Here is a 128,240-nt window from a genome sequence, read left to right as displayed (position 1 = left end):
TCAGTTTGCCACCTGATAAATTAAGAGGCAGGTCATCATTTATTACATCTGTACTGATGCAGATGCGGTACCCGTACCGTACCTCAGCCTGTAATCCCAGCACTTCGGGAGGCCGAGGCGGGCGGATCACCTGAGGTCAGGAGTTTGAACTCAGCCTGGCCAATATGGCGAAATCCCGCCTCTACTAAAAACAAAAATTAGCAGGGCGTGGTGGTGCGCGTCTGTAGTCCCAGCTACTAGGGAGGCTGAGGCAGAATTGCCTGAACCCGGGAGGTGGAGGTTGCAGTGAGCTGAGATTGCGCCACTATACTCCTGCCCGGGAGACAGAGCGAGACTCCGACTCAAAAAAAAAAGCTGGGCGGCTCACGCCTGTAATCCCAGCAGTTTGAGAGGCCAAGGCGGGCAGATCGCGAGTCAGGAGATGGAGACCATCCTGGCTAACACGGTGAAACCCCGTCTCTACTAAAAATACAAGAAATTAGCCTGGCGTGGTGGCGCGCGCCTGTAGTCCCAGCTACTCGGGAGACTGAGGCAGCAGAATCGCTTGAACTCAGGAGGCGGAGGTTGCAGTGAGCCGAGATCGCACCACTGCACTCCAGCCTGGGCGACAGAGTGAGACTGTGTCTCAAAAATAAATAAATAAATAAAAAGAAAATCCAAAGTAAGCAGAAGAGAAGAAATAATAAAAATTAAAGCAGAAATCTGTGAAACTGAAAACAGGAAAGCAACAAAGAAAAATCAATGAAAACAAAAGCTGGTTCTTTTAAAACACTGATAAAATCAATAAGCTTCTAACCAGGCAAGAAAAGAGAATGCAAATTACTAATATCAAAAGTGAAATAAGGAGCATTACTACAGATCCGACGGACATTAAAATGATAATAAAGGAATACTATGAATTCTATGTCCACAAATTTGATAACCTGGATGAAATAAACCAATTCTTGAAAGACACAATCTGCCAAAACTCACACGAGAAAAAATGGACAATCTGAATAGGACTATATCTATTAAATAACTTGAATAAATAATAGCCTTCCAAAAACAAAAAGCACCAGGTCCATGGTTTCACTGGTGAATTTTACACCAATCATTTAAGGAAATTACAACAATTCTCTATAATCTATTTCAGAAGATAGAAACAGCCACGAGCTGACTTTATGGTGAATGATTGATGCTTTCTCCTTAAGATTTGGAACAAGGAAAGGATGTCTGCTTCCACCACTTCTATTCAACATAGTACTGCAGGTTCTAGTTAGGGTAATATAATAAGAAAAGAAATAAAAGGCAGATTGAAAAGGAAGTAAACCTGTTTATTATTCTTGGATGACATGATTATTCATCTTTGTTGAAAACTGTCTTCATAGGACTTACGAAAAAAGCTACTGGAACTAGTATTGAGCTTAGCAAGTTTGTAGGATACAAGGTCAATTTAAAATCTATAGTTGATGTGCTAGTAATAAAAAATTGGAAACCAAAATTAGAAAAAAAAATCTCTTAAAACAATTGCATTGAAAATATAAAACAGGACAAGTTTAACAAAAATATGCAAGATTTGCACACTGACAACTATAAAACATTGCTGAGAAAAAAAGATCTAAAGAAATGTAGAGAAATTTATATTCTTGGATTGGAAGACTCAATATTGTTAAAATAGCAGTTCTTCCCAAATCAAACTACAAATTCAATGCAATCTAATCTAAATCACTAGCAGGATTTTTTTGAAGAAATTGACAAGTTGATTCTAAAATTTATATGGAAATTTGAATAGCCAAAATAATCCTAAAAAAGAACAAGGCTGAAGAACTTAAACTACTTGGTTTTAAGACTTGCTATACGCTAATCGAGTCAATGTGAAATTGACATAAAGACAGACAAGTAGATCAATGGAACAGAAGAGGTCTTGAAATAGACTAGTAAAAATACAAAAAATTAGCCAGGTGTGGTAGCATGTGCCTGTAGTCCCAGCTACTCGGGAGGCTGAGGCAGGAGAATCATTTGAACCCAGGAGGCGGAGGTTGCGGTGAGCCGAGATCACGCCACTGCACTCCAGGCTGGGCGACAAAGCAAGACTCCATCTACAAAATAAAAACAAAACAAAACAAAAAAACAGGGGCCAAGAAAATTCAACGAGTAAGCTAGTCTTTCCAACAACTGGTGCTCGAACAATTAAATATCCATAAGAACAAACAAAACAATCCTGGATCCTTACCTTATACACAAAAATCATCTCGAAGTGGAATATAGATCTAAATTTTAAGAGCTAGAATTATGAAACTTCTAAAGAAAACACAGGAGAAAATCTTTTTGTACTTGGATAAAGCAAACTTTCTTAGGACACTAAAAACATGAATCATAAAAAAAATTGTCAATTAAATTTTCAACATTAAAAATGTTTTCTCTGATGAAAACCATTAAAGAAATGAAAATGCAAGCTGCAGATTGGAAGAAAAATATTTGCAAAACGTATCTGTTAAAAGGACTTGCATGCAGAATATTGAAAAAATTACAACTCAGTAAGATGGCAACCTGATATAAAAAACGGGCAAAAGACTTTAATAGACATTCCACCTAAGCAGATATATGAATTTAAAATAAGCTTATGAAAAGACTCAACATTATTAGTCATTAGGGAAATGCACACTAAAACCACAATGATGTACTACTAACACGCACCAGGATGACTACAATTAAAGTGACTGGCAATACCAAGTATTGGCAAGGATGTGAAGCAGCTGGAACTCTCATACATTGCTGGAGGGGTGTGAAAGGGTACAGCTTCTTTGGAAAATAGGTTATCAGTTTCTTAGAAAGTTAAGCATTCATGTATCATACAACTCAGTAATCCTACTCATAGATAATTATTCAAGAGAATTTAAAACCTATGTTTAAAACAAAAACTTGTATTTGAATGTTCAATGCAGCTTTATTTGTGATAGCCTAAAACTAGTACAACCTAAACATCCATCAACTGGTAAAGGACAAAACCAAGATGTAGTACACATCCACGCAATGGAATATTACTGAGCCATAAAAAGATCTCAAAAGCATTATGCTAAACGAAAGACATCAGACACAGTGACTACATATGATTCCATTTATATAGAGCCCTAGAAATGTACAATTATAGCGACAGAAAACACTCAGGGGTTGACAGAGGTCAGGGGTGAATGGAAGAGATTGACTGTAAAAGGGCATAATGGAATTTTCTGAAATGATGGAAATGTTCTCTGATTCTGGTTTCATGGCTGTATACATTTGTCAACAACTCATCTAGTGGGTACACTTCAAATGGTGAGCTTTGTTGTATGTAAATTATACCTCAATAAAACAAAAAATGTTGCTTTGGGGTGCTGCCTCCTCTTTGAATTTGATTCTAAGTTTGAATTTTCTTTGAAATTGCACTTAAAAGTCTGCGAAAATGTTCTCTTGTATTTCTTTTAGATTGGGTTTCTTCTGGTTCCACGAATTTTTCAAAATTTCTGCTGAAGTGATGCCACCCTTTTCTAACTTTCTAGCAATGGTAAAGATTACAAAAACCAACCAAACCAAGTTTGCCATCTAGTTCCGCGGTATATCCTCTCAATGTTTTAGGAGACTAAGACTTTCCATGAAAATAGTGCAATTATGAGTGAATAAATGGAATTTGATAAACTTTAAGGGCCACACCACTTTAATTCAGTTATTAGAATCACTGTCAACCTTTTTGGCCAACTGCAAAGTTTTTATTTCTCTCATCCCTATTGTCACAGGCTAGTGACAATTTTTTACTTGGATTTTCAAAGTCCTCCAACTTACTCAAGTTAACTTGACCTTTAAGATAGAAGTGAAGCTGGATTGAACCCCTATGCCATGCCTCTGTGAAATCCAGTGTCTCTCTAAGTATCTCTGGAAGTACTTGGTGAACTTTTCTCCTACTTACCTGATTTATTTCCTGAATTTACTTCCCCACTGCATTTAAACTAGGTTATGAAATCCATCCCTATCCTTTTTCGTACCTTGTCATTATACCTCTGGCTGTGACACCAATCCCTTTTCTTTCCTAAAGGTCACTGACTCACGGTTATGTGTAGCTGATTTGCAGGACGGTTTGGGGTAGCAAGGACTCTGCAAGCATCTTAAAATTGAATACCGCCATCTGTTTCTTAAAGGTCCCAGGGGACATTTCTGCTACTGGATAAATTTCACATATTATCTATTTAGCTTTTATTGTTTTACTAAGTCTTATTTCTAAATTTTTTTTTTTTTTTTTTTGAGACAGGGTCTCACTGTCGCCCAGATTGGAGTGCAGTGGTGCAATCACAGTTCACTGCAGTTTCTACCTCCTGGACTCAAAACAGTTCTCCCACCTCAGCCTCCTTAGTAGTTGGGACCACAGGTACGCACCACCATGCCCAGCTAATTTTTGTACAGATGGGGTTTCTTCTTGCTGCCCAGGCTGATCTTGAACTCCTGGGCTTAAGCGACCCTCCAGACCGGGCTCCCAAAGTGTTGGGATTACAGGCATGAGCCACTGCACCCAGCCTCCTTCCTATTCATTTTAAAATTCAACTCATAAATTATTATTGAATTGCAGTATAACAGCTAATTGAACATTCTGTCCAACAGTTTTGCAACAAATGGTTTACTAATATTGGAAAAATAGACATTGAAAAACTCTTTTAAAAAAGATTTGTTTTGGGGCAGTTGTGGTGGCTCACGCCTGTAATCCCAGCATTTTGGGAGGCTGAGGTGGGCGAATCACCTGAGGTTAGTAGTTCGAGAGCAGCCTGGCCAACATGGCGAAACCCTCTCAATTAAAAATACAAAAATTAGCCGGGCATGGTGGCACACGCCTGTAATTCAAGCTACTTGGGAGACTGAGGCACAAGAATTGCTATAACCTGGGAGGCAGAGGTTGTAGTGAGCCAAGATCGCACCGCTGCACTCCAGCCTGGGCGACAGAACGAAACTCTGGGGAAAAAAAAATTTGGAGTTTTGAATATTCCCAAGATTTGGTATGCTCTCTCCACAGTTAATAGTCTTGTAACTTTACATTTAATACAATGTTGCATATATTGCTGAAGTTTTGTATACACAGCACTGAAAGTGTTTTGTATAAACTGTCACTTTTATGTGATAATTTGAGTTTCCTATTTTCTACTGATACAGCTGTTGGTATAATGAGTATCAGTCAGGGTCTCAATTGGAAGCAGATGGCATGCTCAAATTAAGATAAATCAAGAGGCCGTGCAGTGGCTCACACTTGGTAATTCCAGCACTTTGAGAAGCCAAGGTGGAAAGATTACCTGAGCCTAGGAGTTTGAGACCTGCATAGGCAGTATAGCAAGACCTCATCTCTAGAAAAAATACAAAATTCGCTGGGCGTGGGGGCCTGTGCTGTAGTCCTAGCTACTTGGGAAGCTGAGGTGGGAGGATCCCTTGAGTCCGCGAGTTTGAGACTGCAGTGAGCTATGATCGTGCCACTGCACCCCAACCTGGGCGACAGAGTGAGGGAGACCCTGTCTGTAAAAAAAAAAAAAAAAGGCAAATCAAGGATATTTATTTACAAAGAGGCGGGCAGGTTAGGAACCACAAGGATTAATGCAGTATTAGTAGCAGCAAAACTGTCATCACCCCTAAGGCAGAAAACATATGGAATGGAAGCTACTACCAGTCTCCAAAAGGAAGTGTATGAGGGAGGCCATATTGAGAACGTTTGGTTGACTGAATGACATAGCCAGCCCAGAGTCTCAAGGAGGGAGCTGGGGGGAATCGAGAGAGCAAGGGAGCCCCCTGATAAGTACAAGTCAGGCTTCCAGAAGGAGCAGGCACAGTCTGGATGTGGAGGGCAAGCAGATGACATTGGGCACAGACTGCTTATTTTAATCAGAAGTATTCCTTTCCCTCTTAACAATTTGAAAATTAATCAGGACTATGGTCGCCAGTGGCAAAAACTCAACTTGATGTAGTTCAAACAAAAAAAAGGAGATACTGAAGGACAGGGAGGAGCTGATTTTAGGGAAATTAATGCTACTGGGGCAGTTTTTCAACTCTGCATGTTGGTTTCTTTTGTACCAAAATGGGAACCTGGTCTCCAGAAGCACTGGAATGGCACCCTTTGAGCAGTGTAATCAGACACAAGATGAGACTCATCTTCCAACTCCACACAAAAAGCTTAGAGAAAAACTTGATCTAAATGAAGACTTGCACAAATGGGATGAGAAGCCTGATGGAAGATGCAAATTTTTACCAAATTAGTTTATAGGCATAATGCTATCCCAACCAAAATCTCACATATTTTATAGGAATATGAAAAATAAAGGCTACAGTTAATCAAGAATTTGTCAGGACACTAAAATTTTAAGAAAAGGCATAGCAAAGGGAACTTGCTGTATTGATTATTAAAATGCATTATCAAGTGACAGCAATTAAAATGCTTTGATGAAAGAAATACTTGGGCAAAACAGTATATGTATAATAAAGGAAGTAACCTAAACCAATGGACCAGTGGGAATGAATTAACCAATAATTGGTGCTGAGAAAATTACCTATATGGGAAAAAAAAAAATCATGCTAGACTCTTAAGTCACTTTTTTTTTTTTTTTTTTTTGAGACAGTCTCGCTCTGTTGCCCAGGGTGGAGTGCCATGATGCCATCTTGGCTCACTGCAACCTCTGCCTCCTGGGTTCAAGCGATTCTTGTGCCTCAGCCTCCCAAGTAGCTGGGACTACTGGCACGCACCACCATGCCTGGCTGATTTTTGTATTTTTAGTAGAAATGGTGTTTCACTATGTTGGCCAGGCTAGTCTCGAACTCCTGGCCTCAAGTGATCCACTGGCCTCGGCCTCCCAAAGTGCTGAGATTACAGGCACTATACCTGGCCCTTAAGTCACATTTTATACTCAACTTCGAAATCAATTAAAATGCTTTTTTTATTTTTTTGAGATGGAGTCTCGCTGTGTCCCCAGGCTGGAGTGCAGTGGCACGATCTCGGCTCACTACAAGCTCCACCTCCCGGGTTCACACCATTCTCCTGCCTCAGCCTCCTGAGTAGCTGGGACTACAGGCGCCCGCCACCACGCCTGGCTAATTTTTTGTATTTTTAGTAGAGATGGGATTTCACCATGTTAGCCAGGATGGTCTTCATCTCCTGACCTCATGATCCACCTGCCTCAGCCTCCCAAAGTGCTGGGATTAGAGGCATGAGCCACCCTGCCCGGCCTAAAATGCTTTTCAAAAAGCACAACCTATAGGGCTGGGCGCAGTGGCTTATGCCTGTAATTCCAGCACTTTGGGAGGCCGAGGCAGGCGGACCACTTGAGCTCAGGAGTTCTGAGACCAGCCTAAGCAACATGGCAAAACCCTGTCTCTACAAAATATCAAAAGCCAGGCAAGGTGGCTCGCACCTGTACTCCCACCTACTTGGGAGGCTGAGGTGGGAGGATTGCTTGAGCCTGGGAGGTCAAGGCTGCAGTGAGCCATGAGGGTGCCACTGCACTTCAACATGGGCAACAGAGCAAGATCCTGTCACACACACACAGAAGCATAAACTATAATATAGATAGATGAATATTAATCTTGGGGTGGATGAGGACTTCTAAGCATAAAAAAGGAATGAACAGATTTGACAATCTACAAATGTACAACTTACATGTCAGAAATTATATGGAAAATTAAAAGGCAAATGGGAAACTAGAAAAACATTCTTAAATTGAGGAACTATTGCTATACTACAAAAATAAATGTTCACTAAATGAAGTGTTTTAGAAATCAGAGAAAAAGCTAATAATTTTGTAATTAACACTTATTGAAAATAAATGCTTTTGAATGACCATTCAAAATTTAGTATTAGACAATTTTATTTTCATTATCCTATATAATTATAAAACGCAGAGATAAGGCTCATTTTTTTTTCTTTTTTAGAAAATTAAGCCCCTTAATTTATAATAAAACTGGTCATTCTATTTTATATTCTTCACATAGATTGTGAATAGCTACACTCAAATTAGTTAGGTTTCTGCATTAACTGTATTTGCTGGTATAATTTTAAAAAGAAGAAAATACTTGTAAAAATAATGTCACTCACTTGACATAGAAAATTGACCACAAAGAATGAGTTCAATAATGTTCTGAATTTAATAAAGGATTGATTAAATTCTGCTCAGTAGTTACAAGTAACTGAACATTTTTTTCTCAATGGAAGAATAAATTCAGAATGTATCAATTTTTAAAAAACAAATGAGAATATGAATAGCAACTAAAACGATTAATAGGTGCATTCAATGAGAATTTTTTATTTCAATTATCCACAAAACAATATTACAATACTTTATAAAAATATTAAGTTTAGGCTACCATTATTTATTTAAAAAAGTGTGCTAGAAGGCTGTTTTTGCCAACTTGCTTTTTTGGTAAGGGTTAATTCCACATTAAGACACTGAAGACGAAAAGCTGTTGGAAAAAATCTTCAAATTTACAAAGTTGTTTTTCTTGGCAATTTAAAAATACAGAACAATTTAAAATGAATACACATTAAGTTAGTGTTTTATCCCTACTATACAATTGTTATTATATAAGGAACTGCTCCATTCAGTTAAAACCTAATGAATACCATCAACTTTTCCTGGCTTACTTTCCTGATTAGATTTAGTACATAAACAATTTTGTTACCTTTTGAATATGCTTAGAAAAATTACAATATCATAGTTCACATAAAGCCCTTAAAAAATCTCATGTCACAAGTTGTTGACAAGAGGAAATAATGACAGCACTCTTCTTAGGAAGACCCTCTTGGTAGAGAGTGTCAATACCTAGCAGGTTACGTAAACAGAAAAAACAACCACAATTTTTAGTACCAGAACCATTGCCAACTTGCATGAAGTCCATCTGTCACATTTTAAAATGGTTTGAATTTGAACATATATGCCATGGGACAGAATTTCGAATCTGATGATTAAAATCAGGTAAATAATGATAGTTAAGAATTATATCCTGAAAATAGAGGGGCCTAATATAAGGCTTAATTTAAGGTGTGACTATATGAGAGTATTTTAAAACATATACACCAGACCTTCATTTTATTCATCAATTTTTCCTTTGCTAGACACTTAAACCACTAATGCTGCTATTCAAATCTGTATTTTGAAATTACTGAGTTACTCTGAAAAATTAGTCTTATTTTGTATGTTTCACTTTTGCACTTTAGGGTAAAAACTGTCCCCTTTTCACCACCGTTAATATTCAGAATAAGTTTTCCTCCCCAAATCAACCATTTAATGTATTCTAAAAGGGAAAAAATGACCACCATTACGTAGACTTTAAAAGTGAATGTAGGCCAGGCACAGTGGCTCATGCCTGTAATCCCAGCACTTTGGGAGGCTGAGGTGGGCAGATCACAAGGTCAGGAGATCAAGACCATCCCGGCTAACACGGTGAAACCCCGTCTCTACTAAAAATACAAAAAACTAGCCGGGCGTGGTGGTGGGCGCCTGTAGTCCCAGCTACTCGGGAGGCTGAGGCAGGAGAATGGTGTGAACCTGGGAGGCGGAGCTTGCAGTGAGCTGACATCGTGCCACTGCACTCCAGCCTGGATGACAGAGCGAGACTCCGTCTCAAAAAAGAAAAAAAAAAAAAAAAAAGTGAACGTAGATTCAAACATGATTTGAAAACTGGAGTTCTAAAAATGTTTTACATAAAAGCCATATCCCACTGGAATGAATGTGAAGCCATAATTTCATTATTTTGAACAAATACCCATTTAGTGTGTAAGAAAAATTAGTTTTATAGTTATACCTTATAACTCTTCGAAGTCTCAGAATATAGCTAAGTGAGGAGCTCTGAGTGCCAGCAAAGCCATTCTGTCACTCCATGACATCAACATTAAACATTACATTCCATCCCTCTAACTTGTAAAACTTTCACATTTTCTTTTCTTGTATTTCTTTTAAATACATTTTCCTCTCTGTTCATCTATATTCACCATGAGCAAAAGTGCATTCAAGTCCCTGATCTGGTCATATTTTCTATTTGTGGCACCCATCCCCATAAGGACATATAAGCAATATCTCACAGTACCAAGTCTATTTTTTAAAAAGGACTTTTTAAATGCTGGGTCTTACTTTGCATGCTATCTAAAGATTAAAACATTTCCCCTTTGATTGGACAGTAGTTTCAATTATATATTGCCTTAAAAAATCAATGCAACCTCATACAAGATTAACTCACTTTCTAGTTACTTTCATTATTCTAAGTCAAACTCTTCAGAAAAGGACTGAAGTGAAAAAGTTCTTATTCTTTCAGTTCCATGAATATGAATATTAATGTACTGCATTATACTTTCAAATTCCTCTTCTGTGGTCTAAAATTTAATCAAGTTTGAGATCCTGTTTATATTCCTTTTGAAAAACCTGGCCCATGTCCATGCAAAAGAAAGCATATATTAAGATTGCATACTGACTGTTTAACTTAGAAAAAACTTTTGAGAATAATAAATGAAAGAAACTTTAAAAAACTGGAATGGAATTATTTGGTCCCATGATATTCCTTAATTTTAGATTTTATTATGGTACAGCTTTTTATCTCTCAAGTTTTATCTGTAACAATAAATAATATTCTTTGAGCAATTCTGACTTTGGGGAAAAAAAGAAAGGAAATTATTTATAAACAAGCAGTAGCCTCACTGTCCTTCATTACCATGCTGTCACCCACACTGTCATCAGTATCTTAGCTCTATTTTCTTTGGACCCTGAAATACGTTGGAAAATTCATCATTGGTACATTAGAGTTTAATACTTGGGGGAAAAAAAAGTGGTTTTGTGCAACCATATCTGGGATTCCAGTTTACCATTAAAAACATGCAGAGTAAAGAAGATTTTCTTCTTTTGATTCCTGTAGAAAATCTACACAAGTTCTTTACATTTTGGCAGATTTGTGCATATAAAATAGGCTACTTGAATTATAAATTTTCTCCTGGCTGGTACTGTGGCTCTGTAGCAGTGAAGTAGTCTTCCAAGAAGGACTGAATATATTCAAATGTTGGTCTTTCATCAGGGTCCTTCTTCCAACACAGATTCATCAATTCATGGAGGGATTCTGGACAGCCCTGAGGGCACGGCATCCTGTATCCTCGCTCCACTTGTTCCAGTACTTCACGGTTCACCATACCTAACACACAAGATTAAAACATTAAAGAACAATGGTCCTAACTACCACTAGGAAAACATAACAAACCCCCTAGCCACTAATTGATTCAAAGTATATTATTTAGTGAAATAATTCTTTTAACAAAGCAACAAAATAAATTTTAAACGTGAGAATATCAAGAAGAGCTTAGAAAATGTTAATCTATGTTTTAACATGTCTAATTTTTCATTCCATCTTATATTTTTAATACTAATGTCTTCAAAAGCCAACCCCATTTGATTAATAAGAATTTAGGGTGCCACTATGAGGTACTGGTACTTTCTAATATTAACATTTAACAATGACCAAACTTGGGTTACTGAGGAATGGTGGCAAGATCCTGTCTGAAAGAACTTCAAAACAGAAATTCAGAAGAAAGTTCTAGTCTTGGTTTTGCCAAATATACTAACTACATAACTTTATATTGAATTACTTCTGTGAAACAGTTTCCTTATCTAATATCACCTGTTTGACTTTCTTCAAGATATTACACAGTTCCTTTCTTGTATTCCTTTGTAATCCCCCCTTCCTCAATCCCCTGATCAGCAGTTCACCCCATCTTATCACAGGACAGCAAAATGCCTCTTTTTCCAAATTCTTCCTGACAGTGTCTCACTAAGCCAGCAACTCCATGTCACTTCCTATCTCCCGCATCACCTTCCCTGCCCACCTGCAAGTCAGGCCGTCCCTCGTATCTCTTGGAAACTATCAAGCAATCAGGAATGATATTTAAAATAGTCTATGATTCTCTAAAGAAAATGTAATGGGGTTAAATCATTATTATTTAGATTTTTAGTTTTTTTTTGAGGAATAAGTGATTTCTCAAAATACATTTTTTAAACTATTAAAAAAACTCTACATGACATTACTTTGAAACTCAATACTTAAAAGGAAGTTTTCTGAGCTTTTCTTCTAACTAGGTACTGTCATCTTCATAAGTGAAATCCGGCCGGGCGATCACCTGAGGTCAGGAGTTCAAAACCAGCCTTGCCAACATGGTGAAACCGCGACTCTACAAAATACAAAAATGAGCTGGGCATGATGGCAGGTGCCTGTAATCCCAGCTACTTGGGAAGCTGAGGTGGGAGAATCACCTGAACGGGAGGCGGAGGTTGCAGTGAGCTGAGATTGCACCATAGCACTCCAGCCTGGGTGACAGAGCGAGACTCCATCTCGGGGGGTGGGGAAGTGAAATATCCAGTACATTTTACTAACAATGGAAATACAACTAGAAGTTGTTGGGGGAAGGAGAAAAGGAGTAAGGGAATTAATATTCAGTGAGGGCTTACTATAATTGAACTTCTTTTCCATTCTGTGTTCTTTTATTTTATGCTTATTATTTTAATTGACTGTTAGGATTAAGCAATCCAAATAAGCCGGAACCTATGAAAATAACTTCTAATTACCAATAAGCTTTCATTCAAAACTTCATTCAAAGGCCGGGTGCAGTGGCTCATGCCTGTAATCCCAGCACTTTGGGAGGCCGAGGCAGGCAGATCACGAGGTCAAGAGATCGAGACCATCCTGGCCAACACGGTGAAACCCCGTCTCTACTAAAAATACAAAAAATTAGCTGGGCATGGTGGCGGGCGCCTGTAGTCCCAGCTACTTGGAAGGCTGAGGCAGGAGAATCGCTTGAACTCGGGAGGTGGAGGTTGCAGTGAGCCAAGATTGTGCCACTGCACTCTAGCCTGGGTGACAGAATGGGACTCCATCTCAAAAAAACAAAAACAAAAACAACTTCACTCTTCAGAATTTTCTGATAATTAGAACTATTAAATTATTTTATGCCACCTGGGCATGGTGGTTCACACCTGTAATCCCAGCACTTTGGGAGGCTGAGTGGGCGGATCACCTGAGGTCAGGAGTTTGAGACCAACCTGGCCAACATGGCGAAACTCCATCTGTACTAAAAATATAAAAACTAACTGGGCATGGTGGGCACACGCCTGTAATCCCAGCTACTCGGGAGGCTGAGGCAGGAGAATCACTTGAACCCGGGAGGCGGAGGCTGCAGTGAGCAGAGATTGCACCACTGCACTCCAGCCTGGGTGACAAAGCAAGACTCCATCTCAAAAAAAAAAAAAAAAAAAAAAAAAAATTCACATGGTAAATACTTAGCATACTGTCAATAAATGTAAGGATTTCATACCTGTTAGCATTTATCAAGGTTTATTACTATCCTCAAATAAGATGAGTAAACAGGCGCTGCTGCTTTGAAATGGACAATCTGCTGTAAGAAGAGTATGCAATGGATCGATCCATGCTACATGTGGAAAGTTCTTTCCAAATCCTCTTAAAATCGTCAAAGAAAAACAATGAATGATAAAGTATCTCTTTTTCTTCTTTAAAGATGGGTAATCTACAAATTGTTTATATTCTGATTATCATCCGAATACTTAACTAGAATATCCTGATCATATAAATTTTTATGCATTTTGAAGCTATGTAGTTATATAGCTTATTTTGGATTTTTATGTTTCCCTGTTGAACTGACCCTTTTATTATTATGAAATGTCCCTTTTTGTCCGTGGTACTATTTCTTGCCTTAAAGTCTACTGCTATCTAGGCTTTCTTCAGTTAGGATTTGCAGAGTATAACTTTCCCATCCTTTTAATTTCAGTCTCCTAAAATACCTTAAAGTATGCATCTTATAAATACCATTATAGTATTTGTGTATGTGTTTAAAATCCAGTCTTCTTTTTTTATTGGAATGTTTAGTGTACCTAAATGTCATTTAATTATGGATGTAGTTGGGCTGAATTCTACCATCCTGATCTTTGTTCCATCTATTCGTTTCTCCTCTCTTGCTTTTTAATTTGATTAAACAAGCATTTTTCAATGTTCAATTTTTTCTCTCCTCTGTTGGCTTTTTATCTTCTCTTCTTGTTATTTTATTAGTTATCATTGAGACTACAATATGCTTCCTTGGTTTATTATATTTTACTCAAAATAAGTACTTTCACCTGTTCCAAACTTAGAACGGTTTACCTCTTATTCCTTGACCCCCTCTACCCTTTGTGTTATTGTCACAGTCTATTTTTATATACATTATAAATTTGGTAAGATTTTTTATTGTTGGTGTTTTAGATCAGCAGTTTTCCCCCAAGCACTTTAAAGACATAATTTCACTCTTTCCTGGCTTCCATATCTGAGGAAAAGTTAGCTGTCTGACTGTTGTTCCTGTGTAGATAATATATAGGCTGAGTATCCCTTATCTGAAATGTTTGGGACCAGAAGTGTTTCTGATTTTGGATTTTTTTGGATTTTGGAATATTTGCATATACATAATGAGATATCTTAAGGGATGGGACCCAAGTCTAAACATAAAATTCATTTATGAGCCAGGCACGGTGGCTTGCACCTGTAATCCCAGCACTTTGAGAGGACAGGGCAGGCAAATCGCTTGAGCCCAGGATTTTGAGACCATCCTGGTCAACGTGGTGAGACCCTGTCTCTACAAAAATTAGCTAGGTGGATGGCACACACCTGTGGTCTCAGCTACTTGGGAGGCTGAGGTGGGAGGATCACCTGAGCCTAGGGAGGTAGAGGCTGCAGTGAGCCCTGGTTGTGCCACTGCACTCCAGCCTGGGTGACAGAGACCCTGTCTCAAAAAAAAAAAAAATTCATTTATGTTTCATATACACCTTATACATATAGCCTGAAGGTAATTTTACATAATTTAAAAAATAATTTTCTGCACAAAACAAAATTTTGATGACATTTTGACTGTGACCTGTCACATGAGGATGGGTGTGGAATTTTCCATTTGTGGTGTTATGTCAATGCTCAAAAAGTTTTGGATTTTGGAGCATTTCGGATTTTTTTTTCTTTGAGATGAAGTCTTGCTCTGCTGCCCAAGCTGGAGTGCAGTGACGCAATCTTGGCTCATTGCAACCTCTGCCTCCCAGGTTCAAGTGATTCTCCTGCCTCAGCCTCCAAGTAGCTGGTACTACAGGTGTGCGCCACCATGCCCAGCTAATTTTTGTATTTTTAGTAGAGATGGGGTTTCACTATGTTGGCCAGGCTGGTCTCAAACTCCTGGCCTCGTGATCCACTGGCCTCGGCCTCCCAAAGTGCTGGGATTACAGGCCTGAGCCACTGCGCCTGGCTGCATTTCGGATTTTTGAATTAGGAATGCTCAATCCGCACCACTTCCTTATGGCTGTTTGGCTTTGATTTTTGTAATTTGACCATGATATGTTTGCTTGAATTTCACTGAGTTTACTTTTCTTGTTTGAGGTTCACTTAATCTGTGGGTTAGTATTTTATCATATTTAGAAGATTTTTAGCCATTACTTTTTTAAAATGTTGTTACTGTTTCATTTTTTTTCTCTTCTGCTTCTGGGACTCCATAAACTAGACCTTTTCACTATGCCCTACTGGTTTCATACATTCTGTTCTGCTTTCTTCCCCATTAGCTTTTATCTATGCATTACCTTGGATACTTTGTTAGTATGTCTGAATCCACTAATCTTGTCTTCTATTATGCCCATCTAGTGAGTACTTAATTTGATATGTTTTCCAGTTCTAAAATTTCCATTTGAGGGCCAGGCGGGGTGGCTCACGCCTGTAATCTCAGCTACTTGGGAGGCTGAGGCAGAAGAATCGCTGGAACCTGGGAGGCGGAGGCTGCAATGAACCAAGATCGTGCCACCGTACTCCAGCCTGGGAGACAGAGCGAGACTCTGTCTCAAAAGAAAATAAATAAATAAATAAATAAATAAATAAATACAATTTCCATTTGATTCTTTTTTTAAAAATAGATTCCAATTCTGCTGAAATTCTCCAGTTTTTCATTATTTTGCAAAACTTTTCTTCTATTTTAACATTCCATATATTGCTATTTTGGAGTGTTTTGCTAACTCCAAGATTTGGATTATCTCAGAGTCTGCTCCTATTGATTTTGAACTTTTTTTTTTTTTTTTTTTTTTTTGAGACAGAGTCTCGCTCTGTCACCCAGGCCAGAGTGCAGCGGCGCGATCTCAGCTCACTGCAACCTCCACCTCCTGGGTTCAAGTGATTCTCCTACCTCAGCCTCCCGAGTAGCTGGGATTACAGGCACCCGCTACCGTGGCTGGCTAATTTTTGTATTTTTAGCAGAGATGAGGTTTTACCATCTTGGCCAGGCTGGTCTCAAACTCCTGACCTTGTGATCCACCCGCCTTGGCCTCCCAATGTGTTGGTATTACAGGCGTGAGCCACAGCGCCCAGCCAGATTTTGAACTCTTGATAATCAGTCATCTCTTCCCTTCTTCATATATCTACTAACTTTTTATTTTGTGCTAGACATTTTGAATCATACACTGTAGGTTATCTGGATCATGTTATCTTTTTCTGAAGGATGTTCAGTTTAATTCCATTTGTAATTTACCAGCAGATCACCTAGTTGTTAGGGCTTAGTTTTGCTCAGTTTTGCCCTTTCTCCTAGGGTATGGACTTTCTGGGGTCTCAACAAAAAGCCTAGGGTATTCTCCAACATCTATCCAGTTTGGCTGGGCAAGAACTCCTCAGCACTCTGTAGCCTCTGAACTCTGCTTGACTCCCCAGCCTCCTAGTGGCTATTTTCTGTTAGGTCTCCCAGAGACTCTCCCTGTGTATGTGCAGATTAAAACTGACCAAGGACCCAAGGGGATTTTTTTTTTTTTTTTTTTTTGAGACAGGGTCTTGCTCTGTTGCCCAGGCTGGAGTGCAGTGGTGCAATCATAGCTCACTGCAGCTTCAAATTCCTGGGCTCAAGCGATCCACCCACCTTAGCCTCCCAAAGTACTGGGATTATAGGAGTGAGTCACCACGCCCAACTGGAATTTTAAAGCAGAATTTTAGAGTTCTTTCCCTATGGTTCCTTCTCTGGGACCCTGTCCTTCAGATCCCAGCACTAGGATCTCTGCCTCCTTTGCTTAATAAGACTTATGCTTTCTGTCTGGGTTTTACTGCCCTATGCTATTTTAGAAAATGCCTTCAGAAAAGCCAGTATAAATGGCCTTCCTTGATGCAACGTCCTATCAGTTCTTTTACATATTTTATTTAACTTTTGTAGTTGTTTACAGTGCTATAGTAAGTTGGATATTAGCCTCTCCATCACAGCTAAAACTGAAAGTTCCTCATGGTTATACATTTAAACTGAAACTATGTTGCATGGCTGTGTTGTTTTTTCTAGCCCTGTTTGCAGGTGTGGTATAGGCAGAGTTGGATTTATTTAGTGTGGTGATTTTGCTAAGCAATGATGATGAAATCAGAGAAGGGTGAAGGGCAAGGTAACTGCAAAGGAGTGATTATACTGCTTCACTAGGGAATTTAAGGAGTAGAATGGTTTCATGAAGGGGATGAGAAGCAGGAAAAGGCAGAAACAGTGGAGTAAAGATCCTGGTAGCATCAAGAAATTGCTAGGATTGGGGTAGAGGGAGTTATCTAGAAAGATGGCAAGTGGTGGTCAGAAAGTAGATGCATGAAATAGATTTTGAAAGGGTTGCAGTTATTGGTAATGTTAAGGTTTAAGGTATGAAGATGGAAAGACTGGCTAAGGTAGAGTGAAAGACAAGATTACACAGGAGAAGAGTTCAAGCTACAAGAGACCAGGGTAATAGAAAAATCATCACCATGTGTATTAAGATGACAATGAGTTAAGACAGGAGAGGAGTTTTGTTGGAGAGGACAATGGTGAGTCATTAAAAGAGAATAACTTGAATGGTATCAGTGAATAACAGCAACCAGACAAAGTGGGTGATAAAATTTAATGGCATTAGATCTACAGTTGGAGATATTAGGGAAGAGGAATATGTTAGATAATATGCAAAACCCATAAGATTAGCAAAACAGTTTTTCCTAAAGATTAAATTTTATATGCTTTCACTCTCAACATTAGGATACTTCAGTAGAAGAGTTTGAGAAGTAACAAACTAAAGTAATACTCAATGATAGCTGAATTTCAAATGAGCTAAAATTTCTCCTTCCCCCTAGAAACTATATAAATCTCTTAATTTTGAGGCTGGGCGCGGTGGCTCACGCCTGTAATCCCAGCACTTTGGGAGGCCAAGGCGGGCAGATCACAAGTTCAGGAGATCGATACCATCCTGGTTAACACAGTGAAACCCCGTCTCTACTAAAAATACAAAAAATTAGCTTGGTGTGGTGGCGGGTGCCTGTAGTCCTAGCTACCCGGGAGGCTGAGGCAGGAGAATGGTGTGAACCTGGGAGGTGGAGGCTGCAGTAAGCTGAGATGGTGCCACTGCACTCCAGCCTGGGCGACAGAGCGAGACTCCGTCTCAAAAAAAAAAAAAAAAAAAAAAAAATGTCTCTTAATTTTGAAAGGGAAACTTTTTTATTTTTCCTCTTTATTAATGGCAGATATATTTTTTAAAGTGCTGGTTTATAAATAGGTTTTGTTAGGAGAAACAAAACAAGAAAAGGATCTCAAAATAATCTACTGAAGAAAACAAGGCAAGTACATATTTAAAAAAATATACCAGGATGGGCACAGTGGCTCACGCCTGTAATCCCAGCACTTTGGGAGGCCTAGGCAGGTGGATCACCTGAGGTCAGGAGTTCGAGACCAGCTTAGCCAACATGGCAAAACCCCATTCTCTACTAAAAATACAAAAAATTAGCTGGGCGTGGTGGCGGGTGCCTGTAATCCCAGCTACTTGGGAGGCTGAGGCAGGAGAATTGCTTGAACCCGGCAGCCAGAGGTTGCAGTGAGCCAGACTGTACCACTGCACTCCAGCCTGGGTGACAGAGAGAGACTCTGTTTAAAAAAAAAAAAAAAAAAAAAACACCAGTCACACTACCAGGAAAGAACAGTTATTTAGGGTATAGGGTGATGAGCCAGGATATTTAAGATATGTTTATTATCTGAGAGAACAATAAGAGGCCCTTTTGGAAAATGTCCTGAGAAAGCTGAGGTGAATGTGGGGCATATCTCATGTGCTCACCCTGTCAAGGATCGTGGCTTTCATTGACTGTTACCCATCCAATGCCACAGTTACCCATGCAATGCCACAGTAAAGGGAAGGAGTGGGGAGAGGGAGAGGCAGGGGGACTATGAGAAGAAATAAAGACCTTCTCCCTGCTTACACTTCTGTTCCTAATAAACTCCTGATAAAGCCACTCATGAGATAACCAAGAGCTAATAAAATGCAAGCTTACCTGGATATGGCACTCGGCCCTTTGTTACCAGTTCTGTCTGCAGAATTCCAAATGACCAGACATCAGACTTTATTGTAAACCGACCATACAGTGCAGCTTCAGGAGCTGTCCATTTGATTGGAAATTTTGCACCTAAAATATTGACCATCTTGCTTAATTGTTTTTTAAAAATCTATTTGTGTAAACATAGCATATGCAGGGCTAATGTTCTGTCAATATCTCTACTGTAGTCATCAGTGTCAATTCTTTAAATGTACAAGATACATGGAATAAAAATTCTTTAATTTTTAAAATTCATATTGAAATAAATCACATTTCTTCCTGATTACATAGCTGGTGATATAAAAAATAAGTTGGCTGTGGGAACAGAAAACAATTTAAGAAAATAGAGGTTGAAGCTCTAGTAAGCCAAAGATATGTGTTATAATATGGGTAACTTTTAAGTACAGTCTGGCACCTAATAGCTATAGTTAACTATTGGTTGATGAGTGAATATTCTATTGAGTTATAATGTCTATGGGTTTTCAACCATAATCTCTTTCCTACTTTTTACATCGTTCTGGAAAATTTTATTGTACTACTTTTAAAAGCCCATGTTAATTAACTCAAATATTTACTGTATATCTTTTTTGTGGAGGGCATTATGCTAATCATTATGGAAACCTAAAAAGCATGGCTTTTGGCCGGGTGCGGTGGCACAAGCCTGTAATCCCAGCACTTTGGGAGGCCGAGGTGGGCGGATCATGAGGTCAGGAGATCGAGACCATCCTGGCTAACATGATGAAACCCTGTCTCTACTAAAAACACAAAAAATTAGCCAGGCGAGGTGGTGGGAGCCTGTAGTCCTAGCTACTCGGGAGGCTGAGGCAGGAGAATGGCGTGAATCCAGGAGGCGGAGCTTGCAGTGAGCCAAGATCACACCATTGCACTCCAGCCTGGCCAACAGAGTGAGACTCCGTCTCAAAAAAAAAAAAAAAAAGCATGGCTTTCATGAAGTTTATAAACTTGCTGCGGAAATAAGATTATAGGTGTCTTACATTCTTTATATGTGTTTGTAGATAATGTTTTAAAACAGAGTTGTTTCGATATTTAGACAAACAGATGATCAATTTGCCTTGGCACAATTACAAAATGTTTTATTTAAAAAGTGGCAGGAGGTTGGGCACAGTGGCTCACGCCTATAATCCCAACAATTTGAGAGGCCGAGGTGGGCAGATCACCTAAGGTCAGGAGTTCAAGACCAGCCGGGCCAACACGGTGAAACCCTGTCTCTACCAAAAACACAAAACTTAGCCAGGCGTGGTGGCGCATGCCTGTAATCCCAGCTACTCGGGAGGCTGAGGCAGGAGAATTGCTTGAACCTGGGGGGCAGAGGTTGCAGTGAGCCAAGATCATGCCACTTCACTCCAGTCTGGGCAGAAAAGCAAAACTTGGCCAGGTGTGGCGGCTCACGCCTGTAATCCCAGCATTTTGGGAGGCCGAGGTGGGCAGATCATGAGGTCAGGAGATTGAGACCATCCTGGCTAACATGGTGAAACCCCATCTCTACTAAAAATACAAAAAAAAAAAAAATTAGCCAGGCATGGTGGCAGGCACCTGTAGTCCCAGCTACTTGGGAGGCTGAGGCAGGAGAATGGTGTGAACCCGGGAGGCGAAGCTTGCAGTGAGCCAAGATCGCACCACTGCACTCCAGCTTGGATGACAGAGTGAAACTCCATCTCAAAAACAAAACAAAACAAAACAAAAAAAACCAGTAGCAACTACAACATCACTAATCATCAGGGAAATGCAAATTAAAACTACCATGAGACACTACCTTACTCCTGTAAGAATGGCCATAATGAAAAAGTAAAAAAAAAAAAAAAAAAAAAAAAATAGATGTTGGTGTGGATGTGGTGAAAGGGGAACATTTTTCCACTGATGGTGGGAATGTAAATTAGTACAACCACTATGGAAAACAGTATGGAAACTCCATAAAGAACTAAAAGTAGAACTACCATTCAATCCAGCAATCCCACTACTGGGTATCTTCCCAAAGGAAATGAAATCAGCCAGGTGTGGTGGCTCACGCCTGTAATCCCAGCGCTTTGGGAAGCCAAGGCGTGTGGATCACCTGAGGTCAGGAGTTTGAGACCAGCGTGGCCAACATGGTGAAACCTTGTCTCTACTAAAATACAAAAATTAGCCAGGCCTGGTGGCAGGTGCCTGTAATCCCAGCTACGGGGGAGGCTGAGGCAGGAGAATCACTTGAACCTGGGAGGTGGAGGTTGCAGTGAGCCGAGATTGTGCCACTGCACTCCAGCCTGGGCAACAGATTGAGACTCTGTCTCAAAGCAAAAAAAAAAAAAAAAAAAAAAAAATCATTGTATGAAAAAGATACATCCACAAACGTTTATAGCAGCACAATTCACAATTGCAGATATGGAGCCAACCTAAATGACCATTGACCAATGAGTGGATTAAAAAAAGTGTGGTATATATACACCATGGTATACTACTCAGCCGTAAAAAGGAATGAAATAATGTCTTTTGCAGAAACTTAGACCGAGCTAGAGGCCATTATTCTAAGTGAAGTAACTCAGGGATGGAAAACCAAATATTGTATGGTCTCACTTAAAAGTGGGGCTAAGCTATGAGGACACAAAGGCATAAGAGTAATATAATGGACTTTGGGGAATAAGGGGGAAAGGTTGAGGGGTGGATAAAAGACTACATGTTGGAAGTGAAACCCTGTCTCTACTGAAAATACAAAAATTAGCTGGGTGTGGTGGTACGAGCCTGTAATCCCAGCTACTCGGGAGGCTGGGGCAGGAGAAAAATTAGCTGGGTGTGGTGGTACGAGCCTGTAATCCCAGCTACTCGGGAGGCTGGGGCAGGAGAATCGCTTGAATCTGGGAGGCCGATGTTGCAGTGAGCCGAGATCGTGCCACTGCACTCCAGCCTGGGCTGGGCGATAGAGTGAGACTCCGTCTCAAAAAAACAAACAAAAAAACCTACATATTGGGTACAGTGGATGCTTGGGTGATGGGTGCACTGAAATCACCACTAAAGAACTAGTTTCCCAAAGACTATTGAAAAAAAAGTGGCAGCTAAAATAAGCCCTAAAGAATGGTTAGGATTTTCACATGTAAAGATTACAGGCCGGGCATGGTGTCTCACGCCTGCAGTCTTAGCACTTTGGGAAGCCAAGGCAGGAGGATTGCTTGAGCCCAGAAGTTCGAGACCAGCTTGGGCAACATGGCAAAACTTCGTCTCTACAAAAAATACAAAGAATTAGTCAGGTGTGGTAGTGTGCACCTGTAGTTCCAGCTACTCAGGAGGCTGAGGTGGGAGGATCACCTGAGCCCCAGGAGGTCAAGGCTGCAGTGAGCTGAAATCACGCCACTATACTCTAGCCTGAGCAACAGAGTGAGACCCTATCTCGAAAAACAACAACAACAACAAACATTACAGATAGGAATGCATTCCAGATGGAGGTAACCGCACAAAAGTATGGAGGTTGAAAGAAAGCACTATGTCTAAAGCAGGGTTTCTCAATCTCAGCACCGCTACCATTTTGGGCCTGATAATTCCGTGTTGTGGCTGGGGAGGTCTTGCCTGCACATTTCTGTACACTGTAGGAGGTTCAGCAGTATACCTGGCCTCTACCCACTAGATGTCAGCAGTAGCCCCCAGGTTGTAACCACCAAAAAAGTAGACATTGTCAGATGTCCCCTGGTGAGTGGCGGTACAGGGCAATATCTCCTCTGACTGAGACCCTCTGGCCTTTCTAGGAAAGAAATTAAAATATATTTGTTGTCATGTCAAAAGAAGTGTAAAGAGGCTACTACTTGCTCTATGTATAATGCAAAGGATACCTAGTCAAGTTCTTTCTTGGAGGAAGTTAACTATCAGAAAGCCATAGTGGTACATGATTTTATGAATGAAATCAATGTCTCTATGACTCTTCTGAGGGAAGCTAAAACAATTCTTATTCTGGAAAACCCTGTATAATCAAGAGAGTTAAGCAAAACATAGAACACTACAAGCTTTTATGTAAAATTAATTTTACCTTGTCTTGCTGTGTATTCATTGTCTTCAATTAACCTTGCTAAACCAAAATCTGCTATTTTGCACACAAGATTTTCTCCTACAAGAATATTAGCAGCCCGAAGATCTCGGTGAATATAGTTCATTCTTTCAATATATGCCATACCATCAGCAATCTTGGAAAGGGAAAAACAAAAAACACAAGACATACGATACAAAGGAAAGCAGAGAGAAGACAATTATGGTTAATGTCAAATTGTGTCACTGAAAATCATTATCTTAGAAGGAGATGATGGTAACAGGGTATAGTCTAGAAGATAACAGGAAAATCAGAAAACATAATAAAAATGCAGGCTAAATTCAGATTTCAAAAATCTAACACTGGCTGGGTACAGTGGCCCACACCTATAATCCCATTAATTTGGGAGGCCAAAGCAGGTGGATCATTTGAGGTCACGAGTTCAAGATCAGCCTGGCCAACACAGTGAAACCCCGTCTCTACTAAAAATACAAACATTAGCTGGATGTGGTGGCACATACCTGTAGTCCCAGCTACTCGGGAGGCTGAGGCAGGAGAATCACTTGAACCCAGGAGGCAAAGGTTGCAGTGAGCCAAGATTGTGCCACTGCACTCCAGCCTGGACAACAGAGCGAGACTCAGCCTCAAAAAAAATAAAACCTAACATTACTCTGAAGACCAAGATTAACCCTCCTAATGTCTTCTTGTGTCAGTGGTTAGGAGAAGAGATAATAAATCACAAGGTAATTTAGTGCCTCTGGATACAAGCTCATCAAGGTCTCTATCAGGCACAATCTAAGATGACATGGTGATAAAGGTATTAACCACAAGGTACAGGTTCCCAAACTACAGCTTGTAGGCCAAATGTGGCCTGTAGCCTGTTTTTGCATAGCCAGAGAACTAAAACTGTTTTTTACATTTTGACTGATTGACTGAGATGGGGTCTCACTCTGTCACGCAGGTTGGAGTGCAGTGGTGCAATCGTGGCTCACTGCAATCTCTATCTTCTAGGCTCAAGCAATTTTCCCACCTCAGCCTACTGAGTAGCTGGGACTTAGGCATGCGCCACCACACCCAGCTAATGTTTGTATTTTTTTGTAGAGATGGGGTTTCACCATGTTGCCCAGGCCCCACAAAGCGAGATTATAGGAGCCATCTCGCACAGCCTGGTTTTTACATTTTTAAAGGGTTGTAAAAAGAAAAAAGTATGACAGATTGGATGTGGCTCACAAAACCTAATTTTTTTTTTTAAAACAAAAATGGATTGCCAACCTCCCCTACCACAGAGTGTCTAACTCAGAAGCATGAACTGGCCTGGCATATGCCTGTCGCCTATGTATAGTTTCTCAGTATAAAGTTTTTCGGAATTGTCAGATTCTGTGGACATTTGGAGGCTAGGAGGTAAGATTCCAAAACCAGCATGTCAACCAAAGCCAACAATAAGGCCTCTCAAATACCTACCACATATCTGAAGAGAAACTTTTAACAGTTTTCACTATATATTTAAAACAAAAAGTCAGAAGAGTAAAAAAGTCCCATTTTAAACTGTATATATACCATCTTAATTCTTGTGTTGGACTATAGTAAATAAAAAATTCAGGCGGGGCACGGTGGCTCACGCCTGTAATCCTAGCACTTTGGGAGGCCAAGGTGGGCGGATCATGAAGTCAGGAGATCAAGACCATCCTGGCTAACACGGTGAAACCCCGTCTCTACTAAAAATACAAAAAATCAGCCGGGCGTGGTGGCGGGCACCTGTAGTCCCAGCTACTCGGGAGGCTGAGGCGGGAGAATGGTGTGAACCTGGGAGGCGGAGCTTGCAATGAGCCGAGGTTGCCGTGAGCCAAGATCTCGCCATTGCACTCCAGCCTGGGCGACAGAGCGAGACTCCTGTCTCAAAAAAAAAAAAAAAAATTCAGCATACACTTTAGATTACTAATATTTTCTTTGGAACAGCACTCATCCATTTTAATTTTCTTAAAATTATCTGTTGAAATATAAATACATATAGACTTTACATTTATGGAAACATCTATTTTCTTTTTTTTTTTCTTGAGATGGAGTCTCGCTCTTGTTGCTCAGGCTGGAGTGCAATGGCGAGATCTTCGCTCACGGCAACCTCTGCCTCCCGGGTTCAAGCGATTCTCCTGCCTCAGCCTCCTGAGTAGCTGGGATTACAGGCGCCTGCCACCACGCCTGGCTAATTTTTAGTATTTTTAGTAGAGACAGAGTTTCACCATGTTGGCCAGGCTGGTCTCGAACTCCTGACCTCAAGTGATCCACCCGCCTCGGCCTCTCAAAGTGCTGAGATTACAAACGTGAGCCACCGCACCTGGCCTGTAAACATCTATTTTCTAAGAAACTGTATGATACAGGACAGCACTGGACTAAGAGTTAGATAGCTGGTTCTAATACTCGTTCTGTTACTAACAAGTTATGTGAATTTTAGATACCTCTCATCTTTTGATACTTCATTAATCTGTATCATTAAGAGCTCAAATTGGATTATCTCTGATGTTCCTGCCAGTTCTAAAATTCCATTATTGGCCAGGTAATCCCAATACTTTGGGAGGCTGAGGTGGGAGGATCCTTTGAGCCAAGGATTTTGAGACCAGCCTAAGCAACATAGAGAGATCCCTGTGTCTACAAAAAAAATATTTTTTTAAATTAGCTGGGAATGGTGGCTGGTGCCTGCAGTCCCAGCTACTCAGGAGGCTGAGGTGAGAGGATTGCTAGAGCCCAAGAATTCAAGGCTCTTCAAGCACGGAGCTATCAGTGCACCACTGCATTCCACCCTGGGTGGCAGAATGAGACTCTGTCTCTAAAAAAATAAAAAATAAAAATAAAATCCCACCATTTCACTACATATAATATTCTGGTAAGATTATTCCACATTTTAATTTACACTTTCAATTCAAATGGATACATGTACATATACAGATACCTGAGCAGCCATGTCAACCAGCTGTGGAAGCTTCAAATACTTTCCATCTCCTTCCTTAAGGAAATCTAATAAGCTTCCTGTAACAGACAGCAAGATATTCATAAAAAATAAGCAAATCTTATATTAGGATTGAAATGAATACTCCTCCACCCCAAATCACAACACAAAACTTCTTAGCTTTTCATTTTTTAAAATTTTGTGCAGTTTTGGAGTTTCCAAATAATTATCTAGATCCCAGAAGAGGTCTCTAAGCTGAAATTTTGAAAACTTCTCCTGATAACATATGCAAAAAAAGAAAATGCATTAACTTTACCTGACAAGAGGCATTTTTTCCTTGTTTTGATCAATATCCCAATTCTGATTCAAAAAGTAGTATTAAATACTTACATATTTTTAAGTAAATCTGAATCAAGAATTCAGACAACTAGGAATATCTTGGGGGTGGTTAAAACTAAATATAGGTAGCTAAATGAGTTGCTGTGGAACTACTGCTGTGACCAAGCTCTCTCTCTGAAAACTACAAAGTACTATGAATAACAGCAAAGAAAAAGGCTAGAAGTCTGATTACGGCTTCACTATTATTTGTTAAAGCTTATAATCAAGAGAAAACATCACACAAAACCAAATTAAGGCACATTTAAAACATAAAAGTGGTCCATTCTCTTCAGAAGTAACAATGCTATGGAAGACAGGAAGGTTGAGGAATGGCTCTAGATTAAAGGAGACTAAACAGAAATGACAACTAAATGGAATGCCTGACCATAAACTGGATCGGGGAAGTGTAGTTGGTGGACTGGTCCAGAGCTAGGGAGACCAAATTCCAGGTGAAGAAAAAACATGAAAAAAATCATGAAAACAAAGAGCAGAACAGTGGGTTTATGCTGGAGTGCATGGGACAATGAGTTTGGACAGATTATAAAGGGACAAGTGCTAAGTGAATACCAAAATGAGGAATTAAAGAGTTTTAAAAATAGAAAGGACTTTTGTTATCTTGTATTCTAAATCTCTCCCGCCTGGAAATAATTGTACCCAGTGGTCTGACAACACAGAATTTTACCATGTTCTCCCAATTAAATAATTCTTAAAATTAATATACACAGCTAAATGGGCTATCAGCCTTACCTTCATTATATTTCTTATGCTCCAATATCTTTTTTAATTGTTAAAGTCTTTATTTATTTGAAACGGAGTCTCGCTCAGTCACCCAGGCTGGAGTGCAGCAGTGTCATCTTGGCTCACTGCAAACTCTGCCTCCCCGGCTCAAGCCATTCTCGTGCCTCAGCCTCCCAAGCAGCTGGAACTACAGGCACGAGCCACCACGCCCAGCTGTTTTTTGTATTTTTAGCAGAGACGGGGTTTCGCTATGTTGGCCAGGCTGGGATCAAACCCCTGACCTCAAGTGATCTGCCTGCCTCAGCCTCCCAAAGTGCTGGGATTGGAGGCGTGAACCACTGTGCCTAGCCTGCTTCCAATATCTTGATTTAAACAACTTCCCTGTCCTTTTCTCCCTTTTTTGTTTTTTTTTGAGACAGGGTCTCATTTTTTCACCCCAGATGGGAGTGCAGTGGCACAATCACAGCTCACTATGGTCTTAACCTCCTGGGCTCAAGCAATCCTCATGCCTCAGCCTCCTGAGTAGGGAATATATGTGTGCAACCATGTCCTGCTAATTTTTTTAGTTTTTGTAGAGATGAGGTTTCGCCATGTTGCCCAGGTCAGCCACCATGCCTGGCCCTCCCTTCCCCTCTGGTTCATCTAATATACTCTTTGAAAGGGCATATTTGGGCTGGGTGTGGTGGCTTACACCTGTAATCCCAGCACTTTGGGAGGCCAAGGCAGGCTGATCGCTTGATCCCAGGAGTTCCAAACTAGCCTGGGAAACAGGGTGAAATCCCATCTGTAGAAAAATACAAAAATTATCTATGTGTGGTGGCATGCACCTACAATCCCAGCTACTCAGGAGGCTGAGATAAGAGAATCGCTTGAGCCCAGGGAGGTCCAAGCTGCAGAGAAATGTGACTGCACTCCACCCTGAGGGATAGAGTGAGGTCCCACCTCACAAAAAAACAAAAACAACAGACAAACAAACAAACAAAAAAACACCAAGCAAACAAACAAAAAAAATGCCATATTTGGCAACTGTTTGCAGTAGACATTCCTTCCAAAGAGTGCCAGGTGCTTTGGGTGTTTAGGTGTGTTCTGGCTATCAATTAATAGGCTGTATCACTTCTTAACTTTTGATTTCAGTCCCCTTTTGAGGGGAAAAATTTTCCTACAGCAAATATGTAACTTGTAGTTGTCCTTGTCACCACTAGATGGAACTACATCATTGACCAAGACAGACTACTGAAGAGGGTGACATAATTAGTGACTACTGTATATTACTGGTTCAAGAGTAAAAATAATAAAGCAGATCAAATCAAACACATAAAAATCAGGCCTGTCAGCTTATCTGCTGACTTACTAGTTCCTCTAAGTATCATCTGCACAGGGAAAAAGAGGAAAGAGTATCAATCTTCTCTTTATCCTCCTCCTAACTAACCCTGTTACTGAAGATCCCATCTTGTGGTCTAGAGTTAAGGAAAATGAAGAAATTTCCATTGAAGGTAGTGGGGAGGCCAGGCACAGTGGCTCAGGCTGGTAACAGCAGCACTTTGGGAGGCCAAAAAGGGAGGATTGCTTGAGGCCAGGAGTTCAAGACCAGCCTGGGCAACATAGTTGAGACCCCAGTCTCTATTAAAACAAAAAAAAAGAAAAGAAAGCAGTGGGGAAAAAAGTTCCTAGAAGTCCTTAATATAGGAATTATGTTTATATTAAAATAAGAAAACTAATTTATTTTAACTTTACCTTATTTATTTGCTTTAGTACTAAAAATGTAAGTATCTTTCTGATTTTATCATTTTAATTAAATGTGTACAAACCCTTTCTATTTTTCACTCTTCTAGCTTTTCCATTTCTTTTAGTCAAACTTAATTTAAAAATTAATTCAGCCTGCCTACTTTTCCTTTTAAACATCATACTATCCTCTGGAATAACTGGATAATCACTATTCCATTAAACAAAGTGTCAGGTTTCTTCTATCCAAATGTCTACAGAAAAATCTTAAATTAGAAAACAGTATATGATAAGTCTATATGCATACAAATAGAAATAAAGACTCTTAAAAACATTATCAACACGAATACCTAAGGAGATACTAATACATACCTTTTGACATAAATTCAGTGACAATGTAAATTGGTTCTTCAGAAACAACAGCATATAGTGGAACAAGTTTATCATGTCTTAATTTTTTCATTATCTGAGCTTCTTGAAGGAAAGCTTCTGGCATCATTGTACCTGGTTTTAGTGTTTTGATTGCTACTTTCGTGGTTCCATTCCATGTTCCTAAAGAAATAACGCATTTCAGGAATTTATATTTTAAAGGATTTTAGACCAAACTTCAGTGAACAGCACTTCTCTTAAATATTGAAACATATTTTATCATAAATTGTCGCACTTTAATCCACAGCTAAACAATGACAGAAAACAAAAATTCAGGCTTCTTACCCATCCACACTTCGCCAAAACATCCTTGTCCCAGTTTAACCTCTAGTCGCAAAGATTCTCGAGGGATTTCCCAAGCATCTTTTGCTAGACCTTGAGTCTGAGGTTTCACAGTTGGACACACAGTTGTCAACTTGTGGCATAAACCATCAGCATGTTCTAGATAAATGAATAAACTACACTGTAAAATCAATTACAAAAATTAAGGGGCATATAGTGTATCAATGTTTTAAGTTTAAACTGTAGAAAAACAAAAACAGAAGTCCTTTCAAGTTTTACTCTAAAAGCACAAAACAAAAAGGGAGTTGTCCATAAGCAGCAAAACATGAAATATACATAAGTGAAACATTTTGTAAAATTTATTTTTAAGGCCAGGCAAGGTGGCTCACGTCTGTAATCCCAGCACTTTGAGAGGTTGAGGTGGATGAATCCACGAGGTCAGGAGTTCGAGACTAGCCTGGCCAATACAGTGAAACGCTGTCTCTACTAAAAATACAAAAATTAGCCGGGCATGGTGGTGCATGCCTGTAGTCTCAGCTACTAAGGAGGCTGAGGCAGATGAATCGCTTGAACCCAGGAGGCAGAGGTTGCAGTGAGCCAAAATTGCACCACTGCACTTTAGCCTGGGTGACATGGTGAGATTCTGACTCAAAAAAAATAAAAAAAAAAAAGTGTTATTATTTACTACTTAGTATGTATATACTAATATATAGTAAATATATTGTATTTACTAAATACTTAGTATGTATATACTAATATATAGTAAATATATTAGTATATTTACTAAATACTTAGTATAACTTAAAATATATATATTTTTTAAGTTATTATTTACTAAATACTTAGTATGTTCCAGTATTGTGCTAAATTAGCACTTCAAAAGTATCTCATATAAATGAAGCTTTGAAAACATATGCAACTTTCCCCCAAGGCCCTGCAGTTAGTAAATGGTAGAGATGGGATTCAAATCTAGGTCTGTCTGCTTCCAAAGTTCTGCCTTTGTACACTGGGTTTTACTAATTCTCAAAGAGAATGTTATCATTAAATGTTATTATCTAATAGCCAGTAATTTGTAAGAGGCATACCAAAAAATCACGGAAAAAGTTCATTTAGGATCATTTAGGAGTTTTCTTTTTTTTTTCTTTTTTTTTTTTGAGATGGAGTCTCACTCTGTCGCCCAGGATGGAGTGCAGTGGTGTGATCTCAGCTCACTGCAACTTCTACCTCCTGGGTTCAAGTGATTCTCCTGCCTCAGCCTCCCAAGTAGCTGAGCCTACAGGTGCATGCCACCACGCCTGGCTAAATTTTTTTATATTTTAATAAAGATAGGGTTTTGCCATGTTGCCCAGGCTGGTCTCGAACTCCTGACCTCAAGGGATCTGTCTGTTTCGGCCTCCCAAAGTGGTGGGATTACAGGCATGAGCCACCGCGCCTGGCCCTTTTTTTTTTTTTTTAAAGAGATGAGGTCTTGCTATGTTGCCCAGGCTGTTCTTGAACTCCTGGCCTCAAGTGATCCTCCTGCATCGGTAGTTGGGATTAAAGGCACAATCCACCATGCCTAGCAGGAGACTGATTTTTTTAAATAAGGGAGACACAAAGTCAGGGAACCCTAGATTCATAACAGCTTGACTTGTGAATTCTGCTTATACAATCTTTCTTATTATAAATGAGACATGTTCTCTCCTATTCTCACTAAAATAACTACATAAATTCACATTGTGACAAAGGCAATTACAAGTGATGCCACTGCTTGGTAACACGCTTGATCAATGTCAAGATTGCTGGCTGACTTGATAGACTGTTTGCAGCTAGCTGTCATTGAAGACATTACCATGGAAACATCCCCTCTCCTAGTATTAATCATGTAAAGACTTTCAGGTGCATTCATATGCCAAATTGATAATGAAAAATTTTGAGACAGAAGATTCTAATATTAAATACCTTCGGAGGTCCTTGAAAGACAAAAATGTCTATAATTGCTATAGGTTAATTTTCTAGGATAAGAAAAATGCATCGTCAGACCAAATTTCATGGATTTATACTTTAGGAAAGCTTATGTGATCCAGCCCATGCAGAGGAAGGTAATCCTTCTGACATAGCTTTTTCTGTTACCCAATGTTTAGTTTTACTTACTAAGTGTCCATAAATATTTGCTTTTAGGTTTATTTTCATAATGTACATGTGGTGAAATGAACTCCAATGTAAATACTATGCCAGTAAGATATAAGGACCCAAATGATGAAAGTCTATTAGCACATTATCTGAGTAGCACAATGCAAGTACTAAGTATTACCTGTTCCTCCCTTTAGAATACAACAGACATTTATTGGGCATGTATTATGTGTAAATAAGTGTGTTAAATCTTAAAAGAAATGAGGATATGGATTTTGTCCTCATAAACTAGAATGTGAAGAAATAATTTTTACCTTTGAAATATTCACATACCTGTGTAGTGTTTCACCAATTTCTGCAGAGTATCAAATTGTGCTCTGGTTGTGATATAGTATCCACCATTGTCAAGTTTCCTAATTTTGTAGTGTTTCACATTGTCGCCCCTTACCTCATCCCAATCACGAATAGAAAGGGAATAAGCACCTGGGTGAAAAATAAATACTTTCACTGTATCTTTCTCAAAACACTGCCCCAAGAGATTTTATACTTATACTAATATAACAATATTCATACCTTTAGTAGTTTCACTCTCTCTTACTAAGAAAATACCTCGTTGATTTCCAGGATTCAGAAGTAATCTTTCAGCATCTTTTCTCCCCATTTTGCCAAAATACCATCTGGAAAAAAATTAAGTGTTTTGAATTGAAAAGTATGAGGTTCAGAAAAATCATACACAAGTGTCAGTAAGAATGGACTGGGATAGGTTTGGATGACAAAGAATAGCTAGAGGACACAGCTCAAAATACAGGAAAATGTAAGAGTTTTATTGATTTAAATAGTAATATCACAAATATTACTGTTAGAATATACTCTTATAGTATTTTTATGTATTAACTACTCAATGTGTCTCTTAAAACTCCACCTGACAGTCACAGGAACAGTAAATGGAGAAGGAAACGCAGCAAAATAGCAGATCCTTTCTGTCAGTCACAAATGGAAATATTAAGACTATGACAGGAAGAATAGAAGTGGTTCCTTGGTAACAGCGTCATCATCTGCATTCAGTAAGACACAGGTATATCATACCCAAATTATTAGTAACTCTAAATATGTGTGGGTTTAATTTAATAAGGTTTTGTGAATAAAATGACAGTGTCTGCTATGGAAGAGCTCACAGAAAACTGGAGAAGAAAGACAAAAGAACAGAACAGAAAGTAAGAAGCACCATAGTAGAACAAAGAGTTATTGAGACACATTACAAATTATTAATAAAAGCAAACAAACATTGATAGAGCACCTATCATATACAAGGTACTGTGTTAAGTGTTATAATATGAAAATAAACTAGCGTTTATGAATCCCAGATAAACTGGTTTAACCTAAAAGTAGTATGTCACTGAAGGTGAATTTTGACTTTTTACAAGTTGCAAAAATAGGACACAGAACTCCCATAACACCCTACAATAAACCCTACAACTAGGTTCCCCAATGGCTAACATTTTGCTTTGTCATACTCTCTCCCTCTATATATGTATGTGTGTGCATGTATATATATACATATGTATTTTTTCTTAACTAATTGTAAGTTGCAAACATGCTGAATTAGTACCTCAAATACTTCAGTGTGTACTTGCTAAAAGAGAAGGATACTTTCCTACATAACTACAATGCAAGTGCCTAAATCAAGACGTTAACAGTCATATAAAACTAACTGAAAGTAATATTCTTTCATGGGCATATTACTTTTATAATCATAAAATGATAATAAATCTCTGAAATATTTCAAAAATAGTAAAACCTTAAAGAATGTAAGTCTTTGGGCCAGGCACAATGGCTCACGCCTGTGATCCTAGGACTTTGGGAGGCTGAAGCGGGTGGATCACTTGAGGTCAGGAGTTTGAGACCAGCCTGGCCAACAGGCGAAACCCCGTCTCTACTAAAAATACAAAAATTAGCTGGGCGTGGTGGTGCATGCCTGTAGTCCCAGCTACTTGGGAGGCTGAGGCAGGAGAATTGCTTGAGCCTAGGAGGTGGAGGTTGCAGTGAGCCGAGATCACGCCACTGCACTCCAGCCTGGGCGACAGAGCCAAGACCCTGTCTCAAAAAAAAGAAGAATGTAAGTCTTGGCATCATAAATATGGGATACATATATATACCAATATACCCATCCCTATCAACACACCCCCACATATAAGCTGTAAGTTAAAAAATAAGTCAAGGCAGGGAATGAGGATAATCTGAAGGCAAATTTTTGAAGTGAGACAGTCTGAAAAATATGCAAAAGGCTTACAGATACATATTTAAGTGAAAACATAAAACAGAGACTAGGCATAAGGAAATATGACTGATGCAGATTCGTTTATGATCCTACTCTAAGTGAATAGTATGACATTAGCTATTAATTTTTAAGTAACATCTATTAATATGATACATTAGCTGTATTAAGACTGGTATGTAATTCTGTGTGTGTAAAGTTGTGGCTAAGTAGAATGTGCATTAAAACATTTTGAAAATCAAAATAATTAATAAAATATGAAGTAGTGCCATACTCTTCTGCCTGAATGGAATCTGCAGGCGCTACATAATTGCTCGGGATATAACCATTCTTTCCTGTAGCGATTGATCTTGCTTCCCACCAATCTCCTTCCCTGCAACAAATAAAACAGCAATCACCGCAACGTAGACTATTGCCCAAGGTACAATATATTGCAGTGCTATCTTGTATCTGAAGTAAACAAAGGGTATTACTTTCATTTTTTATTTATGCATTCATTGGGTGAAGAATTAAACTCAAAGAATGATATTAAAAAATAGGTTACATGAATTAAAGGAAGCACAATTGCATACTTCTGCTCCAAATAAAGCCTCAAAATCCTACACACTTAGTTATTTCTTTTTTTAACACAATTCTTTCAACCTAAGACAGACTACAGTGAATAAAACAATCTGGGAGGTAAATCTTTCAAATTACTCAGTTTTTTTTTTTTTTTTTTTTAAAGCTTTAAGGTGTAATTTGCATGCCATAAAATTCCCTCACTTAAGATGTACAATTCACTAATTTTTAATATATTCACAGAGTTGTACAACCATTATCACAATCAATTTTAGAACATTTTCATCACCCCCAAAAGAAACTCTGTACCCATTAGCAGTCACTCTGCACCCCCAACTCCCTCCAACCACTGTCAACCACTAATCAGCTTTCTGTCTCTGTGGATATGCCCACTGCATGCACTTTATATAAATGGAAATATGTGCATTCATGTGGTCTTTTGTAACTGACTTCTTTTACTTGGCATAATTTTTTAAAGGTTCATCTAGGTTATAGCATGTCTATCAGTAGTTCATTCTTTACTGCCAAATGCTTTTCTCTTTACAGTACATAAAATTGTAATATTCTTTTTTACTCATTTTAGATAAAAAAAAATCACAATGCTCTAACATTCCTGTAGCCAGACAATTAACAATGAGCAACAAAGTTAAAAACTGAATTTCTGGGCCAGGCGTAGTGGCTCAAGCCTGTAATCCCAGCACTTTGGGAGGCTGAGGCAGGCAGATCACCTGAGGTCCGGAGTTCGAGACCGGTCTGGTCAACATGGTGAAATCTGGTCTCTACCAAAAATATAAAAATTAGCTAGACGCAGCAGCGTGCACCTGTAGTCCCAGCTACTTAGGAGGCTGAGTCAGTAGAATCGCTTGAACCTGGGAGGTGGAGGTTGCAGTGAGCCGAGATCATGCCACTGGACTCCAGCCTGAGCTACAGAGCGAGACTCCATCTAAAAAAAACAAAGAAACAAAACAAAACAAACAAAAACCCAAAAACACTGCATTTCTGGCCGGGCGCGGTGGCTTATGCCTGCAATCCCAGTACTTTGGGAGGCTGGGGTGGGCAGATCACCTGAGGTCAGGAGTTCATGACCAGCCTGGCCAACATGGTGAATGAAACCCTGTCTCTACTAAAAATACAAAAATTAGCTGGGAGTGGTGGCGTGTGCCTGTAATCCCAGTTACTCAGAAGACTGAGGCAGGAGAATCGCTTGAACCTGGGAGGCAGAGTTTGCAGTCAGCCAAGATCATGCCATTGCACTCCAGCCTGGGTGACAAGAGCAAAACTCCATCTCAAAAAAACAAAATCAAAACAAAAAAAACCCTGAATTTCTAGAATAATGCATACTTATAAAAATGTTATCTAGAAATATTCCAGTAAGACCAAAATTAAATTATAATTCATAACATGAGAACTACATGTGGTTTATAACACACATAGGCCCTCATTTTTTCAAAATTAATGTGAAAAGACCAAATACAATCAGTCTTTAAATAGGAAGATAGATATGGTATTTGTTACTAAAGATTAAATGCATGTTTTGCTTCACCAAAGATAAAAACTGAAAAGGCACTGTCTAAATTGTTATAAATGCCTAGACAAATTTGCTCTCTAGAAAATGAATGAAAAATCCCTCAGTAATTCAAATATTTAGAAACTCATACACTTGGTTTGTGGTTCCTCATATATACTAAGCACTTTCAGATACACAAACCAAAAACCTTGTATTTGATCTTGCTAAGCATTCATTGATTCACTCTAACATTTACTGAATACTTATTAAGTGACAGACTTTAGAGTGTGCTGGAAATAAAAGTAAAAAGACAGTCCTTGACTTCAAGGAATTCACAGTCTAGAGCTGGGTTTTCCAACTTCAGCACTATTGACACCTTGGACTTGATCATTCTTTGTTGTGGGAGGCTGCTGTGTGCGTTTTAAGATATTTACCAATATCCCGGGCCTCTACTCACTAGAAGACAGCGGCAGCACCCCAACTGTGACAACCAAAAATGTCTCCAGATATTGCCAAATACCCCCTGGGTGATTCTGTCCCAGGTTGAGAACCATTGGTCTAAAAGAATAACAAGCAAGTGACAAATTGTAATTCAAAATGTGATGAGAGCTATGATTGAGGTTTGCATAGGGTGCTACGTAAACACCTAAGAGAGATACTTAATCCAGCAGGAGATAAGGACTGGGCCAGGCAGGGGAGGAAGAATGTAAGAAAAGGCATCTTCAGAAAGGACATATTAACTATATTTTGAAGGGTGAGTAGGATTAGCTAAATAAAGGAAAGAAATGGAAAGATGAGAAATCACATTCCAGAAAAAATAAACAGTATGTGTGAAAGCACGAGAGTGTAAGAAACTCCAGTGTACTCAGAAAATTGCAAGTAATTCAATATGTCTGGGTAGCAGAGTCAGAAGAGGGGAGAAGCACATAGTAAATTCTCAATGAATGATTGTTGTTATTATTGTTGTTTTCCTTTTATTTTGATGACAAGTGGTAAGTACTGAATATTTTAAAAGTAGAAGGATATGACCATATTTTATGTTCCGGAACAATAACTGGTAGCAGATGGGAACAAGGATGGAAGAAAATATGACTGGAAGCAGACCATAAATATATATTTTGAGAAGTTACAAAGTGGTCATTACGCTTGCTAATGAAATTATTCGATCTACTTTCTACAACGAGCATCAAATTTTCTACAGTGTACCTCTAGACAAAAAGTCTAAGTGTCATATAAGGAAAAAAAAACTTAAATTTCATCAATTGGAAAGTAGATGGGTTCCTTACCCAACTTTACCCCTCCTTTTTTTAATAGAATGAGACAAGATCTTTAAACCATCTGGTACTTAGAAAAATAGGAGCATCGAACTCTCTTCATAAAGTTTTTTTAAAAAAATAATACACTTGCATGTACTCCCCTCAGTAACTCTTCATTCTTAAATCTCTACTGTTTATGGCAGAACCACAGCAGCACAAATTGTAGAAGTAATAACTTCTGGCTACAGCAGCAGTGTTACAACATGCATCTAAAGAAGCCAATGCATCGTTAAACACAGTGGGCAGCCCATGCCCTACCTCTCTCATCAGTGGATCATCAACTAGCTCAGTGGTCTCTGTGTAAAGACCAGATTTCTGTCAGTATTTCTCTCACAAAATATTCATGACACTTACGTATTGTTAATTATTTGAAATCTTTCACCCTTCTTAAATGAAAGGTCTTCTGTAGTTCTAGCTTCATAATCATATAAGGCCACAAATATCGTAACACCACCTATCAGAGGGAAAAAAGACCAAGGTAAATTATGTAGCTAAGTTAACAAAACAGAAAAAAAGAACTATTGCCAGCCAAAAAAAAAAAAAAGAAGCTTAAAGATAGTTTTTTCTGTAGTCTCCAGAAACTATTTTTAGAAGTTGGAACTACTGAAGAATTTTAAAGTAGAGAGACATGACCATATTTTACGTTCTGGGACAATAACTCAATAACTGGTAGCAATAACTACTCTTAAACTCTCTGAAGACCTTCCATAAAACTACTGTATTCTACAAATTATAAAACTCTGTAGACTTGGAGAAACAAATTTAATTTTGTTTCTTTTTGAGACAAAGTCTCACTCTGTCACCCAGGCTGGAGTGCAGTCGTGTGATCTTGGCTTGCTGTAACCTCTGCCTCCTAGGTTCAAGCGATTCTCATGCCTCAGCCTCCCAAGTAGCTGGGATTACAGGCATGTGCTGCCACACCTAGTTAATTTTTTTGTATTTTTAGTAGAGACAGGATTTCACTGGGTTGGCCAGGCTGGTTTTGAACTCCTGGCCCCAAGTGATTCGCCTGCCTTGACCTCCCAAAGTGCTGGGATTACAGACGTGAGCCACTGTGCCCAGCCAACAAATTTAATTTTGACTCATTGTAGCAACATCTCAGGCTTGGAAATGCAGTCAAATTTCAAATCAATTATTTGACAGAAAAAGCATTGATGAGTACTATAAACTAGTGGGGCAGTGTTCTTCATATAAATAATGAATGAACAATTGCATCTAATCATTACCAGTAATAACTAATTTACTAGTTTTAGCAAAATTATTACATATTTAACACTTCAAAATGTCATGTTTTGTCTTAAATGGTATCAGATGGTCACAGAGGCTCACGTCTGTAATCTCAGCACTTTGGGAGGCCGAGGTGGGCAAATTACTTGAGGCCAGGAGTTCGAGACCTGCCTGGTCAACAGGGCGAAACCCTGTCTGTACTAAAAATACAAAAATTAGCCAGGCATGGTGGCGCATGCCTGTAATCTCAGCTACTTGGGAGGTTGAGACAGGAGAATCGCTTGAAACCCGGAAGTGGAGGTTGCCATGAGCCGAGATTATGCCACTGCACTCTAGCCTGGGTGACACAGCGAGACTCTGTATCAAAAAAATAAATAAAATAAAATGGTATGGATGATATGAATTATAAAGTATAAATTCAAAAACTAAACTGTCATCTTTAGCATTATGTGCAGATGCTTAAAGAGATTAGCATACTGAACAGCCAAACTATTATTTGCAAACAAAACAAATAATAAAACAGATGTATACAATATGCATGACATCTCAGTGTTAAAATTATTCAAGGCAGGTATTCAGGTTAAAAACCCCATAATATATTAATATTCTTTTAAAAAACTGTATATATTTATTGTATACAACATGATGCTTTGAAATATATATACATTGTGGAATGGCTAAGTAGAGCTAATTAACATATGCATTGCATCACATATCATTTTTGTGGTGACAACACTTAAAATTTTGTTAGTAATTTTCAAGAATACAATATATTGTTATTAACCGTGTTCTACAATAGATCTCTTGAACTTACTCCTATCTAAATTTTGTATCCTTTAGCCAACATATTTTTAATTTGAATATGTATATACTCTACTCAATATAATCCCACTGACTTGTCAGATCAAAAAAAAAATTTTTCTTTTTTGAGACGGAGTCTTGCTCTGTTGCCCAGGCTGGAGTGCAGTGGCACGATCTGGGCTCACCACAACCTCACCTCCTGGGTTCAAGTGATTCTCCTGCCTCAGCATCCTGAGTAGCTGGGATTACAGGCGTGCACCTCCACGCCCAGCTAATTTTTGTTTGTAGAGATGGGGTTTCACCATGTTGGCCAGGCTGGTCTCAAACTCCTGACCTCAAGTGATCTACCTGAGTCGGCCTCCCAAAGTGCTAGAATTAAAGGTGTGAGCCACCGTGCCCGGCCGACATCTTTACTTGAATGTCTAATAAGCATTTAAAATTTATTACAAAACATAGATCTTGATTTTTCTCCTCTAACCTATATTTACATACCCAAGTCTTTCCTACCTAAGTAAATGGCCCTACCATCTAATCAGGTACTCAAGCCGAGTCCATTACTAGTGCTATCAGTTTTACCTCTAAAATACTATTTACTTTCCATTTCCACTGCTGCTACCCTAACCCAAGTCCTTGTCATTTCTCACAGGGACTGGGCGGACTACTAAGAGTGCTAGTCTCATCTGCTTCTATACTGCTTCTCTACCATCCATTCTCCACACAGATGTCAGAGTCAGTTTTTCTCAAAAGAAAATTCAATCAAATCCTTTACTTAATCTCTTCAGTAGTTTCTTCCTAGCTTTGAATAAAACCTAAACTCCCTACCAGAGTCTATGGGGACCTGAGTAATCGTGGTCTCTTAACTCTTCAATCCCATATAATACAATTCTCCCCTCTGTTTATACTAGTCTCCACACTAATACTCAAAATCTCCAAGTCTCTCTGTATCTCCTAAATGTTGCATTTGTTATTTCCTCTCTCTAGAAAGCTCTTTCCCAGGATTGCACGTAGGTAGGTCATTCTTACTTATCAAATCTCAGCTCAAGGCCGGGCGCGGTGGCTCACGCATGTAATCCCAGCACTTTGTGAGGCCAAGGCAGGCACATCCCCTAAATCAGGAGTTCAAGACCAGCCTGGCCAATGTGGTGAAACCCCGTCTCTACTAAAGTACAAAAAAAATTAGCCGGGTGCCGTGGTGTGTTTCTTGTTATCTCAGCTACTCAGGAGGCTAAGGCAGGAGAATGGCTTGAACCTGGGAGGCAGAAGGTTGCAGTGAGCCAAGATTGCGCCACTGCACTCCAGCCTGGGTGACAGAGAGAGACTCCAACTCCAAAAAAAAAAAAAACTCAGCTCAAATGATTTCTTCTTGAGATAGCTTTCCCTGATTAACTGCAGGGCCTTCACCATCATTCTAGTTAGTTCCTTCACAGCATTTAAGGATCATTAATCATCCATCCTGTTTAGCTGTTTATTAATTAATTATTGTCCAACCCTCTATAATGTAAGCTCCATCAGGGCAGAAACCTTGTCTTGCTCACCTCTCCATACCTGACACACAGACACTGAGTGTACACTGAGTTAATAAATGAATACCCCTAATAGAGTATTTTATATAAGTAAATTGCTTTAGGTAACTAAAGTGTGTCTTTAAGTATCAATATTTAACCATTTTAGATTACTATCTTTCCCAAACATAACTCTAAAAGTAAACTTTTGCTAAAGACTGAGAAATTCCCTCACGGCCATCTACTACTAAAGTATTCAGAATTAGGGGGCTGGAATTAAGACTGTAATTGACTTAACATGCATAACTCCCTAAATGAAGTCTAACAGAATCAGTGTATGGCAGTCCTCTGGCCATTGTCTTTTTTTTTTTTTTTTTTTGAGACAGAGTCTCGCTCTGTCATCTAGGCTGGAGTGCAGTGGCGCAATCTCGGCTCACTGTAATCTCTGCCTCCTGGGTTCAAGCACTACTCGTGTCTCAGCCTCCCGAGTAGCTGGGACTACAGGCGCACAGTACCACACCTGGCTAATTTTTTTTTTTTTATTTTTAGTTGAGACAGTGTTTTGCCATGTTGCCCAGGCTGGTCTCAAACTCCTGAGCTCAGGCAATCTGCCTGCCTCGGCCTCCCAAAATGCTAGGATTACAGGTGTGAGCCACTGCGCCTGGCCTGGCTATTGTTTTTGGTCCAGTTGGAACAGACTGACGAGACAAATGTACAGTCAGTCTATGCTTGCAGTGGGGATTTATCTTTTGCCCCCACTGGCTGTCAATGAGGACATATATTGCTTGATTTGATGCTGGCAGCTGTTTTGCCAAGCCTAAGGATAAAGCAGACACTCCCAAGGGCTGCAGAATAGAGATAAAGAAATCTGAGTCCTTGATGACACCATGGAACTGCTCTATCAAGGAATCTTGAAACTCGCTCTACCTTTTTAAGCCAGCTATACTTTGTTACTTCAGTGAAAAAGCATCCTGATATGGGACCCTTTACAAAAGAGCTCATTTTCTCTCTTTTAAAACTGTTTGAATCTATTTTTTTAAGAGCCTTCTGTCTCCACGAAAGGTTGTCAACAATCACTTCTTGCTATTCTCTAAAAGGATATAATAATGTAATAACTGGAGTTCTGGAATAGGACAATAAATCTGAGCTCTCCTACTTACTATCTGTGACTTGGGGGAAAATTTTAAACTGAGCTTTAGGATTTTTCTTTTTTAAATCAGCAGCATCTGGGAGAAATACTGTATTATCACTACTTTATTGTCATTTAATTAACATCTATTAAGTAACTACTATAAGACTTTAACACTGCAAAGTACTTTACAATCCTGAGACGCTGTCAAATTCTTGAGGGAAAGGTATATGTTTTTAATCTTTATGTTCCCAGTGCCTACAGTAGGGGGGGCTCAATAACTATTTGAATAATGAGTTAATAAAATAATTAATGACATGATCCAGTACATAATCACCATCAGATTACTACCAATTTTCCAGAACCATACCCATATATACAATATAACTAATTTTTATGTTAGAGACTAATTTTCACATACAATTATTTGAAAAGTCCTCAGGTAAGATATCTTTCTTAAAGGCAGACAAGCCTTAAGTATATATTACCCAAGGTGATGTTCTCAAACAGACAATGTAATTGTCCATTTAAATCTCACCTGTTAAACCAGCAGGATATGAACTTGGCACCACTGAAAATGAGGAAGATGCACCTCCAAAAGGCGTTACCCCTGAGGATCCTCCAAATGGTGTCATGGAAAGACTGCTGAAATTAACTGCTGTTCCCTTTGCTGAAGATGACGGACATGGTGACACTGTAGTGGGTTCTGCTCCATAATGGCTCACACTTGTACTGACAGGCTCTGGAGTATTTTCAGGTCTGTATTTAATGGCTGGACTTTTGTTTTCTTTACTTTTAATGCAGCCCATTATCAAATCTACAGAGACAATAAAACAAACATTTTGAGAGTCAGTTAACACACAGGATACTGCAAAAAGACAGGGTTCAAAAAATCATTTTAAGAAAAGCATATGCCATCCCTGCAAAAAGGAACATAAAACAAAAAAGAGAAAGCTGAAAACGAGGTCTCTTCCCCTCATTTATCTTTATTACAATTTGCAAAAGCCCTACTCCAATCGCTTCATTCTCCAACTCAATCACCTTTAATAGTCCAATGACAACATGCCACAGTATATTGGGAAAACCATGGGCTCTGAAGCCAGAGAGGCCTAAATTTGAATCCTGGCTTCCTACTTAGTAGTGGAGTGATCTCAGGGTATGTTGCTTAACCTCTATGCACTCCAGTTACTTGAAAAAGTATCGCTGGGCACAGTGGCTCACGCCTGTAATCCCAGCACTTTGGGAGGCCAAGGCGGGCAGATCACGAGGTCAGGAGATTGAGACCATCCTGGCTAACACGGTGAAACCCCGTCTCTACTAAAAATGGAAAAAATTAGCCGGGCGTGGTGGCGGGCGCCTGTAGTCCCAGCTACTCGGGAGGCTGAGGCAGGAGAATGGCGTGAACCCGGGAGGCGGAGCTTGCAGTGAGCAGGGATCGAGCCACTGCACTCCAGCCTGGGCAACAGAGCGAGACTCCGTCTCAAAAAAAAAAAAAAAAAAAAAGTATCTGGGGGCCAGGCACAGTGGCTCACACCTGTAACTGTAGCACTTTGGGAGGCCTAGACGGGCCGATCACTTGGGGTCAGCAGTTCAAGACCAACCTGGCCAACATAGTGAAACTCTGTCTCTGATAAAAATACAAAAATTAGCTGGGCGTGGTGGTGCACACCCACAATCCCAGCTACTAGGGAGGCTGAGGCATGGGAATCACTTGAACCCGGGAGGAAGAGGTTGCAGTAAGCTGAGATCGTGCCAGTGCACTCCAGCCTGGGTGACAGAGTGAGACTCTGTCTCAAAAAAAATAAAAAATAAAAAAGCATCTGGATGATAAAATTATCTGTTAAAAAAAAGAAAAAGAAAGAAAGAAAACACAATAGAAAAAAAAAAGAGAAAAACCTACCTCATAAGGTTTACTATAAGGATTAACTTTATTACAAATTCTAGACAATCTGGCACACAATGGGTACTAGCAAATACTGTTGTATTCTGTCTATACCAGCACTATGCCAACAGAAATATAATCTAAGTCACAAATGTGAGCCACATAATTTTAAATTTTCTAATTTAGTGTAGCCATATTAAAAAAGTACAAAGAAACAGGTAAAATTAACTTTAGTATTTTATTTAACCCAGTATATAAAAAACATATTTATTTCAACAGGTAACCAATATAAACATTTTAATGACATTTTATTTTTTCATACTGAGCCTTAAAAATCTAATGTGTATTTTGTACTTGGAGTACATCTCAACTGGACTAGAGACATTTCAAGGGCTCAAGAGTTGTATATGGCTAGTGGCTATCATACAGGACAAAGTAGAACTATACCTTTTCCCTTCCCTGTCAATGGAAACACCCCTAATGCTCACTAAATTTAACCCCAATCTATCTTTTCAACCTTTCCAACTTTATTTCCTACTATCCTCATACCTACGCTCACATACACACAAATCTTGTTTCCCCAGTGCATATGCCCTGTGCTTTCCCATTTTGGGTTTCTTTTTCCCCCTTCTAAAATTGTCTCTGTCCCAAGTATTCTCCCCACCTCTCTAACTGCTAACATCCTATCCTTTCACCGATGGTCATCACAAATGTTACTTTTCCATTCAGGCTTTCCTTATAATCAGTAAAATATCTTTTCTCTTAAAACCCACAATATACCTTTGGGGAGATTTTCTTATGAGGCTCACTTTATTCCATTTTATATACCATTTTCTATTTACTGGTCCAATCCCAACCTACCCCCAAATTAATGGCAATACACTCCTTCGAAGCAAGAGTTGTGCTTTACTCATCGCTTACCTACCATATTATCTACCATATAGGTTTACTAACATTACAAAATCTGCATTATTCTATTCATTTTCTACACAAGCACTAATATAGAATTCATTAATTCACTTACTTTCAAAGGTCATTCTTATTTGTATAGTTTTTCCCTTTCTATGACATTCAAAAGGAAGTAGGTGAGTGTTGGCCACCTCATAAATTCTGGAAGACTAAACATTTACAACCTCAGCTGTATAATAATAATTTAAAATGTAGCTACATATATTAAAATAGAAGCAATCTCAAAACCTCAGAATTGGGTTTTAGATCACTCTCTTACATGGGTATATTCTAAAGATGTGAGTTAACTATAAGCATCAAAATATAACCGGGGAGAGGCGCGGTGGCTCACGCCTGTAATCCCAACACTTTGGGAGGCCAAAATGGGTGGAGAGCCTGAGGTCAGGAGTTCGAGACCATCCTGGCCAACATGGTGAAACTGTCTCTATTAAAAATACAAAAATTAGCTGGGCGCGGTGGTGGGTGCCTGTAATTCCAGCTACTCGGGAGGCTGGCGCAGGAGAATCGCTTGATCCTAGGAGGCAGAGGTTGCAGTGAGCCAAGATTGTGCCATTGCACTCCAGCCTGGGCGACAAAAACGAAACTCCGTCTCAAAAACAAACAAACATACAAAAACCCATAACCGGATCTGGAAACTTAATATACGGTCAGCCTTTTGTATCTACGAGTTCTGCATCCATGGATTCAACCAAGATTCAAAAGTTTCAGAAAAAAACTGTGTCTGTACTAAATACGTACAGACTTCTTTTTCCTTGTCATTATTCCCTAAACAACATAGAACAATAACTATTTACATCGTATTAGGTATTATAAGTAACCTGGAGACTATTTATTTATTTATTTATTCTTTTTATTTTTTATTATTATACTTTAAGTTCTAGGGTGCATGTGCACAACGTGCAGGTTACATATGTATACATGTGTCGTGTTGGTGTGCTGCACCCACTAACTCATCATTTACATTAGGTATATCTCCTAATGGTATCCCTCCCCCCTCCCCCAACCCCACGACAGGCCCCAGTATGTGATGTTCCCCTTCCTGTGTCCAAGTGTTCTCATTGTTCAATTCCCACCTATGAGTGAGAACATGTGGTGTTTGGTTTTCTGTCCTTGTGATAGTTTGCTCAGAATGATGCTTTCCAGCTTCATCCATGTCCCTACAAAGGACGTGAACTCATCCTTTTTTATGGCTGCATAGTATTCCATGGTGTATATGTACCACATTTTCTTAATCCAGTCTATCATTGAGGGACATTTGGGTTGGTTCCAAGTCTTTGCTATTGTGAATAGTGCAATCTGGAGACAATTTAAAGCATACAGGGGGACTGGGCGCAGTGGCTCACACCTGTCATCCCAGCACTTTGCAGGGCCAAGGCGGGTGGATCACCTGAGGTCAGGAGTTTGAGACCAGCCTGGCCAACATGGTGAAACCCTGCCTCTACTAAAAATACAAAAGTTAGCCACGTGTGGTGGTGTGCACCTGTAGTCCCAGCTACTCGGGAGGCTGAGGCAGAAGAATCGCTTGAATCCAGGAGGTGGAGGTTGCAGTAAATCAAGATTATGCCACTGCACTCCAGCCTGGGTGAAAGAGTGAGATTCTGTCTAAAAAAAAAAAAACAAACAACAACAAAACAACAAAAAAAACAAAAAAACAGCATATGGGGGATTTGTACACAGGTTATATACAAATACATGCCATTTTATATCAGGGACTTGAGCATCTGGGGATTGGTATCCACAGGAGGTTCTAGAAGGCTCTATAATTTCCCATGGATCTTGAGGGATGACTAAAGTGAAAATATTGTAAAGGAATTATAAGCTAAATATATAAAAGGCAGTTGCTTCTAAAAGTATTAGAAAAAATTAAAGGTAAGTAGTTTCATAATTTAAAGTTGGAAAAGTCTTTTAAAGTATAAAGTATAAAGTAACTTCCACATTGAGAGGGGCCGGGGTGGGGACAAAAGTTCAAGAGAAGCTAAAATATCTTTGTACTTGCTCATGCTTTCTTGTTCTCTCAATATATAATAAATGTACACATGTGGAATCTGGTTGACATTCTTAATACAGACAACTCTTATGCATGAAAAGAAAAAGTCCAATAGAAAAACATGAAAACCTATCAAGAGACAATTCACAACATAGGAAAGGCCAATTAACATATGAAAATGCATCCAACCTTCCCAGTCTTCCAAGAAATGCACATTATAAGATACCTTTTGTGGTTATCAGACTGGAAGATTTTGACTCAATATACTTAAGCCTGAAGGCAAAATTGTAACAATCAATATATATCCACAAAATATGTAAAAACTGGGAGGGGGAAAGGTCCACTGTTCCCCACCCCACTTTCTGTCAGGGCCAAGCACTGTTCTTTGCCATTAAAAAAAAAAAAAAAAAAAAGTTCAACTGTAAAAATCTTAAAAGTCGGTACAAGGAATTTACAAAATTACCTGCATCCAAAGTCTAAATATCAAGAAAACAGCATTAACTATTACATGAATTACACTTTGAAAGAACAGCAGTTGTATGAAGGAGGAAAAATTATGGGGGAAACCCAGTAATACTGTAATTTAAACTCTGATGGGAGGCCAGCTCGGAAATACCATGTCAATTCACAACAGAGGCTCCTATAATTACCCAACCACCTGAGTTTCCATTCCCAGCTTAATTCCTCATCCTCACCTCCTTTACCCATAACCATCTTAAAGTCCTCTTCTCTCAAAAGTCACACCTTTTCTCCTCACCCTATCAAGTCTTCCACTACTATGCTTAACCTGTCCTCCAGCCTCATTTTCTTAATCCAGAGTATTGAGCCTAATGCCTTACACATCTACGCACTTATCTTTCCAGTAACTCTAGGATAGCCCATTAATTTCAGTCCAGTTCCACCAGCACCCCAGTATCAATGCATAGGACCCATCACTGCTGCTCATCTCATTTTGAAATATTACTAATGTCATATGTGATTCACATTTTTAAGTAAACTTCAGGTGCAATATGAGTTAAACTGATTTTTATGGGTTGTCTTAGAAATGTTAACATCATGGCTGGGCATGGTGGCTCATGCCTGTAATCCCAGAACTTTGGGAGACCAAGGTGGGAGGATCACCTGAGGTCGGGAGTTTGAGACCAGCCTGACCAATGTGGAGAAACCTTGTCTCTACTAAAAATACAAAATTAGCTGGGCGTGGTGGCGCATGCCTGTAATCCCAGCACTTTGGGAGGCCAAGGTGGGCAGATCACCTGAGGTTGGGAGTTTGAGACCAGCCTGACCAACGTGGAAAAACCCTGTCTCTACTAAAAATACAAAATTCGCTGGGCGTGGTGGCGCATGCCTGTAATCCCAGCTACTCAGGAGGCTGAGGCAGGAGAATCACTTGAACCCAGGAGGCAGAGGTTGCGGTGAGCCGAGATTGTGTCATTGCACTCCAGCCTGGGCAACAAGAGCAAAACTCCACCTCAAAAAAAAGAAAAAAGAAATGTAACATCATTTAAAACATTTATATGGAAACTCACCTGTTGGATATTATACTGATTACCTGGGTAACAAAATTTATCTGTAGGCCAAACCCCACAACACAGAATTTACTCATGTAACAAACCTGCATGTGCACCCCTTGAATCTAAAATAAAAGTTGGAAAGAAAAAACAAACAATAAACTAAACAACAAAAATCCCCCAAAATAAAAAAATAAAACATTTATATGGAAAAGTCTCTTCCAAGTTCCAAGCTACTGACTTATAGATATATATTCATTAATAACATACATTATGGGATTAAAAAAAACTATATACTGGGTACAACGTACACTACTCCGGTGATGGGTGCACCAAAACCTCAGAATTCACCACTACATAATTCATCCATTTAACCGAAAACCACTTGTACCCCAAAAGCTATCAAAATAAAACCAAAAACTAAAAATATTGTATATTAGACACTGTAAAAGGAGCTGGGAGGACAAGAAATGGTCCCTTTTCATTAAAGGGTCACAAATGTAAGAAACAAATACAACACTGTACAATGTGAAAAATGCTAGAGTGTGACAAAATGTTAGAGTGGAGGTATGTACAAAATACCATGGAAATACAACAAATGTTATCAGCTCTCCTTAAAGCGCTTAGGAAAAAAAGTTTTGCAAAGGAAGTGGTATCTGAGCTTGGTCTTGAAGAGTTGGAGATTTGGGGAAAAGAAAAGATATTCCAGGAAGAATGAAAAGTGTACAGAATGGCTCAGATGCTTGAAACAGCACGGTTCATTTTAGGAACAGAAAATTTCTCTATTCCAAGAGCATGAGGGGCTGTTTGTGAGCTGGGTAGGACAGGCAGCTAGAGAGGAGATTTAATATAGAAGATTATTTGTTATGCAATAACTTTTAGACTTTCTCCAGGGAGCATTAGGAATCCAGAATTTTTGTTTTGAGGAATAGCAGGAGAAGATATGTGTTTTATAATAACTATGACAAAAGGATGAATTATACAGCCTAGAAAGAAGAAAAAATAATGACAGCAGTCAGACAAGTTATAAAACTATTCCAACTGACCCATGTGAGAAAAGGCAAAAGCAGCCAGGTGTGGTGGTGGCTCATGTCTGTAATCTCAACATTTTGAGAAGCTGAGGTGGAAAGATTGCTTGAGCCCAGAAATTTGAGAGCAGCCTGGGCGTCATGGCAAAACCCCGTCTCTACAAAAAATACAAAAAATTACCCAGTTGTGGTGTGTGGTGGCACATCCCTATAGTTCTAGCTACTTGGGAGGCTGAGGTGGGAAGATCACCTGAGCCCAGGGAGGTCAAGGCTGCAGTAAGCTGTGATCGTGCCACTGCACTCCATCCTGGGTGACAGAGGAGATCCTGTCTTCAAAAAAAAAAAAAAAAAAAAAGACGAGCTGGAACAGTGTCGGGCCAATGATAATGGGGGAAATGAGAAGTGTATAAGTATAATAATCAAGGTTGTCAGTTAAATATGGAAAGAGGAGACATTAAGAAAAAGTCGAGGCCAGGCGCAGTGGCTCACACCTGTAATCCCAGCACTTTGGGAGGCTGAGGCGGGCAGATCATGAGGTCAGGAGATTGAGACCATCCTGCCTATCAGGGTGAAACCCCGTCTCTACCAAAAATACAAAAAATTAGCCGGGCGTGGTGGCAGGCACTGTAGTCCCAGCTACTCGGGAGGCTGAGGCAGGAGAATGGCATGAACCCGGGAGGCGGAGCTTGCAATGAGCCGAGATCGCGCCACCGCACTCCAGCCTGGGCCACAGAGAGAGACTCCATCTCAAAAAAAAAAAAAAGTCGTTCATTCTTCAGTATTTATTGAACTTTTTAAAGTCCTTACTATACATGTATTAAGGGTTGGCTGACTCCAAAGTTTCCAGTTTTATTTATTTTTTATTTTTTTATTTTTTTTGAGACTGAGTCTCACTCTTGTTGCCCAGGCTGGAGCGCAATGGTGCAATCTCGGCACACTACAACCTCTGCCTCCTGGATTCAAGTGATTCTCCTGCCTCAGCCTCCCAAGTAGCTGGGATTACAGGCATGTGCCACCATGCCCGGCTAATTTTGTATTTTTAGTAGAGACAGAGTATCACCATGTTGGTCAGGCTGGTCTCGAACTCCTGACCTCAAGTGATCCACCTGCCTTGGCCTCCCAAAGTGCTGGGATTACAGGCGTGAGCCACCGCACCCAGCCAATTTAACACTTTTTAATAAGAAGTAAAATAAGTGGAAATAAACAGACTTTCAGGAAGAAAATAGCTAATAGTGTTAAAGACAAAATCAAGTCAAGTGGCATGTAAAATGATTTTTTTAAAGGCCAGCTGATTAGTAATTTGGAGCTCACTGGTGACTTTACCAAGAGCATTTCTTAACATCATGAAGACAAAAGCAAGATTGCAGTAAGTTGAAGAATAATAAGTGAGCCATGAAACGAGGTAATCTTTGGAATATCTTCATAAGTTGGGAACACATGCGTTATCAAGATGTTTCCTATCATTTCTTTGTCTACTTCACTGATCCTCTCCTTCACAGTATTAGTGTAATCAAGTACAGTTGCCACTTGGTTAGTCAACAGCCATTCTTCCTCTTCTTTGATAAAAAGAACTATGATTTTGTTGATCCTTCTTACGTTTGCCAAGTCCTTCAGGGGAGGCTCAGTGCCTATCCAGCCCTACGTAGTAAATATTGATTTATTTAAGCCACTTACACGGTCTTATTGCTATTGCCAGTTGGCTAGTTGAGCCATAAGCATGGGCTTCCAGGAAGTTTTCCCCACTTGTAAAGAGGAATACAAGACAGAAATATTCTATTTTCTTTCCATAGATGTTATCATCGATGATGCCTAAATCAAATGACTTGCTCCACATCCTTAAGACTTGTTATTAACACTTTTAAAACTGTTAATTAAATGTAAGTTAAAACCGCAAAGGGATATCACTACATGATTAGTGAAAGATGATTATCTTTTCTATGCTTTTGTATTTATGGAAGTATTCCCAACTCTAATAGGAAGCAACCATTAGAGTTAGGAATACTTCCATAAATACAAAAACATAGAAAAGATAATCATCAACTTCATTCTAGAATCAAAACATTCTAATTTCTCATTCTAATTGGTATGTAGTGATATCCCTTTGTGGTTTTTACACTTCCCTAATGACTACACCTTATTTTGAGCTCTCATGTGCTTATTTGCTTCCCATCTCTACTTTGGTTACGTGACTGTTCAAATCAGTTTTTAAACTAAAGTGTCTGTTCAAATCAAATTTTTAATTGGGCTGTCTTATGTTCTGGAGACAAGAATATTTACTACTCTAACACTATTATATTCTTCATATATTCTGGAATCTAGTTCTTTGTCAGATGTTTATACTAAACTGTGATATTTCTCCCAGTTCATAGGTTGCCTTTGCATTTTCATAACAGTATCCTTGAACATGCTTTTAAATTTTAAGTTCAATTAAAATTTTTTATTTTTATGGTTTATGTTTTATGTGTCCTGAAAATTCTTCACCAGAAGATTTTCTACATGTTCATCTGTAAGTTTGAACTCTTCTGTAAATCAGGCCTATCGAGCCATTTTAAGCTAATTTTTGAATATATTATAATAGTCTTACGTTCAAAAAAATTTTTTTTGAGACAAGGTCTGGCTACCCTGGCTGGAGTACAGGGGCATGATCATGGGTCACTGAAACCTCCCCCTTCCAGGCTCAAGCCATCCCCTCTTATCTCAGCCTTCTCAGCAGCTGGGACTACAGGCGAGTACCACCACACCTGGCTAATTTTTGTCTTTTTTTGTAAGGACAGAGTTTCACCATGTTGCCCAGGCTGGTCTAGAACTCGTGAGCTCAAGCAATTCGCCTGCCTCAGCCTCCTAAAGTGATGGGATTACAGACATAAGCCACAATGCCCGGCCCCATGTTCAATTTTTTAAAACTCGATATCTAGTTCTCCTAGTACAATTTGTTGAAAAACCTATCCATTTCCCACTGAATTACCTTGTTACCTATGTCAAAAAGCAATTAACCATGTATGTGTATAGGTCTGTTTTCATTCTCTATTTTTCCCATTGTCCTACATATCTATTCTCATGTCAATGACCATAGTCATCATTACTGTAGCTTTACTGTGTCTTGAAATTATATAATATAAAACCTCCAGTTTCTTCATTTTTATTTATTTATTTTTTGAGTCAGAGTCTCGCTCTGTGCCTAGGCTGGAGTACAGTGGCATGATCTCGGTTCACTGCAACCTCCATCTCCTGGGTTCAAGTGATTCTCCTGCCTCAGCTTCCCGAGTAGCTGGGATTACAGGCGTGCACCACAACAACGTGGCTAATTTTTGTATTTTTAGTAGAGATGGGGTTTCACCATGTTGGCCAGGCTGGTCTCAAACTCCTGACCTCAAGTGATCCGCCTGCCTCGGCCTTCCAAAGTGATGGAATTACAGGCATGAGCCACTGTGCCCAGCCTTTTTCATCTTTTTCAAAATTGCTTTAAATACTCTAGGGCAGGGTCAGCAAATTTATTCTGTAAAATATTTTAAGCTTTGTGGACCATATGGTGTCTGTAACAACTACTCAACTCTGCTGGTTTACTGCAAAAGCAGGCTCAGATAATACGCACAACACACTAAGTGTGGCAATGTTAAAAAACAATTTCCAAAAGCAGGCAGTGGGACAGTTGGCTTGCTAAGACCTGCCAAACCATGCATGAGGGTCTTTGCATTTCCACACAAACTTTACAATCTCTACAAATTTTAATCATACAAATTTTAGAATCTCTACAAAAATGCCTGCTGGGATTCTGACTGGGATTATTCTTAATCTATAGATCGATCTGGGGAGAAATGATATTTTAAGAATACTGACTTCCGCTTGATCCATGAATGTGGTATTTTATTTAGACATTTACAGACTTTTCCCAGCAGTGTTTTACAGTTTTCAGTGTATAGGTCTTGTCCAATTTTTGTACAGTTTATCTCTAGACACTATGGTTTATGCCATTATAGATGTTACTACTTTATTTCTATTTCCAACTCTTCATCACTAACATATACCATCATGTGCAGCGTAACATTTTGGTCAAGGAGGGACCACATATATGACAGTGGTCCCATAAGATTATAATACTGTATTTTTACCATACCTTTTCTATGTTTAGATATGTTATTTACTTACTTACTTATTTTTGAGACAGGGTCTTGCTCTGTCGCCCAAGCTGGAGTGCAGTGGTGTGACCTTGGCTCACTGCAACCTCCGCTTCCCAGGTTCAAGAGATTCTTGTGCCTCAGCCTCCGGAGTAGCTCAGATTACAGGCATCTGCCACCATGCCTGGCTAATTTTTGTATTTTTAGTAGAGACAGGGTTTCTCCAGTTGGCTGGGCTGGTCTTGAACTCCTGACCTCCAGTGATCCACCTGCCTCAGCCTCCCAAAGTGCTGGGATACAGGCATGAGCCACTGTGCCTGGCCCTAGATATGTTTAGATACACAAATACTTACCATTGTGTTACAACTGCCTACAGCATTCAGTATAGTGACATGTTTGTAGCCTAGGAGCCATAGGCTATACTATATAGCCTAGGTGTATAATAGGCTCTACCATGTAGGTTTATGTAAGCACACTGCATGATGTTCACACAATGATGAAATCGCCTGATGACACAATGTCAGAACATATTCCTGTCTTTAAAGTGACGCGCGACCGTATGTAAATCTGTATACAGAGTATATTTGTATATTATGTTCTTGAGACTGTACTAAACTCACTTATGATTTCTAGTACTTTTATAGGTTCTACAGTATTTTCTACACTCAAAATCATGTGTACAAATAAACACTGTCTTACTCTTTACTCTCCTACATACGTCTTTTTCCCTGCTTATCTTATTCACTGACTAGTACCTCCAGTGCAATGTCGACCAGAAGTGATGAGAGAATATCTATGCCTTGGTTCCCAATCTTAAGAGGAAAGTATTTAGTCTATCACTATTAAGTATGATATTAGCTGTAGGATTTTTGTATTATAGCAAAACTTCATAAGGCCAAGCAAAGTTCCCTTGTTTGCTGACAGTTTTTATCGTACATGAGTGGATTTTGTCAAAAGCTTTTCTACATGTACTTAGACTATCATATAGGTTTTTTCCTTTATTCAATTGATGTAGTGAATTTTACTAATTGATTATTGACTGTTACGTAAACCTTGGGACCTTTGCATTCTTGAGATAAAACCCAATTGGTCATGGTATATTACCCTCTTATATATTCCTGAAAGCTAATATTTTGCTAAATATTTTTGTCTATAGTCAAGAACCACATTGTTCTTTAGTAGTATTTTCCTGTAATTTCTGTGTTTGCTTTTGGTATCAGGATGTTGGCCTCACAAAATGAATTGGGAAGTATTCTCTTCCTGTTTTTTTTTTTTTTTTTTTTTTTGAGACGGAGTCTTGCTCTGTCGCCCAGGCTGGAGTGCAGTGGCGTGATCCCGGCTCACTGCAACTGCAACCTCCGCCTCCCGGGTTCAAGGGATTCTCCTGCCTCAGCCTCCCAAGTAGCTGGCAGTACAAGCGCATGCCACCACACCCAGCTAATTTTTGTATTTTTAGTAGAGACAGGGTTTCACCGTGTTAGCCAGGATGGTCTTGATCTCCTGACCTCATGATCTGCCCGCCTCGGCCTCCCAAAGTGCTGGGATTACAGGCGTGAGCCACTGCGCCTGGCCCTTTTTTCTTTTTAAGAGTTTTTAAGATTGGTATTATTTCGTCCTTCAATGTAAGTGATCAACAAGGACTTTCCCCTCTAGCTAGTAAAAACTCAAATGCTTCCCAGCCCTCTGTGACCTCTGATGTCTGTCAGTTCACATCAATCTGGTTGCTTTGTCTGGCTTTACAGTTTTACTCCATGTATGTTCATTCTAGAATTCAGCAAAAAGTCAGAGACTTCTATGGATAGCATTATTTTTTGACAAAGTGTCCTTTCTGCTGAACTTTGCCCTACAACTTCTTGCTGCCTCAGCTTCCAAAATTCTGATCTCTATCTTTTCATCTTGTTCTTTGCTCAAGATTCCCTGTCGCAGATCTACAATTTAGAATGTGCCCCAGGCAAAAAGCCAGGGTGGGTGGGTGACTGTAGAGCTCACTTTGTTTGTTTCCCTTCTTTTAGGGATCACAGTCCTGCACTGCTGTTGTCCAAAGTCTAAAACCCATTGTTTCACTATTTTGTCCAGATTTTCAAGGTTTTTGTGTGTTTGTGGAGGTGTGGGGGTTGAGAGATAGTAAACTCCATCATGGTCACTTGAAAATTCTGAAAAGTTGCCAGAGTGGTGGCTCATGCCTTTAATCCCAACACTTTGGAAGGTTGAGGTGGGAGAACAGCTTGAGGGCAGTGACTGTTAGGCAGTGACAGTAGGCACCACCGCACTCTGCTCTGGGCAATGAAGAGATATCCCATCTCAAAAAAAAAAAAAAAAAAAAAACTCTGAAAAGTTAAAACCTAGAAAAACATTTCATTCCCCGGTGTTAATAATCATTCAAGTGATGGCTGGGCATGGTGGCTCACGCCTGTAATTCCAGCACTTTGGGAGGCCCAGGCAGGCAGATCACTTGAAGTCAGGAGTTCAAGACCAGCCTGACCAACATGGTGAAACCTCGTCTCTACTAAAAATACAAAAATAAGCTGGGCATGGTGGTGCATGCCTGTAATCCCAGCTACTTAGGAAGCTGAGGCATGAGACTCACTTGAACCTTGGAGGCGGAGGTTGCAGTGAGCCAAGATTGCACCACTACACTACAGCCTGGGCAACAAGAGCAAAACTTCGTCTCAAAAAAAAAAAATCATTTGAGTGCAGAGGGTATTATTTCTTAAATGAACTTGTGTTTAACTTTTTATTATAACAGATAAAATATTTATTCCTTAAAAATCACCTTCAAATAAATTAACATTTTAAGTGTTTTATTGTAATCTGTTAAACTACTCCGTGGCATTTTTCTTTTACATTTCAAGAAAGAAAACTTTTTTTTGTGATGGGGTTTCGCTTTGTCACACAGGCTGGAGTGCAGTGGCGCGATCACGGCTCACTGAAGCCTAGATCTCCTGGTCTCAAGCTATCCTCCCACCTCAGCCTCTCTAGTAGCTGGGACCACAGGTGCAGGCCACGACGCCTGGCTAATTTTTGTATATTTTTGTAGAGATAGGGCTTTGTCATGTTGCCCAGCCTGGGCACAGGGATCCCCACACTTCGGCCTTCCCTGGGATTACAGGTGTGAGCTACCACACCTGGCCTGGAAGAAAAAATGTTAAAAAGTATTTCCTTCTGTATCTGCTTGGTAAGTCTAAACATTTATACTCAGCTTAATGTTGGGCTCTTTTGGACTGAAGAAGGGATTTTATTGTAAAGATAAAAATGGTAATAAGGAAGAGGCAAGAATTTCACATAAAAATCAGAAATTACAAGACAGTCTGATCGTACACCACAAAAGCATGTTCAAGTTTTGTTTTGTTTTGTTTTGTTTTTTGACATGGAGTTTCACTCTTGTTGCCCAGGCTGGAGTGCAATGCCATGATCTCGGCTCATGGCAACCTCCGCCTCCTGGGTTCAAGTGATGCTCCTGCCTCAGCCTCCCAAATAGCTGGGATTATAGGCATGCACCAACCACACCCGGCTAATTTTGTATTTTCAGTACAGACAGCGTTTCTCCATGTTGGTCAAGCCGGTCTCAAACTCCCAACCTCAAGTGATCCTCCCACTCTGGCCTCCCAAAGTGCTGAGCCACCGCACCCGGCCTGCATGTTCAAGTTTGAATGCAGGTCTTGATACTAAGGTAAACATTGCTTTGTTTTCCGGAACTTATTGCTTCCCTACCATAATGTGGATTAAGCATCTCTATTTCTTTTTTCTTTTTTTTTGAGATAGAGTCTCACTCTTGTCACCCAGGCTGGAGTGCAATGGTGCAATCTCGGCTCACTGCAACCTCCGCCTCCTGGGTTCAAGCAATTCTCCTGCCTCAGCCTCCTGAGTAGCTGGGATTACACGGACACGCCACCATGCCCAACTAATTTTGTATTTTTAGTAGAGACGGGGTTTCACCATGTTGGTCAGGCTGGTCTCGAACTCCTGACCTCAGGTGATCCACCTGCCTCGGCCTCTCAGAGTGCTGGGATTACAGGTATGAGGCACCACGCCCGGCCAGCATCTCTATTTCTGTACTTCTGATGTTTCTGGCTAACTACTTTACTCTCTACTGACATACCTATTCTCTACCTCATAATTTCTACTTACTCAAAATTTTTATTCATTTGTGGTCTGCTCCAGGTTCCCTCAATCTTCCACAGCACTTTAATTGCCTATTTCTGAGTTTGCATTTGCATGGCCAAGAGTAAAAGCAAAATAATATAAACTGCTATCTAACTGCACTAACCTGCTGACCAGTTATGGTTTGGCTATAGGCTGGTCCTATGGTTTCCTTAAGAGGCTGTGGACTAGAAGGTACTATGATGACTGGCCTCTTTAGCACAATCTCTTCTTAACATAAGGTCTCCTAGATTGATCTTGCTTTAATAGCTAGTAGAAATACACATTTTAGCAAAATGCACTGAAAGTAATAACTTTTCAAATTGAAACAAATTTCCACATTAGGTTTTTCTTTAATAGAGATGAAGTCATAAATCTGGAAGATTAATGTTTAATGCTGATCCAGCTCTACTAAGTCACCTGCCATTACCAGAGGGAGGAGTCAGGTCAGTACAGACAGCTTTACTTTGTTCCCTCCTCATACCTGAACTACTTTCATCTTCCTCGATAATGGGCAAGAGAAGGCAGAGTGGAACCAAAAGAGCTTTGCTGATGGGGCAAGTTCTCAGGAGCAGAGAAGTAAAACGGCCCCTTTCCTATTTCTTATATGGTTGTCTTGTCACCCCCTAAAAGAAGGTAAATCAGTATATTCAAAAACTTGAACCAAGACACTTATCTTTCGATTCAAAATCCTGTACGAATTAAAAGGCTGGTAAGACAGTGAGGAAAGACAGACACCAAGAAATGCTACCAGGTATTTAAGATGGCCAGGCATTCTCTTCTCTTTTAAAACCTCTAGACTTTCATAATCCTGTCCATTGTATAATAACTTTCCTGCTTCTTTTCTTTCCATATAACCAACTTCTTTTAGCAAACTTTGTTCTAACTTTCCTATGTTTCTCACATTCACTTAAAATACAATCTGATCCAATGCCGACTAATAAAAGAAAAAAATAAGAAAAAAACTGAGGTTCTCTCTCTTCCTTAAAACACTTTTCTTTTTTTTTTTTTTTTTTTTTGAGACGGAGTCTTGCTCTGTCGCCCAAGCTAGAGTGCAGTGGTGCGATCTCAGCTCACTGCAACCTCCACCTCCTGGGTTTGAGCAATTCTCCTGCCTCAGCCTCCCGAGTAGCTGGAATTACATGTGCCCACCATCTTGCCTGGCTAATTTTTGTATTGTTCAGTAGAGACGGGGTTTCAGCATCTTGGCCAGGCTGGTCTCAAACTCCTGACCTTGTGATCCACCCGCCTTGGCCTCCCAAAGTGCTGGGATTACAGGCGTGAGCCACTGCGCCTGGCCTTCCCATCTGCTTTCTAAGACATTACCCTATTGGTTTCCCCCCGTCTTACTGGCTGCTCCTTCTCAGTCTCCTTTGCTGACTGCTCCTCACTTCCCTGACATCTCCCTGTTGCCGAAAAGACTTCTCCATTTACATTCATTCCTTTGATGATATCACCCAGTCTTACATCTTTAAATACCACCTGCAAATTGATGATTACCAAATTTCTATCTTTACGGACTTCTGGACTTCTCACTTGAATTCATTTTTAACTGTCTACGCAATATCTTCACTTGGATGTCTAAAAGGATTTCAAATTTAACATTTCCAAGAAACCTAATCTTCCTCCCCAAACCAACTCCTCCTGCAATCTTCCCCATCTCGATAAACATTAATGCCATTCTTCTAGTTGTTCAGGCCAAAACTCTAAAGTCATCCTTATTATCTGTTTCACACCCTTAAATTCCTCAGTAATTCCCCTGGCCCTATTCTCAAAATATATTCAGTATCTGAAAACTTCTCTCCACCTCCCACTGCTACCCTGGTCTAAGTCACATCATCTTTCACTAATTCAACAATATTGAATTATTCTAATAGCCTAACTGGTCTCCCAGTTCCTGCCATTGCACCTTTTACAGGCTTGTCTCACAGTAGTAGTTTAACATCACTCCTCTGCCATAATCCACCCAAAGACTTCCAATTGCACTTAAAGTCAAAGCCAAAGTTCCTACTATGGCCTTCAAGATCCAATAACCTACTATGTAGCCTTCAACTCCTACTGCTGTGCCCCAACTTGCCTCACTTCTGCTACACTGGCCTTCTTGCTCTCCTTCAAACAGACCAAGCATACTCCCAGCTTATTGTATGTATGGCAGAACAGTTAAAAGCACAGACGTCAGAGACAGAATGTCTGGGTGCAAAGTCTGAGTCCATCACTTACTAGCTGGGTGAACTTCAACAAGTTACTCAACCTTTCTGTGTCCCAGTTTCCTCATCTGTAAAATGGAGATAATAAAAGTAAAACTCATAGAGTTGAGAAGATTAAATGAGTAAATATATACATATATAAAAAACACACCTAACATAGTGCCTGGTATTTGAAGCACGAATGTTTGCTACAACAGTGATCATTTTGATAATGGTGGCTCTCTTCCACAGCATGTACATATGGGTAAATTTAAAAAAAAATTATTGAAATATAGTACAAAGAAAAATAAATGTACAAGTGAATGGATTACATAAACTCAACACCAGTGTACTCACCACCCAGACCAAGACACCCTGTCAGCACCCAAGAAGCCCATCTCATGCTATTAATCCTGCTCAGTTCCTCTTAACCATTACCTTGACTTCTAACATTACAGTTTAAGTTTTGCCTGCTTGTAAGGCTTCTTATAAACGGAATCACGGCCGGGCGTAGTGGCTCACGCTTGTAATACCAACACTTTGGGGATCATGGCTGGGCATAGTGGCTCACGCCTGTAATACCAACACTTCGGAAAGCCAAAGCAGGAGGACTGTGTGAGCCCAGGAGTTTGAGACCACCCTGAGCAACATAATGAGACCTCATCTCTACAAAAAGTAAAAAAATTGGCTAAACATGGTGGCATACACATGTAGTCCCAGACACTTGGGAGGCTGAGGTTGGAGGATCACTTGAGCCTGGGAGATAGAGGCTACAGTGAGCCGTGATTGTGCCACTGCACTCCAGCCTGGGTGACAGAGTGAGACCTTGCCCCAAATAAATAAAAATAAAAATAAAATGGAAGCATATATAATGCATTATTTTGTTTTTGACCTCTTTCACTTAACGATGCTTGTGAGACTCATCTCTATTATCAGGAACAGCTGTACTTTGTTTTCACTTCTGTGTAGCCTTCTTTTATATGAATATGCCATAGGTAAGGGATATGAATTGTTTCCAGTTTTTTTTGCTATTATAACAATGACAGCAATGAACATTCCTGAGCCCTCCTTGGTATGCATGTATGCATATTCTACTGGACGTAACCTTGCAATAGATTGCTGGGTCAAAGTGTTTGCACTGCTAAACAGTTTTCCAGAGTAGCTGTAGCAGTTTATACTCTCACCAGCGAGCATGAGAGTTACCATTGCTTTACATCATCAATACTTGGTATATTCGATCTTTTTTTTTTTTTTGAGATGGAGTCTCCCTCTGTTGCCCAGGCTGGAGTGCAGTGATGCAATCTTGGCTCACTGCAACCTCTGCCTCTGGGGTTCAAGTGATTCTCGTGCCTCAGCCTCCCATGTAGCTGGGATTACAGGCTCATGCCACCACGCCTGGTCAATCTTTTAAAATGTATCTGTTCTGGTGGGTGTGTAGGAGTCTCTCACTGTGATTTTAATTTTATGTTCATAATTACTAACGAAGTGGCACCTTTACATATGCTTTTTTTTTTTTTTTTTTTTTTTGAGTTGGAGTCTCACTCTGTTGCCCAGGCTGGAGTGCAGTGGTGCAATCTCGGCTCACTGCAAGCTCCGCCTCCCGGGTTCACGCCATTCTCCTGCCTCAGCCTCCCCAGTAGCTGGGACTACAGGGGCCCGCCACTGCGCCCGGCTAATTTTTTTTTGTACTTTTAGTAGAGACGGGGTTTCACCATGTTAGCCAGGATGATCTCGATCTCCTGACCTCGTGATCCACCCGCCTCAGCCTCCCAAAGTGCTGGGATTACAGGCGTGAGCCACCACGCCTGGCTACCTTTACATATGTTTACCGGACATTATCTTTTGTGAAAGGTCTGTTCAAGACACTTTATCCATTGTTCTACAGGGTTGTCTGTCCTTTTCTTATTGACTTGTAAGGCATTCTTTAATTTTCTGTATATTGGAGGAGTAGGATTTAGTGCATTTACTCCTGTATCCCCAGAACCTAGAAGACAGTCTGAAACATAAAAAGCATTAATATTTTTACATGAATGAATGCTTTCCTGGCTGTTTTCAGATCCTAATCATATCCGTTTCTACAATTCTGCCTCATAATCTGACAATATATGGTGATTTCTAACCTCCAATCCAACTCAAGAAGGTTCTAAAATGTTGACTGCCTAACAATCTTTATAAAGTAGAACTCTATCTGTAACACTCTCTTGGATACATCTGTCAAGGGCTTCCTACAACCTACAAAATAAAACCTCAACCCTTAACCAGGCATTCCAGGTTAACTTCCCCAACTTACTTTTCTAATATGCTTTCCCTATCATCTACTAATCTTCCAAAACATGTATTTGTGGTTATGAAAAACAAAAAGGCCAATTAGACATTAACCACAAAAATCAGGGGGCAATTATTAATTTTTTTCGTTCTTTTGCTCGAGAAATTATTTTTGAAGCAGAGGCAGCAGGATGTGCAAAAGCTCATAAACAAGAGGGAACAAAGTGGGGTTTTAAGTTGTAAGTAGTCTGGTGCTGGTGAAGTACAACATAGAAGAACAAGAAGGGGAGGAGGCTAAAACAGCAACAAGGAACAGAGCCTATGACTCAAGGATCTTATATTTCCTTCTATTTAGCACTAATTGCTTTATATATGTATATAAGGACATTCATTTAGTTTTGTTAGAAAAACAAATCACTGAATTATAACTTGATTCTGATTAATTCTATTCAACAACCTGCCAGACATTTATATTCTTCCCTCCTCCAAAAAGCCAAGCCTAACAAAAATTCTAGAAATACTTGTAGGTTTTCCAACTATTTCCTAACTTATCAACTCCGTAAGTCATACGAAAAATTTTCAATTTTATGTTAGGTGGTCATCTATCAGAATTACTTATATCAGGCCGGGCACATTGGCTCACGCCTGTAATCCCAACACTTTGGGAGGCTGAGGCGGGCGGATCACTTGAGGTCAGAAGTTCAAGACCAGCCTGGCCAACATGGTGAAACCCTGTCTCTACTAAAAATACAAAAATTAGCCAGGCATGGTGGTGTGCGCCTGTAATCCCAGCTACTTGGGAGGCTGAGGCAGGAGCATCGCTCTAACCCAGGAGGTGGAGGTTGCAATGAGCTGAGATCATGCCATTACATCCCAGCCTGGACAACAGAGTGAGACTCTGGCTAAAAAAAAAAAAAAAAAAAAAAAAAAAAAAAAAAAAAAAAAAAAAAAAAAAGAATTAAAAAAAGAATTACCTTTATCAGAACATACTTTATAGCAGCATGTTTAGTAAAGCTATAACAAATTTGAAATAAGTTTATAATGTATCTGGTTCAATCATTAACAGTTAACACATAATTATGTTGTACACACACATTATGTTGTACAGTGTTACACTGTTATTTTGCTGTAATACAATTTTACACTTTGATTGTGCTTTATGTCTTCAAAGCTCTTTGTTATTATTATTTAATTTGATCCCAAAATAATCCCAATATGTTACCAAGACAAGTAGGCATAATCTCTACACTTTACATTTGAAGAAACCGAAATGGAGAGAGGTTATTACATGCCTTGCTCAAGGACAGGGGGCTAAAAGTAGGCAAAAGTAGGAACCAGGTCTTCTGACTTCTATACTGCATTCTTTCTACTAGCCATACAATCTTTAGGGAAGCCTTGTGGATAACATTCTTTGTTCATTGATAAGTTATTAAATATTAGCCCTTTAGAAAATGTAACAAACATGATAACATTATTTACAGCCAAATCCACTGCTCAACCTATGGCACAATCTACTAACTTTGGAAACAGCACCCTGCCTGTCAGCATGACAATGTTGCCTTATTATTAGTAACAGTGACTAAAAATTTTCAAATGATTTAACACATTTCTGAACCTCTTAAAAAGTTAAATGTACATTATTTCTATAAACGAACTCTAACAAGTTAACTAATTGTGACATTACATGCTCTATCTAGTTTGGGAGGAATGGCCCTAGTCTGGCATTTTGCCCAGATGGCTCCAATTTACATGCAAGTTTTAAATCTTTAAGAAATCCTAGAAAAATAAATTTAGAGACTTAACTTCATAAAACATGAACAATTTCCATAGGTCACGGTGTTCTACAGGCCGTAAACTAGTCTATGATTTTTCTCTTTCATTTTTAAATCTCCTCCCTTAAGCATAAAGCACAAAGGATAGGCAGGACCATAAAAGAGAAAACATAGGCAGAGAGAAGGAAGCAGCAGACTACTAAAGGGCGTGCACTTTGTCTTGTAAAAGCAAACAAAGAACTTCATTTTCCAAGAGTCAAAGGAGAAAAGAAATGTTAGCAATGGACAACTGATCTTGCAGGGGTCGGTAATGGTACCAATTTTTTACCATCTTTTTCTTTTTTCTGCCCTTTAGATATACAAACAATTGACCTTAAAGAAAAGTAACCCAACTCCTTCTAAATTCCTGGAACCTCGTGGTTTCTTTAATGAAGTCTGATATAGGATCAGCCATGAGAAGAGCCTGATGTAAAGAATTGTATGGTTGGGTGCAGTGGCTGATCCCAGCAGTTTGGGAGGCTGAGGTGGGAGAATCACTTGAGTCCAGGAGTTCAGGACCAGCCTGGGCAACAAAAGGAGACCCCCCCGCCATCCCGGCAAAAAAAATTTTAAATTAGCCGAGCATGGTGGTACACACCTGTAGTCCTGGCTACTCAGAAGGCTGAGGTGGGAGGACAGCTTGAGCCTGGGAAGTTAAGGCTGCGGCAAGCTATGATCGCACCACTGCACTCCAGCCTTGGAGACAGAGTGAGACCCTGTCTCAAAAAAAAGAAAAAAAAAAAGAAAGAAATAAAGAAATGTATAGAATAATTTTTTTGTTATAGATTATAGTAACAAAAATAACTTACAAATTAAAGCCTCAAGATTTTTAAAAAATGTATTAAATTCAACATAGAACAGATCTGAATTATGTAGATCCCAGGTAACAGTTAATTACTTTCAGCCACCTCAGGCAATTATTAAAGGCAGTTTGTTGGTAGAAAGGCACTTATCAAGTACTATTATGTATCATTCCCTCTACAAATCCAGTCAACTCAAAAAATAAGCTGACCATATACCTATCTCAAGAATTTTTTCTCTCATATTTTCACACCTTACTTCCAGTCTTTTGTCAAGATTTTTGACCAGCAAATTATAGTAAACAATTAGATATCACTTTCAAGTCCTTATGTCAATTAAATGCTCCTCAGGCACTGCATGTACTCTTCTTTAATTGGGGTTTTAAACTTTAAAAACATCATCCACTTATTTCTATAACAATGTATGTAGTCCTTTTTTTTTTTTTTTTCTTAAATCTCTTTAAGACAGACTAAAGAAGCTGGGTGCAGTGGCTCATGCCTGTAATCTCAGCACTTTGGGAGGCTGAGGAGGGTAGATTACCTGAGGTCAGGAGTTCGAAACCAGCCTGGCCAACATGGTGAAAGCTTGTCTCTACTAAAAATACAAAAATTAGCCAGGCGCTGTGGCACGCACCTGCTACTTGGGAGGCTGAGGCAGGAGAATCGCTTGAACCAGGGAGGTGGGGGTCAGAGTTAGCCAAGATCATGCCACTGCACTCTGCACTCCAGCTTGGGCGACAGAATGAGACTTTGTCTCCAAAACAAAAACAAAAACAAAACTTAATCTCCAGTGTGGCAGTATTGAAAGGGAGGCCTTTAAGAGGTGATTGGATCATGAGGGCTCCGCCCTTATTAATAAATTAATCCATGTATGGATTAATAAAGGATAAATGGATTCATGGGTCATCATGGGAGTACAACTGGTGGCTTTATAAGAGGAAGAGATCTTAGCTTAGCACAATAGCATGCTCAGCCCCCTCACCATCTGATACGCTGCACCACCCTAAGGATTCTGTAGACAAGAGTCCTACCAGCAAGAAAGCCCTTCCCATATGCCACTCCATGACCTTGGACTTCTCTGCCTCCAGATCAGTAAGAAATAAATTCCTTTTCTTTATAAATTAGCCAGTTTCAAGTATTCTGAAAATGGACTAAGACACCTTCCTCTGCCCTATATGGCCAATTGGTCACCAGGACCTGACCATACTGCCCTGTAATCTCTAGAATTCTTCCATTTCTCCCCCAACTACTTACTTGTTCTATAGGGTTGCCTATACTTCCCTTGAAACTTCCCTTGACTACTAATTATTTACTGTCTGGATTATTGCAAAACCCTCTTTAACTGACTTCCATCCTTCTACAGTGTTAGTTCTCCAATCCTTCCTGGCTATAATGTGAAAAATGTTTGTGTTATCTAGAAAAGAAAGTCTGATTATGAGCCTTTGATGGTCCAGCCCCCTTTTCTCCCAATATAAAGTCCAAACTCCTTAACATAAAATAGAAGACCTTGGCCAGGGACGGTGGCTCACGCCTTTAATCCCAGCACTTTGGGGCCCGAGGTGGGTGGCTCACCTGAGGTCAGGAGTTTGAGACCAGCCTGGCCAACATGGTGAAACCCCGTCTCTACTAAAAATACAAAAAATTAACTGGGAGTGGTGGCAGGCACCTATAATCCCAGCTACTCAGGAGGCTGAGGCAGAAGAATTGCTTGAACCTGGGAGACGGAGGTTGCAGTGAGTCGAGATCGCGCCATTGCACTGCAGCCTGGGGGACAAGAGTGAAACTCTGTCTCAAAAAAAAAAAAAAAAAAAAAAAAAAATAGAGGGCCTTGTATGATTTGCTTAACTTACCTCTCTTGGCTCTTGAATTTCTTTTAGATCCTCAAATGTACCATACTGTTTTCACAAACGCTTGGCTTGTGACTCCTCAACCTTCAGGTCTCAGCTTAAACGTTCAAGGAATCTTCCTTGATCTCTCGTGCTCGCACAGTACACTTTATTCCTGCCCCACCATTTATGACACTGAACTGTCACTGCCTGTTTACTTCTATCCTTCTCTGAACTGCAAACCTTGAGACAAGAAAATTTTCTCTCTTGTAGCTTAGCCTAGTGTTGGCTCATAGCTGATGCCCAATGAATATTTTTACAGATCATGAATACAAACTGACTTTGGAGTTAGACACACATTTCAATTCTGGTTCTGTCACTTATTAGCTACTGTGATCCTTGATCAAATTACTTTATCTTTCCTAAGACTGAATTTCCTCTTTTTTTTTGGAGGAATAATACCTATCTTGCAAGGCTGTAAGAATTAACTGGTATCATATGCAAAGCAATCATAGCACATACCCGAATGACAGCAGTGTTTGCCTTGGTTAAGGCTTACAGCTTCAAGGACAGAATCTGACTATAGGTAGCTTAAGCAAAAAGGGGATTTTTTATAAACGTTATAGGAGTGCCTCATGGAATTCAGGGTCATAAGAGAAACTAGAACCAGCAACCCATGTTCTGGAAATTTAGTTCGTTTCTTCTCTGTTTCTCCTGGTCTTTCCATCACTTCCCTTGCTTCCCCATTTTCTCTCCTCTCCTCAACCACCTGGTCCCTCTCCACCCCACTCCCATCTCTCCTTCACCCCCTCCATGTGTTTTATCTTAGTCTCTCTTCATCTTTCATCTTTGCTACTACACTCATGTGCTTCATTCTTCTCTCCTGTGGCACAATGGCCTTTTCAGCTCTTCATAAGGTAAAACATGGCTGGCAATAGTCCCAGAGTTAGGATTTTCATTTTAGAGCTAGGCTGAGGAACCATAAAATATCAATTCCTAATTCCTAAAGTACCCTGGCCCAGCTTGGATCAGCTGCCTCCCTCTGGGTCAGCCCTCTCCAGCCAAGAGGCAGGATCACTGATGGAACATGGCAGATCCCACCTGAACCATGAGATGATAGGAAAGGTCCTAGAAAATGAGACAGTCTGGGCAATCAAAATACTTAGGGCTCACTACTCCATCTACTCAGTAAAAGCTATTAACATTTCAAGAGAATTGTTTTACTTAAGTGAATTAGCTATAATAAAAATATATTATTAATTAGTCACAAGTTTAAAGTTACACATCTATGATTTTAAATCTTATATGAATGGGAAATGTGTGACATCAATATAAAACATGTAAAAAGGATTATTTTTTCTTTTTAACTTTCTGAATTTTAGACAGTCTTGTTCTGTCACCCACGTTGGAGTGCAGCGGCACGATCTCAGCTCACTGCAACCTCCACCTCCTGGGTTCAAGTGATTCTTGTGCCTCAGGCTCCCAAGCAGCTGGGATTACTGGTGTGCACCACCATGCCCGGCTAATTTTTGTATTTTTAGTAGAGACAGGGTTTCGCCATGTTAGCCAGGCTGGTCTCGAACTCCTGACCTCAAGTGATCCACCTGCCTTGGCCTCCCGAAGTGCTGAGATTACAGGCGTGAGCCATCACGCTCAGCTAACTTTCTGAATTTCTGATCTCAATAGCTAATGCTGCAAACAGACCACAAAGGTTAACTTTTTTTTTTTTAAGAAAAGTATGTAAAGATATCCTAAGAATATTTTTAAAAATTATATAGCCACTAGGTTTGGTGGCACATGTCTGTAAGTCCCAGCTACTCAGGAGGCCAAGGCAGATGATCACTTGAGCCCAGGAATTTGAGTCTGCCTGAGCAAAATAGCTAGACCCCATCTCTTAAAAAAAATAAATAAATAAAACATTATACTGCATATTTTAGCTAAAGACCCAAAGAGAAAGTTGAGAAAATATCTCAAATACACATTTAAAAACTGAAACTAGTACATCCTAAATGTCTTCTCAAAACCTTGTTCCAAACTGAACAGAAAACTCTTCTTGGTTATGTAGGGGAAACACACACACACACACACACACACACACACACACACACACACACACACACACACACACACACACACACACACACACACACACACACACACACACACACACACACACACACACACGAAAAATAATCACATAACCTATAGCTCTAAAGGAATTAATATGAATGCAACGTTATAACAAAATTGAATCTGAAAGCTCAACTGAGTTGAATTGGAAAAACCAGGAGAAAAAAGTAAGAAGTCTGTAAGCTCGTAGCATATCTGCTTCCCATTCCCTACACCCAACAGATTTTTCTAAGCTTCTACATGTATCAATTTTTCTTCCTTTCTTTTTTTTTTTTTTGAAACAGAGTTGCACTCCTGTTGCCCAGGCTGGAGTGCAATGGTGTGATCTCAGCTCAATGCAACCTTGCATCCCAGGTTCAAGCGATTCTCCTGCTTCAGCCACCCAAGTAGCTGGGATTACAGGCGCCTGCCACCATGCCCAGCTAATTTTTCTATTTTTAGTAGAAACGGGTTTCACCATGTTGGCCAGGCTGGTCTTGAACGCCTGACATCAGGTGATCCACCTGGCTCAGCCTCCCTAAGTGCTGGGATTACAGGTGTGAACCACCGCACCTAGCTCATTAATTTTTCATGTTATTAATATCTGTAACATGCAATAAACACTAAAAGCTTTTTTGTTTTGAGGATAATTAGAAAAATCCATTTCCTTATATTAAACAAAACAGGCATAATACTGATGGAATTTCCCCAAATTTCATACTGGCAAAAAAATATTCATTTTAACACACATGTTGTCATACATATGGCCAAACTTTTCTTGTAATTTTAAATGTCCATGGGACAGTTACTAAATAAAATGTCTAATTTATTCTTATATTTTAGGAAGAATTAAGATGAATAATTCAATTATTTTGTTTTCATTACAAGTTTTCTATATGCTCACCATATTAAAATATAAATAGTAAAGATGTATCTAAGTGTGTACACTGGATGCACTAACTGATTTAATCCAGGCAATAACCACTGAAGATATGTGTTGTTATTATCTCTGTTTTACAGATGAGGAAACTAAGGCCGGAGACATTAAGTAGGTTTTGGTTCTATGTCACAAAACTAGTAAGTGACAGAGCCAGAAGCTGAGAATGAACTCAGAATATTTCAGCTCAGTGTCCACTAATTATTGCTGCTACAACAAATTATCACAAATTTAGTGGCTTAAAACAATACAAACGTATTTATCTCACAGTTCAGAAGTCTGACACCAGTGTCCCTGGGCTAAAATCAAGGTGTCAGCAGGGCTGCATTTCCTTCTGGGGATTCAAAGAGAAAATCAGTTCTTGCCCTTTCTAGCTTGTGGGGGCTGCCCACATTCCTTGGCTCACAGACTCCTTCCACCTTTAAGGCCTGGAATGTCATCTCTTTCTGATGCTGTTTTGTTGTTACATTTCCTTGACTTTCCTGCTTTTCTCTTCCACTCTTAAAACTATTGTTACTCTATTGTGCCTACCTGGATAAGCCAGGATAAACTCTCTATTTCAAAATCAGTTTATCGGGAACTTTAACTCTACCTGCAACTGTAACTCCTCTTTACCATGTAACCTAATATATTCAAAGGTTCCGAGAATTCACAGAACATGGACATCTCTGGGGAGTCAAGATGCTGCCTACCACAGTACCCATGCTTATAATCAGTATACTACAAAAATCATGTTCATGCTCATCTGTTAGGGTTCAGAGAGTCAGTATGCTTCCATACTAAGCAACATAACTGTTGAATTAGGAGGATCACGAGTGTCCAACCCTTTGAATGTGAGGACTATTTTGCTTATCTGTGGTGGCAGATATCAAAAGTTATGCACAGACCTTTTTTTTTTTTTTTAACCTCATCAGCTATTGTTAGTGTTATTGTATTTTATGTGTGGCCTAAGACAATTCTTATTCCAATGTGGCCCAGGGAAGCCAAAATGTTGGACACTGGTGGAAATTATTAACTCTCAAAGTAAAACCAAGTGATTGAGTCAATGGAGTTAACTCATCTATCTAAATAGGTCTTAAAAGGAAACAAGCCAATAAGAGATATCATCTTCCCCTTTCTTACCAAGCTTCTGACGTATAATACTGAGTGTTAGTGGGGAGAAAGAAGAACAAGTAAAGCTGGGCTTGTTCTAAGTAGCTAGAAGGAGAGAGAAGCACTATAAAAGGTCTGAATTCTGGTAGTAGGGCTGTGGTTGGCATTACATTCAGCCTGTTCAGATGATACTCTATGCTATGGTTTGAATATGCCCCCAAAGTTCACGTGTTGGAAGCTTAATCCACAATGCAACAGTGTTGAGAGATGGGATCTTTAAGACGTAAATAGGTTATGAGGACTGTGCCCTCTGAAGGGGTTAATGTCACTATCATGGGAGTGGGTTTGTTATAAAAGCGAGTCCGTCAAGACCAGTCTAAGCCCAGTGAGACCTTGTCTCTATAAAAGCAGAAAAAAAAAAAAAAAAGCCAGGCACTGGTGAGCACCAGTAGTCCCAGCTACTTTGGAGGCTGAAGTAGGGAGGAACACTTGAGGCCAGGAGTTCAAGGCTGCAGTGAGCCAGGATTGTACCACTGTACTCCAGCCTGGGCAAAAGAGTGACTCTGCCTTTTTTAAGTGAGTTTCTCTCTCTCCCTCACTCTAACCCTCTCTCAGCCTCTCGCCTTCCACCATGAAATAACACAGCAAGAAGAAGGCCCTTGCCAGATGTCAGCACTTTGGTATTGGACCTCCCAGCCTCCACAACTGTGAGAAGTAAATTTCTCTTCTTTATAAATTACCAAATCTGTGGTATTGTTATAGCAACACAAAATAAACTAAGAAATCCTAAGATGCAATTGTTCTTCAAATAGCCTCTAAATGAGAATTTGGCAGGAAGCTGGTCTCCACATAGAAATTATTCAAATCACCAGGACTCAAAGATAGAAGATGGGGTGGAGGTGGGGGTGGGGGTTGACTTCCTTCTTTGTCACAATATCAAACATGGAGACTTTTTCCCTTTTTTCTTCCTCCCTAGAGTAGGAGGAAGGGGAGCTTGACATAAGAGTGTCAAGTTCCAGGGACACTGGCAAGAGAGCTAAGGAAACCTAAAGTAGAATCTTTGTCTATTGTTGTAGTTAGCCTAGAAGGCACTTTGCAACATTCATTACTATAAACATCATCATTAATAAGTCCATACATACACACACACACACACACATACACACACACACACAGAGTTGCTCATTATCTTGAATTCCGTATTTATGAATTCACCTGCTTGCCAAAATTAATACCATATCAGTTCAGGGTGGCAATAACAATTGATAATATCAATTTCTGCATTATTTAGCAACTGCTATTGTTTCCACTTGGAAATAGGAAACTAAGAGCCACTTGAATAAGAATGTATGGGAAAATAGGATTTGCTGCACATCAAGTTTTTATGTGGTCAAGCTCCAAGGACCATATCTCTACCATAAAGTCAAATATACCTGCATGTTCTGAAGGACTTCATTCCATTTACATTTTAATATATATAAGGCATCTTTGAACAGAAACATATAACAAGGTTACATGATTTCTTTAAAAAAGCTCATAGGAACCTAAGCCTGTATTCCCTCTAGGAGGAATGGTTCAGTCTTTGATTAGGTAGTGTTCGTAATTTTATAGAACATAACTAGCACAAATAATGAGAACTGACTATATATGAATATTGATAGAAAACATGGCCAAAATTATGTTTTTTAAAAACTGTGATACATACTGTCTTTTTTTTGAGACAGAGTCTCGCTCTGTGGCCCAGGCTGGAGGAGTGCAGTGGCACAATCTCAGCTCACTGCAACCTCCACCTCCCGGGTTCAAGAGACTCTCCTGCCTCAGCCTCCAGAGTAGCTGGGACTACAGGTGCCCACCACCAAGCCCGGCTAATTTTTGTATTTTTAGTAGAGATGGGTTTCACCATATTGACTAGGCTGGTCTTGAACTCCTGACCTCAGGTGGTCCGCCCGCCTCAGCCTCCCAAAATGCTGGGGTACAGGCGTGAGCCAGCTGATACATACTGTATTTAAAGAAATTTGTTGGGCTGGGAGCGGTGGCTCACACCTGTAATCCCAGCACTTTCGGAGGCCAAGCCAGGTGGATCACCGAAGGTCAGGAGTTTGAGACCAACCTGGCCAACATGGCGAAACCCCATCTCTACTAAAAATACAAAGATCGGCTGGGCGTGCTGGCGTGTGTCTGTAATTCCAGCTACTCTGGAGGCTAAGGCAGAAGAATTACTTTAACCTGGGAGGCGGAGGTTGCAGTGAGTAGAAATCGCGCCACTGCACTGCAGCCTGGGCAACAGAGTGAGACTCTGTCTCAAAAAAAAAAAAAAAATTCTGTTGAATTATCAATTCTTTTCCCCATCAACATTTAGGACCTGACCCAAATGATAAATACTGATCAAAAATTAATGTTTGAATCTATTTTTTTAATTGAAGAGAGTGGGGATAAAAAAGACTGATATTAATCCATAGACTGACATATATCAAATTAATTTACTAGTTATCTGCACCTCCTTTTAAGCTGTGAGGACTTGATAATGCTCTGGAGTTCAACAACTGCTCTAGCCTTGAAACGTCCAGGTAAGGCATCAACGCTGGGTGACAGGAAAACAGCACGTATATGAGAAAGGCAGGATGCACGCTGACTGTTTCCAGCCATTCCTCATATTTATATTCTGACTCTTCACATCCATTTACATGTTTAATCTCCCAACTATATGAACTTGCCTCCTTTGGCTTTTTGGAGTAAAATAATGAAGTAAAAAAATTAATATGGAAATAGCATGAATGGTTTTAGTCTAGTTCAATAAAGCTGTTATATTAAAAAGAGATACAAAGTTTTTGACTCAAAAAAGTTGATGTTTCCTTTCTATTTTCATATTACATGGGGAGCCTTTTAGCATGGGCTATAAAATGATCATTTATATTCAGCTTTTCATTCCTTAGGATGACCTAAAAATTAAAGCCAGAACTTCGTATTTCTGAGATAGTGCTTACTTCTGGCTACACTATTTCAACCCTAAAATCATTGTTTAAAATATGTACATAATAACGATGTGTATATATTTAAAAATTTTAAAGTTTTTATTAAAAAATAAAACCTTTTGATTTTCAAAGTTTAGCATATACATGTATGGAAGTTTCCACCTAGAAAGGCACTAATATTCTGTGGAAAACTATTTTAGAATGCAACAACATTAAGAATTTTTGTAATCCTGATGCTACTTTGTGCTCTTAAAACAGTATTAGGAATAGGCGCAGTGGCTCACGTCTGTAATCCCCGGCACTTTGGGAGGCCAAGGTGGATAGATCACTTGAAGCCAGGAGTTTGAGACCGGCCTGGCCAACATGGTGAAACCCTGTCTCTACTAAAAATATTTTTTTAAAAATTAGCCAGACGTGGTGGTGTGCGCCTGTAGTGCCAGTACTTGGGAGGCTGAGGCAGGAGAATCGCTTGAACCCAGGAGGCAGAGGTTGCAGTGAACCAAGATCTCTTCACTGCACTCCAGCCTGGGTGACAGAGCAAAAGACTGTCTCAAACAAACAAAAACAGTATGAGAAGTATTTGCTTGCTCAGAGCATGTAAAAAAGTTGTTGAACTGAATTATATAAAGATTTATCATATTATGGCCCCCATTTTATAACATTATTAGTTTTGAGAATGGATATTTTAAATTCCATGAAATTACCTATATATGCTTTAGTTGCTTCTGATTGGAAACAATTTTCCACACGTTGTTTGGCATTCATCGAGTACTGATAACAGAATATATGCTATAAAACCTAAGGAAATGGTATACAAGCTATTTTTTCAAAGTTTTCTTAAGTGAGATGACTATATTAAAATATTCATGACCCAATACACTTATGTCAAAGAGAGAACAAAACCCACAATTATAAAAGAACAACTCTGCGAGGCATGGTGACTCACGCATGTAATCCCAACACTTTGGGAGGCTGAGGTGGGAGGATGGCTTGAGCCCAGAAGTTCAAGATCAGCCTGGGCAACATAGGGAGATCCTGTCTCTACAAAAAATTTAAAAATTAGCCAAGTGTGGTAGTACAGGCCTGTAGTCCCAGCTACTTGAGAGGCAAAGGTAGGAGGATCACTTGAGCTCAGGAGGTCAAGGCTGCAATGAATGGTGACTATGACATTGCACTTCAGCCTGGGCAAGACAGCAAGACTCTGTCTCAAAACAAAAACAAAAACCCCCAAAACAAAAAAAACCAACAACCTTCTACATCAATGAACTACAGCAAAGGTTGTATTCAGAGCAAATTTCAGATACTTACACACCTGTTACTAAAAAGGAAATAACATAAACAAATGAATTGAGGAATTTAGGAGGAAACAAAATTAGAATTTACAATCTAAAAAAAAAAAAAATGGCCAGGCGCAGTGGCTCAATCCTATAATCCCAGCACTTTGGGAGGCTGAGGCAGGCAGATCGCCTGAGGTCAGAAGTTTGAGACTAGCCTGATCAACGTGGTGAAACCCTGTCTCTATTAAATACAAAAAATTAGCTGGGCATGGTGGCACATGACTGTAATCCCAGCTACTTGGAGGCTGAGGCAGGAGAACTGCTTGAACCAGGGAGGTTGAGGATGCAGTGAGCTGAGATTGTGCCATTGCACCAGCCTGGGCAACAAGAGCAAAACTCCGTCTCATAAAAATGAATAAAATAAAATAAAATAAAGAAAAGATTCCCGGCCGAGCGCAGTGGCTCATGCCTGTAATCCCAGCACTTTGGGAGACCAAGGTGGGCGGATCACCTGAGGTCAGGAGTTTGAGATGAGCCTGGCCAACATGGTGAAATCCTGTCTCTACTAAAAACACAAAAATTAGCCAGGCATGGTGGCACGTGCCTGTAAGTACAGCCACTTGGGAGGCTGAGGCAGGAGAATTGCTTGAACCCGAGAGGCGGAGGTTGCAATGAGCCAAGATGATGTCACTGAACTCTAGCCTGGGCAACAAGAGCAAAACTCCGTCTCGGGGCTGGGGGGTAACCTCCCAAAAGGATTTTTATTTGTAAATCATACTGAGATTTCTGTTTCTCAGTATTTCTGTTTCTAATTCATTACCTTCTCTTTTAATTTCCTCTTATTATAACAAAAAATCTAGTATAATTTACAAATAAACATCAATGAAACAGATAAATCACTAGATTTCATTATAAGCAAGAAACACAAAGGGAGAGTACACAGTATTAGGTATGAGAAGGGTACTAGAGCCACAGATGATTTGAAAAGAAAATGATAACTTTGTATAACTCCTACCAATAAAGTTTCCAGAACTAGATAAAATGGCTAACCAGGCAAATAAAAATTAATAAAAACTCAGTTAAAAGATAGGAGACCTAAATAAAGCAATAACAACTAAAATAGTTTAAATCTTATTTTAAAAAACTACCAGAAAAGCACAAATATTATGTATTTCATGGGTATTACAGGATGCTTTCTTGGTTGTAGTATCCTTCCAACAGACATCTGGGGTTATCAAAAGAGCTCCTTCCCAACTGTTACCTAGGTTTCTCAGAAATTCTCTATATTCGTTCATTAAATCAAAAAAATATTTTTTGAAAGTCTAGGCTGGGTGCAGTGGCTCACGCCTATAATCCCAGCATTTTGGAAGGCCAAGACGGGTGGATCATCTGAGGTCAAGAGTTTGATACCAGCCTGGCCAACATGGTGAAACCCCGTCTCTATTAAAAATACAAAAATTAGCCGGGCGTGGTGGTGCGCGTTTGTAATCCCAGCTTCTCGGGAGGCCAAGGCAGAATTGCTTGAGCCCAGGTGGCGGAGGTTGCAGTGAGCCAAGATTGTGCCATTGCACTCCAGCCTGGCCAACAAGAGTGAAACTTGAAGAAAAAAAAAGAAAGAAAGAAAGAAAAAAAAAAAAAGAAAGTCTAGAAAGTAGAGATGCAACAGTGAACAAAACAAGGTCTCAGGCATCATGCAGCTTGCATTCTTATTAAGAATAGTAACAGATAACATTAGGCAGCTGCTATGCGCTAAATACTATCCTAAGTACTCTTGTGTATACTAACATATTTAATCCTTACAACCACCCTTTCAGTTAAGGATTATTTTTACTCACCCCTTAAAGATGAGGAAACTAAGGCACACAGAATAGGTAAATAGTCTAAGGTCAAAGATACTCTCAGGCAATTTAGCTCTAGAACAGTACTGTCCAATAGAAATATAATGTGAACCACAAATACAAACCACATATGCAATTTTAAATTTTCCAGTAGCCACATTTAAAAAGGTAAAACAGAAAGAGATTAATTTTAATATCTTATTTAACCTACTATATCAAAAATGTTACCAACATGCAATTAATATTTAATAGTTGAATTATTCTACATTCTTTTTACCATATTAAAATCTGGTGTGTACTGCACCAGGCATGGTGGCTCACGCCTGTAATCCCAGCACTTTGGGAGGCTGAGGCAGGTGGATCACTTGAGGTCAGGAGTTTGAGAATAGCCTGGCCAACATGGTGAAACCCCGCCTCTACTAAAAATACAAAAATCAGCTGGGGGTGTTGGCGCGCACCTGTGAGCCCAGCTACTCAAAATCGGGTGTGTCTTTTACATTTACAGTACATCTCAATTTGGACTAGCCACATTTCAAGTGCTCATCTATTATACTGCAGAGTGTTCGTAAGTACTGTTCTATGCTTTTCTACTAAAAAAAATATAGTGTATTCTCACGATGTAAGAATGGTTTAGTTTTAGGGTCTATTAATAATATTAATTCACCATATTAAAAAATAACAAAGTTTAGCCAAGTGTGGTGGTGCGTGTCTGTAATCCCAGCTACTCCAGGGGCTGAGGCAGGAGAACTGTTTCAACCCGGGAGGCAGAGGGTGCAGTGAGCTGAGATTGTGCCACTGTACTCCAGCCTGGATGACAGAGTGAGACTTCATCTCGAAAAACAAACAAACAAATAAACAAAGAAGCCATATTGACCATTTTGGGTTTGGGTTAAAAAAAAAATAAAAAATAAAGAAGTCAGGTGCAGCTGCACACATCTGTAGTCCCAGCTACTCTGGAGGGTGAGGCAGGACGCCAGGAATTCAAGGCTGTAGTGTGCCATAATCACACCTGTGAATAGCACTATACTCCAGCCTCAGAAACACAGTGAGACTCCATCTCTCTCTCTCTCCCCCTCTGTATATGTGTGTGTGTGTGTGTATGTATATATATATGAAGAAGGAGCAGCAGGAGCATCAGCAGCAGCAGCCATGCTTAGTGGCTCAAACCTGTAATCCCAGCACTTTGGAAGGCTGAGAAGGGAGGATTGCTTGAGGCCAGGAATTCAAGATCAGCCTGGGCAACATAGAGAGACCTTGTCTCTATTTTTTAAAAAAATTTAAAAAAGAAAGAAAAAGAAGAAAAGTTATTTATCTCAATAAAAGCCAAGGGGGAAAAAAAAGCTTAAATCAACACCCACCCCTACTTTTTAATAACTCTCATGAACTAAAAATAGAGGAATCCTTCCATGATATTATATATCTATAAAGTTCAAGTCAACTCTGGCATCACAGGTTAATGGCAAACAATAAAAAGAGTCTTAAGGTTCATTATAATTATTATTGGTTTTTTTTTTAAGACAGAGTCTCACTGTGTCACCAGGCTGGAGTGCAGTGGTGCTATGTGGGCTCACTGCAACCTCCACCTCCCGGGTTCAAGCAATACTCCTGCCTCAGCCTCCTGAGTAGCTGGGACTACAGGCGCGTGCCACCATGCCTGGCTGATTTTTTGTATTTTTAGTAGAGACAGGGTTTCACCATGTTGGCCAGAATGGTCTCAAACTCCAGACCTCGTGATCCACCCACCTCGGCCTCCCAAAGTGCTGGGATTACAGGCGTTGAGCCACTGCGCCTGGCCATTGTAATTATTACCTGAAATGAGGTTTCACTCTGTCACCCAGGCTACAGTGCAGTGGCATGATCATAGCTCACTACAGCCTCAAACTCCTGGTCTTAAGCAATCCTCCCATCTCAGCCTCCTGAGTAGCTAGGGCTACAGGCATCTGCCACCACACCCAACTAATTTTTTAATTTTTTGCAGAGATGGGGTCTCACTAAATTGCTCAGGCTGGTCTCATACTCCTGGGCTCAAGTGATCTTCCCGCCTCAGTCTCCCAAAGCACTGGGATTACAGGTGTGAGCCACTGTGTCCGACCTGCATGATCCCTTATACAAAAATAGTAAGAGAATTAACTGAAAAGCTATCAGACACAGATTTCTATACAGCAGCTACAAAAATATATTGAGAAATAAGTAGTTTCGTAATATACCAAAAATAGTTATAAAGTAGTACTCAACAAATGATAGGGATCTATCAAAAGTACATAGGAACTAGTTTGAAGAGGCTCTTGCTGACCAAATATAGAATTTGAGCATCAAGAAAAAAAAATGGTGACACTGATTACAACTAGTTGACTAAGATAATCCATAAGTCATTCTGATAAATAAATAAGGACAGGAAGGACGGTTCTCTCTTACAGAAGCCCAACTACTAAACTTGGAGTAAGAGAGCTACACATTCAGCACATGTATCCCAGAACAACTCTTACTGCAATAATTAATTCAGCCAAGGAATCATCAATAGAAGCAAAAACTATTTCCTTATCTGTAATTTATTAAAAAGAGAAATAAGCTCATTTTATGGTGAAGAAACCTGACAGACATCACTTAACTAAGTAATCAAAGTTAATACTGCCAATAGTAGGATAGACTAACACAGCATGCCTCCTGATATCCTGTACTCTGAAGAACATAATAGCCTTTAAGTGGTACTCCTGCCTCAAATTCATAATCTAAATCAAATCATGAGGAAACATCAAACAAAAACTCATCAATGTACACTATACAAAACCAGTAGTCTAACTTTTAAAAAATATCAATGTCATGAAAGATAAAGCCTGAAGAACTGTTCAGATTAAAGGAGACTAAAGAAACATGACAATTAAATGCAACATGTATTTCTAGATTGGATTTTGGATTTTTGTTATAAAGAATATTATTAGGACAATTGGAAAAATGTATGAACTACTGTATTACTTTCCTTGACACATTTCCTTTATTGTTCCCTCCTAGGGCTGCTGTACAAAAAAATGGCTTAAAACAACAAATTTATTATATCATAGTTCTGGAGGCAGGATGTCCAAAATTCAAGTGTCAGCAGGGCTATGCTCCCCCTGACACTCTGGATACCATTCTTCCTTGCCTCCTCCTAGCTTCTGATGGTAGCTGGCAATCCTTTGTGCTCCTGGCTTACAGGTGCATCCCACCAATTTCTGCCTCTGTTGTCACAAGGCATTCTCTCTGGGTATCTGTCTTCACATGTGGGTTTTTGGTTTTTGCTTTGTTTTGTTTTTTGAGATGGAGTCTCGCTCTGTCGCCCAGGCTGGAGAGCAGTGGTGCAATCTTGGCTCACTGCAACCTTGCCTCCCGGGTTCAAGCAATTCTCCTGCCTCAGCCTCCCAAGTTGTTCGAACTACAGGCGCGTGCCACCACGCGCGTGCCACCACGCCTGGCTAATTTTTGTATTTTTAGTATAGACAAGCTTTCACCTATTAGCTAGGATGGTCTCAATCTACTGATCTCATGATCCGCCTGCCTTGGCCTCCCAAAGGATGTTATTTCCAAATAAGGCCACATTCACAGGTACTGAGGGTTAGGACCCTTTTGGGGAACATAACTGAATCCACAACTGGAAATTAGGTAACTGTTGAATTCAGTAACTGTACTGCAGTTGTATAAGAAAACATCCTTGTTTTAGGAAATACATACTGAAATATTTAAGGGTACTGAGACATGCCATCTACAATTAACTTTCAAATGGTGGTGGTGGTGGGGACACATATACACACATACCCAAGGAGGGAACCATAAAGGAAATGTGACAAAATGTTAACAACTGGTAAATCTGGGTGGAGGGTATCCAGTTCTTTGTGCTACTCTTGCAACTTTTCTGTAACTTTGAAATTATTTCTAAATAAACTTGCAGCACTATTTACAACAGCAAAGATTTGGAACCAACCCATATCCCCATCAATGATAGACTGGATAAAGAAAATGTGGCACCTATACACCATGGAATACTATGCAGCCATAAAAAAGAATGAGTTCATGTCCTTTGCAAGGACATGGATGAAGCTGGAAATCATCATCCTCAGCAAACTAACACAGGAACAGAAAACCAAACACCGTATGTTCTCATTCATAAGTGGGAGTTGAACAATGAGAACACATGGACACAGGGAGGGGAACATCACACACTGGGGCCTGTTAGGGGGTGGGGGAAAGGGGAAGGAGAGCATTAGGACAAATACCTAATGCATGCGGGGCTTAAAACCTAGATGACGGGTTGATAGGTGAAGCAAAACACCATGGCACATGTATACCCATGTAACAAACCTGCACGTTCAGCACATGTATCCCAGAACTTAAACACACACACACACACACACACACACACACACACACACACACAAATAAGATCTATGAGTAAGTAAAACAAAAGTTCAGAGTCTATATAAGAAAATAAAACTGGGATATAAAAGACAATCTCAAAAAATAAACACATCACTTATTTTTAGAAGGTACATTACAAAGATGCCCATCCTTCCTACATAAATCTAAGTAACATTAAATCAAAATCACAATGAAGTTCACATGAAAAAGTGAATGCATATGAATAGCTGAGAAAGTTTTGAAAACGAAAACAGGAAATTTGTCCTTCTAGGAATCACAACCTCATGGTTAAGAGTATAGGCTCTGGACTTACAAAATTAGGTTATAGTCCTAGCTTGTAATTTGAGTAAATTTAACCTCTTAAAGCCTATTTCTTTATCTTTAAAAATAAAGATATCAAGAATACTTAACTGTTGACGGTTCTGTGAGAAATGAGTTAGCTAAATATGTTAAAGTATTTATCACAGGGACTGTCACACAGTCAATTATCAATACACATTAGTTGCTGTTACCATGGTTATAATCAGCAGCTTCAAGCTATGTGGTATTGGCATAGAAACAAACAACTAGGCCGGGTGCAGTGGCTCACGCTGGTAATCTAAGCACTTTGGGAGACCGAGGCGGGCAGATCACAAGGTCAGGAGCTCAAGACCAGCCTGCTCAACATAGTGAAACCCGTCTCTACTAAAAATACAAAAATTAGCCGGGTGTGGTGGCGGGCGTCTGTAGTCTCAGTTACTCAGGAGGCTGAGGCAGGAGAATCGCTTGAACCCGGGAGGCGGAGGTTGCAGTGAGCCAAGATGGCACCACTGCACTGGCCTGGGTGACAGAGCGAGACTCTGTCTCAAAAAATAAATAAATAAAATAAACAATTAAATCCCTCAAAAAGAAAGAGCCCAGAAACAGGCCCAAGAGTAAAAATAATTTGCAAATACTAAAAGGTGGCATTCTGAACCAGTGTGAAGATAGATTTACTAACTAGCAGTAGTGAGGTATATCATCTGAGGAAAAAAAAAAATTACCTCACAACATACATAAAATCCAGAGTATAGAGCTAAATGACTTGCAAGACAAAACAAAACAAAAACCTGTAAGTAGAATTTTTAACATCATCTTCAAGTAGAGAAAATATTCTTGAAACACAAAATCCAAAAGTTACAGAAGGAACATTATGCACAGACATGGAAAAGTCTTTGCAACATAAAGACAAAGAAAGAATTAATAACTATAATATATTGAAGAGTCCCTAAAAATCTGTAAGAAAAAGACAAATAACCCAATAGTAAAACTAGCAAAGATTATGAGCAAGCAGTTCACCATAAGGAGAGATGCATAGTAGCCTTCAATTGAAAAAGCAAATTAAAATAATTTTAAGATCTCTTTATTCATATATATAACAAAAATAAAACAATGTTCTATCAATCCCCCTAAAAAAACTGGGAAAATATAGAAAGAGCTTTAAACCTGCTAACATCCCTGGCTCTGTTTATCACCAAAAGAAAAAGCAACACCTATCATGCCATTAGAACACTTTATTATGTAAAGACGAAAAACAAAACCAAAAACAAAACACAGGTAGAAAAGCAATCACTGAACCTTACTATTAGAAGGAAACTCAGCTTATCAGGTCTGACCACTCACCAACACAAGAAAGTACCACTGACAATGACCTACATGCAGCATTTACTCAAACTCGAGACAAGGTAGTTCAATAAAGCACTTCTAAACAACTGTTAAAAATTACTTCTTTATAATCTTCAAATTGCTTAAAAATGATAAACATCTGTTTAACAAACTTTAAAAATTTTGTCAGGCATCAAAGGCAACTTTCAGTGTCTGCATTTATTAACATTCACCTTTTAAGACATCATCTAATCATTCTTCTAAGATATCTACCTGTCTCCATGATTTCTCTCTTACTGGTAGGGCCCTGGAAGTATCAGAAATATCTTTCGGAACCTTAAGATATAATTCTTCCAGACCTAGGGACATGAAATCATGTAAAGCTACATGCCTCTTACTATTTTCTTATTATTTATTTGTTTATTTATTTGTTAATATTTATTTATTTATTTGTTAATATTATAAACTTCACACTATGATCTCTTATGACAAAAAATGACAGGGGAAAGCACGAACACAGTCCCTCACTACTACAAATTCTGCATTTGGGGAAATCACAGCGGTCAGCACAACCAAAGTGCAATGGATGAGCCTCACTCTGGGAACCACCTTCATGATCATGGTATCTTCCCAGCCAGATAAGTGTATTGTCTATTTTCTGTGTTTGCCCAGGCCGGAGTGCAGTGGCATGATCATAGCTCATTACAGCCTCGAACTCCTCGGCTCAAGTAATCCTCCCAAGCAGCTGAGACTACAGGCTTGAGCCACTACACCCACCCTACACTTTTCTTTTTAATGGAAGTAGCTTTGTGCTGCATGTTTTATAATAGATATCAATTGTTAATTAAGGTCAGATATTAAATATATTCATTAACTGAAAAAGATGTCCTATTACACTAACAACTGTAGCAAATGCTGTCTTTTTGTAAGTTGGGGTTTGTAATGGAAAATGATATACTAAGTCCAAAACATTCTTCATCTTTTTATAAAATAAGGTGTTCGTTCAGCCAGATTAACAGAGAATGTTTTCCCAATCAAGTTTCTTTTTTTCCTAAACTTAATTCATCAAAAGAATAAAGAAACATGCAAAAGATGAGTTATTACACTAAACTGTTTCAAGTGTTGCCCTTTTATAGGTTTGGGTTTGTGAAGTCTATATATTCTCTCTCTCTGTATATACACATACACACACTCTATACATATATATGTAGTTTGTACTCAAATCTGTCTTCTGCCTCAAAAGCTGGATCAAATTGCTACTGTACAATATTGCCTTTATTTCTACTAATTATATCATTTATTTCTAGGTGAGTTAGTAGAAATAGATGGAAGGTCTTTATTGCCTGATGGTTCAGTTAACATTTCAGACGTGTTGCAGAAAGATAGCCATTTTCTAATTTGCCCTGTCAGTAGAATAGCAGTTTCCTACATCTTGGTACAGACTCATCAGCCATTCAAGGCTATACTTCTAGAGGAAGTGAGGATTCTTCCATACTGGCTTGTTCCTCATTCTTATAGTCTTCTATACTAGTGTGTTCCTATAAATCATTTTTTTTGAGACAGGGTGTCACTGTCTCCCAGGCTGGACTCCAGCTGCACCATCACCGCTCACTGCAGCCTCTTCTTCCTGGGCTCAAGCAATCCTGTCACCTCAGCCTCCCCAGTAGCTGCAACCACAGGTGTGCATCACTATGCCTGGCTAATTTTTTATTTTTATTTTTTATTTTTATATTTTTTTGAGATGGAGTCTCGCTCTGTTGCCCAGGCTGGAGTGCTGTGGCGTGATCTCAGCTCACTCCAACCTCCCACTCTCTGGTTCAAGCGATTCTCCTGCCTCAGCCTCCTGAGTAGCTGGGATTACAGGCACATGCCACCAAGCCCAGCTAATTTTTATATTTTTAGTAGAGACGGAGTTTCACCATGTTGGCCAGGATAGTCTCGATCTCCTGACCTTGTAATCCGCCCGCCTTGGCCTCCCAAAGTGCTGGGATTACAGTCGTGAGCCACCACACCCAGCCTTTGTTTTTATTTTTTCCAGAGACGGGGCCGAGCATGATCCTCCCCGACCCTGGCCTCCCAGAATGCTGAGATTATAGGCATGAGCCACCACCTCCAGCCTTGTAACTATTACTGTTGTACAAACATCACTGGAAGAAGAGTCTCATCAAAAGCTACCAATGGAAATTTTATTTGCCACTCTTTTGCCACTGTGTGAAGTTCTTACGTTAACAATAATTTTCTTCACCATCTTAGTAGCCTTTTCTTCTTTGGCTTCCTTTTATTTCTCCAATTATATCTAAGAATGTACCCTTTGTCCTCCCTAATAAGCTGGAACATTGTTTTCTAGCAGGAATACTAGCTTAATTTTTGTAGCATTATTATCCCACAATATCTACAGTACAACTCCTTCACCTGTTAACTCTAACAGTTTATTAAGTCTTTACATAAAGGTTGGCAGATAGGCTTCGAACTGCTGTTGTACCAACTCTAAATGACTGGAATGTCTGCCACTGGAATGTAAGCTCCGTGAGGACAGGGATCTTAGTTTTGGTTACTAAAGTTGTTCCAAGCACATAGAACAATGACACATAGACATTTATTAAATATTTTTGATTGTAGGAACATGCAGCAGTCAGCTGGCATTGTCTGCCTATCATGGGCATGAGAGAAAGAAGTAACAAGTAGTTCTTCACTAAAAGCTCACGCAGTAACCACAAATGTTTTTTACTCAAGACTCTTTGAAGTGGCAGACTTGTGCTAAACTAGTATCATTAATGCTCAGGATGAATTTCAAATAAGCATTCTACTTGAGTCTGATGGAGAAACTAAGGTTTGATGCAGTTTAATAGCTTGTAAATGTTAAAGAGCAGTATTTAACCTAAACATATTCACCCACTTACAATATAGGAGTTCTGTTTTTTTAATATCATATTCCATAAATATATGTCCAGCAATCATACTTTTTGTTTTTTGTTTTTGTTTGTTTGTTTTGAGACAGAGTCTCGTTCTTTAGCCCAGGCTGGAGGGCAGTGGCATAATCTCTGCTCACTGCAACCTCTGCCTCCTGGGTTCAAGTGATCCTCTCATCTCAGCCTCCCAAGTAGCTGAGATTACAGGTGTATGCCACCATGCCCAGCTAATTTCTGTATTTGTATTTGTGTTTTTTATTTTTAAATTAAAAATTTTTTTGAAATGGGGTCTCGCTCTGTTGCCCAGGCTGGAGTACAGTGGTGTGATCTCAGCTCACTGCTACCTCCACCTCCCAGATTCAAGCGATTCTCCCGCCTCAGCCTCCTGAGTCGCTCAGATTACAGGCGTGCACCACCTTGCCTGGCTACTTTTTGTATTTTTAGTAGAGATGGGATTTCACCATGTTGGTAAGGCTGGTCTCAAATTCCTGACCTCAAGTGATCCACCCACCTTGGCCTCCCAGAGTGCTGGGATTACAGGCGTGAGCCACCATGCCCAGCCTCACAACCATACTTCTTAAAAACTCTGGCACACATTAGTTCCTCTTATATTACATTGATATAAGCAAGTCATATGGATTTATCTGAGTGTAAGGAGAGCTGGAAAAAATAGTTCCTAGTAGGTCAGCCACCTCCCAGTGAGGGCTGCATACCATAGAAGGGGAGAATGAATTTTGGGAAAACAGGTAATTATCTCTGTCACAGAAGGGGATGAAAAGTATGGTAGTTCCACAAGTTAGACATCTGTATGGAAAATACCACTTGGTTGTACAAATGTGGTTAGAATATTTGAAAGGTATGGGCATCGACGGTATCTTAATTCAGGTTACTGTATTGATATAAAGCAAACTGGTTAGTCCAACAGCTTCTGGAAATGTGTTTCTTAAAGCAGAGCATCTGACTAATTTAATTTTATATTTGAGGTGGTAAGCTATAAAGATATTTGCTATTTTGAACTTAATTAGGATCAACAGAAAAAAAAGCCAGTGATATGTAAATTCTAGACAGAACCTTTGACGACACGAGTCATGTCATCTTGGGTTTATATTAAAAGTAGCAGGAAAGACAGTTCTGTATTTGAAGATGTGTGCACTAGACTTTAGGAAACACTGGAAAACCAGTAAGAGTGAGGCTTAAAATTCTAATGGACAGTGTACCTCCTGAAGGAGCGAAAAGTCTTAAAATGCCCCAAACTTCTTATATGAAAGGTTAGGAAGCACACTGGTGGAGGGAGGGGGTCAGAGTAGAAAAGTATTATATGTCCATTTACATAGCACTTCTAGTGATTGAGAACAGATACTAATTAGCCATATCAAAGAATTCCATGGGGATAGTAGCAGGTAGAAATTAGGGTGGAGCTAAAGCGGCTCCCCCACGCATCTTCTCACCATCTCCCCTTTTCCCCCACCCCACCCCATCAGTTACTCCAACTTGGGTCTTAGTTTTTGTTTTGTTTTTGTTTTAATGCATGCACTATAAGTCAGAAGGAGAAACTCATAACAAATGTCAAGTAGAAAAGAGGGTTGTGAAGCTCTTAGGATGTTGTCAGAGGATGAATAGGATTTTTACAATGACCGATGTTTCAGAAAAGGAAAAACAATATTGTTGATTCTTAGAGATAAATTTATAGCTAGAGTAAAAAGTCATGAATCTACAGTTCAGGAAACTTGAAATAATAGGTGACACAGAACACACAGTATATCTCCTTTTTATCTTCTCATTTCTGTAACAAGAAGTTGCTCTTTAAATTAGAAAAACTAGAACAAACAAAAAGAAAATAGACAATACACTTATCTGGCTGGGGAGATACCATGATCACGAAGGTGGTTCCCAGAGTGAGGCTCATCCATTGCACTTTGGTTGTGCTGACCCCTGTGATTTCCCCAAATGCAGAATGTGTAGTAGTGAGGGACTGTGTTTGTGCTTTCCCCTGTCATTTTTTGTCATAAGAGATCATAGTGTGAAGTTTATAATATTAAAAACAAATAATAAGACAATAGTAAGAGGCATGTAGCTTTACATGATATCATGTCTCTAGGTCTGGAAGAATTATATCTCAAGGTTCTGAAAGATATTTCTGATACTTCCAGGGCCCTACCAGTAAGAGAGAAATCATGGAGACAGCATTTAAAATCTTTCTTCTTAAAAAAGAAAGAAAATAAAATAATTAAAAAGTATTGCCAGGCATGGTGGCTCATGCCTGTAATCCCAGCACTTTGGGAGGCCAAGGCGGGTGGATCACCTGAGGTCGGCAGTTCAAGACTAGCCTGACTAAAAATACAAAAAATTAGCCGGGCATGGTGGCGCATACCTGTAATCTCAGCTACTCAGGAGGCTGAGGCAGAAGAATCGCTTGAACCCGGGAGGCGGAGGTTGCAGTGAGCGGAGACCGCACCATTGCACCCCAGCCTGGGCAACAAGAGTGAAACTCCATCTCAAAAAAAAAAAAAAAAAAAAAGTATTAATTGAACATTCTCTGCCAGCAATTCAAATGCACTATTTAATGAAGAAGAAAAAAGACAAGAAATCTCCCTTTCCATCACTGCTCCTCATTCCTAAGAAAGTTATGGCATATGGAACAGGCTTGTATTCAGCCCTAGATTTAAATCCCAGTTCTGCCAGTTGTGTGACCTTAGCAAATTATATATACTTTCTGATCCTCAGTTTCTTTATCTGTAATAAGTACCTACCTCAAGGGGCCCAACACAGTGGCTCACACCTATAATCCTAGCACTTTGGGAGGTTGAGGCAAATGGATCGCTTGAGCCCAGGAGTTCGAGACAGCCTGGGCAACAAGGTGAAATCCTGTCTCTGTTCTAAAAAAAAATAAAAATAAAAAACAGGCGGGGCATGGTGGCTCACACCTGTAATCCCAGCACTTTGGGAGGCCGAGGCGGGAGGATCCCTTGAGCCTAGGGGGTTTAGATCAGTCTGAGCAACATGGTGAGAAATTTTAAATTTTAAAAATTAAAAAAAAAATTAGCTGGGCATGGTGGCTCACAACTGTGGTCCCAGCAGCTACTCAGAGACCAAGGTGGGAGGATCACTTGAGCTTGGGAGGCAGAAGTTGCAGTGAGCCAAGGTTTTGCCACTGCATTCCAGCCTGGGTGTCAGACGGAGACTCCGTCTCAAAAACAAAAAATAAATACCCATCTCATTCCTAATTTTTCTGTGTATTTTGAAAACACATTTCAAAGATTCAAGTCAAATGTGATAATGCATATAAAAGTGTGGCATAGCACCTATCATAGGACAGGCTTTCTTCTTTCCCTACCCAATGCCAAAGCGAGGTGAATGGGTGGGAAATAAAAAAGGGCAGAGAAGGTAAAGTTACAAACTCCATATTGTAACACTCCTCATTTTCCCAAACCCTTTTCTACTATTTTTGTTTATTACTTCCAATCTTTTGAAGCTTTTCTATACCTCATATTGTCCTATAGGGTTAGAGTATGAGGCAGGTTTCACTGCGCCTAGCAAGCAGGTGGGGAAACCTAGGGAAGTTTCTGTACTTAAATTAAGCTTAATAGCAATGCCTTATTGGGAGAATCTGAGTCTCCTAACAGGGAACTCGAAACAGTGATTTTTAAATAGTGAGGAGCTGGTAAGGTGGGAAAGGCGGGTGACTGGCAAGGCTACAGGTTCATCCACCTCACAATCAGAGCATTTGTAGGCCAAATATTTTATTTGTTCAAAGAGCTCAGCAGTTAATAAAAACAAGGCAAAAATTGACAATCAGTCAGAAAATATTTTACCACCAAAGTATTATTTTACCTATCTGTGAGGCTTTTATAAGACTCCAACGGGCTGTCTAGAAATCAGGCCAAAAGGCTTACATTACGGAAAAGACTTCCTGGAAAAACAGATTCTAATTTTCAAAACATCAACTTACAAACTTTCGGAACACTATAATTTTAGTTTCTTTGTTTTAGAAAATCTATTTTACAAACCTTAAAAGGCTAACCATTTTCCAATGCCATGCTTGTCTTGTTCTAAATATTAACTGCATGTGTATAAAGACAAATATCCAGAACAAGTTGTCCATACCTTTGTCAATTAAAAAATTAAATGTAAATTTTGATGATAGTGGCTATTTTTCTCACATAATGTTGCAAAGTTTTTATTCAAATAGCCACGATTACTTGTTAACTGACATCATAACTATCCACTTCAACAGAATAATTAAGTCATTTTTCTAATTTTATTACGAAAAAATCTGGGCTGGGTGCAGTGGCTCACGCCTGTAATCACAACACTCTGGGAGGCCAAGGCAGGCAGATCACCTAGATAGAGGTCAGGAGTTCGAGACCAACCTGGCCAACATGGTGAAACCCCATCTCTACTAAAAATAAGAAAATTAGCTGGGCGTGGTGGCACACACCTGTAATCCCAGCTACTGAGGAGGCTGAGGCAGACAGAATTGCTTGAACCCGGGAGGCAGAGGTTGCAGTGAGCCGAGATTGCACCACTGCACTCCAGCCTGGGCAACAGAGTGAGACTGAGTCTCAAAAAAAAAAAAAAAAAAAAAAAAAAAGGCCAGCTGAGGTGGCTCACGCCTGTAAGCCTGACACTTTGAGAGGCCAAGGCGGGTGGATCACCTGAGATAGGGAGTTGGAGACCAGCCTGACCAACATGGAGAAACCCCATTCTCTACTAAAAACACAAAAATTAGCCGGGTGTGGTGGCACACGCCTGTAATCCCAGCTACTTTGGAGGCTGAGGCAGGAGAATCACTTGAACCCAGGAGGCAGAGGTTGTAGTGAGCTGAGATCGAGCCACTGCACTCCAGCCTGGGTGACAGAGTGAGACTCTGACTCAGAAAAAAAAAAACAAAAACAAAAAACCAAAAACCAAAAACCTAGCATAGTATTTGTCACACCACAGGTTTAATAAATGTTTGCTTAATTAGAACTGCAATTTGCTTGAGAAAGTTAAAGTTCCGTGCCAAGTCCATGGGTCAGTTTTTTATAATCTTTACTTATACCTAATTTGATTCCAAATTTTAGACTCAAACATTTCCTTAAAATTTTATCAATACGGTCATGCATCACTTAACATATATTCTGACAAATGCCTCATTAGGCAATTCTGACATTATGTGAACACTCTAGAGTGTACTTACACAAACCTACGTGGTATAGCTGACTACAACCTTGGGCCATATAGTATGGCCTATTTCTCTCAGGCTACAAACCTGTAAAGCACGCAACTGTACAGAATACTGCAGGCAACTGTAACATTATTTGTGTATTTAAACATAACTAAATGTAGAACACATATAGTAATTACACAGTATAAAAAAATAAAAAATGGTATACCTGTATAGGGCAGCTCTATTATAATCTTACAGGATCACCATCATTGAAACTTCCTTAGGCAGAGCATGACTATATTGTAACAACTTCAACTGTGGCAGAGCACACATTTATATAAAGCTGAGAAACTATTAGAAACCATGAGGCCCAACTACTTTTTGTTTCAAATTGCAAAACTAAGGCCTAGGGAGTTTACTGAATCGACCAAGGATAAACAGCTCTTCACTGTCAGAAATGAAACTAAAATCTAGATAGTGCTCTACCTTCCAGTCTTTTCCTTATAACACCATATTGCCTTCTCTGTTCCTTCCAAATGTCTGACTGCTGTTATTTTTAAAGTATCCTTATCTGTAAAATATTAATCACGTCAGAACAAAAGTTAGAAGTCAATACATTTGCCAGGAAACAATGTGAAGTATTAACTTATACACAACAATCACCAACTTTCTCCACCTCACTCCAATTTCTACTTAATGCTAAGAAACTGAAAAGTTACATTAAAAAATTAGAGAAGTGAAAATCCTCTTAAGTCAGTTGAAGAAAACCTAGAATCCACATTTTACTGGGAACAGAGGCTGAAAACCAGACAATCTTGAAGTTTCAGCGGTCAGTCCTTTTCCTCCCAGCACCTCCTGTTCCGTCCTCACCCCCAATAACCCAGCAAAAGTACACCTATGAATTATGCATTCCTTCACACACATTACCGCAAGAAAATCAGGACTTCTTTTTCTTTTTGTCCTAGGTATATATGAACAAGTCATAATTGTAATATTGATTGTCACTACTGTGATGAGATACCAAATGCATTTTCTAAAAATCTAGGATTTTTCTATAGCATAACTTGGACTTTCTTTTTTCACTAAAATAGTACAACGTATTTATTTAAAATAAACCTTACTACAGACTAGTTTAACTTCCACTACAATGAATTGTCAGTTCATATTAGAAATATCAAAATGACCTTTAAATTCATATTTGAAGGATTGCTTAAGCTATTTTGTAAAATCAGCTTCTAGAACAAAACCTTGAGAGCAAAAATCTAAAGAATTAACTTCGAGCTATGAAAAAGCATTAAGCTAGTTTTATAATATTTTAGTAGAGGTGTACTCAAAAGATTTGTTTTGTTTGCGAAAAGTCCGTAGTTGTAAATTCATATAAATCTGCCCAGAACCACATCCCTACATACAATTCAGAATTTATTTAGTATGTATTGTGCTAAGGGCTGTTCTCAAAGATTGCTATAAAACAGTTCCTTGACACAGTGAATACTAGGTCAAGAATAACAGACAAGCATGGAAAGAAATAATTACAGTGCAAGGAGAGGTGTGTTTTGACATAAGTGTTTTGTGGCAGCACAAAGAGGTCATAACACCAATCTCTTGCTAAGTATATGCCATAATGATGTGTACTTCTTACTGTTCAAATGCATGGTCTAACTATACCTCATCCTTTCTCTGGTTATACAAGTTTGAGCACTACTTTTCTTAATCCTCTCTAATTTCCATCCCAAATGCCAAACCCCAAACTACCAAATTCCAAAGACAAGATAAGTCAAAGGAATATCTCCAGATTTTCAGTAGATAGTAGAGGTAAAAGTAAGGACAAGACGCTGCTGTGGCTGGGTGTGGTGGCCTGTAATCCCAGCATTTTGGGAGGCCCAGGCAGGTGGACTGCTGAAGCCTAAGAGTTTGAGACCAGCCTGGACAACACAGTGAGACCCCAACTCTCCAAAAAATTCAAAAATTAGCCAGGCATGTTCCAGTCTGGCCAACATGGTGAAACCCCGTCTCTACTAAAAATACAAAAATTAGCCGGGCGTGGTGGTGCACGCTTGCAATCCCAGCTACTCGGGAGGCTGAGGCAGGAGAATCACTTGAACCTGGGAGGCAGAGGTTGCAGTGGGCCAAGATCGTGCCATTGCACTCCAGCCTGGGCAGTAGAGTGAGACTCTGTCACAAAAAGAAGAAATAAATAAATAAAAATTAGCCAGGCATGGTGGTGCACACCTGTGGTCCCAGCTATTCAGGAGGCTAAAGTGGGAGGATCCCTTGGGCCCCAGAGGTCAAGGCTGCGGTGAGCTGTGACTGCACCACTGCACTCCAGTCTGGGCAACAGAGCGAGATCCTGTCTCAAAAACAAAGCAAAACACAAAAACAGAAAAGATGCGACTGCTGCTATTTGCTTGGCATATTTATAAGCTGAGCAGCATTTTAGAAGCAGCAAAATTTGCCTATGGCATCTTCCAGTCTGGGGATTGCCATATATAGCTGATAACGTATTTGCAACTGTTGATGTCCATCTTCTCAAACACCAGGGATAAAGAAAGAACAAAAGGAAAAGAATGCAGAGTTCCTACTAGCAAAATTCAGGCAGCCACAAGGGATATGCAATGTAGAGCTAATTCTAGAAGTCATCCCTCTTGAAGGCCTTCCACTTCCTAGGAGAAAGTACAGTCCAAAGAACCTATATGCCAGCAATTTTACTCCCCTCCCCTAAACAACAGTAAAAGGAGCAATTCTAAGAATCACAGCTTAAAGTGAAATGAAGTATAATGCTTCAAGGAACCTGCGGTCTCACAGCTTACTGTACATTTGAACAAGAGAAACTGAAGGGCATTGCTACCCTAGATTTGGGGTGAAAAGGAGTTGAGGCACAGAGGCTTGTAACTCAGTCCATTAGTACCTCAACAGTACATTATTCTATACTCTAAAATTACAGGATTTTCTGTCTTTCCTGAAGTGGGCTTTCAGATCTTAAAGGTAAACCCAATGCAGACCAGGATATATTGCCATCAAGTCTGCTAGTTCCAAGACAACAGTAGTGCCGCTGCAGCCAACGATTCCTTGGCATACAGACATGTGAAAATGATATTGGCGGCAGCACTGGCTCTTCTCTTTCACCCTCTACTGTTACTATAGCTCCTTTTGCTAAATCTGCCTCTGAGTTTAGACAGGAGCTGGATGGTTAGTAATCACCCAGCAGCTGCAGCTGAGCAATACTCAGCCTAATTGTGGCAATGGAGCAGCTGAGAGGAAGAAAAGAGATAATACATACCCTACCATAGCCATACACGAACTACCAATAAGACAAGACACTTTAATACAAACAGATTATTTCCTTTAAAGAAAAGCAGTTGTACCTCGCTATAGGACTTATATTATAAAACTGTTTAAATGTGAACTGAAGGTGACCTAAGCCATGTAGGGTTCTAAACAATGGAAGATCTTACTAAAACTTCCTGTAAATATTCACACAACAAAGCGTGCACCACAAACATCACCTTTATAACATGACCGAAAGTTCCTGTGATATAAAAATTTGGCACAGATGAGATCTCTTCTTCAACTCTACAACAACGCAAAGCCACAATATCAACAACTAAAATAGCAAGCCATTACATAAAGCAAATAAAACAGCATGACCCAATGATTCTCTGCATTTCTGAAACTCCAACACCATATTGTAATTTGCCTTTTGAATCAAAAAATATTCATCCTTCAGGTGCTGTAAATCTTCATAAACTTTAAACAAAAACTTATTTTATGCTGAGATTTCATGGCATTCTTAAGAATAGAAAAACTAAGGCTGAAATTACTGATCTAAAGAATTACTGTTCTAGAAAACCGAAAATAGATAAAAGTCAAAACTTACGATCTTGATGCCATAATTGAGTTTTGAGTTTTAATTGCCATGTTATGTAATTTTCAGAAAAACAGAATATTTGATGACAGAACAGTATCCATTCCTTCAATAAACATTTTGATTATCTTCTATTGGTTATTTACAACATACAAGCCGAAGCGGATTTTAATTTTGTAAAACCTGTGTCTTCTGTCAAAATATTAAAACAATTAACTTATTAAAAGAAAACTAACTAGAGCTTTATTTAGAAATTTTTTTCCCAAAATTCTCTAATTATTGTACATTTGGGAGTATTTGACTTTTTTTTTTTTTGAGACAGTCTCACTCTGTTGCCCAGGCTGCAATGCGGTGGCACTATCTCAGCTCACTGCAATCTCTGTCTCCCGGGTTCAAGCGATTCTCGTGCCTCAGCCTCCCAGGTAGCTGGGATTACAGGGGTGCGCCACTACACCCAGATAATTTTTGTACTTTTTAGTAGAGATGGGGTTTCACCACGTTGGCCAGGTTGGTCTCAAACTCCTGGCCTCAAGTGATCCCCTTCCCTCTGCCTCCCAAAGTGCTGGATTACAGGTGTGAGCCACCGTACCCAGCCTGACGTGTTCAAAGTAGTTATACATACTAGCTGGTATATGACAATTATGATTTAATAATCTAATCCTATTTGCAAAGGATAGCCTAGGTAGTGTTCGAAAGTCAGTCACCAAATTATGTTCTTAAACCAAGCACCTTATATAGACATTATACACTGGATTCCTTAAAAAACAAATTCATGTAAAATAAAACATAGAAACAGATTCTGCACACAAACGTAGGGCTTAATGAACTACACTAAGACCAATACCCTTGGTAACTCCTACCAGGTTAAAATAACTGTCACCACTTCAGAAGCCAGGTCCCTATCACAATCTCCTCCCTCTTCCCATATATTTCCTTTCATAGAACCACAGGTATTCTATGCTTCTATTTTTATGTTCACAGAAATTTCCTTACAGGTTTTTTTTTTTTTTTAATTACCCGTTTGGGTGACCCCAGAGCTTAGCATCACTTAAAAATTTGTTTTAGCATTAGTCTTCTTTCTTACTATAATGCTAATAGAATTAATAAACGATGTCTACACTGATTTTGTAAAGAAAAACTACCCATAGTAGTAAATCATTTACTGTCTAACATGATGCAAATTTCAACTCTGAATAAGTAAGTCTTGCACCATCGGTTGGTAATATTTCACTTATACAGGTTTACTTCTAGTCTTTTAGCACATTTATTCTTTTATCAATACACACCATGAAGAAATTTTACTTGCATAGACATTAATTTTTCAGCTTGTGAATTTCCTGAACTAAAACACACACACAATAACAGCCCATGTATTAATATTATACTTCGACCACAAGACAAATTCCACCTAACCCAGGAAGACAGGTCAAAGCTGTAATTTCACTTTCAGATGAACAGAAAGGAATCAATTTTGTGGTTTATGAAGTCAGCAAAACCTAACTGCGAAATTAAAGCTATTATAACATTACAGTGGTTACAACAGAGTATATACTTTAAGAGCCCTTTTATCTTTTATCCTGGAAACATGGATATAAACTGTTTTGTTTTCAATCAAAGGCAACTGTCTTTTTCAAATGTAGGACCCTCTGAATTGTCAACCAGCATTTAAAATCTCCACCGACTTTTAGCTAATGTCCAAAAATAAAAATACGATTTAATTTCCTTTTCTTACATGTCAATTGTGGCAGGGGTCTCACATTTATAAGCAAACAAACAAAAACAAAAAAGCCACATATATTATTCGCTAAAGTAAAACTTTCTTACTGTACAATATATGAAAATCGTAAGTGATGCATACAAGATCCTTGGCTAATACAAGATACTCCTTTATTACCTGACCATTCAAAATGCTTCCTATCCACCGTGTGCCAAGCACTGTGATAGCTAAGATATTAGATTTACCATGCACTTTTCCTTAAATGCAGTCACGTGTATACATTTAGTAATACTTTCCTTAGTGCGTAATTTAACTTTAGAAATGTAACAGGATGGTTTAAAATATTTAAAATTATCAAGATATCTTTGGCACTGTAATCTTACAGTTATAATACATAAAGATACTATAATCATATCATGTGAAATCAACTACGCGAAAACACACACCCGTGGAACGTATATACATAATAAATGGACATAAAATTGTGCTTCCACCAAAGACTTTCATTATTTCCTTAAATAATTTATAAATTATTATACAGTATGTTATTCCACGCCTGTATCAATTAATTACGCAGAAAATGATTCAACCAAATCCGAACTATTAAGTCCTACTCATTACAAAACAAAAACTAAAGTCCCTACACCAGACTTGATTTTCAAAGAGCTTCTTAAAACAGCTCTGCCCCATGCCCAATAAAGTGAAAGCTGGAAGCAATTATCAAGAAGAAAAACACACTTTAAGACAATTTTAACACATGTGGACAGCGAACCGAACGCAAGGGAAGGCGGAGTGGCATGATTCCGTAAAAGTGGACGCTGAATGGTAAATTTCCCAACCCCCAATCCAAAACAAAGGAAAACTTTAAACATGTTGCGGTTTTCAATCAAACCAAGTAAAGCCAGAGTGGCTCACCCACTCGCCCCACACACCCGCTCCTCACCCCGCACAGCTGCTACCGGCGTCGGCCGACACACAGACCCCCAGCCTTTAGGACCCAAAGGGGCCGCTTCCCTCGCCCCTACTTCGGCCGTGGGGGCAAAAATAAACCTCTCCTCTTCGTCGCCGGGCGTTCCACACGACCCCAAAGACAACGGGTGGGGAGTGTCCCCCACGCCCCTGGAACCTCAGGTCGGACTTGGGCGGGACCCGGCAGGTCTGGACGGGGCAGAGACCGAGTCGGGGCGAGCAGGCAGCGCGGGGAACGAGATAAGCCCGCAGGGCGAGCCGGGGGAGGGGAGAAGTTTCTTCCCAACTTCCCGACTCGGGCCCGCGGGGGCGGGGAACCGCGGCGGCTGCGGCGGCTCCAGACGCCGGGGCCTAGCCCTGTCCGGGCAAAGGTGGAACCCTCCGCCCGCGGGGCCCCACCGGGTCCTTACCTGTCCTCCGGCCGCGCTCTCATGAGTCGCTGCTACCGCAGCTCGAGGTGGCGGGAGGGGGCGGAGGGCGGAGGCGAGGCCCGCGGGCCCTCTCCCTCCTCCACCTCCTCGTCCCGGGGCGCCCGGCGGCAGCAACGACGGCAGAGCCGGCCCGGGACGCGTTACTTCAGGAGGAGGGAGTTCCCGGGCTCCCCACCCCTCGGCCTCACTCTCCACCTCCTCCCCCCCGGCCCCGCCCCCTGACTTCTAGCGGGGGCGGGCGCGGGGCGGGGGTTGGGGGTACCTGCGCACGCCGCCGTCCGCTCACCGGAACTCGGGCCGTGGCGGCCCGGCTCCGGGGCCCCCAGCCTTCCGGCGCCTACGCCCCCGTCAGGTCCCCTCCGCGGTCTCCGGGCCGCTTTGCTGTGGTCAGGATAGGCGACCGGTGCGTGTCACTTCTCCCGACCCAACATGGCGGCGGGGTCCGGGGCGGATTCCCGGGGGCGGCGCAGGCTGAGGGGGCGTGAGGAGGAGGTGCTTGCCTGCCCGGAGAGCAGGTCCGCGGCGCCCCTTCCCACCCGCGAACCCACCGACGCTCGGCTGCCGCGGGGATTGAATGGGGCGCCCCGATTCCGCCCCTCTGCCTTTCTCTTTTCCTTGGCCCAGCTCTCAGTAGTGCCCAGGACTTTGGGGCTTGTTTTTGTGGGGGAGGACGGGGTTGAGTTTTTTTGGTTGGCTGTTTGCTTCTCAGCACTATGCTTCCGCACCCTTTGTCGTTGGTAGTAAAATCTCAAGCCCAACTGCGTGAGCCGGGGGCGTTACTCACACTCTCATCACCATCCTGATCGCCGTCCAAAAAACGTTCACGTCTTGCCTCCTTCCGAGGCAGGGATCCTGTCCCTGCCCCCAGGAGCTTCCTGTAGACTGTAGGTCGAACCAGCCTTGCCGGGAGGGGACCGAAGCTGAGTTCTGTTTGGCGACTATCCCAGTAATGGTGGCTTTGGCTTATGTTGGGAAGCGTTTTTCTATATGATGCTGGCGGCAGCCCAGTGAGGGAAGTGCAACAAGTATGGTTATCCTGCTTGACAACTGTGGAAACAGCGACCCTGAAAGTGGAGGAGCCACAGCTGGAATCGTGTCCGTCTGAATACACGCACCTTTCCTATGAGCCTTGTAAAGCCAGTCGCTGAAGAAGGGGGAGGACCCGGAAGGATGGGGTGGGGGCGCAAAGATGAAGGTTAATCAAGGTCCTCATGGACTGAACCTTGAGGCCCTTCTGCTGCAGTCACTTCTGCCCTATCAGACTTTTAGAGTAACTTCCTCTCTTTATTTCCTCTTAGGTGGGGTTATCAGAATTATTGTGTGACTATTGGTTTCCTTTGCGGTTTTTAGTGAAATTCAGAATCATCTTCGACACATACAAAATAGTGCAATCATATGTGTCAGTATTCCGGTATTCTAGGAACGTAAGGAAATGCATATAAGGGTTTGCACATTTTTTTCTTCAGCTCACTAAATGAACGAAAGGTAGGCGTAGGCATTAAAGATACACATAATGTGGAACGATGCTGTATTTTCTTTAGCTACTAAAACTTCATTTGTCATTGACTGTCTCAGGGCTTTAAAATTTTATGTAGGTCTATATTCGGCTTTTATTAAAACAGAAAATTCCTTGAGCTGTTGCCTTTCTTCACTAAATAGAGATGTTTTCGTCTTCCTAAACACTCAGTCTCAAAAATCAACTCAAAATAGGCCGGGCACGGTGGCTCACACGTGTAATCCCAGCACTCTGGGAGTCCAAGACAGCAGGATCACTTGAGTCCGGGAGTTGGAGACCAGCCTGGGCAACATGGGAGACCTCTTATCTATTTAGTAAAATATATTTTAAAAAATAATAATAAAATGAAATTAAATAGTAGTTTGCCCCAGTTTAAGGGGTAAGATGGCTTTGAAGATGTTCTATATGGAGTTTTAAAGTTGGGAGAGTATGTCAGAATGTCACCTACAAGTTATAGATTACATTGACTTACTGAGTTTGCTTCTCTTCGCTCTCCCTTTTTTTTTTATTACCACATTCCCTGATTTCTTTTTTAGTATATTCATCAGTGTCAAACTTCAGTCTGTAAATAACCTGGAAAGTTTTCAATCTTACATTTAGTGGCTCACTTGTTTCCAGGAATATTTTTTAAAAAAATTTTTAATGAGGAAGAGAAAACTGGAAAGTCTTACTGAGTTTGGTATAACAAAAATTGCTTTTAATCTGTTCATCCTGAAACGGACAAATAAGCTTGCCCCTACTTTTCCCTCCTGCACAGCATAGAGGTGTGGTATGTACATGTGTGTTAGGGAGTGACAAGGAACTTAAGTCTTGAAACCCCTGGAAATGTCTGCTGGAGGAAAAAGCTAGGGGAAAGCTTTAAACAAACTTTATGAGATATGTTAGGTCCCTATAAAAGTAAAATGCTTTCATTTATGTAAGCTGATTAATGCTTAAAATTATTTGGCTGGAAGTTTGAAAAGCTGAAAATTGAACTAGGGCCCACTCAGTACCACCTTGGAACCTGTGATTCTACCAGGAAATGTTTTTGTTTAGGATAAACCTCTCCTACGTGCTATCAGTGATATGCTGCTGCTGCTACTTCCGCCACTGAGGCTATGATGATGATTTTCTCTTCCTGGTAACAGTAAAAAAGCCTGCAGCCCTACACAAGGTGCATGTATTGCCTCTTTTCTAACAACCATTCCCTCACCACCTTCCTCACATCCATTCAGTGCCTGACATCTGCACCACCTTAGCTTTGCCGCCTCCACCTGGCCAAGACTGCTCCTATGCTCAGTTAGGAAAAATATGAGAACCCCTCTCTAAGGATAAATTTGGAAGATCAGGAAAAAGGAAGGTATTTCTCCTTGAGTGTTAGGCCTATTGTGCCAAGCTCAGTGGAGAAATGCACCAACTCATCAAGTTCTCAATGCTCCTGATGTCTTCATTGCCTCAAGGACTGAGGTTTCTATATTACAGTTTTATTTCCCCTCAACTGGGAAAGGACTGTCTAAGCGACCTAAGTAAATGTGTATAGAGGGCCAGGCGCGGTGGCTCAGCTTGTAATCCTAGCACTTTGGGATGCTGAGGTGGGTGGATCACCTGAGGTCAAGAGTTTGAGACCAGCCTGGCCAACATGTTGAAACCCTGTCTCTACTAAAAAAAAAAAATACAAAAATTAGCCGGGCGTGGTGGCATGCGTCTGTAATCCCAGCTACTCGGGAGGCTGAGGCAGGAGAATCGCTTGAACCCTGGGGGCAGAGGTTGCAGTGAGCTGAGATCACGCCACTTCATTCCAGCCTGGGTGAAAGAGCAAAACTCTGTCTCAAAATAAATAAATAAATAAATAAATAAATAAATGGATATAGAAGGACATATCCTGCAATGAATAGATGTCAATCAAATGTGTCTTGCAATTAATAAATGTCAAACATGGCAATCTTACATGAACTTCAGCAAGTCTATCTCCATCTTGCTCCCTTTTGTTGCTCTCTCTAGCTTTTCACTTTTTCACTACCTGGTTTACAATCTTGGAATTTAACCCTGTGCTGAGTATGCCTTCTCCGCTCCAGAACTATTTTCTGGCAGTATAGTCTTTGCTACTGGAATCTACTTTGGGGACATCTCTTGTTTTATTTCTGACTTCAATTCTTTCTAGTTCTGCAGCTTGACCCAGGCCTGTTTTATCTACCAAAATCCCTGGTTTCAGCTCTAGCTTCTGGTACCACTCTGCTTATTCCTAGGTAGCTTTACCCACAGCTTCAGACTTTCATAGGCTCAGCTTGGTTTCTCACTCTATTTGGTGACAGCAGTTTCTAGGCCAGATGAGCACCTTACATCCTCTTACATGCCCTCTGCCGAGTAGAATACAGCCTGTAGTGGACACCTCTTGAGGGTACCTGTTTAACTCAAGTTCCTCTTCTCTGAGAATTAATCCTTCAATAGGTGGCACGTAGGCCTATGATCTGAGTACTGCTAATCCCAGGCTCTAGGCTGAAAGTTTGAATTTTGAGGAGTAACACAAAAGTGACTCGGTTAGTGATTATTCATGGTAGCCATGGTGGAGTTGAGTCAAATGGCAGAAGATGAGTGTCCAGGGGTAGAGGATTCCAGTGCTGGTGGTGCCTGCGTCATGAGCATACCATCCCCGTGGCAGAACCTGGACTTTGTCTTGCCTTCCTTGCTTCCTTCGTGAGCCTGCTCCTCTAGTCTTCCTGTTGATTCTCACCATCCTCCAATAAATTCCCTTTATGCTTCAATAGAGACCATTTTTGTTCTTTGCAAATGAAAACCATTACTTAGTCTTTGCTACTTACTTGTGCAGCCAACAGTAAACTCGGGAGCTGTGAGGGTGGCATCTCCTGCCACGTGCTTGGAGAGGCAGTGGGAGTGGGATGGGGGATCCAGTTTTCACAGAGGATGAAGCAGGCACAGCAAGAGGCGGGAGATAAGAGATTGTGGGACCCCAACACTGAGACTTGAGACTGGTGACTTTTGCCACATGTAAGACCCCAAACCTAGAACAGAGCTGGCAGGTCAGTCTCTCCTCCTGCTTGCCCATGGCAGTCATGGCTTTTAGACTATGGCATAGGATATACTCTCCCCCAGAGCATTAATACCATCCTCAGAATCCTTCTCAACACAATTCAGGCAACAGCCACCACAAAACTGGAGTTAGAATATGTTGAAAACCATTTCATATCTCTGCCTTATCGGCTTACAATTTCCTCCTGAGATCTATATTTGCAATTCCTGTAGTCATTACCAAGTGTTTGGCCCCAACTTTTCTGAAATATTAAGCTGATATATAGTCGTGTCAGTGTCTGACACTGAGTTTAGACACCAGTAAAATTGCTACCAGATTGCTACTTCCTGGAAATCTTTACAAATGGGTTATGAAAAGTAGAACATAACATTGCTTGAAGGCAAGATGTTAAAGTAGATTGTTTACCTGCATTGAGTGTTTAGAAAAGAAACTATAAATCAAGCTCTTATCTTTAAAGTTAACAGGCATCAGATCATGAAACATAAAAGGTTAGTATTAAGGAAATTTGTAGTAGATGTTTTGCAAGGTAACACTATAATTGGGTTTGTTTTTTTAATGTGTTTAGAAAAAAAATCCATGCTTTTGAAAACCTTGTTTTAATCTCCTCTCTAAGGCTAAATCTTCTTTATGCAGTTTTGGCTGTATAGATCATTATTTTTCACACTGAGCAAATTTTAAATTCTGACTACAGATATTATATGATGTAAAGAGTAAAACAGGCCTGGCGCGGTGGCTCACGCTTGTAATCCCAGCACTTTGGGAGGCCGAGTCAGGTAGATCACTTGAGGTCAGGAGTTTGAGACCAGCCTGGCCAACATGGTGAAAACCCATCTCTACTAAAATACAAAAATTAGCCAGGCATGATGGCGCACGCCTGTAATCCCAGCTACTCTGGAGGCTGAGGCAGGAGAATCGCTTGAACTTGGGAGTCAGAGGTTGCAGTGAGCTAAGATCACGCCACTGCACTCCAGCCTGGGCGACAGAGTGAGACTCTGTCTCAAAAACAAAACAAAACAAAACAAAAAACAATAAAACATTTAATATTAACAAACTATGTTCATCTTCTTTGACTTGTATATGAAAAGGGCTTTTGATTACTTGAAATAGCTACTTAATTTTTCTTTTTTCTAAGAAAAGCACATATGCAACAAATGTTTAACCTAAGACCCATGCTTTGATGAAAGGTGTTTTACGTCATGTGAATGAATGAATTAATCAGTGCAGACATGAGGATTGATAAACAACAGCAGTGGCAATGGCTGTCTTTTTATTGAGCCTTCACTATATGCCATGTGCTTTACCTACATCATTCACTGAATCTGCACAATAACCTTGGAGGTTGGTAGTATTATCACCATTTACTGATTGGGTGCCTCAGGCTTAGAGGGGTTAAGCAACAGGCAACTAATAAGAGGAGATGCTCCAAAACCTATTCTACTCTAAGTCACTGTGATTACAAAAAAGGAATTATTTTTAAATGTTGTTTCAGTGACCATGTAAAATACTATTTCTCTAAATTCTGGAATCATAAAAATGGGTAAATTGCCTTTAGGAAGATATAGCTAAGAAATGTGAGAGTGTACAAATTCGTAGGAAATCCTTCTTTGTATTACAATCTCACATCCCGAAGAAAGGGTTGGAGCAAACAGATTTATGAGAGACTAGCCTAAAAAGAATGAATTCATTTCAGAAAAAAAGCATGTATTAAATATGACTTTCTGGAGAGATTAGTTATTTGCATCTATCAAGTCAAACTTCCATCGACACTACCTAAAATCATGGTCTTCCAACAAAGAACCAAATATGGGAAATGACCATATACATGCATAAATTACCTTACCAAATACAAAATGTCCAAGTTACATCAATATTAAGGTTCGTATTTTAATCTGCTCTGACTGTGTAATTGTAGTTAAACCTTCCATAGTAACTCAATGATAAAAGTCATTAACAGTTAATAATAGCCCAACACTAGGTAAGATTGTTTAATATTTTAAAAATCAGCTCATTCATTCATAAAACAGAGTGCCTCCTGATAAATTCTGTGTATTTTGGCCTATGTTAAGAGAGATTTTTTTTTTTTTTTTTTTTTTTTTTGAGACGGAGCCTCTCTCTGTTGCCCAGGCTGGAGTGCAGTGGCGCGATCTCAGCTCATTGCAAGCTCCGCCTCCCAGGTTCCCGCCATTCTCCTGCCTCAGCCTCCTGAGTAGCTGGGACTACAGGTGCCCGCCACCACGCCTGGCTAATTTTTTGTATTTTTTTTTAGTAGAGACGGGGTTTCACCGTGTTAGCCAAGATGGTCTCAACCTCCTGACCTAGTGATCCACCTGCCTAGGCCTCCCAAAGTGCTGGGATTACAGGCATGAGCCACCGCGCCTGGCCAAGAGAGATCTTATGACTTTATTAACTTAGAGATAAATACCAGGACACATTGTACTGAAATCCAAGGAGTGTGAACATTAATAGATTTTCAAATACTTTATTAAAATTTATTTTCAGGGATAAGGAAATTAATATCCTACCAAACTTTATGGGTTTTTTTGTTTATTTGTTTGTTTGTTTTTGAGACCAAGTTTCGCTCTTGTGCCCAGCCTGGAGTGCAATGGCACAATCTTGGTTTACCACAACCTCTACCTCCCTGGTTCAAGCGATTCTCCTGCCTCAGCCTCCCAAGTAGCTGGGATTACAGAAATGCATCATCATGCCCAGCGAATTTTATGTTTTTAGTAGACACGGGGTTTCTCCATGTTGGTCAGGCTGGTCTTGAACTCCGGACCTCAGGTGATCCGCCCACCTCGGCCTCCCAAAGTGCTGGGATTACAGGCGTGAGACACGGCCACCGGCAGAAGTTTATGTTAAAATGCATAGGTGTCAGGCTGGGAGTGGTGTCTCACACCTGTACTCCCAGCACTTTGGGAGGCCAAGGCGGTGGGGGATCATGAGGTCGGGAGTTCAAGACCAGCCTGACCAATATGGTGAAACCCCATCTCTACTAAAAATACAAAAATTAGCCAGGCGTGGTGGTGCATGCCTGTAATCCTAGCTACTCGGGAGGCTGAGGCAGGAGAATCATTTGAATCTGGGAGGCGGAGGTTGTGGTGAGCTAAGATTGCGCCACTGCACTCTAGCCTAGGCGACAGAGCAAGATTCTGCCTTGGTGTGGGGGGAAAAACCCATAGGTTTCTTTTGGAAGTTTTCATTAGAGACTAATAAAATCTGTTTTTTTCAGTTTATACCTAATTTGGTTTTAAATTTGTTTTGATTAAAATAACTAGCCATGGCCAGGTGCAGTGGCTCACGCCTGTGATCCTAGCACTTTGGGAGGCCAAGGCGGGTGGATGTCTTGGGCCCAAGAATTCGAGAGCAGCCTGGGCAACATGGTGAAAGGCCATCTCTAGTAAAAATAGAAAAATTTCGCAGTGGCTCATGCCTGTAATGCCAACACTTTGGGAGCCCGAGGCGGGTGGATCACTTGAAGTCAGGAGTTCGAGACCAGCCCAGCCAACGTGGTGAAACCCTGTCTCCACTAAAAACACAAAAATTAGCTGGGCGTGGTGGTGCGTGCCTATAATTCCAGCTATTTGGGAGGCTGAGGCAGGAGAATTGCTTGAACCTGGGGGCTGGAGGTTGCAGTGAACCAAGATGGCACTGGCAACACTGAACTCCAGCCTGGGCGACAGAGTGAAACTCCATGTCAAAAAAAAAAAATTATCTTCTAGCTTTATTACCATTATTATCATATTCATTTCTTTATAGTGGACTAATCTACAATCCTTTCAAATTATTTGAGCCCTGAGTTCTGATCATTAATTTGCATAGGTATATGTTCTTCTGAATACTTGAAACCACATTTACTAAAGAATCAACAACCATGCACTGAAGATTCAAAATGTATACAATGACTCTCACAGTTTAAAGGGTGCTATTTAAATTATCTATACACAACTAATGATGTAGAGATTTTTCTTTTGGAGACCTAGTAATTTTGGCATAGAATAGAAAATTGGCACTCATGCTTATTTTATGTAAAATTAATTCCAAGTTTAAAATAGAAGCAATGCAGGAGACCAAGGAATGGATGTTTTGAAAACCACAGACTGGAAAATTTGATTTATGTTATAATGAGTGACTTTTAAAATGTATATGAACTCCTATTCAGGAAAATATTTAGGTTCTCCTTAAACCTTTTAAGTACATATTGTCCAGTTGTGGATTCTATTTGAAAACTTTGAAACAGAAAATAATCCTCCATTTAATAAAAGCCTCCAGAATAAACAACTTCTTTAAGCTTTTCTCTAACGTCTCCCTTATTCTCTGTGAAAATTACCGGTCTCATTTCCTTTGAGATGGTGTGCTGTGCATCCAAAGAACAAAGCATTTCCTGAGTCTGTTTAGAGTATGTAGAACCCGTTTCTAAGTGTTTACCATGTATCCTCAAGAATCTGGCATATATTTGAAAAAACAACAATAAAAAAATCCCAAAGAATACAGAAACTTATATAAAAACTTGAGATGCTTAATGGCACAGAGTTATGCAAAGTCTTAGCAAGCATTTATAAATTTGATTATTTAGACATTAAATACTTACTAAATAAAACTTTACTTACCTGATCAATTTGAATATCCATATATATGACTATAAGAATGCAAAAAATCTTTGAGCTAGAAGTGAAATATAAGTTCTTGTTTCACTGCTAGTGGGTACAGGATTTCTTCTTGGGGCGATGAAAACATTCTGGAATTACATAGTGGTGATGCTTGCACAGCTTTGTGAATATACTAAAAATCACTTTAAATGGTGAATTTTACTGTGTGTAAATTATATCACAATATAAAAAAAATTTCTGGTGCCAGAATTTTATGCCCTTTTGTAGCTATGTAATCTTAAGCAAGCAAATTTCCCAATTTCTCAAAGACTTCAGTTTTTTCCATTGTAAAGTGAAGGGATTGCATTAGGTCAATGTTTTTTGAACTGTGGGTTGCAATTCCTTACTGAGTAGCGAAATCAATTTAGTGCATGGCAACCAGCACCTTTTAAAAAATGAAACAAATATCACAGCATACTGCATATACTAAGTATAATTTGGCAAAACTTTTATTTTTTCTATGTGTATATACTGAGTTATGATATAAAATATATTTTTTTCATTGTGGGTTACAGTTATAAAGGTTGAAACCCACTGTATTTCCTAATTTGTGATGTCTCCATAAAATTTAGTCAATTTACATTCAATTTAGTAGTAGCAAACTCTCCATTTGATCTTATAATATTTGCAGGTTATGTTCTTGGAACACTTACCACACATCAGACACCATTCTGAACTCTTTATGTATTAACTCAATCCTCACTGCACACTATGAAACAGAACAATTGTTATGGTTCTTTCATTTTATAGACAAGGAAAATGAAGGAAAGATAAGTTAATAAGGAAGACAAAATCGTACAGTTAGAAGTGGTGGAGCTAGAAATTAAGCCCTAATAGTTTAATTTACAGTATGTAAATTATATCTCAATTAAAAAAAAATTAGTCCCAGAATTGTATGCCCTTTTGTAGCTATGTAATCTTAAACCAGCAAATTTCCCAATTCTGTTTTCCCAAATCTATTTTTGGTTGTGAATATTGTCCAAAAAAATAAGAAAAGTTTCATTGAGGCCGGGTGTGGTGGCTCACGCCTGTAATCCCAGCAGTTTGGGAGGCCGAGGCAGGTGGCTCACCTGAGGTCAGGAGTTCAAGACCAGCCTGGCAAACATGGTAAAACCCCATCTCTACTAAAAATACAAAAATTAGCTGGGTGTGGTGGTGGGCACCTATAATCCCAGCTACTTGGGAGGCTGAGGCAGGAGAATCGCTTGAACCTGGGAGGTGGAGGTTGTATTGAGCCGAGATCATGCCACTGCACTCCAGCCTGGGTGACAGGGCGAGAGTCCCTCTCAAAAAAAAAAAAAAAAGTTTCATTGATCTGAAAGAAACCATACTGGAGAAAGCACTAAAAGAGATGGAGGAAGCATAGTCATCAAATCACTTTGGTCCATCAGTCCTCTTGCCAGTGCCCTCTGTAGACTCAAGGTTTTGGCTGAGTAGCAGAAATTTTCGCTTACAAAAACAACAGAAAAGGACACTCTATATTAAATAATCTTCCCTTAAGAAAAATTAAGTAGGCTGGGCGCGGTGGCTCACGCCTGTAATCCCAGCACTTTGGGAGGCCGAGGCAGGCGGATCACCTGAGGTCAGGAGTTCGAGACCAGCCTGGCCAACATGGTGAAACCCTGTCTCTACTAAAAATACAAAATTAGCTGGGCGTGGTGGTGGGCACTGTAGTTCCAGCTACTCGGGAGGCTGAGGCAGGAGAATCGCTTGAACCCAGGAGGCGAAGGTTGCAGTGAGCCAAGGTCGCACCACTGCACTCCAGCCTGGGTGACAGAGCAAGACTCCATCTCAAAAAAAAAAAATAAAGAAAATAAAGAAAAATTAAAAACCCCCATCTTTCTTTTGTTTTGTTCTATTAATATAAAGATGTCTTCAACTTTAGTTCAGTTGAAGTTGGCCGCAAACATGTCCAGTGCTTTTCCCCAGGTAACAATTGTTCTAATTAGTTTCCAAGGAAGGCAGTGATAACAGGGTGCATGAGAAATGCGAAACAGAATTCAGATGGATGACTGAAGTCAGTGAGATTTTAATAAAAAAAAAAATACCAAATTATCTGTCTTCCTGTCTTCTTTTTGATGATAGCCATATTCATTGGCACACACATATACTCATGCTTCTAATAATTTAGCAAATACGCCAGGCGTGGTAGCTCACACCTGGGAGGCCGAGGTGGGTGGATCACCTGAGGTCAGGAGTTCAAGACCAACCTGGCCAACATGGTGAAACCCCGTCTCTGCTAAAATACAAAAATGAGTGGGGCATGATGGCAGGTGCCTGTAATCCCAGCTACTCAGGAGGCTGAGATGGAGAATCGCTTGAACCTGGGAGATGGTGGTTGCAGTGAGACGAGATCACACCACTGCACTCCAGCCTGGGTGGCTGAGTGAGACTCCATCTTAAAAAAAAAAAAAAGTAGCAAACACAAAACATTTTTTGCTTGGAGGCTTCTCAAGGAACTTCTGATCTCTTGGCAATCAAAATCGGAAACTCTATTTGTTGGGTATTGTTTAGCAGGTACTTGTCCTGCTTTTATGTGCTAACACATTTAAATTCATCTTCACCACAATCTGTGAGGTCGTCCCTGTTTTGTTTTTGTTTTTAGTGTGAGTACACTGCAACTCACTTAAAATAATTTAGTGTTAAGAGAGCCAGCTTAAATTAAGCTTCAGTTTTCTGTGAACCAACCCTGGTAGTTTTTCCTACTATATGAATCTGAAGTATTGCTCCCCTACTCAAATGCACCTCCATACACTGTGTACATGTATACATGCATTTCATATGTTTTCCATTGTTACAATTTATATAGATGTATTATGTCTACTCATACATTTCCATTCTTTTGCTTTCATCTGCTATGGGATCTATATTTTACTATTATAGAACATCTAAGGCCAGGCATGTTGGCTCAAGCCTATTATCCCAGCACTTTGGTAGGCTGAGGCCAGAGGATTGCTTGAGGTCAGGAGTTTGAAATCATTCTGGGCAACATAGGAAGACCCTGTGTCTACAAAAAATGGAAAGGAAAAAAAAAAAAAAAAAAAAAAACAGGCATGGCAGCACATGCCTGTAGTCATAGCTACTTGGGAGGTTGATGCAGGAAAATCCCTTGAGCCCAGGAGTTGCAGTGAGCTATGATTACACAACTGCACTCCAGCCTGAGCCTAGGTGACAGAGTGAGACCCTATCTCTAAATAAATAAATGAGAACATTTTGAAAATTTAGTCAAACAATGGGGAATTTTGTTCTTTTACCTTCAGTTCAGCTCAAATCTTGAATATTTATATTTAATAGTCACATGCAAATGTTCCCCATTATTTCCTATTTAATAAATACTACACTATAAGTTGTTAAATTTAGGTCCAGCTGCTAATGACTAATGGGGCAAGAACAGTATAACTGTTTATACAGAATTTTGCAAATTGATCATGGAATTTACAGAGGAATGGAGACCCCTGACTTAGTTGTGTGTGTGTATGTGTTTTTAACTATAATCTTATTCTTGGACAATGCTTGAGATAATGATTCCCACAAGAAAATGTAAGCTATGCAGAGAAAAAACACTTGTATAAAATGTAAAATGAGAGATGAACTTTCAGCCTGTAAAATCTACTTTGGAAAAATCAGATTAGAAGTTCTTTCAAGGCATAGGAAGAACACATTTAACAGAGATTTTAGCCAAGTAGAAATAATGCAGAACCACTATGAAGAATTTAGTGTGCCTAGCCACATACAAGCTTTCTGTTCATTTATTTTCTAAGGTAGATACCATTTTTTTCGCAATTACTAAAAGCCAGGCAAATTACTAGTATTTTACATCATCATAAGTCATTAATCCCTCACAAAAATCCTATAAATTTAATAATGAAATTAAAATCCCCTGGGAGTCAGAAACATCCCATATGTGAGAAATACTCTTTTCAATTTATGCCAACCAAAAGCAGAATAAAATTTTAATTTATGAATTTTTAAGATGAGAAAAGTGGGGCTTAGCAATGCTAACTAATATGTCCAAGTTTGTGCAGTTACAAGGAATCTGATTCATAATCACTTTTCTCCATTGCCTCCACAGATTAAAAAGGTGTTCCCAGCCCTGCAGTTTTTCTTACAGAGCTCAGTTCCTTAACCACATATCAATAAATTTCAATTGTGGCCAGGTAAGGTGGCTCACACCTGTAATCTCAGCACTTTGGGAGGCTGAGGCGGGCAGATCATCTGAGGCCAAGAGTTTGAGACCAGCCTGACCAACATGTCGAAACCCCGTCTCTACTAAAAATACAAAAAGTAGCCAGGTGTGGTGGCAGGTGCCTGTAATTCCAGCTGGGAGAGGCTGAGACAGAAGAATCGCTTGAACCCAGGAGGGGTAGGCTGCAGTGAGCTGAAATCATGTCACTGCACTCTAACCTGGGTGACAGAGTGAGACTCTGTCTCAAAAAAAAAAAAAAAAAAAAAAAAAAATTCAATTGCATGTAGTATACGGCTTATGCCTTTTCCAAAAGTTGGAATTTGATTTTTGATTATGGATTAGAATCCTTATCCTTACATAAAGGAGTATTTTTGAATATTTGCCATTAATAGGAGATTTTTTAATCTCAGCAATTTACATTAATTAATTTCTTTTTTGTCATAATAACATTATAAACAAATTATTATTTTTTCTAAACAAATTATTTTTCTTTGTAACTTATTTGCTCTTTTTATCCTTCTTGGAAGACAAAAATATTTTACATAATATTCCTGTTATCAAGTATTTTCCTCATTGTGTAGCCTGTGAAAACTCAGGACATTGCAACAAAGTGACTCCCCAGTTTCTCATACTGAGTCAGTAACGGAAAACCATTATTGTTACTCAAGGCATGCTTACTGTACTGGATGAAACAATGAAACATAAGAACATATCCTACTTAAGAAGCTTGGTGGAATATTATATACAAACCTGAATAGTAGCTTATATTTGATAAATGCTAATGAGGGGTACAGAAAATTAAATCTTTGGGAATTTACAGTAGGGATCTTAGTAGGCGGAGGCAACTGACAAGAGCTTTGAAAAGGCAGTGGGATAATCAGGAGAGACAGCTCCGGAAAGGCATTCCAGAAAAGGAAGATGAGAGCAGAGGCAGAGTTTCAGTCTGAGTAAATGTGCATGAAATAGAGTGCTCCATTATGCCAGAAGTAGAGGATTTGCGTGGGGGTAGAGTAGGAGATAAGGGCCCTTGATAATTCAACATTTACAACTCTTACAATTTGAACATTAATTTTTCTATCAAATGCCTCCAGATCTCACTCTACTGAACTCCTTGAAGGGTGGGGACTTTTATCTTATCAACCTTGAATGAATGAATGAATGAATCTCAGATAGAGTAAGTGAATTTCTCAAGGTCAAACAACGGGTAGGTGATAGTATTATGACTGTAAGCAACCATTTGTGGGGTTTTTTTTTTTTTTTTTTTTTTGAGACAGAGTCTCACTCCGTCGCCCAGGCTGGAGTGCAATGGCATGATCTTGGCTCACTGCAACCTCTGCCTCCCAGGTTCAAGCGATTCTCCTGCCTCAGCCTCCTGAGTAGCTGGGATTACAGGCACGTGCCACCATGCCCAGCTAATTTTTGTATTTTTAGTAGAAACAGGGTATCACCATATTGGTCAGGCTGGTCTCGAACTCCTGACCTCGTGATCTGCCCACCTCAGCCTCCCAAAGTGCTGGGATTACAGGCGTGAGCCACCATGCCGGGCCTCAACCATTTGTTTTTACTCTATTCAGACATGAATGATGAAATGTTACAGAATCCTTATTTCTTCATTCTCCGTTACTTTTTGGAAATTTTCGCGGGTGAACATTACCTTCTACGAGTAAGAGAACCAGTAGGATGTAATATACACAGAAAGACATTTATGAGAAGGAATTGGTTCACGTGATTATGGCAGCTGAGAAGTCTCAGCATCTGTAGGGTGAGTCAGCAGCTATAGACCCAGGAGAGCAGGTAGGGTAGCTCCAGGCAGAGTTTGAAGGCCTGAAAACCAGGAAGCCAATGAAGTCAAGGAAAAAGCCAGTGTCTCACACTGAAGGCAGTCGGGAAGATTTCTTTGTTTGTTTGTTTGTTTCTTTCTTTCTTTCTCTCTTTCTTTCTTTCTCTCTCTTTCTTTTCTTTCTTTCCTTCCTTCCTTCCTTCTTTCTCTCTCTCTCTGTCTCTCTCCCTCTTTTTTTTTTTTTTGACTCGCTTTGTCGCCCAGGCTGGAGTGCAGTTGCCTGACCTCACTGCAACCTCTGCCTCCAGGGTTCAAGCAATTCTCCTGCCTCAGACTCCCGAGTAGCTGAGATTACAAGTACGTGCCACCACCCCTGGCTAATTTTATATTTTTAGTAGAGGCGGGGTTTCACCATGTTGGCCACGCTGGTCTTGAAATCCTGACCTCAGGTGATCTGCCTACCTTGGCCTCCCAAAGTGCTGGGATTACAGGCGTTGGTCACTGCACCTGGCTAATAGGAAATATTAATGCATTTAATAAATATGGCATACCACTACTACTTTGATTTTATCAGATAAATAGTCTTTTCAAATATTGAGTTGTGATACTCCTGCATCGCAGAAACCATTCACTTACATTTCTGTTTTCTTTTTATTTTGAGTCAGGGTCTCTCTGTCGCCCAGGCTGGAGTGCAGTGGCGTGATCTTGACTCACTGCAGCCTCGACCTCCCAGGCTCAAGCAATCCTCTCACCTCAGCCTCCTGAACAGCTGGAACTACAGGCGCGTGCCACTATGCCTGGCTAATTTATATATATATATATATATATATATTTTTTTTTTTTGTAGAGGAGTGGTTTCTCCATGTTGCCCAGGCTGGTCTTGGACTCCTGGGCTCAAGTGATCTTCATGCCTTGGCCTCCCAAAGTGTTGGGATTACAGGCATGAGCCACCATGCCCAGCCTCATTTACATTCCTATCTTCAATTCCTAGTATAGTGCCTGGTATGTAGTAAGCATGTGATAAAAATTTTAAGAATAGTTAGTATTGTTGTCTTCGAGAAAAACATAATTTATGGTATCTAAATTCTTATAGGTAGCCCTATAAGAAAATCTGTATATATATATATCTTTTTTTTTTTTGAGACGAAGTCTTGCTCTGTTGCCCAGACTGGAGTGCAATGGTGTGATCTCGGCTCACCGCAACCTCCGCCTCCTGGCTTCAAGCGATTCTCCTGTCTCAGCCTCCCAAGTAGCTGGTATTACAGGCATGTGCCACCACGCCTGACTAATTTTGTATTTTTAGTAGAGACAGGGTTTCTGCATGTTGATCAGGCTGATCTCGAACTCCTGATCTCAGGTGATCCACCTGCCTTGGCCTCCCAAAGTGCTGGGATTACAGGCGTGAGCCACCACGCCTGGCCGAAAATCTGTGTATTTTTAATACACAAAGTTTAAGAACAACTAAGTTTTATTTATGCACAAATGTTTATTTGATTTGAAGTGAAACTTTGGAGAAGTTATAATAGCAGAAGTCAAATGTCTTCTTTTCCTTTGTGTTTCTTAATTATGTTGCCTTTTTAACCTTTCATTCTAAAATAGTTTCTATGAATAACTAAACAAGACATGATGGTTGACTCAATCAATAAAATATACAGTATGTTTGCATCATGACATATTTAGATCTCAGTGGCACAAATATGTTACGTTATGCCAAATAATGCTTTATATTTTTCAAATTATTTTATTATCACATTTGATCCATATAACAGTCTTAAAGGATGAATAGGTAGATGTCACTATCCCCATTTTACAGGCGAGGAAACTGAGGAATGAGAAATGCAAACCAGTATGCCAGTCACCAAGTGTCAGATTAATTACTGAGCTAGAGGCCAAATGAGGTGGCTCAAGACTGTACTCGCAGCACTTTGGGAGGCCGAGGCAGGCGGATCGCTTGAGCTCAAGAGTTTGAGACCAGCTTGGGCAAGAAAAAGAAAAATTAGCAGGGCGTGGTGGTACGTGCCTGTAGTCCCAGCTGCTTGGGAGGCTGAGGTGAGAGGCTCGCGAGAGCCCAAGAGGTTGAAGCTGCAGTGAGCTGTGATTCTACCACTGCACTCCAGCCTGGGTGACAGAGCAAGACCCTGTCTCAAGGTGATGAAATAATTAGAATTATCCCAAATCTACTATCCTGAATGGTATAGTTATTTTGTATCACTGTATAATTTTCTCCTGCTACTTATTCCTTCAGGTTCTAAGGGAGATCAAGTTCCAGTTGGTTTCCAAAAGCCCCAACTTAAATGGCTTCCTGGCAATTTTGATCTTTTTTTTTTTTTTTTTTTCTGAGATGGAGTCTCGCTTTGTCGCCCAGGCTGGAGTGCAGTGGTGTGATCTCGGCTCACTGTAAGTTCCGCCTCCCAGGTTCATGCCATTCTCCTGCCTCAGCTTCCCGAGTAGCTGGGACTACAGGCACCCGCCACCACACCTGGCTAATTTTTTGTATTTTTAGTAGAGACGGGGTTTCACCGTGTTAGCCAGGATGGTCTTGATCTCCTGACCTCGTGATCCGCCCGCCTCGGCCTCCCAAAGTGCTGGGATTGCAGGCGTGAGCCACCGCTCCCAGCCTAATTTTGATCTTAAAGATTGTCTTTTTTTAAGCTGGCCAGAGCAGCTGGCACAAAGAGAAAAAAAAAGATTATGTCTTTTCTTCTTTTCTCTCTCTCTCTCCTCAGTACCTAGAACACATGCAGAAGGTGCTTAGTATACTCGTGAGCAATGAATACATAAATAAAATGAGTTTAGAAGAGGCCTGGGAAAGTCTGGGTAGTGGAATGGGAATACTCTTCTTTGTTAGAAGATAATAGATACCTCAGCACTGGGACATCAGCAGTGATAATCCTGCGTCACAGTTGGTGAGAAGCAGCGGGAAATCAGGGGGAAAGGAGGTAGAGGCAGGCACAGTGGCAGCCCGAGGAAATGAAGGCAAACTGTGGTCATGAGACCAAAGACAAGGGGAGCTGGGGAAGGGAATGATGTCATCAGAACAACAATAGAGGAGATGGTTTTGGCAGCAGCTTTTGAATAGACTTTGAAGAAAAAAATCAGAGAGAGGGGAAAAAGGAAACGGGAAAGGGAAGTCTGTTGAGAACTCAGCATGACATTTGGAGTGGGTGGAGAGCTTCCTGTATAGCTTGATGTTTGGAACATCTGGTCACCTCTTACAATAACAAAACCTTAGAAACTTCAAGCTTTCTCAAGTGGCCAGGTTAAAATGAGTGTGAATTCCATGGCCAAACCGTCATTGCCAGAAGACAGGAATATCTAAAGAAAGAAAAATTCAGATAGAAACTGACTCTTAACACTGAGAACACCCCCACTAGTTTTTCGATGTAAGTATTCCTATTTGTCAATGTATATATGCTTTATTTTTGGAATACAGTATTGGCTTTGTATTAAATTTAAAGTGTTAAGTCTACTTTAATTCAATTATCTCAAAGGGCAAAAGGTAATCAACAGATTTACAAAGAAAGCAATTGTTTTCAAAGCTTATGATTTTTACTACCCATTTTTCTGGTGCATTAATTTTTGCTAGAGTCCATACCTTGTTTCATTTCCAATATTGGCTGAAATTTTCCACAACTCAATTGTGCCCTCTAGTGTTTATTAGCATTTAGTGACGGCTACTTTGGAGGTTTTGTTTGTTTGCTTGCTTGTTTGTTTGAGACAGAGTCTCCCTCTGTCGCCCAGGCTGGAGTGCAGTAGCATGATCTCGGCTCACTGCAACCTCCGCCTCCTGGGTTCAAGCGATTCTCCTGCCTCAGCCTCCTGAGCACCTGGGATTACAGGCGTGCACCACCACACCTAGCTGATTTTTGTATTTTTAGTAGAGATGGGGTATCACCACGTTGGTCAGGCTGGTCTCGAACTCCTGACTTCGTGATCCGCCCGCCTGGGCCTCCCAAAGTGCTGGGATTACAGGCGTGAGCCACCGTGCCCGGCCTATTTTGGAGTTTTAAAAAGTGATCCCACAGAACCAGACTCTTCTAATGGGCAGGGAAGCTAATAATGATTCCCACATTGTCATCTTTAGGTTACTCACTGTAGCAATCAATCTCAGTGGCTTAAAAAAACGAAGTTTATTTCTCACAGAAGGTTTAATGCGGGTTGGCTGGGCTTCTCTGCAAGCAGTGTCTTGGAGATCGAGGCTTCCTGCATTTGGCAATCCCTAGCACCTTCTCACCTGCCATGACAGGGTAAGAAAAGGATGGAGGAGGCACACTTGATTTTAACTGCTTCAGCCTGGAACTGACACATGTCACCCTGCTACTTCCCATTGACTAAAACTAGTAATCTGGCCCCAGCCCAATGGCATGGGAGCTGGGAGGATGTGGAGAAGCCTGTGAGTTCGTTCTGGGAGCACTAAGTGCCTCCGTTAAAGCTTCCACCAGAGCAGCTAGGAAACAAGCATAATGGATATTCTAGCTTTATTATTTTGGAAAATATTTTTTATTTGAGATTTTCCAAAAATAAAGTATTCAATCAGAAAGAAAGAATAACAAAGGTAATTTTTTTTTTTTTTTGAGATAGGGTCTTGCTCTGTCACCCAGGCTGGAGTGCAATGGCATAATCTCAGCTCACTGCAAACTCCGCCTACTGGGTTCAAGTGATTCTCCTGCCTCAGTCTCCCAAGTAGCTGGGATTACAGGTGTGTGCCACCGCACCCGGCTAATTTTTGTATTTTTAGTAGAGACAGGGTTTCACCATGTTGGCCAGGCTGGTCTTGATCTTCTGACCTCAAGTGATCCACCCACCTCGGCCTCCCAAAGTGCTGGGATTACAGGTGTGAGCCACCACGCCTGGCTGGCAATTTTAATATTCATAATTTTCTTCATTTTATAATATGAAATTCAAAATTAAATATCCCACTTGTATAATGGCAGAAATGTTTTTATATTAAAATTTTTTATATTAAAAAGAGTTTCTGTATATTAAAAAGAGTATAAAAAATTTTTATATTAAAATTTCTGTCGTGATTGGCTTATATAAAATAAAACGTCCCATAGTTTCCTATTCTTTGAGAGAACATCCTCCTCCTGAATCTATTCGTTAGGTGTAAGTTATGACTTTCTTTTTAATGATCTCTTTCCAACTTTAATTTGGAGATATTTGAAAGTTGTTCCATAAATTGTTGTCTTTACTGATATTCCATCTTGGAGAAGCATATGACATTTATTTATGAAATTTTACAAATTTTACCTTTTAGTAGGAAAAATATTTAAGAAAACCTTATTGTTGTATGTTAACTATTGAGCTCAATGGCTCTTTATTTGATTTTTTTTTTCTTTTTTTGAGATGGAGTCTCGCTCTGTCACCCAGGCTGGAGTGCAGTGGCGCAATCCCGGCTCACTGCAACCTCTGCCTCCCTGGTTCAAGTGATTCTCCTGCCTCACCCTCCTGAGTAGCTGGGATTACAGGTGCCCGCCACCACACCCAGCTAATTTTTGTATTTTTAGTATAGATGGGGTTTCACCATGTTCGCCAGGCTGGTCTCGAACTCCTGACCTTGTGATCCACCCGCTTCGGCCTCCCAAAGTGCTGAGATTACAAGCGTGAGACACTGCCCCTGGCCTATTTGATTTTTTAACTGTAGTAAAATATGTGTAACATAAAATTGACCATTTTAACCATTTTTAAGTATATAATTCAGTGGCATTAAGTACATTCACATTGTTGTGTAACCATCACTACCATTCATTGCCAGAAAGTTTTCATCTTCCTGAACTGAAACTCTTAAAACAATAACTTCTGCCAGGTGTGGTGGCTCGTGCCTATAATCCCAGCACTTTAGGAGGCCAAGGCAGGAGGATTGCTTGAGCCCAGGAGTTTGAGCCCAGCCTGGGCAACATAGCTAGACCTCATTACTAAAAAAAAAAAAAAAAAAAATTAGCTGGGCATTGTGGCTCACAATTGTAGTCCCAGCTACTCAGAAGGCTGAGGTGGGAGGATTGCTTGAGCCAGGGTGGGGGTGGGGTTGAGGCTGCAGTTAGCTGTGATTGCATCACTGCCCTCCAGCCTGGGTGACAGAGCAAGATCTGTCTCAAAACAACAACAACAACAACAATAAATATCCCTGATCCTGCCCCCACCATTCTCCTTTCCCTTAGCCCCTAGCAACCAGCGTCCTGCTTTCTATCTCTATGAATTTGATTAATCTAGGTGTCTCAGGAAAGTGGAATCATAATATTTATCCTTTGGGTCTGGCTTACTTCTCTTAGCATAATGTCTTCAAGGTTCATTCATATCATAGCATGTGCCAGAATTTTCTTCTTTGTTAAGGCTGAATAATATTCCCTCGTGTGGGTAGACCACGTTTTGTTTATTCATCCATAATGGCTCTTCTTTAGCAATATCATTTATTTGCTTTAGTCAGTCAATCGGTCAATCATAAATACATATTTTGAGAGCTTTGTATAATCTATAACACCTCTTACTGGAGGAACATAAAGTCGTTCAACATGTGGTCATCTGTGTTTGAGTATGTATGTATGTCTGATATATTTTGCTATTTCTACCTTTCATTAGGCCTTCTTGCAAAGCTCCACTTGCAAATGAAAGCATCTTCCCTGTACCTAGTGGTGCTCTAGAGATAACAAGCTCTAGTATTTAGCCTTCAGTACAAGCATGTTACGTTATCAAACTTTTCCTTTTCAACCCTGATAAACTAAGAGGCTGATTTTTAAAGTTATTTTAAGTATTGAGGACTAAACTCTGATTTTTAAATCTTGCCCAAATTCTTATCTAAGGGGTCTGGGGGGTCATGCCCTACAAATCATAAAAATTCTCATCAGATGGGTTTTATTTAACTCTATATATCATGATTTTCTCTTTCTTTCTTTCTTTCTTTCTTTCTTTCTTTCTTTTCTTTCTCTCTCTCTCTCTTTCTTTTTTTTTGACAGGGTCTCACTCTGTCTCTGAGGCTGGAGATTGGCTCATTGCAATCTCCACCTCCCAGGTTCAAGTGATTCTTGTGTCTCAGCCTTTCCAGTAGCTGGAATTACAGGTGCACGCCACCATGCCCGGCTAATTTTTTTTTTTTTTTTCAGATGGAGTCTTGCTCTGTTGCCCAGGCTGGAATGCAGTGGCATGATCTTGGCTCACTGCAACCTCTGCCTCCTGGGTTCAAGTGATTCTTCTGCCTCAGCCTCCTGAGTAGCTGGGATTAAAGGCACATGCCACCACGCCCATCTAATTTTTGTATTTTTAGTAGAGACAGAGTTTCACCATGTTGGTCAGGCTGGTCTTGAACTCCTGACCTCAGGTGATTCACCCACCTCGGCCTCCCATAGTGCTGAGATTACAGGTGTGAGCCACTGCGTCTGGCCGAATTTTTGTATTTTTAGTGGAGATGGGTTTCACCATGTTGGCCAGGCTGGTTTCGAACTTCTGACCTCAACTGATCCGCCCACCTTGGCCTCCCAAAGTGCTGGGATTACAGGCATGAGCCACCACGCCCAGCCAGATTTACTTTCCAACCTGACTCTGGCATAACATTAGGAGACAAATAAGAAAAGCAAAATATTTTACCTCAAAACAAGTTTATTTGCTATTATTTTGAAATGACTCTGCAAAGCTCTTTTTCGTGGGGGAAAATTTGCATCTGTAAAGAATCTCTATCAATTTAGCTGGATCTTTTTCTTCCAGACCCTCCCAATTCTAAAGAGATGATCTAAAAACTGAATAGGAAACATTTGTCATCCTATTGTCTCCAAGGGCAGTCATTATAAGATTTCAAAAGAACTTTGGTCTCCACAATCTTTTTTTTTTTTTTTTTTTTTGAGATGGAGTCTCACTCTGTTGCCCAGGCTGGAGTGCAGTGGCGCGATCTCGGCTCACTGCAAGCTCAGCCTCCCAGGTTCATGACATTCTCCTGCCTCAGCCTCCCAGTAGCTGGGACTACAGGTGCCTGCCACCATGCCCGGCTAATTTTTTTGTATTTTTAGTAGAGACGGGGTTTCACCGTGTTAGCCAGGATGGTCTCGATCTCCTAACCTCATGATCTGCCCATCTCGGCCTCCCAAAGTGCTGGGATTACTGGCGTGAGCCACCGTGCCCGGTCCACAATCTTTATCTTAACCTGAACATTCCCTTTGTATCAACCCCAGGTCTTTTTTTTTTTTTTTTTTTTTTTTGAGATGGAGCCTGGCTCTGTCACCCAGGCTGCAGTGCAGTGGCGCGATCTCGGCTCACTGCAACCTCTATCTCCTGGGTTCAAGCGATTCTCCTGCCTCAGCCTCCCAAGTAGGTAGGATTACAGGCGCCTGCCACCACACCCAGCTAATTTTTGTATTTTTAGTAGAGATGGGGTTTCACTGTGTTGGTCAGGCTGGTCTTGAACTCCTGACCTCATGATCTGCCTGCCTCAGCCTCTCAAAGTGTTGGGATTACAGGCATAAGCCACTGTGCCCAGCCCAATCCCAGGTCTTCAGACAAGTTAAACTCATTGTCAACCAGAAAATGTTTAAATTCACCTATAGCCGGGAAGCCCCAGCTTTGAGCTGTCCCACCTTTCTGGACCAATCCCATGTATCTATTAAACGTATTTGATTGATATCTCATGCCTCTCTAAAATGTATAAAACCAAGCTGCACCCCGACCACCTTGGGCACATGTTCTCAGGACCTCCTGAGGGCTGCATGGTCACTCATATTTGGCTCAGAATAAACCTCTTCAAATATTTTAGAAAGTTCGACTCTTTCTGTCGACAACATGGAGGTGCTGTAGGATGTTAGGCACATTATTACCAGCTTCGCCATGTTTTTGAAAGTTTTTATTATAATTCTATTACTAATAGTGTGGTTAACCTCCATATAATAATACAGTAGTCCCTCCTTGTCTGTGAAGAATACATTCTGAGATCCCCAGTGGATGCCTGAAATCGCTATAGTACCAAACTCTATAGATACTGGGTTTTTTTTTGTAGATATAGACACACACATATCCCTATGATAAAAGTTAATTTATAAATGAGGCACAGAAGAGATCAACAACAATAACTAATGATAAATCGAACAATTATAACAATATGCCAGCATCCCTACCCTTGTGCTTTGATGCCATCATTAAGTCAAATAAAGCTTACGTGAGGGAAGTGGCTCCTGTAAGGGCGCAAAGCAGCGTGGCAGGGGTCCGAGCTGGGGTTCTGTCCCCGCTGGGCTGCCGCCCCAGCTGGACTACCGCCGTGGAACTCAGCGCCAATTACCTCTAGGAGAAGCTGCAGCGGGAACTGGAGGCGGAGCATGTGGAGGTGGAGGACACGACCTTCAACTGTTGCACCTGTAGCTTCCGAGTCGTGGTGGTGTCAGCCAAGTTCGAGGGGAAGCCGATGCTTCAGAGACACCAGCTGGTGAATGCGTGCCTAGCAGAAGAGCTCCCACACATCCATGCCTTTGAACAGAAAACCCTGACCCCATAGCAGTGGGCCCGTGAGCAGCAGAAATGAGGGACTGGAACCTGCACAGCCATTAAATTATAAATCTGGACCAAAAAAACAAAACAAACAAAAAAAAACCCCCCAAAAAACCTTACATGAGCACACGCTCTTCAATACCATGACAGTTGATCTGATAACTGGGCCAGCCACTAAGTGATTGATGGGCAGGTAGTGTAGACGGCATGGAGACACTGCACAAAGGGATGATTCACAACCAGCCCCAAGCAGGATGAAACAGGACAGCGAGAGATTTCATCCTGGTTATCAGAACAGCGCGGGAAACTTATTAATTGTTTATTTCTGGAATTTTTCTTTTTTCTTTTTTTTTTTTTTCGAGACGGAGCCTCGCTCTGTTGCCCAGGCTGGAGTGCAATGGTGTGATCTTGGCTCACTGCAACCTCTGCCTCCCGGGTTCAAATGATTCTCTTGCCTCAGCCTCCCGAGTAGCTGGTATTACAGGCACCTGCTACCACACCCAGGTAACTTTTGTTTTTTTTTGTAGAGACGTGGTTTCACCATGTTGGCCAGGCTGGTCTTGAACTCCTGATCTCAGGTGATCCACCCGCCTCAGCCTCCCAAAGTGCTGGGATTACAGGTGTGAGCCACTGCGCCGGACCAGAAGGCTGTATATTGTATGACTGTATTTATATGACATTCTGGAAAAGATAAAACTATAGCTATTAGGCACTGTTCTAAGTACTAGACACGGACAATATGTGATGATGCTAGTCTTTGAAATAGAAAACACAGGAGAAAAAGCAGGATAGCAAAGGGGGAAATGATTACTTGGGTGTTGGGCATGTTGGGTTTGAGGTGTCTGAGGGAAAGCCTGTGGAAGTGTGAATGGGAGGCAGAACTCAGGAGCACTGGCAGGGCTGGAGATAGATTTGGGAATCAATAACATGTAGGTAAGAGCTGAAGCTGTGGAACAAATGAGATTCCCGAGAGAGAGAGAATGCAGAGTGTCCACTTAGTCCAGCCCCAGCCCTGAGCTGAGCCAAAGGGATGAGCAGGAATTAGCTAGGAAAAAAGGCCGAAGAGGTCATTTCAGGCGGAGGAAATAGTGATAGCAAAGAAACCTGTAGGTCCCTGGGGTCAACTGAAAAAGCACGGGATTTGTAAATTTAGAAAGGAGGGCTGGGCATGGTGGCTCACACCTTTAATCCCAGCACGTTGGGAGGCTGAGGTGGGAGGATGTCTTGAGCCCAGGATTTTGAGGTCAGCCTAAGCAAAATAGAAAGACCCCCATTTCTACAAAAAATAAAATAAAAATAGCTGGGTGGCGTGTGCCTGTAGTCCCAGCTACTCAGGAGGCTGAGGTGGGAGGATTGATTGCTTGAGCCCAAGATTTCAAGGCTGCAGTAAATTATGATTGCACTGCACTCCAGCATGGGTCATAGAGCAAGATCCTATCTCAAAAAAAAAAAAAAGAAAAAAAAAAAGAAAAAAAATTTAGAGGGAGACTTGGTTGTTTTTTTTTAAATAAAGGATTACAGCCTGCAAGGTGGCAGTTCGGACAGGTTGGGAAGTATAGCCTCCGGGAGAGGCTGAAAGGCAGGTTTTTCAAGGGAGACAGGAATTATGCTGAGGGGGTTGGCCAAACATACATATTCAACAGGTTACAGGAGGAGCTATGAATGTTCATGAAAGGGGTCCTGAAGCATGTAGCAAACGTGCGTGTTACATGTGACCCATGTTCACTTTGGAGCGGAGACTTAACATTTAAATGTATTACAATTAGGGCCTATACATCAACAGGTGAAGCAGGGACATGAAGCCTCTCAAGTGCACAGCTTCTGTAAACTGGCCAGAACCAGTCCACAGTTGGTGGGCTTTTATCAGGAGAAAGTAACAGAACTCAGTCTCCGGTCCAATCAAAACTGTAGTGATGGCTGGTGGAACGAGGAGTCAGTCTAAGTGTCTGATGGTGGCTGAGCTGCAACTGCTTCAACATTGCTCAAGGCCAGTGCTTGTTTAGCTGCTAGAGAAAAAGAAAACCCTGATGGCAGTGAGAACATAGTTTATTCTTTAATTATAGGGAGTACATGACTTAATCCTTGCCTGGCATGGCCTTAGGTCCTGTTTATAATGTTGTATCTTATTGCCACAAAAAGTCCATTGTGTCAGGATTATGAGCTCCATTTTAACATCAATGCTGGTCAGATTTTGTGCCTAATCTGCAAAAGGGAAGGGATATAATGAGGTGTGCCTGCCTTCCCATTCTGTCGTGGCCGGGAACTCAGTTTTTTAGGTTTCTCACCGGGCACGGTGGCTCCCGCCTGTAATCTCAGCACTTTGGGAGGCTGAGGTGGGTGGATCACCTGAGGTCGGGAGTTTGAGACCAGCCTGGCCAACAGGTGAAACCTTGTCTCTACTAAAAATACAAAATTAGCCGGGTGTGGTGGCACATGCCTGTAATCCCAGCTACTCGGGAGGCTAAGGCAGGAGAATCACTTGAACCTGGGAGGTGGAGGTTGCAGCGAGCTGAGATTGTGCCATTGCACTCCAGCCTGGGCAACAAGAGCAAAACTTCATCTCGAAAAAAAGAAAAAAAGGTTTCTCTGGTGTTCCCTTGGCCAAGAGCAGGTTTGTTTAGTCAGTTGAGGGGCTTAGAATTTTATTTTTAGTTTACACTGGCAACTATTGTTCTACTTCTGTCTTTGTGAATTTGACTCTTCCAGTACCTCAGCGAAATCACACAGAATTTATTGTCAGTGTCTGGCTTATTCAGATGAGTGGTTCTTTTTTTTTTTTTTTTTGTCTGAGTCAAGATCTGGTTCTATTGTCCAGGCAGAAGTCCAGTGGTGCAATCTTGGCTCACTGCAACCTCTGCCTCCCGGCTCAAGTGATCTTTCCACCTCAGCCTTCTGAGTAGCTGAGACTACAGGCACGCGCCACCACACTGGCTAATTTTTGCAGAGATGGGGTTGCGTCATGTTGCCCAGGCTGGCCTCGAACTCCCGAGCTCAAGCGATCTGCCCGCCTTGGCCTCCCAAAGTGCTGGGATTACAGGCATGAGCCACCATACCTGGCCTCCACAAGTTATTTTGCTGCTCAGTCAGGGTTAAGAACCATTGATCTGAGGTCGGGCACAGTGGCTTACGCCTGTAATCGTAGCACTTTGGGAGGCCGAGGTGGGCAGATCGCTTGAGCTCAGGAGTTTGAGATCAGCCAGGCCAACAGGGTAAACCTGTCTCTACTAAAAATACAAAAATTAGCCAGGCATCATGGCACACACCTGTAATCCCAGCTACTCGAGAGGCTGGGGCAGGAGAATCACTCGAAGCGGAGGTTGCAGCGAGCCAAGATTGTGGCACTGCACTCCAGCCTGGGTGACAGAGCAAGACTCTGTCTCAAAAAAAAAAAAAAAAAAATTTCACTTTTGGAGCTTTGAAAACCTGCGAATGCCTGAGCTATGCAGCTAGCGATTCTGACCTACGTGGTCTGAGGAAGGTGTCAAACATCTGCATTTGAAAAGAGCAAGTGAGAATGCCTGTTGTAGAAGTAGAAGATGGGAGGGGAATAGCATCATGTGAGATGCAGGATGAGAGGCTGCGGCGGAGGGGTATAGCAGCGACAAAGCACCTCTGAGGTTTGGAAGGACGAGGACTAGGGACAGCCACTGGGTCTGGCAAACAAGGTTTTATCAGAACCTTTAATAGAGCAGTTTTAGTAGAAGAATGAGGGAAGAATCATTGGTGAGCAAGTCCTCTGAACTCTGGAGAAATTGGAAGCAAAATTACAGGTAGAATGGGAAGGTTTCTAGGATGGATGGAGATACGGTAGAAGGGATGGAAATAAAGGGACTTGATGCCTGAGAGCTTCTATTTTCTTTCTTTCTTTTTTTTTTTGAGACAAAGTTTTGCTCTTGTCACCCAGGTTGGAGTGCAATGGTGTGGTCTCCACTCTCTGCAACCTCCGCCTCCCAGGTTCAAGCGATTCTCCTGCCTCCGCCTCCCAAGTAGCTGGGATTACAGGTGGGTGTCACCGCACCCAGCTATTTTTTGTATTTTTAGTGGAGACAGGGTTTCACCATATTGGCTGCGCTGGTCTCAAACTCCTGACCTCAGGTTATTCACCTGCCTTGGCCTCCCAAAATTCTGGGATTACAGGTGTGAGCCACTGAACTCGGCCAAGAGAGCTTTTATTTTCTAAGTGGCACTTTGGGCACAGTCACCAGAGGCCACATGGCACTGGTGACCAAGAACATAGGTTTTACAGCCAGATGACCTAGGCTCACATTCTCAGTCCTTTGATCTCTGTTCTTCTGATTCTCATCTGTAAAATGGGGATTTTTTTTTCTGCCCTGTGGGACTGTTGCGAAGGTTAAAGGAGTTAGTACCTATGATGTTTTTGGAATAATATCTGGCATGCAGTGAGGACTCAGTTTTGTGTTAACAATGATAGAGGCAAGGAGTGGGTTGGATGGCAAGGTCAGCTCTGTAAGGCGTGGAAAAAGAAACCCACTGGAGCTGTAGAGCGGTGTTCATAGTGTCAGTGGCCCAGCTAAAGCTGGAAACCATTAATTTTGTAACAGAATCAACTAGTGACTATTTTATTTTCTTGGCAGAACTCAGCAGCAGGAAGAAGCCAAGGTAAGGTATTAGCCAGGGAGGTGGGGCAGAAGGGCCAGGGGCTGGAGAATCTCAAGTGCTCCTATGACTGTGGCCACATGGTTCAACTGTGGTCCAGGTCGGGGTTCGTAAGCTCAGAAGTCAGGGGGACATCAGGTGTCTGAGCCCTGGCAGAGTCCAGGGGAGATTTAGAGGCTGTGGAGGAGGTGGAAATGCAACAGGGAAGAGAATTATGACCAGAGAGAGAATATCAATACGACAAGCACGTTTGAGGGCTCCTGGCTTAGAGTTTATTCCACTCCATCAATCATTTTCTTCTTCTTCTTCTTTTTTTTTTTTTTTTGAGACAGAGTCTCCCTCTGTTGCCCAGGCTGGAGTGCAGTGGCGCGACCTCAGCTCACTGCAATCTCTGCCTCCCAGGTTCAAGTAATTCTCCTGCCTTAGCCTCCCCAGTAGCTGGGGTTACAGGCACCCAGCTAATTTTTGTATTTTTAGTAGAGATGGGGTTTCACCATGTTGGCCAGCTGGTCTCAAACTCCTGGCCTCAAGCAATCCGCCCGCCTTGGGCCTCCCAAAGTGCTGGGATTACAGGTGTGAGCCGCTGCACCTAGTCTCGTCAATCATTTTCAAACTCTTCTGAGGAATCTGATGGTTCTTCAGCGATGCCTCAGGAATGATTCTTTCAATCAGGGCGACTCCATTTTCATTTGTTGAGACGTGGGGGCGTGGGTGGGTGGATGGAGGCAGTGAAAAAAGTATATTTTATCAATAAAATTTGACTAAAAAAAGTGGTGTTGCTTGTTTTTTGCTTCTGGTTTGAAAACCACTTTGGTTTGGCTGGATGAACTTGGGTTTGACAGTGAGGAGGTGTATTATTCTGTTTTCATGCTGCTGATAAAGACATACCTGAGACTGGGTAATTTATAAAGAAAAAGAGGTTTAATGGACTCACAGTTCCA

General features: G+C 40.4%; 1 protein-coding gene and 3 pseudogenes across 9 annotated transcripts; 2 read left to right on the top strand and 2 right to left on the bottom strand.

Annotated features, from left to right (window-relative positions):
- Nucleotides 1-8,256: 8,256 nt before the first annotated feature.
- On the bottom strand, nt 8,257-99,016 carry YES1 (YES proto-oncogene 1, Src family tyrosine kinase). Of its 9 annotated transcripts, XM_063653467.1 has the most exons (14): nt 98,047-98,287; nt 91,575-91,659; nt 88,311-88,433; nt 42,812-43,090; nt 37,969-38,068; nt 34,508-34,606; nt 32,532-32,635; nt 32,292-32,441; nt 29,850-30,005; nt 29,508-29,687; nt 26,301-26,377; nt 23,360-23,513; nt 19,309-19,440; nt 8,257-11,145 (listed from the first exon to the last, which is right to left on the bottom strand). In XM_063653467.1, exons 4-14 carry the CDS (start codon nt 43,080-43,082, stop codon nt 10,937-10,939), a joined length of 1,632 nt encoding a protein of 543 aa, XP_063509537.1. In that variant the 5' UTR covers nt 43,083-43,090; nt 88,311-88,433; nt 91,575-91,659; nt 98,047-98,287; the 3' UTR covers nt 8,257-10,936. The 9 variants fall into 9 exon arrangements, with proteins under 9 accessions (XP_063509537.1, XP_063509538.1, XP_054316293.1 ...); XM_063653468.1 differs by lacking the exon at nt 88,311-88,433; XM_054460318.2 differs by lacking the exons at nt 88,311-88,433; nt 91,575-91,659; nt 98,047-98,287 and adding an exon at nt 98,852-99,016.
- LOC129019224 (U1 spliceosomal RNA) lies at nt 83,530-83,676 on the bottom strand (annotated as a pseudogene).
- LOC129019225 (U1 spliceosomal RNA) lies at nt 87,786-87,932 on the top strand (annotated as a pseudogene).
- Nucleotides 99,017-122,299: 23,283 nt separating the features above from the next.
- Nucleotides 122,300-122,716, top strand: LOC129018762 (bolA-like protein 2; annotated as a pseudogene).
- The last annotated feature ends 5,524 nt before the right edge of the window (nt 122,717-128,240 follow it).

Source organism: Pongo pygmaeus, chromosome 17 (assembly GCF_028885625.2).
Source record: "Pongo pygmaeus isolate AG05252 chromosome 17, NHGRI_mPonPyg2-v2.0_pri, whole genome shotgun sequence".
Classification (NCBI taxonomy): domain Eukaryota; kingdom Metazoa; phylum Chordata; class Mammalia; order Primates; family Hominidae; genus Pongo; species Pongo pygmaeus.
The sequence above is the reverse complement of the archived record's forward strand: the minus strand, read 5'-3'. Positions and strand labels throughout refer to the sequence as shown.

Excerpts from the sequence above, each read along its gene's own strand:
- YES1 (XM_054460318.2), bottom strand. The coding sequence starts at position 43,082 with ATGGGCTGCATTAAAAGTAAAGAAAACAAAAGTCCAGCCATTAAATAC. Across the intron at positions 30,006-32,291 it reads ATTGGTGAAACACTACACAG|AACATGCTGATGGTTTATGC; the intron begins GTATGTGAATAT and ends TCATTTATCTAG. Across the intron at positions 29,688-29,849 it reads TTTTGGCGAAGTGTGGATGG|GAACATGGAATGGAACCACG; the intron begins GTAAGAAGCCTG and ends TTATTTCTTTAG.